This window comes from Anomalospiza imberbis, chromosome 13, assembly GCF_031753505.1.
Source record: "Anomalospiza imberbis isolate Cuckoo-Finch-1a 21T00152 chromosome 13, ASM3175350v1, whole genome shotgun sequence".
Taxonomy (NCBI): Eukaryota; Metazoa; Chordata; class Aves; order Passeriformes; family Viduidae; genus Anomalospiza; species Anomalospiza imberbis.
The window spans coordinates 11,903,026-12,019,974 of record NC_089693.1 but is presented as its reverse complement, the minus strand read 5'-3'; the positions used below and the strand labels follow the sequence as shown (position 1 = coordinate 12,019,974).

The following is a 116,949-nucleotide window of genomic DNA, read 5'->3' as shown; positions in this document are numbered from 1 at the left end:
TCAGCTCAGGTTTACTAAAAATTCAAATCTCTCCTGTAGGCAGGGTACAGGGTTTCGGGCTGGTGAGGAGAACAGCAGCTGGGGGTTCCAGGGGAAGGAGTAAGGCAGAGAGAGAACAGGAAAGCTAGGAGCCCAGCCCTGCTGGCCAGAGCAGCAGCCCTGCAGCTCTGCACACCTACCCCTGGAACCACCAGACCTGTTCCTGAGCTGTCAGCATTTCTGAACTCAGTCCCTGTACATGACAATGAGGTTCTTTGCCTTAATTACCACATCTGTTTGCTGCCCATTGGGAATAAGGACTGTAAACTTCTCCAACACTTGCACGGGTGCTTTCTGAGTTTTCTACTCCCCCTGCTTTGTGGCCACTCTCTGCCCATGCTCCAGCCATGACCTTGTGCCTTCCCTCTCTGTTGTATTCCAAGCTGGAAGCCTACCCCACTTACTCACTTTAGCAGCCTATTCTCCTTATCTGTTGCAATGCGAAGAACGTAGGACACAACAGCACTTGGATGGGACACCTGATGTCAGGAATAGCTTCCCTGGCTCCTTGAGCAGGACTGCAGCTTGAAAAACCTTGCTTGACAAACACCACTGCAAGCCTTGGAGAATGTGGGAGCAAATCTTCCCTCCTGTGAGTTGGATCTGTTGCTCTTCCCCCTGGATAAAAGGCTGTTCAGCACTCAGGGCTGCCAGGATTGCCAGAAGCTGCTCTGTCTTTTTTATTTTCCCCTAATAAGCCACAGACAGAAGAAACCACAGAAGGAAGAAAAGCCTTTAATCAGCATTGGAGATTTGGCTACTACACTTCAATTCTCTCTTTTATTTTTCAAACAGGCAGATCTATAGCAGAGATAAGCATATGCCTAAGCAGTTTGCTGAATCAGAATCAAAAGAGTAGTCAGATTCTCCACTCAAAAGTTGCTTTGATACCTCAGTCATGCATTTCACTTAAACAGTACATGTAAATGAAATACATTTTTTTTTCCTCACATGCTTTTGATGTTGACATTTCTGTAGGAAAAACTGCATATCCCATCTCTAACAGAATTCACTCTTCTTTGGCAAGCCTGGCACTGCTGGGTAGTACAAACAGGCAGTCACCTTGTCAGAAGTGACACTGACAGGCAGTGGGCTTTGGTCCTCAAGAGTCAGACTGCTAGAGGCACTCTGGCAAATAACTGCTATTCAAAATACTCTTAAATCTCTGCTCTGAAGACACAAAAGAGTCGTAATATAACAGCCCTGTCTCTAACACAAGATTTTCTCAATGCAGTAAAAATGACAAACTTTCCTACTAAAGGTATTTTTGCTGGCAGAGCAATTCCCAGTTCAGTAAGTTAAATAACCTAAACAGGAAAAAGATCACATTGACTTAATTATCCACCTACAATAGTATTTTAATGATACAAAAATGGCATAATTTTTTTTTCTTCAACAAGCATTTCATTATCATAAGCTTCTAATGTGGCCCTGGCCTTAAAGACCTGAGGGACAAATTTAAGCCATAAGACACTTTATTCTCGAAAAATCTGTAACCATTATCCTTTGCAGATATAGAAGCCAGTGTACTCTGCTACACAAAGCAAAGGCACTTGCTTTGGTGTTTTAGAGAGGAGACTTTTCATTTAATTTTAGTTTTTCCCCTTACAATAGAGAACAACCCTAAAGAGTTTTGCAGACGGCTTTTCAAAATAAACACACAACCTCACGCTGCTGTGGGGAGGAGGGAGAGGACAGGCTCTGCTCTTGGGAGCAGGAAATGAGTGCTGGGGTAGCAGGAAGCCTCACAGCAGGGATGGCAGGTCCTTGGAGCACCCGAGCCAGGTCTGGCTGCTCCCAGCCCCACGCCAGCTCCAGCGGTGTGACATCGTGTCCCATCAGACCAACAGCCTCAGAGCCAGGCCTCGTGGGCATTTCTGAAAAAGTTTTATTAAGGAATAAATTCCAGACCAAACCAACCCCCAAAAAACCAATGCTAGGCTGGGATGTGAAGTTGCTTCCACATGGCTTTATGTTTTAAAAATCATCACAGGATTGATAGTACTGTAGGATTTGACCTCCTCATTTACTAACATGCTGCAGTGGTCTGTAATCCAACAGGGTGCTGTATGTCTCTTTTTTATATATGTAGGAGCTGGAAGTCCGCATTAATTTCTATAGTTAATGACCAAGAGGTTAGTGAAGGGCAGCAAAAGCAGCTTCCATTCAGATAAATGTCAGTCTGAGTTTCAGCAGTGATCAAATGGGACGTTTGCAAACCAGGCCTGGAAGAGCAATCAGAAGAGGTTCACCTCAGTGTTAAAACATCTTTCCTTGCATTTTCTCCTTGAAGGGCAGATAGTTGTATGCAATCAAGTTAGGGCAGTTAAAAATGTTATCATTCCACTGGCTGAAAAGTCCCACCTGATGAGTTTAAGCCCCCTGCAGCAGGTGACTGGAGTGTCCTGTCTGACTGTGCACTGGGAACACAAACAGCTCCAGCTCAGGTGTCCTTGCACTGCCCCAGCACCCCTCCTGTCTGCCTGCAGCTCAGGCTCTTGCAGGGACCTTGAGCCTAAGATACGGGACTTCCAAGACCAGGCAGGGCGCAGGTTGGCTTACTGCTCTGGCAGCAGGGAATCTGGCAGCAGTGCCAAAGCTGTGCTCACAGAGGTGGAGTTTGGAGCGCTGGGCCAGCTAAAGAGCAGTCACCATTCCCAGTCACAAGCCAGGGTAGCAGTTTGGGTCTGTTTCTGGGGAAGGCATCCCCTGCACAGGGCAGAGCCCTTCCCAGTGCAGTGGCAGCAGCCCGAGGGTCCTGCTGGGAAGTGGGGACGTCTCTGTCACACAGACTGCCACAGCTGCAGCAGAACAGTGAGCACCTCACTGCTGCTCACTCAGCCCCAAAGTAAACAAATACCATCCTGCCCTGCTCCTGTTTGTTTTGCTTCAGCCTCCTGCTCTTCTCCCTTTTCTGACAAGGAACAGCCAGGGCAAAGAGAGGAAAAACATGTTTTCTGCCTTCTTCTGAACAGAAGATTCTGCAATACACTGATCTGTGAGGCAGCAAATACCAGGAAAGGCCACAACAGTGTGAAACCCCTTTGGCCTCCTGAAGCTGACAAGAACTTTACCATTGACTCTATTAGTGCTGTATGGGGAAAGGCCAGGCACTGTTAAAGCAATTTGGATATTTTATGTCCAAACAAGAGGTTTAATAAATGTTGATCATGCCAGCCATAACAAAGATACCATATTTTTTTCTGTTTAATCAGCATAAACCTCCACTCATTCTCAAACTGTTAATTCTATCAGAATAAACACCTGTTTGGAGTCTACAATTAGTTTAGAAACAGAGAGGAAGCCATTTCCCTTGACATTTCCTCTACATAACATTAACACAACATAATAAACAATTCAGTTATGCTGCCATTGTTACTAAATCCGGCATCAAGGTGCTGCTTTTCTAAGAGGGAGAAATCGAGGCATAAATTTTCAAGATATGTTATTGTGCCACAGCTTTCCTACAACACCAAGCCCTTTCCTAGACAAAAAGGCTGAGTTCTTTCAGAAAAAGGCACCTGTTTCAGCTCAGAAGTAGAAATAGTAATAGAAATGTTAGTGGCAAGGCCAAGTGGGTAAGAATGGCTCCAGGCTGCAAAATGCTGAGTAATCCTGTGTGACGCTGAGCTGTTCTGGGTAAGGGCTGAGGACACACAGTCCTGGACAGAAAGGCTTTAGCATCCTGCAGAATCAAGCTGTTACTACTGAATTCCTCTCTTTTGCAATCTGTCAGAGAATAGATGTGCCAAAGTGGAAAAAATCCCGGAAAGTTATTGAAACATCCTTACTATTAAAGACATCATGTTTCCACTGCAAATGGATGAAACTCCCAGTGGGATTCTGGTGTCTGTTAAGGTCAATGTTTGTGGCATTACAAAATATCAGACATTCTGTGATGCTGTACTCACAGATTTTGGGAACATTTTTAAGTAAGACTGGAAAAAAAAAAGCCACTTGCTTGTTGTACTTTACACCAGTGCTTGCCTGTGAGCACACATAACACTGATGTACTGCCAGTGCTCAGTGTGGCTCAACCTCCTTCCCTTGTGCACATCCCTTCTGACTTTTCCCCACTTGGCTCCAGTCATTGGGACTATTTTAAAAAATCTTCATTTGGCTGCATCTGAAATCTCCAATGAAGGGACTGCAGTGACTTTCAGACTGTGCAGCACCCTGCTACCTTTGGCTGTAAGGGCAAATAACCTGTTCCTGTTGTTCAGACTGGCAATCACAGAACTAAAGGTTTAAAGAGGGTCATCACAACAACCACTGTCATTTTCCTTCATCTCCACCAGTATCTCTATCAGTGTGGGGGGAAAGATTGCAGACAGCAGAACCAGCTGTGCTGTCTCTCTCTCAACTGCATTGCTTAATTTTTTCCATAATCGCTAGTATATAATATTCCTCCTGGGAAACCAAAACTTTTTCATACATAACTGAGGGTCACTTCAGACTGAAAGTCCCATTTCAAACTTTTTCATCCCTCCAGAAATGCACTCTGGATAGACAGATTTTAATATCTCACTGTGGTGCGGAGAGATCAGACGCTAAATGGCATTCCATGCAAGTGAGGACTCATTGCTGAGAAGCTGTTGTTTCTTGCCCAGCCAGTTATAACTGAAGCCTATAAAATTTCCATTGTTCAAACCTGGAATATCTCACAGACTATGCCTGGACAAGGTAAATCCCAAACCTTCATTCACTGGACTGATACATGGGTTGACATGCACAGGATGGAAAAGTAACCCAAGACTGTGCCATTTGAGCAGGTTCTGTCCAGGGATCTCCAGTGGAGGTTTCAATTCCATCTGTGGAAGTACAGACACTGAGGGGTGAAGTTACTTGCCTTGAGGCATGCAACAGTTTAGTTGCAGAGCTGGAAATAAAAACTGAGGAATAAGAACATGCTGGACCATGCTATAATCAGCAGATGCTATTGCTTCCAAGTTCTAATTAAAGAGCTGTCATTACACAAAAAGCATTTGTAGTTTGCAGTAAAACTGATAAAGCTCAGTAGTCTGAAATAGTGGAGAGAAGGCATATGTTTTTTAAATCTCCCAAAGATGACAATATACTCTTTTTTTTTTTTCAGTCTTCCACAGCTTCTGTAGCTAACTGATCCCAGCTATGAGGTCTCTTTCTGCTCTAACAAACCCGTGATCTTTCCAGTCAAATTAAGTAATGCTTAAAATATACAGGCTACACTGCAATTTCCTACCTGAGACTGTGTGAAAGAAACAGCACTTTAGCACTCTCACAGAACAGATAGAACAACCAGTGGGAAAATAACAAGTCTGGGAGAGAACAGAAGTGGTTGATGTGCTACAGCCATCATTAGCACAGCTGGCAATGTTTAAATGCATGAAAATATAAATGAACCAATTTGGTGTCTTGGGCATGCAAATGCACACACAGACACACATGAATACACACATTTCTCTGCAAAGGGAGCTCCTGCTTCCTGGTGACCCTGTGCCCAGCACCACTTCAGCAGGCTCTTGGCACTGGATCCAGCCCAGTGCTCAGGGCTGGCTTGCCTTAGCGCTGGAGCAGCTGCTGGATGTCCATGGCCAGGTCAGTGAGGCAGGCAGGGGCTCAGCACTGCAGCTTCTCCTGAGAGCAGGGCCACAGGGCACCGTGGGGCTGGTGACACTGCAAGGCTGGTGACACCGCGGGGCTGGTGACACTGTGGAGCTGGTGACACCGTGGGGCTGGTGACACCACGAGGCTGGTGACACCACGAGGCTGGTGACACCGCGAGGCTGGTGACACTGTGGAGCTGGTGACACCGTGGGGCTGGTGACACCGCGAGGCTGGTGACACCGTGGGGCTGGTGACACCGCGGGGCTGGTGACACCGCGGGGCTGGTGACACCGCAAGGTTGGTGACACCGCGAGGTTGGTGACACCATGGGGCTGGTGACACCGCGATGTTGGTGACACCGCGGGGCTGGTGACACCGCGGGGCTGGTGACACTGCGAGGCTGGTGACACCATGGGGCTGGTGACACCACGAGGCTGGTGGCACCGTGGGGCTGGTGACACTGCGAGGCTGGTGACACCGCGATGTTGGTGACACTGCGAGGCTGGTGACACCGCGATGTTGATGACACTGCGAGGCTGGTGACACCGTGGGGCTGGTGACACCGTGGGGCTGGTGACACTGCGAGGCTGGTGACACCGCGGGGCTGGTGACACTGCGAGGCTGGTGACACCGTGGGGCTGGTGACACTGTGAGGCTGGTGGCACACAGGCAGTGGCTGGGCTCTGCCATGGCCAGGTGCTGACATGTGCCCTGGCCCTGGTGTGTTGGGGTTGGGGTGAGGGTGTGCCCAGGGTTACTCAATGCCAGTGCCTCCAGCTAAGTGAGGAGCAGCAGGAATAGAGTCTCTGGAGCCTTGTCCAGCCCTGGTCCTTCGGGCAGGCAGCAGCTGAACTCAGGCCATTGTGAAAGATGAGAGGACAGGGAAGTGCACGTCTCCACAATAGCACCCAGGCCCATTCCCAAGAGGAGGCACAAAAAGCCCCAGGTTTCTGTGGTGAGCTCCTGGGGATCCTTGCCCAGCCTCTGGCAGCAGCTGGATAACAGTGAACAGTGAACAGACCAGGCCTTCACAGTGTGGAGAAGAGAACTGGGAATCCTCCTGCCACCTTTGCAAAGTGACTCATCTCCACAGGGGCATTGCTTATCTTAACAGTATAAAAGTGAACACAGAAAACATGGAGCAGCAGTGCCCCATCATATGGCACTGGTGAGCAGGGCTGCCAAATTCCCCCTCTACAGTCACAGCCTGAATCTGGCAGTTTGTGCTGCAGAGAAGCCAGTCTTTGTCCTCTACATCTATTTATCACAGAATATGCTGAGATGGAAGGGACCCACAAGGGTCATCAAGTACAACTCCTGGTCCTGCACAGAACTATCCCCAAGAGTCACACCATGAGACTCTGGAGCTCTGTCAGGATTGGTGCTGTGACCACTGTCCTGGGGAGCTGTTCCAGTGCCCAGCCACCCTCTGGAGGAAGAAGCTTTTTCTAATACTCAGCCTAAACCCCCCTGACACAACTTCAGGCCATTCCCTTTTGTCCTGTCAGTGTCACCAGGGATCAGAGATCAGTGTCTGCCTCTACTCTTCCCCTCAGGAGGAAGCTGTACCTGCAGTGAGGTCTCCCCTCAGTCTCCTCCAGGCTGAACAGACCCAGTACCCTCAGCCACTCCTCATATGGCTTCCCCTTGAGGCCCTTCACCATTCTTGTTGCCCTCATTTGATCAAGTTTGACACAGGCTGTGCCAGAAGCAGCCTTTAGTGGTGACTCAGGAACACATCAGCCCTACAGAGGTGCAGCACAGGCGTGTAGGCACTGGGGCAGCAGTCAGGTCAGAACCAGCCAGCTCTGCATCACTGAAAGCACAGTTACAGCACATTCCTTCTGCCTCCATTTTAATTGAGATTTTTTTAATGGGCACTCTGGAGCCAAAAAAGACATCTTTAGAAGGTTTTCTCTAAAAGCAAAGTCTAATACTGGGCTAGAGGTTCAGGCAATGTTTCAGCAAAGCTCTACCAAGGTTTACCACAAAAAGAGAGAAAGAGGAAATGACTTAAAACAACACAACCAGAATTATCTGTAAGGTGCTCTGTGATCAAGGTGGTGTTCTAAGTAAAAGGGGCCAGGCGCATCAAAGTCTTTAGGAGATAAAAGGGAGAAAAATTACCAACAACCCCCACTCCCGAGGTGCAGTTGAGGTCTTTGGCAAAATATAGGCAATGAGAGAAAGACTTGTGTAACTGCTCTTTTGACAGCAAACCAGGGCAGGTTTCAGGAGCTCCAGAAGAAAAGGTAGTTGTGCTGCAGTGCGTGAGAGATGAGGCACGGAGTCATTGGCCTCTGGGGCAGTTGGCTCCCGTGACTTTGATCGGTTCACCGGAGCTGGAGACAGGCAGCTGCCAGGTCAGAGTATTCTCTGGAGAGCAGCAGGATTCCTGCCACGGCCCCTCACAATGCCCATCCCATTAGTGCGTCAGTGTGAGCAACAGAATTTAGAGTTACACAAGTTCCTACTCCTGTTAGATCTAGCACAGGGCCTATTCAAGCTGTGCTTGGTCAGAAATCATCTTTGAACTGCCACTTCTAGGGATTTTTTAATTCAAAACTGGCCAAAAACATGTGTATGGTTGGGTTGCAATCACTGGATTTCTCACAGGCTCTTGTAGAGTTCTCAGCTGTGTCAGTGATGCAGCCACCAGGAAGGTGGCACAAGGTGGAACTTTCATTACACACATTTTGCTTACCTACCTATGGGCAAGTGGAGGCTGCCCATAGGGAAGTTCATGCTTGGCAAAGAGAATTATGAATTTGATTCTAGCAGTATTAAAGAGCCTGTTTGCCTAATCAAATGAAGGGGTCACCCAAGTTACCAGAGGATCCAGAAAGAGAAATTCCTGGCCTATACCAGGAAATCTTCAGGATGTGTGGTTGAGATGTGTTTCAGTCCTGACAGGATGATCATCAGGTACAGAGCTCAGGTTGGAATGCCATGTGCCCTGACTGGGAGCACAGACAGATCCTGTCCTCCTGCTCCTGCCTTCCCAGCCCAGGACATTCGGGGCAGGACAGGACTGCAGGACGTCCAACACCTTGCACACCTTCTGCACAGACAAAAGCAGAACATTACACAGGCTGCCCTCCAAGAAGGCACTCCAAAAATAAAGGATTTTTTCCTCTGCCCACTCAGAAATGAAGAGATTAAGTGAGAAATCCTGACTCAAGAAAAATGAGCAGGACTTTGCCATTGATTTCAACAGGCCCAGCTTTTCACCCCGGGAGCCTGCTCTGCTGTGGAGTAAGGAGATGAGCTGCCAGGAGCAATAGTCTGGCCTCAGAAATCTGGAGGGGTTTGTTGGCTGATTGCAGAAGCAGTGAATGCACAGCTCACCCACAGTGCAGATGTAATTTGCCTGCCTTCCACTTTCAGGAAGGCTGAGGGTTCTGTGTTGTTTATTGTGCAATAGGAAGACATTAATAATCATGCCTGATGATGTTTAAGAATGGAGATAAAATTCTCTATTATCATGGATTATCAGTTTGTCAAAGGGTATGCTGGCAGACAGAAGCTTTACTGGGATGAGGTTTGCATTTCAATGAGCAATCTGCATGGAGAGCTTTCAGCTCCTCTGCCATCAGATCCAGGCAGCAGCAGATCTGAGCTGAAGCGTACTTCTAAGATGCCCTGCAGTGCTTAGAGAGGTCTGATTCCAACCAGGCCATGGTCAAGGCTGCCAAGGCTAAAAATTAGAGACAACCTTAGCTGAAGAAGATGCTGTGCTGCAGGGTGAGTAATCAGGGGTTTAGAATAGCATGCTGCAAAGACCATATTTCCTGCTATTTATAAAATGCTGCAGAAATACAAACTGGAAGCACTAGTGTAATGATTAAAGCTCAGTGCTCCCTCAGACCCAAGGTGCTAAGATCCTTTCCTGAAGGGAACAGTAGAAGCACTCAATTCAGCTGCCTTGAAAAGATTTCAGGGGTTTTGCTGGAAGTCAGAGGCAATTGTGACAGTATGAAACTTTGCACAGATCTGAACTTAAAACCAAGGCTCAGCACGACAAAGAGTTTATCACCCCTTTGCATTTTGAGGTCTCCTTCTGAAGGCACAGGAGCTGGAGACATCCCTCATTTCCTCATCTCCCTTTACAAAAAAAATACTTAGTTTTCCCTGAAATATTGTGCATCAAAGAGCTGTGTCTTTGCCAAGCTACCAAGTATCTTGGCAGTCACAGCAGAGTCTCAAGAGCTGATAAAGCTGTGCATGTGGCTGAGGAAGCTCTGGGAGATGAAAGGCAAGCCACATCCCTGCTTTGGGCCTTATTTCTACAATCCGAAAGACTTGCACAAAGCACAGTGTTGGCTGCATAAATTCTCATGGCCCCGAGGAGCTCCGTGCAGGAGCCAGCTGACAGCAAAATCAAATTCTTCTTGTGTACAGCACCAACCTTCTGCCACGCTTTAAAACAGACCTGAGATGGCAGCAGCCACGCTGACAGAGTCACAAGACAAAACACCGTCTGCTCTCCGTTTGCTCAAGGAAGCAGCCACCAGCTTGTGTGGCTGTGCGTGCAGAGAGCATCTGCTGTGTGCTGGGAGTGCCATCGGCTCGGGCACACACACACACAGTCACCAGCTACAGCCTCACACCATAAACACAAGCTGCTGCTCAAGTGTAACGCTTGCCTGGGCTTCCTGCCGCCTCTAAGGCACTGGAATGGTTCAGAAACAAGTAGATTTTTGGGATAAAAGTAACCAGCCATTATTTCTTATCCCCATTTCTTGGGTAAAGGAAGTCAGTACGTTGCACATACTATGAAGACCAGAAGCAGAAAGGCAGCAGTACAGCCTTGGCTCCTCCTGCCTCATGCCAACCCTTCTTGCTGCAGTTTTGGCCCCATTATTGATGTGATCCCCCACAGACCTGGGAGACAGACCCTGACTTCAAACTTGAAGCCTATTCTCTGCTTCTTTAGCCCATTGTAGTTTAAGCTGGACTACTCTTATTTCAGTTTTTCCATGCAGACTATGGTGTGGGAGGAGGAGTGCTGCTATTATTTTTGCATGGGTTTGCCATTATTATTTCTGCTAGTCTTCTGTAGTGTCATCCACCGCTTTCCTCAACTGCTGTATACAAAGCTCAGATCCAGAATTTCACCTGTAGCTGCACGTCTGCTGAACACAATCAGAGAGCTGTTTGTCTGGGACTGACTGGCTACACTGCTGTCTGAGCCTGTGTGACAGTGGCCTTGCACGGTCTCCTGCTGTGTGAGGTGAATGTACAGTTTCACTGCATCCAGGCAAAGCAAAGGCAGGCGGGAGCTCAGGAAGGCAAGGGCAAGGAGCACTCCCTGGCTGCATCCCCACTGATCTCTGTTTCTGCATGGCAGGGGAAGAGGAGGTTTGAAAAGCAGTTCCCTTTGTAAGTCACAGTGACCTGAAAGGGCCCCAGCAAGCCAAGCCCCAGCAGAGTTGCCTGCACCAGACAAAGAGCAGCAATGGCTGTGGCTGCACACAATGATTGGAGGCAGCAGAGCCTGCCTGCATTTGACAGACAAAACCCTAATGGACCAAGCACGCAGCGTGGGTTGACGCAGCTGCCACCCTCTCGCTGTCTCTCTGCTCTCCACAGAAGTGCACAGTTTGTGCTTTGCTGTGAGGGTGATGTGCTGGTGGCTGGGTTGTACCTCCCCCTCCTTCCCTCACAAGGGCTGAGCAAAGGGGTGAGGTTTAACCTGCCCTCTCCACCTCCCCTCGCTGCCCTGGGGCAGGGGTTGTTCTCCCCAGTCACCACTCCTGGTTCAATGCCTCTGGTACACTGCCAGCCTCCACAGATGGCCACGGAGCAGGGGTTTCAATACAAGAAACAGTTGAAACAACAAAAACCCTGCCGAGGCTGATTCAGCTCGTGAGCCTGCATCCCATTAAGCAAGTAATTTTTTCCAGTTGTTCAGCACAGGAACCACATGGTTGGGTAAGGCTTCCCAGGCAGTGGCTGGCCACACTGAATCTGCTCTCCCAGCCAGGCTGCTGGCAGCCAACTTACTCCAAACTGGACCAAAGTTGCTCCTTCTACTCTAGGATTCATGTCCTGGTGAAAACAAGTCCTTATGACAAGGACTTCCAGCCAACTGAATACTGAAGTCACCCTGGCAATCCAGTTCCACCCCCCCAGCAGCCCTCTCCAGAGCATGCTGCTGCCTTTCGATGCTGATGGAGACATGCCCAGTGCCAAAAGGAAGGAGTTTCTTAATGTCCCCAGCTGGCAGGCCCCAAACATGGTCTGAAAAACGTCAGAGGAGGCTCTGTTGTGAGGCTCTGTGGGGTCCAAGGGGCAACACAGCTCCTGAGGAGTGTGAAGGAGGCAGCCAGCTCCTGCACACCATCATACTCCAGAGCCAGGGCAGACTCATTAACTCGACTTTTTTCCCTCCGTATCATGTCTTGGACTTTCATTGCCTCACAGACAACTTCACACAAATCTTTTCCTTTTGAGACACACTAAGTCATAGTACTAAAAAATTTTCAAGTGCTTGTAAAACCTACAGCTGGTGGAACAGCTCTGAAACTTTTTCTCCTTGATGACTGCGGAGCTTTTTGCTGTCCATGAAGTGATGCAGTCTCCAGCCAGGATGTGGTTCGTGCCATTCTGCATCTGTGTCACCCAGAGGAGATGCTTGACAGAAACAGTAATCAGCTGGGTGATTTCAAACAGGACTTTTTAAGAACAGAATGTATTTTTTTAAGGGGGGTACATATCCCTAGGAATTCAAAGACCACAAAGTAAATTAGGAATTAAAGTCCCATCCAAAAGGATAGATTATAGGAGCTATATGTAACTGCACCTTTCACAGACTGGCTGCCTTTGAAAATGTGTCCTTTAGTCATGTAGCTCAAGGCACAGTTGCTTTTAATTTAGCTTGGGAGGCTTTGACTGGCAATTACTGCTGACGTATATACCGCTCTCTGAACTGAGGCACTCTGAATTGTGAGTTTTAGTAACAATAGGATAAACATTAACTGGGTAACCATTTTGCAATTGTTAAGCAAAGTCTAGAGATATGGGAGTTTGCTTAATGAAACTGCTCAGAGGAGTTTGCCATAGCCCTGGACATACTTTTACATAAAAGTCATTACCAGATTGCACTGGAATCACATGAAGATGATGACGGTAGAATTACCAAACTGTTTGAGTATTTGACCTCTGAAGCAGACTGATGAATAGTTTTGGATTGAAAAGGAAGGCTTTTCTGCCCTGTGCAAACACCTACTTGCTGGAAACATGAGGAGTCGTGTAGCTGATAGTGCCAAATCTGATAGAGAGTGCAGAGCTGATCCAGACACAGACACATGCAGGGTCCTTCCTGTGCTCTGACGCAGCTTCAAATGTTAACCGTGAAGCTCTGGATGACCCTTGGGTGTTGGGCAAACTACAAACCTTTAGAGCAGCCCAAAATGTCCCTCTCATTTTTGTGGGGCTCAGCCTCCATAACTACAGATTTCTGCTGCTTTTTTTTTTTCTATTTTCTGTCACATTTGAGAGTCTCCAAAAGCACCCATGTGATAAATGCTACAGGCATTTCTGTACTGCTAACACAGTTCCCTGAAAGCACCAGCCCTGGCCTGATGCGACTTCTGCTCATGTGCTCAGGTGTTGTTGCCTTCCCTGGCAACTGTGCAGTACCCATGCCAGAGCAAAAAATTAAACACTGTGTTTGGGTGCATTTTGGTTTTGCCAGATTACGATGTTTTGAATGTGGATAGTATCACATTACAGAATAGTGTCTCATCTAGATAATCTGAAGCCAGAGCAGAGCTAATCTTGCACTGATCCATGTCAACATGCTTATTCATGTCTGCTGGGTTAAGGAATGAGGCACTTTCCCTTCAGCCTGAGGCTGCACCAAAAATACCAAAGGGGCGCAGGCAGAAACTGCAATTATAAATGAAGACATCACAAAAGCAGCCCTGCATAAAACCAAGATCATGCTCCAGGCTCAAGCTGGCTGCTGCATTTAGAATTACTGAATAAAACAAGTACAAAATTTACCAATTTATCACTGGGAGATATTAGCCCTACCACAAGCCATTATAATAAAGCTATAAAGTGTTACAGTATGTGGAGGATCATGACACAATTAAAAAAAGAAAAAAAAAAAAACAAAAAAAACCCAACAAACAAACCAAAACAAAGAAGTCATACACACCCAGGATTTTTTACTGAAAGAAATTTAAAACTTGGTTTAACCAATTTTTCTGGAACAAGATAGGAAGTTTTTAGCCCACATGAAAATGCCTAATTTAATTTTAACTATGAGCTACATAAAATTTAAAAACTAACATAAAAAGTGGATAATTTTAGATGTTTTTCTTCCTTCAGACTAAGTATATATTTTGGAGATGAGCCATTGGCTATCCAGTAAACAGTGTACTTCACTAAATGACCCATTTCCTCAGCCAGACCATTTAGAGGAGATATTCTTTTGCTTCCTGTAAGTAACACTTGTGGAAGAATTTTCCACTGTGAAGCAGGTCAAGAGCCAGCAAACAGCCCTGAAGCTCTGTGCAAAACCCACAGGGCAGAGCAAGTTAGAGAATGCCTACACTGAAGCAGCAGAAGTGGGAAAGCTGGAGTGGCAGAGCCCGTCCTGGCTGGATATGTCTTTCTTGACAGGAGGCAGGAGAAGTGTGACAGAAATGTGTTGAGAGGATCCCGTTTTCCCCCACAGCTCAAGGCAGTAGGCTGCCTGACTGAAGAGACCCTCCTGCAGCAGCAGGCTCTGACTCAGGCCCAGGCAGGGTCTGCTGCACGGTGCTGTCACAGCAGGACAGCTCCTGCTCCTGCCGCGCTCTCCTCCACAGCCCTCGCTCTGCTCGCCCCGTGGGGCCATTGGCACCCTTCAGTTCCTGCAGGGTTAGGTTCACCTTAAAGACAAAAACAACAAAAAGCCAACCTCAAATCCTTCCAGCTCTCCAGTGTTACAGTACTAACGAGCAAGGACTCCCAGCACAGGAGCAAGAGCTACAGTCTTCCCAACACTGCAAGGAGAACCACCACTGTGGGTCAGGCTGGATCACACCAACAGCCAATCTACCCCAGCCCTGTTCCTGACATAGGCCAACACAGGACAGCAAGGAAAGAGCAGGAGAAGAGGGTGAAATCAGAGGAGGAGTTCAGTTTCATGTTTCTTCATTCCCTTGGAGATGCTAAAGAAGAGCAGGACTGGAACACAGACAAAGGTACACGACAGGACTCTCTCCGCTGACATGAGGTCAAATCCTCCATTTCCACTTTGCCTATATCCAGTGTTCTTTCTGCCACAGACAGCAAGGCACCTGCAGCTCACTGTCTTTGTCCCCTGAAACACTGAAACTCTGGGGAGCCCTCGCATGTCCTGGGTTTCCAGACATTCCAGATTCCCAACAAGTGTGCAGAATGTCCAGCTTCCCTTTGGCTAAGACCTGTAGGTGGAAGAAAAGATACATCTAGAGGGAGATCTACTTAAAGCAGGGTGGAATCTTGCTGTTAGACCTGAGTGAAAAATGCACAGCAGACATTGAACAATATCACCTCAGAGCCCATTTATGGAAAAGTTTTGACAAAATGATATAGCACAAGACTTTAAGCCAATCTGAGGTATAGGGAAAAGTGACAAGTGGGTGCTATTGTGAGAAAGCTTAGGAACACTGTGAAATTCAATAGTACTCCTAAATTGCAGATGAAATTGGACAATTACAGCTTTCTACTTTCAGCCAAGGACTCTGTAGACTTTTCAGAGTGCTTTCTTCTGTCCCCAAAAAGCTGGTTTTCCTCCATAAGCTGATCTCATGCAAGCTGTAACCTCCCAGGGGTGGTGATGTGGTTAAACATAATGAAAAACAGCCACAGAAGCCTCTCACTGTGATCCCACTGGCATTTGGCTGAAGATGTCCATGCCAGTTCAGCTAGTGACTGATGGGGACGATAAAATAACAGCTCCTAGAGTCATTGGTGTGAGAAGGAGCTGGTAGGTAACTTTACAACATTTTGAAGCAGCATATATGCTGACTATTAAAGTCAAAATTTTTTAAGGAAACATAACATAAAAAAAAAGATAAGCAGTCATTAATGGCAATCCCCTCAGCAAGGAGTTGGAACTAGATGATCACCACGGTGCCTACAACCCAAACCATTCTATGATTTTTTTGAAAATAAAAGAGAAGAAAGCATTTTAAAAACTACTTATTCCACTGTAGTTGCTGTTGAACACCAGAGCTCTTTCACAGCTTTGTTGTCTCAAACCCAGTGAGGTGAAGGTTATGCTGTGCTATGTTTGTTCTTTGGGACATTATACTTTCTTTTAAAGATATAATCTTGAATGCTTATGAGATGTTACTTATTTAAGAGGAGAAAGCACATATAGTAGAGGCAGTGATGTGTTACAAATAATAAATAAAGGAGATAGAGCTGAAGTGTTAGCAGAGACTTCCAGTACTACAGGAAAAAGGGCTTAAATATTGAAGTAATTTCTGAGAAGTATGCATAGACAGTATGCATATGGACATATCATTCAGGAATCTTATTCTCTGACTGCTTTCTTAGATTCTGCTCCTAACCTCCTCTCTACTGCCTTTTCCAATGTGTTTTCTATGCAAAGAGTCTTTCTGAGCAGCCTCCCTCTGTATTTCTTTAAAACTGAACTTCAGGTAACCATTCAAAGCCTCTGAAAGACCTATGATTTGGAGATAATCCATCTTTTTTTATCATCACAGGAGCAGCTATAGTCAAAAGAAAATAAAAACAGAGCCTACTAATGTCTGATTGAAGTAAGATCCAGACTCACATTCACTGCACAGATGGGTTTTATCACTTTTTTATGTAGACCATTGTCTACATAAATAGACCACCTATTTTATTCACTCATATTGCCTTCTGGAAGAAGACTAATCTGGAATATTTTTACAAAAATGCAGTGTTTACATAGGGCTTCTTGAGACAGTCTTTGAAGCCAGAGGCTGCAGCTGGAAGTGTGCTGTGTGTGACATTTGCCATCCGTCGTTTGAGCCCCACACCAGGGGCAGTAACCTGCAGCTCCCAGCACCTCGTGTGGCCCTGGCTGAGCTGAAGGGCTCTGTCAGCTGGCAGGGCTTCAAAGCACTGCTCGAGCAACTTTATAGCAAAACTAGCTAATTACCACAGCCTGCAGCCAAGATGGGCTCTCATATATTATTATATTGTCAAGTAAGAAACTGTGGCATCCTTAAAGATCTGAAGAAATTCCCAAACTAATCACTGTTGTATATACCCAGTTACATAGCAGAACATTAAAATACTATGATATTTCAAAGCTGGAAAGAAAAGAACTTAAAAAAAGAAAACCACTAAATACCTGACATCACAAAAATTCATTATAATGGATCAAAAGCAGCTTTCAGTTTGACTCCACTTCACTGTCCTCCCACACACCCACCAAGCAGGAGCAGCCCCTCCACTGCCAGCCAGTGCTCCAGATCCCATCCACCACATTTCCAACTCCCTTTGTCCTGTGGCCAAGGCTTTGCTGAGGGAACACAATGCCAGCTGTGGGGTGTAGCATTTGCCCCAAGGTAATTCCCTTTAGGGGAGTTATTCACTGCAGTTGTGAGGACAGCACTGGGGGGAGACATCCTCACTTCAGCCCTGACCATGCACAATCCAGAATCAAACTTGGGCTGGCAGTTTGGGTGATGACACAGCTCCATGATAGCACAGAGTCTCTCTGCCACTCTGTCACCATTGAGCACACACAATACACACATCAACAGGACCCAACAAATCCTTCCCACCAACATGCCCCAATTTTTGTGTGGTGATATCTGTTAGGGTACTACTTCATAAGTTCTGTTTCTGACAACTTTCTCACTGGGCAGTGCCATCCAGCCCGCCAGGGATTCTCAGGAACCACAGCAGTAACAGTGTCCCAGCATTAACAGAAGGAAGGAGAGACAGCAGAAACTCAATTTAGATAAAGTGATGCAACAAATTGACATCAAACAGGGCCAGCACCTCTGTGACTTGGTTCCTTGGTAATTACTTTTAAGCCAACCTTTAAGCCTTTTTCTATCCCTATGAAAATATTAATTTATTGTTGCTTTCAAATCAACTTTCATGTGATATTTTGAAGTACTTGGCAATAATTCCTGATGAAATTAATTTAAAATGGCGCAAATCCTGAAGCATGCACCAGGATACAGAATGAGTTATCTGCCAGTGTCTGAAAGCACCTAGCTCAGCACAACTTAAAATGGGACAGATGCAGCTGGGCAGACAGCACACAGCTGGGTGAGAACTTCTGTACACTCAGCCTTAGAAGAGTGCAGAGCTGAAGCCAAGGAGCCAGCTCATCTTGTAGAGGATGGCAAGGAAAATGCTGCCCAGACCTGATGACCCAGAACTACCTGGGAGGAGGCTGGTGGTGCTACAGACACACAGGTTTCTTCTTGTTTTCAGTTTCATTCACAAGGTTAAGGATGCTTGGTACTTGTATTTACTGAGAATTTTGCCCAATCACTCCCTACCCAAGAGGTGAAATGTTATTCTGTATATCCAAGTCAATCCTACTTAGGAAGAAGCTGCAACAAGTTTCTATGTAAGGGACTTGCATTGCTACTTCCATTTCATGTAAAATGGGGCAATTTCTGCTTTTAAAAAGAAACAGAAAATGCCCCATAGCCCCAGTCTAAAAGCAAAGCTATGCCAAATTGAAATATTTGCTGTGCAGATCAGGAAATCCCCATAACTTATTCTACTAGAGAGCAGAGTCAGGGATTTGCATGGAGACCCAGGAAAGTCATGGAGCTAGGAAGAAATATTCCCTCTTTCACTGGAACAAATACCAGCTACTGGTGCATATCTGTGAGCTGTGAGATGCAGATAAGTCCTGAAGGATTGTGGGCCCTGTGGGTCAATTCAAGGTACCCTGTGGAGGAAGTGACTTGCAGCAGCATTTGTTCTCCTGAGGTGAAGAACAACTCACAGTACAACCATGTAATAACAGTTATTTCTTCAATATTCCTTCAAAACACACCCAATCCCCCACCAGGTTCAGACCTGCAGTGAAAAGGCTCTAATCTCACCTGTGCATGCCAGAGCAGGCTGGGACACAGACAGGGCACCAGCTGGTTCCAGCACAGTACCGTGGTGGGGTAGAGCTTCTTTTGGAAGGAACGCTGAGCACTCCAGCTGCTTTCACATGGCAAATACGGCACCAAGCCCAAGGACAATGGGATATTAATTTTCATCCTGACATGTTGCAGCCAAGCAAGAAGGGCAGTGAAAGCAGGCAGAGCAAAGAGTTGCTCAAGGATGTCTTGGAGATGTTAAGATTTGAAAGTCCGGAGACAGCCTCACCACTGAGTGGCCATTCCCATATGAACCAGAGGAGAAACAAACCCTGGGAATTAACCAGAGAGAGCCTCACCACTGAGTGGCCATTCCCATCTGAACCAGAGGAGAAACAAACCCTGGGAGTTAACCCAGGGTACCCTGGGTACAGGGGTAAGGCAGAGAACTGAAACAAGCTGCCTACAGCAGAAACTAGTCTGCCCAATTAAAGCCCAGATGAGGCTAAGTCTTGGCTTTAAACTAAGATTTACACTGCTTTTCCTCCTGTTTCTGAGCCTACAGAAATCTTACCCCATTGCACTGTTATTTCTTTATAAAGTGATTAATACAACTTAGCTTGCCTGAAAATAGGGAGGAAGACCAGTCTAGTTAGTTCAGAGAACCGTGAAAGCTCATGCAAGAGCACATCACATCAGCATTTCTCTCCTCAATTCTCTCCTAAAACACTGAAAATCTGTGTTGACTCTAACAGCCATGGGCATTTATCTTGGTCACAGCTGTATCAGGTTGCTAAGGCCACAGGACAGTGAGGAGGAAGGCAACAGTGATGCCTGGTGTCACATTGTGCTGCAGTTCAAAGAAAATCAGCTTCTGTACAGGAGAAAGCAATTAGCTGGGAACAATGTGAATGTCTGTAATTGTGAGGTGGGGTAGGAACCTTGGGCTGCACCCAGTTGTGGCTGGGAGGGCTGACTGAGCAGGCTATTGCTTGGCTAGCTAGGACAGGAAAAACCAACTGCCTCATTTTGTACTTCTACCTCTCACAGTGTCTAAATAACATGTCTGCTCATCTAAGTTTTCTACTTAAACACAGTTAAGATAAGAAGAAAAAAAAAGTAAAACAGCTACCAGAAAAAAAAAAACCCTAGTGAATGAATCAGAGTTGTTAGAGAATATTTTCAGGCACCAATTTAACTGTATGCAAAGACAAGTGCAAGAGCAGCAATCTCAAAATAGCAATGTTTTGCAGGTCATGATTGCAGTAGAGCTCACTAACATGGCTGTCACCTCTCAGTGAAGCACAGCTGCTGGGGTTACAGCAGAAATTCACCTGCAGCAATGTAAGGTCTTACCATGGGCTAAGTGTGTGTGCCCATTTTTCCAGCTCCCGTGGGCTGTGCTGCCCCGATGGACTGGGGTGCTCTCTTACCTGCACTAACCAGCACTGGCTGGCTGAGGTGTGCCTGACATACCTACCTGCCAGGCTTTATGTCTGCTGGCTTCCCAGAATATCAGACCTTTATTTTCTTTTGCCTGCTCAGACACGTTTTAAGCAACTTGCTGCATTTCATACCACTTCAGATGGGTCTATAAGAGCAGAAGGAAGAACTTGAGTAATACCTGGGAGCAAAGACTACTCTGTAATCTCAGTGCAAAACTCCTTGCCTCATGTATTATCTAAAAAGGTTGTTCACAATGGAGAAGTCAGAGATGAAGTGATTTTTCTTTTCTTTCAGTTTTTCTGAAGAGCTTCATGTGACTCCATCCCACAATGACAGTCTGTGCTCACTGTGCGTCATTCCCTCCCAGATGGATTTGGTGTGACAGCGAGGAAGGCACCACCAAACATATTTTAGAGAAAGGCAAACCAGAACACGGAGTCATAAGGTCTCTTCCCCAAGGCCATCTACTGAGACCAGTGACTGCTCTCCTGGCAGGAGTGGAGCTCCAAGCACACGCTGAATCCCAAAGACAGCACAGGAAAAGCCCTGCTGACAGCCCTCCTCTCAGACCGGGCAACTCCCTCAACAAATATTTGGGCAGAAAGCCTCGCCCCTCTGCTCTGTCCCTGAGGATGCTCCCCCTGCAGATGGCTGCAGCAGGGAGCTGGGTGCCAGGGCTGGGCTCCTGAGCAGCACCAGCAGGGCTTGGGGCACAAGGCTGGCTTTGAACAGCAGGTCAAACACAAGCTCTGATTGTTCTTGCAGCACTGAGCAGGAAACCTCACTCCAGCAGCCAGAAGCCAGGCATTAAAGCACAGATTACAAAACCTGTTGCCACAGGAGAGGCCTCTAACATGTGGCCCTCCAAGCTGTGATATGATTAGAGGGCTGTGAAACACTTGTCGAGGGCTGGTCTTTGTTAGAAAAGCTTGCAAGCAACATTTATAGCAAAACAGCTGCTGTAAGCTTTGCAAGTCCAGCTGCACACAAAAGTTATAGGTATAAAGATATAAACAGCAGCTTCAAAACCATTTCATTTTGACTCGAGGAGGTTGTGCAGCTGCAGTGGCAGATCTGAGGGAGCCTCTGGAAAAGCAGATGGTTCTGCTATGAAGGCAGCAGCTGGAAGAAGGCATTTGTCCAAGCCTCTCCCAGGACAAGCCAAACACAAGTATTCCGGTTTTCAACAGATGAGCAACCAAAGAGGATTGGTGCTCTATTAGTTTAAAATAACTTCTTTGGCTACACTGGTGCAAAGCTGTTTGCAGGTCAAGCCTCAGAAAGAATATTCCTGAAGTGCAGTTTCACTGGGAGACCCAGAAAACTGGCATTAACTCACTGCTCTCACTTGGAAGGTGCTACTCCTAATCCCTGAATCTCTGCTGCCTTATTTCTGTTCCCAAGAGCTGCCAAAGACCCCTTGGGGTACAGCCTGCCACTCCTGCACAGCAGCTGCCCCAAAGGCAGCCAGGGCTGTGTGACGCCGTGCAGGCAGAGGCTGGCACAGGACCTGGCTCCTGCCCTGCAGCTCAGGTGCACTACAGAGGGTGAGGAGGTCTCTGCAGGTGTGCTCTGCTCCCCCAGGCAGCTCCCTGGGGAGGGTGAACTCATCCACACTGTCTGCCTCCACTGCCAGGATTTCTTCTAATCTCAAACATCTGAATACCTGTGTCAAGCACATATGTGCAAGACAATCAACAAGACAAGCAGTTGTTGCTGGTGTCAAGGTCATCCAAGCCACATGACTTAACATCTGTTAGCTAGAAAGCCTGCAGGTCATGTTTGCCTGGGGAGAAAAAGAGGCAAGAATGAGGATGCATTGTGGGAAGGATTGCTGACCTGGCAGAGAAGAAGGAGCAATTCAGTGCTAAAAATAATGGTAACACAAGGAGATCTTTGGAAAGGCTCTCCTGTTATGCCAGTGGGCATCAGAGAGGTGTCAAGAGACAGATTCCTACAGGGCCAAAGCATGTCAGCACATTATAGAAATTGATCCTATGGGCACAAACACACCTACTTAATGCAAAATGTTTGCAAAAACACAAGCTATGGCCCACAGGCTGACCACAAGCTGTGCCAGACCTACCCAGCGTAACACACAGCTCTGCCAGGCTGGGTTCACAGACTGGCTTTGTGCTGGCAGCTTCAGCAGAGAGGTGACAGGTGAAGGACACCTGCCCCACCTGATGTGCTTGGGGACAGCATTTCCCTGAAGCACCTCATCAAGCACTGGGAAATCTACAGCTGCAACACACACCTCTGTGGGCTTCTGCTGAGGTGGAGGAAGCTGAGGAGAGGAACTTCAGTGGAAAGCTGTAACTCTCTGTGATTAGTAGCACTCTTAGTCCAAAAGCAAGAATAAACCTGGACTGAAATAGCCTCTTGGGCCACCATCTATCACCAGCAGCTCTCTGCACTGTTCTGTTCTCCAGGTCCTAATTCATCAGCTGAATTTGCACCTCTACTGAGTCATTTTTCGCCCTTTATATAACACAGCACCAGCTCCAGTGGCTCCTTGCTCAGAGGGAGAAGGCCTTTCCTTCTGTAAGGCTCTGCACAACCCTTTCAAGGGCTCAAACAGGTCAGTGTTTTTCCTAAGCTCTAAACAGAAATGAAAACATAGACAAACTGCTATTTGACCAGCTTTGCAAAACAAGACCTCCTTCAGCAGGGTATGATTTGTGGATTAAAGTTTTTTCCTTGGAGCTCAATGTGACCCAAAAATCTCTTCCGGCAGCTTATCACAATTTAGCTGACTCCAATCCTTAAAAGACTTCTGTATCTCAGCACACCAAGGAAGGTCTTTGTCAGAGACTTTCCAAGAGCCCTTGGCAAACCTGCTGCACACAGGGCACAGTACAGGCTACTGAGCTTCACAAAACGTCTGAGATGCCAGAGAGAGAACTCAGGGTGTTGATGTCAGGAACAGAACAAGCCTGGGCATTATTTCACTTTGAAACCCTTTGCCTGTCATCTGGGAACTCAGTGTGTTGTTCCAGAGGCATGGAAAGCAGGGGGCTTCAGTCGGACCATGCTGCTCCTCACATCCAGGCTTTGTGAGGTCCTGGAGAGGTGGCAGCAGCTCCCTTGGGTAGACTGGAACTGGTCAGTGAAACAAAAATGACATAAAACAACTCATAACATCTGTCCTGATTTCCAGCTGCTGCTGCACAAGCAAGACTTCTTTTACTCTCCAAGACATGCATGAACACGAGACTGAAACGTGTGCTGTGAATTTATGGGGAGAAAGCAGACTACAAGCCTGCAGTAGCAAAAGACAGACATTGCTATTAAACACTGTCACAGGCTTTTTTGGTAATTTTTGTCCATTCATAATAGTTCCATGTCATAACCCTCTTAAAACACAGAAAATATTACCATGATGTAATCCTACCAGTTTCAGAAACAGGGATGAAAATACCTGCAAGTCTGAATAGGCAAACAGAATATTTTCATTATAATGAATCTAAAGAACAAGATAAACTCCACAACCAGCAGAAAATGCATTCACATTAACTTACTTTCAGTGGAGCTACATATTGTTAAGCGACCCAGAATTAGGAGCTCGAGTTCTATGAAAACATAGCTAAAGCTCTTTGAAAAAGCATAATATCACATAAAAGTACTCATAGCACACACAGAGTTAACCTTTGTGTGCTGCCCTCTCAAACAGAACTGGTTTTGAGATGTATTTGTTTAAACAAGTTAAGAGAAATGTCAGAGGCCATTTCACCAACGGCACATGACGACAGCCTCCTTCCTCCTCTATCAGCAGAGAACAATCACACACTGGGCACCGAGGGCTCACTGATTTGAGTCAGAGCAGGAAAAGCCATCCAGAAAATACATGCAAATGAAGGAAAGAAAAGACAGACATTGTGTTCTGTTTTCCCCCTCTTCCTCCTCTCTTCCAATGTGAGCTAAGCAGAGACTGCCAGTCCTGCTCCTGCTGGAAGGGCCCATGGGAGAATTTGGCACATCAACAGCCTCCTCAGTTCCCACAGCTCCCATGTGGGTACTGCTGGGAAATAGGATGTGTGGACAAATCCTAGCGAAAGTTAATGGCTCCTGGTTATCTCAGGGCAGAAAATTGTTTTCCAGGAGTGGCAGGAAACTGCTTTCCAGGAGCATCAGGAAACAGCACATCATTCCAAGGACGGGCTTGTGCATGAAGCAGGAACAGAGCAAAACAGAACAAGGGCTCTTACATCTATTCCAAGAAGAGATTTCCTATGACCGCATGCACAAAGCATTCTGGTGTTTCCCTCCAGCCCCAGGGGACATGGGAGGCCACCTTCCTTCAGCTTATAAAGGACCCAGGGACACAAAGCTTGTTTGATGTACAGCATGATAAGGGCTTGCAGAGAATTCAATTTTTTTTCCAACTGCTGCAACTTACACTGCCAGTGGCTTTGCTCTGCCATCCCTTCACAGATGGATCCATTGCCTGTCACAGGGGCTCTGCAGCAGCTCTCCAGACTGCAGATGGACAAACCACTCTAAGAACACCGCCAGCCTCCTAACTCTCTAGTTTTTAAGAGCAATGCTTACTCAAAACAAGCTAACAAAGGAAACACTACTTTTGAAATTTCTGATTACATGTTTAACTTTTTATTTTCATGACAGGATAAATACCAGGTGAGATGCAATGAGTTATTCTAGTGCAGTACATTTAATTTCTTTCAAAAGACTTAGCCATAAATAACTGAATCCTCCTACTTCTTCCAGGAACATCAGCCTGGCTCAAGCCTTGAGAAAAGATGTCATGGGTAGGTCACTGCTAAAGTCAGGAGAGTTCACCTGCTCTCATTAGGGAGAGCAGAGGGTTTTATTGAGTCAGTAGTGGTAATCAGAGAAGCCTATTAAAACATTTTTTCTCCCTGCCACTGCAAGACTATCTCCTGTTAGTGTTTTTTATAGTCAACCCCACTTTCCCATGTATTTTAAAGCTTGCTCTCCTAAAATTATTGCAGTCGCTACTCTTTATGTACACCTTATACTCCAGAAGGAAACCAGAGGCTGAGCGAGCTGTGTGTGACCCCATCTGTACCATGAAATGAGCCAGGATGCTTTTCTCAGAACTGTGACCCCACCAACATCCCTGGAACCCTGAGCTGCTTTTCCCTGGTGTAAGCACCAGGCACCTTGCAGCTGAAGCCCACAGAATTAGTGTCAGGGCAAGCAAGGGGAAATATATTAACAAATGAATTCCTGCTGTTACAAAGCACTTCTACCAGGGCTTTTAAGGGTTCATGACAGAATAAGCCATCTCCATTCCCAAGAGTGCAGTTGAAGGCTGGATTTTCACAATTGCTGAGCTTTTGCTGCAGCTCCCATTAGCTTGCAGCAGCAGAAGCTGTGAATGTTTAGCTCCTCCAAAACAGCAGTTTGATGAGGGGAGGCAGGGTACACACCCTGGCTCTGGCAGAAGGCTCCAGATCTGGCAGTCAGTGAGCTTCAAACTCCTGATGTGAGGGGCAAGTGTGAGTAAATGCTCAGGGAAACCTATCCCAAAGTGTGGCCATGAGCCCTGAGCATGGGGCTGCCCTGAGCAGGGACAGGAACAGGCTGAGAAAAGCAAGGTTTGATTCCAGTTTTTGCCCTGCTACCTGCACTTAAGGGTAGCCAGGAGTGGGCAGAACATGCCAGCTCTGGCCTGCTGTGGGACATGTCTGATCACTGCCTTAGCCTGCACCAGTCCACAGCACAACTGGAGCAACAAGCTGATGTGCTTTTGAGGGCTGGACCTCATGAAACTCCACAGAAGCAGAAATTTAAGACCTAAATTTAATTGGCAAAAGGAAGATTTGATAGATATCTCCTTTCAGTTAGAAAGTGCTCTAGAGAGAGAACAAATACTTCAAAGTAACTCTCCTGCATCACCTACAGTTCCTCCTTCTTATCTAAATGCAATATCAGCAACCCAGCTATTGATACTCCACAGGGGTTTAATTATTTGCAAGAAATGACTGTTTGCTGCAGCCAGCAGACAGTGCTGGGTAAGGTCCTCTGGGATCAGTCTCCAGGCTGCTTTATGGCTTGACATCAGAGGGAAATCGCCTGAAAATAAGTCTTCTTGTACATGATCAGATAAATGCACTTGTCAAGCACAAAGCTGAAAGCTCTTCAATGAAGAAGAGGCAGCATTATTTTTTTTTCAAATGCTGATACAAATTATGAAGTCAAAATGAACTCATGAAGCACTTTTCAAGCTCTAGTGTCTGCCAGACTCATACAGACTTCTGTGGGAGGTCTGTTTTGAACAAGGCTATTTTCAGCTATCCACCTGGGGAAAAAACCCTCCACCACCACCACCACCAAAAAAAAAAAAAAAAAAAAAAAAAAAAAAGGTGGAGGGGGAAGGAAAAAAAAGAAGAGGATTTTATCTCAGTATAATCTCATCCTACCATGTGATGCTGATTGATGTGTGATGAAATTTCCAGAGCTCAGCAAGTGTTTGGGGAGTGACTACAGCCACCCATTCCACGTAACAGTACACAACCACAAGAGGAAGATCTGAAACAGCAGTCAAGGGAACAAGAGTGTAGGAATGCAGGAAGGTAGGTGTAAAGGTGAATGATGACAATAGATGAGACTTGTGGCAAACATTATTTACAGCAGAGAAATTGAATTCTCTTTCTTGGTGAGATTGGTCCCTGTTAGAGGTTCTCCTCCATCACAGTCAGAGGTCTACACACACTCAGATGCCCTGGGACAAGTGCGTGGCCCCAGGAGCCCCAGGCCAGAACACCCCTCACAGCACACTTTGTCCACTTACTTCTTGCACATCGTTGCTACTACATTTGGCAAAGGAAAGGGATTTTACTCCTTCTCTTTCAGAGTTCCTATTGTCACAGAGAAGCTGAAAATCAGCATTGGAGTGATGACATAAATTCAAGCAAAACCAATTCTTTGCTGGGTGTGTAGCCCAAACACTGATGACACAGGAGAAAGTTCCAGCTCACTGTTGGTACTCAAACAGCAAAGTTCCCATAGCCCAGACCTTCTGGCTGTCAGATGTTTCAGAACCATGTACTAAATATAGTCATGACCCTAAATATACCCCGTGTACTGTCCGCAGAGAGTGGTGTGTGCACCAGCCAGACAGATTTTGGGTAGTACTGGTGTCATGTGCAGGATAACCAATACCTGCCCATCCCAAACCACTGCACTCCTGCACAGGCTGCTGTGCTGCACAAACTCAATTTCAGAGTTAACTACAGAGCAACAGGAGTTAGAGCAACAAGGCTGCTTAGGGCTAACAATACAAACAACATGACATAAAGGAGATAACCTGGGATCGAGTTACCAGGCAGAAAAAAGGATGGATGAAGAGACCCTGCACGCTGGCTTCCCCCTCAGAAAACAAGGCAAGCACCATTTCCCACAGCTCCCTCCTGACTCTCCTGGAGCTGCTTCCCAACAGCAGCAAGCAGAAGGGCTGGTGCAGCCCCGGGCAGCAGGCACACCCCCACATTCCCAGCACGGGGAGCCAGCCTCCCCCCTGCCGTGGGGGCATCTCAGACCAAATAAACCACTCAACATTTCCCAGGACTTGCGTGTATCAGGAACTTCACGGTCAAAGGAGCAGCACACTAACCTCGAAGTCTTTCCCACAGAAGCTGGAGATGGTGGGTTTATGAAAGCTTGGTCCTTTCACTTTCTGTGCAAGCTGGTTTTAGCTCTTGCAAACTCTACCCACTGTATTACTGAAACTGGAGCAGCCTGGTCCAGGAGAAGCACATGCTCAGCAGCACCAAGTATTGCTCCTATAAACAGAAAGAGCAAAACCAAATCAAACTCCTCTACTACAAAAGGTGCACTTTTTTTGTGTATAAATATTAACTACTTTGGAGGATGTGTCTGTAAATTGGTGTGGGAAACTGGCAGTTGAAAAATACAGTAATTTTATTACTTTTTTCTGAATCCTCAAATCTTGTGCACTGCTCTATTTTCTAATACAAGGCAATAAGAAACTAGAAACACCCCACCACAGACAATCCAAAAGTTCTGATGGGCGAGGCTTCTCCAAAGAAATCTGCAGCAAAATGGTCTGACCAGCCTGTGCAAGGGCTGCCCTAGTTGCTGCCATGACTTGCACATACAAGGACTTTAAACCTGATTCTACTGTAATGATGAATCATTGCATAACTGAGGAGCCTTGCAAACGAAATATCGTTGGCAAAGGGATCACCCTCTACTGGTTTTTCAGTTCCCTGCTAATTTTTTCACTGCTGCAACTCCAGTCCCCAGAGAAGGGCCAGAAACACCCCAAGGTAATGACCCAGCTAAACATGACTGTATTTATAGCACTATTATTTCCCCTTTAGTACATTTTGGAGTACAGAGAGAGCAATCAGACCCCTTGAGGATTATATTCCAACATTTGTACTATAAATATTTATCTGACTGACTTAACTTTAGCTTTACCTAGGTCTTTCAGGGACATGGAGTGGGCCTTAGCTTGGGAAACCAGAGAAGCAGCACAACATGACCTTCTCGTGTTGCAGTTTCCCCTTTCTCCAGCTGGGTTCCATTACCTGTGTGCAACCGGCCCGGCCCCGCAGCGTCACTGCTTTTCCCAGAACCAATCCCAGGACTCTCAGTCCCTGGGGGATGCTGCATTTACTGCTGAGCTTGATGGCAGAGAAGGTAGCATGTTCCATCTTACTTAAAACCCTTTGCCATGACATTGAAAACCTGGCACTGCCCAAACTGGTGTCTCTCCAAAGAGGTAACTCCTTTCTGCCTAGTGCAGTGCATTCTCGTGAGAGAAAAATGCTTGTTCAGCTACTAAAATAAAAGAAAAATAAAATCCTGGTCACAGTGGCATCTTGGTAGTAAATTGCAAATCAGAATAACAACATGCTTTCTGGAGCATGACTGGAATGTCCGCAGTGGTGCCTGCTGTGTGGCTCACACCTTGTCCTGTGGCCCCCACCCTCACAAGCAGCTCCCTTCTCCAGCCTGGTTTCTCAGCAGGTGCCAGATCCCACTCAGGAGCCCCCACCCCGGCTTACTGGCACACCTGTGCTGCAGGAAGGCTTGTGGGAAGGTGGCCCAGCGTTCTAGAGCCATCCTTCCCCAAAGCGGGGCAGCAGCTACCCCTCCCGCCTGTGGCACCCTGAGCTTTGGCACGGCCGTGCTCCTCCACTCCATGCCTCCCAAGCCTTGGCCTCCCAAGCCCTTAGGGCTGGCAGGGACACCCTAATTCAAGGCTGTGAGCAGCCCGTGCAGCCAGAGACTCCCTGCAGGGCCGGCTCCACACAGCCTGGCAGCTGCAGAGAGGGAGCCCCGGCCCTGCGGGCTGGGACAAGGATTCACTGCAAAGGAGAAGCCCAGCAGCAGCTCCAAAACACCCACCCGAGGGAGCAGGGCATCAGCTGCAGCCCCAGGGAACCACCGTGGGGCCCAGCTAAGCCCACCCACCTCAGTCATCTCTCCCCAGGGTGGCCTGTGTCACAGCTGCCTTCTGGATGGGTTTTCCCAGCTGCAGCCCCTTTAGTACCCCTGCCCTGAGGAAACTGAGGCACTCCAGCATGGTCTCCTCAGCTGCTAACAGCAAATTTACCCTAACAATGAGCTCAAAGGCTCAGCACACATTGTGACACACATTTACACACTGCTTCACTGCCAGGAGGAAAGATCAAGGAAGAGCGTGACACTGAAAAAGGAAGCAATATTTAAACAGCCTCAGATCTGCATCCCTGTGCAGCCCTGCAAAGCTACCAGGAGGCTAGATGAGGAAAAGAACCCCAAATTAACTGAATCACTCATATTTGGACATTTCAGGCAATTCATCTCGGCAGAAAATGAAAATACACAAAGTAACCTGTGCCAAAAATACAGTTCCTCCTCTCCTCCCCCTGGTTTCAGGGTGGAGGCAGATTCCTCAGACACACTTGCAAGGCCAGTGCTCTCTCTAATGCTTTACAATGTTATCAAATGTTCCCATGGCACCATGCAGCTCCCGAATGAAGGAGCTTAGTTCAGGAACAAATTTTCCTCTGTTTAAAATGATACTTTTTAAAAACTCTATTTCACTACTCCCACTTACACTGTGGCCCCACAGGTAGGTCAGTGACAAGAGCAAAAACCCAGGCTGTTGGAGCAGGAACAGTTTTGTCATGTGGCTTTGGCTTGTTTTGTCAGAAGGTTTTGTTGCTAAAGAAAACACGGCACTGAGCTGCACCTTGAGTCACGTTTTGGTACATGAAATACTCCCACAGGCTGCAGTTCCCACTTGCTCTCCCTACACAGGCCAATGATGAAGAGCTGCGACTCCCACTCCACCAGAGCCAGGAGGCACGTCAGGGGTAATGTCAGGAGACATTTGGCTCTTGTGACTTTTAAATCCTTCCTTCTCCAGACAATTTGCTGAATTTTCAGTGCTCAGGGTGGTATGAGCTGCACAAATTGCCACAGAAACTAAACTCTTATTGGGAGTTCCACCTCCCCTAGGGATGTTCATTCTCCAAGGTGGTGAAGTCCTGCCTGGTTCTGCAGCAAGGTGTGGTTAACCTCACCTGGGCAGCAGAAGTGGCTGGCACGTCCGCACCTCACAGCTGGCTGCTCCTGGAGCTCGCAGTGACTTTTTGTGGGGCTTCATTAACTCAGGGACAGATCTGCTTAAAATTAGTAGTATTAAAAACAAGTAACATGAAACCAGCTTTGTGTTTCCTTTAAACACAGGCCTGCAGAATCCCAGTCTGCAGTTGTGTCACCACAAAGGGATGTTCACTCAGTTCCAGAACCCAGGACGAGAAGCTGAGGGTGGAGTGGAGGGTATTGTTACCAAAGCACCCACACCATGAAACTACAGCCACACCAAGCCCCTGCCACAACAGCCCCGTCCCAGTGCCACAACAGCCCCATCCCACTGCCATAACAGCCCCATCCCACTTCCAGAACAGCCCTGTCCCACTGCCACAACAGCCCCGTCCCACTGCCACAACAGCCCCGTCCCACTGCCACAACAGCCCCGTCCCACTGCCACAACAGCCCCGTCCCACTGCCACAACAGACCCGTCCCACTGCCACAACAGCCCTGTCCCACTGCCACAACAGCCCCGTCCCACTGCCACAACAGCCCCGTCCCAGTGCCACAACAGCCCCGTCCCACTGCCACAACAGCCCCATCCCACTGCCACAACAGCCCCGTCCCAGTGCCACAACAGCCCCGTCCCACTGCCACAACAGCCCCGTCCCACTGCCACAACAGCCCCGTCCCACTGCCACAACAGCCCCGTCCCAGTGCCACAACAGCCCCGTCCCACTGCCACAACAGCCCCGTCCCAGTGCCACAACAGCCCCGTCCCACTGCCACAACAGCCCCGTCCCAGTGCCACAACAGCCCCGTCCCACTGCCGCAGGCTCTGTGAAGCAGCAGCAGCAGCAGCAGCAGCAGCAGCAGCAGCAGCAGCAGCAGCAGCAGCAGCAGCTCTGAGCAGGCTGAGCAGCAGGGGCTGCCTCACACCTCCACCAGGCAGGGCAGGGGAGCAGAGCCTTCAGCCCTCAGCACATCCCAGACCCCTCCAGGGGAAGGCTCCTCTCTCCTCCCCGTTCTCCCACGTGAAACAGGTGGCCCTGGAAATGAGCAGCGTTACGGGAGGTGATGCTGCTGCTGGTGCCCCCTGACACTGACAGTGTCCTGCAGCACAGCCAGGATCACAGCTGCACAGGCTGCTCGCCACAGCTTTCGTGGATCTAAGGGGACAAACATATCCTTAAGGACTGTTTCAAACAGGATGCAAGAGTGGATTTATCTGAAATACCACAGGAAACAACCACCAGACACTGTGTGAGGCATCTCAACACCGAGGGAAAGGCGCTGGGCTGGCAGGGCAGGGGTTAATTGGCTGTTTTGGCCACTCACCCCAACAAGCCCTGGGTTAAAATACTGCAGAGGCTGCTGCAGAGGCTGCTTGAGAGACAAGGTAGTGCCCAACAGACAAGGATGGGTGTGGGATGCCTGGAGAGAACAGCCTGCCTTCAGCCCCTGGCCTGTGAGGAAAACACATCTGCAATGCAAATTGACCACGCACAGGCAAGTTACAGTCCCAGGCAGGCTTCCAGGCCTGATCTTCTCTCACTTCTGACAGGGAAACTGGGCTTCTCACCATTGATGTTCATACTGTAAATGCACTGCCCACTGGTAGAGAAGGGATCAGCCAACTATTTTAAATGCAAAAAATAAAATAAAATAAAATAAAATAAAATAATAAAATAAATCCAAAGTCTTGGGGGTGCCCCTACCACTCCCAACCTGTCAACACCATAAGAGGATGTTTTGATGTTGCATATCCACAGTAAGTAGACTCTAGCCCTGTGGATGGGAAAAGTCTGCTCCTGTGGTGAGTCCCAGTCAAATCAGGCCAGTGACAGGGACAACCACAGATGGAAGATAACAAAGGATCTTTCTTAGGTGCAGTTTTACACAGTGTCCTCAGTACTTGACACCTAAACCACTTATCTGTATCCTAGAAGGTTTATACTTGTGCAATGAACCTAAGCATTAAGTGACTGATGCACCAGCAAACAAAAAAATAGCCAAACCCCACAAGTCCTGACACAAATACAAACGTGTCACATCAGACAGCAACCAAACTTTCTGTAGAAAAACAGGACACACAGTGTCTCCAGTCGAACAGAAAGACCTTGAAGCTGTTTGCTGCTGGCAGGGCTGAGTGCAGCCCGTGCTGCTGCAGAGCCAGACGCCCACTCCCCGAGTGGCTGGCTCCTGCTGCAGGCTACCTGCCATGGCCCCGTCAGCCTCCGAGGTTCTGCACGCCCAGCTTGGGCACAGACAGTTGGGCTACCCCAGGTCACAACCCAGGGCGTGTTCAATTATCCCTTTTCCAGAAATAACTGTGGCAGTGTTGAACTCTGGGGCAAAAATGAAGGATAATGTTTAACACACAGAGCTAGCAGCTCTCAGAGGCTCCATCTGGCCTCGCTCCAATTTGGGAATTGTTTGAAGAAGACTTCAAGCCTTTACCAGACCTTCCAGACTCCCACTTCCCCTCTTGTATCACCCACAAAGAGCACAGGAAACCTTTGTACCGGCACCAGAGAGGTGAGTGAAGCAGAAAAGCCCCCTCAGCAAACTTGTGCACCGAAGCACACCAACCTCCAAGTGGTCAAACACATTACGTGATAAGAAACACCAACAGCTGCTGAATAATTTATGTGATAAACTATTTCTGGAGTATTTGATCAGCTCTATTGGCTACCATTACTTTTGCTGAATCAACAGCCCCCATCAGAGCATATGCTGCAGTGAAAACAAGCAGTGCGGTGACAGGTTAGGAGAGACATTCACCAAATGAAACGCTCGCTCCACTGAGCCACGGCGCGTGGCTCATGGAAATCCAGGCAACTGAACGCTTCCTCAAGCACTGGCTGAGCCACACAGGCTGTCCCTGCACAGCTCCCTCTCCATTAGCATAACCACGTGTGGAGCTATAAATCAAAAGGAGAGAGAACAGAGCAGGCTGGCAGAAGAGCAACAGAAAGAAAATACATTGCAGGCCCTTTTGCAAAAGGTGGTGACTAACTCAAAGCAGCCGCAGAGAGAACAACTCTGCAGCTCGGCGGCCTGGGGGAGTGGGAGGGGGCTGGGGAGAAACGAGGTGTTCAGTTGCTGTTGAAAATGGAAACAAACATAACAACCTTATTTTATAAAGATAATAAAACCATTGCTAAATACACACTTCATTTCAGAATTTACCACAAGCAGAATGAAGCTAGCAGTACTGAGTCCTGTAGAGGAATCAGAGGAGCCAAAGCAATGGGGGAAATGCAGTAAGGAAGCACAGAAAGGGCCCTGGGGAGAGGCCACTCTGCGCAGCTGCCCTGCTACCTCCCCAAGGCCACTCGAGCTGCTGTGGCACAAGGGCTGCCTGCATCCAGGGTGGAATTTCCATGAGCCACACCTCCAGGAAGCAGTGCCTGGGATTTGCAGAGGGCAAAATGATCAGGTTTTACTACAAACATTCTCCAGGAACACCCCTCACTCCTACAAAATCTGAAATCCTATCCTGCCACCACCTTTCTTTAAAAGGCAGCTGGGAACCACACTTCTGGTTGAAGAGAGAGAAGAAAAAGAAAAAAAAAGAAAAAGAAAAAGAAAAAGAAAAAGAAAAAGAAAAAGAAAAAGAAAAAGAAAAAGAAAAAGAAAAAGAAAAAGAAAAAGAAAAAGAAAAAGAAAAAGAAAAAGAAAAAGAAAAAGAAAAAGAAAAAAAGAACCAGCCATGAAGTGCTGCCATTGGACAGGTGATGAGCACTGATGAGCACCGATGAGCACTGGGGTTGGAATCTTCTCTTGCAATTGAAAGAGCACACGGGCACACAGGCCCTGTGCTTGTACCCAACTCCATGGAAGCACCTGTGGGATCACCTCGGTAGATCTGGCACAAAAGCAGCCATTGCCTGCTTCCCCAAAGGTGCGTGGCTTTGGACAAGAGGAATCCCAGTGTGTGCTGGGATCTGCAGCTCAGAAGGTGAATCCCCTTCGTGTTTGGTATTAACAGTGCACCAGCACTGCAGAAGGGAACCTCATTGTGTCCCCTTGGTCACGCTGAGGCGCACGGGGCTCACAAGAACACCCTGGCCCAGCAGGTTATTTTGGGGGGTGAATCAGCCCAGGAGCTCCTGCCAGCGTGCATGACGAGGCAGGAGAGCTGCCAGCTGCCCTTCAGCTGCTGGAGCAGCTCCTCTCTGAAACACCCTGGCACAACACCCACTCCCTATCTGGCAGCAGTAGGTTTGACACTGCTCAACGCTGCTGTTGAGTACAGGAATCATTCTAGAGCACAACAACAAAGTCACACGTAACAGGTTTAGCCAAAGCTGCGCATTTTCCTGCTATGGAAACCAGTCACAAGAACCAAAAAGCTGCCCAATGACAAGAATTTTGTGTGCTGTTCTCTCCTAATCTGTCCTGTTCCCTTCTGAAACCCTAAAACTGATGAACAACAACATGAACTAGTTACAGCTGGCCCAAAGCAGCAATCTCAGCTTTTCACATCAAAGCTCTGCCAATGCATTATCAAGGTCACACTAAAGCACAAGGAAATTTCATCTCCCACCTCCAAATGACCTCTGCAATGTGCAGCCTTGCTTTATCTTCACACAACAGACTCCCCACATACACACAGACAACAGAACTTCCAGCTAAAAGGCCTAAAGGCACCTTTTATTTTTCCAGAAGCAGGAATAATCCAGGGGTCTGAGCAAATGGGAGCTGACAAGTGCTTAGTGGTCCACAACTGAATGACAGAGATGCCTCCACATTTAGGAAATGCTCAAAAAGCAGCTATGTTCACTGCAGCCCTGCCTTGTTTACAAAACATAGAAAATGTACTGACTGAAGCCACAGCAAAAGGTGAGCTGAGGCTCAGAAAACCTCTGGGAAACTGGAGACAGCTAAGCAGCACAATCAGCACAGTGAAATCACAAGTTAAAATCTATCAGAAAAGCTTACATCAAGTTTATCCTGTCTCAGAGGACAGAGGTCCATGTGCAAACCTATTTTTCTATGAACTTAAACCCATTGGTGTTTCATGCCAAGCAACCTGATGACCAAGGCACTCAGTATGCAGTACTGCAGAGTTCTGGCTTTAGAGATTTGCTACTCTCTACATCTCAGCAAACATTTCTCTGCTTTCTAAACCTTTGAAGGGATTGTATGGCAAGCTGCCATGCAACAGCAGCCCTGCCATGCCACACCATGGCCCCAAACTCACCACCTGAGCCTCAGAGATCTTTCACACACAGGCTAAAATAAACCCCAGCACTGTTCACAGCTCACAGGACCCTTCCCATAAACCATCTTAGAGCAGAATAAAATTACACCTAGCCTGAGAATCGCTGAACACACCATAACTCAGGCAACAGGCAAACACTTCAGAGTAGAAATGCAGCCCTGCCTTGCAGGAGCAGCAGCACAGGGCGAGCACACAGCCTCAGGTGGAAGGATGAAGCGATGAGGGCAGCACGTGTTGGAGCTGCACGGGCCGGGCTCAGCAGCTCCTGACCCAGCCAGGCTCCAGCAGGAGCAGCCCCGGGCTGCTCCACTCCCTCCCCGAGCTCAGGGCTGTGGGGACAAGCAGAGACCTCACGCCTTCGCTGCTGAATACAGATTTTTTTTCAGCCTAAATTGCATTAGTATGTATTTTTTTTTCTTTTTTAATGCAAGTTTTCAGTTTATTTTATAGCCTGTTTGTTGCCAGTTTAAAAACACATATATTTATATGGCTTGGAAAGAACCATCTGGAATAACGATTTGAAAAACACATCCTTCTGGCAGACAACTTGTGTACTTCTGAGTAATTAGGCTGGTTCTAGAAAGCCAGGGCATGCATGGGTTTTTTTATTTGTGAGCCCACCCTTCATTAATTGCCACATTTCCCAGAGAGCAAGAAATAAAGTTCTGCCTCTCTGAGCCTTGGCTGCAGCACCCTCCGTGTGAGAGGCCAGGGTCTGACACACCTCCAAGCAGGGACTGCCACCCCTCCCGCACCCCTCCTCTGCAGGCTCTGCCCCAGGGCAGGTGGGTCCTGCACAAGGCAGCTGCACATTGAGACAGACCCAGCTTTGCCCAACAGAGCCCCTCTGTGAGATTAATCACCTGCTGGGAGTTCTGCCCCTTCCCTGTTTCCAAAACAACAAGACTTTCCTCCTCTATTTAATGTCAGATTTCCTTTAATCTTAAAGCTTTTCAGGTTTTGGAAACAACGTGGTGTAAGAAAAACCTAAAAGCTGGACTTGTTCAAGATCAAAGTCCTTTGAAAAGCCAATCTACCTAAAATCTCTAATAACTTTGGAAAGGCTACATACTCTTCTAGAATTTTACAGTCACAGTCTGCTGGGGAAAAAAAAAGTTTGCTCAGAGTTCAGCCTCACAGCATGCAATACACCTGTCCTAAACCACTACCAGAGTTCCTCTCACACAGCTCAAATGTGACACCTTAACTGTGTCAAAAAGCTGGAGGTCTCATTTCTAGATCCCTGGCAAGAGAGCTGATCTGCCAGCACGCCTTGGATGATGTTGTGTAACAACAGAAACCTGTTTGGCTCAGGAAAGTCTGAAGAGATTTAATAAATTGTGAAAGGAAGGCAAGAAGGAAAACAAAAACAGAGGCAAAGAGAGGCTCAAAAGGAGTCCATGACACTCAAAATAGTTTCTTTCCCTAAATAAACTTCCTTCCAGCTTTTCTGGGAATTGTATTTCTGTGCAGGGAAGTGAGTGTCAGATATAAACTGTCATGCCCAATGCTATATCCAAACTGTGAACTGTCCCAAACATCCAGGTCAGCACTCTCAACCTTTTACAACCCACAGCCTCAATTCTTAACAGTAGCATGAGCTCATCTGCTTTTCCAACAGAAGCCTCTTCCCAGCCTTCCAGCTCCTCTTAGTTACATGGAGTGGATCTCTGGCCAGTAACTTCAGAGCCAGGAATCAGACTTAAAAGTGCTGCTCCACACAGTGTGGGACTTATGCAGAGGTGTAAGTATTTGTAAGGAGCACACTGCAATCACAATGCTTTGCACATTTATGTAATTCCCATCATGTAAATCCAGAATGCCCTTAATAAATGTCATTGCACATGTATTAAGGACATTTAAATGGCTTGAAAAATCTCAGATAATCCAGCTTACTCAAAAATTTTGCTGGCTAGCTGAAGGGAAAGTTGTCCCAAGAAAAAACAGGAGCAGAGGCAGTAAATAACCGAGGAAAACTGCAGCCCTGATGTCCACCAAAGTGCCAAATTATCAAAGTGACTCAAGTCTTCAAACTGGCAGTATAACATTCAGAAATTTATTTTCCCAGTATCCAGCAATGTTGTGCTGTGGCAGGACTAAATCTTCAGCAGACAACCACATACATGGTGCTGCCTGCTACATGCCAGCAGCTACTCAAGTTTAGAGTTTGAGAAAGTCTGAGAGCCAGAATAATCCTATTTATTTCTGAGAGATCAAACAGCATTTGCAAAAGGGTAACATATCCTCAGATTAGTGAAAGGTTCTCAGTTTAAATGTGGTCACTTTGCAATCATGTCCAGTAAGTATTTTCATCTGTAGATTTAAAGGAAGTTTTGACCATGAGAGACATGAGAAGTGGAAAATATATATTCCATATATAGTAATATATATAATATATATTAATATATATATCCACATATATATATGGATATATGTGAAAAAAACCTGGGAATGGTATTCATACAACACCAATTCCTTCTTATCTACCTCTCATGATTTTTGACTCACTCATACAGGAAGGTTCTTCTGCTCTGAGCAAAGAGAACACAACAACAGCTCACAGCATCTCCTTAGCACAGAAAGAATCAACATTCTCTAGTGGCTGACTTTTCTAAACGAGGTTTTCTTTGGGAGAAGGAACTTCAGGACACTATCAAAGCAGCAGTTGTTTACAAAGATACAGTCCAAGCTGGTATCATCTACAATTCATAGATAATGAATCCAGAATGATGCCCAGATGCAAGTGCCCCACAGGCAGCAGAGCCATGGAGGGGAGCACTCTGCAGCCTCCAGCTGGCGCGAGGGGCGGAGGGCTGATCTCTGGAGAGCAGCCACAGACACCAGGAAATGGGGAAGCCGTGTCAGGGAAGCTCAGCTGGGACATTAAGAAAAGGTTCTTCACCCAGAGGGTGGGTTGTTGGAATCCTGGATACTGAGAATTTTAAACTTTCTGTGCTTAAAGGCACAGACCTACAACAGAACACTGCATTTGACCTGAGGTCATGGAACAGGCTTTTAAAATTGATTAATAGCACTGGGATTACGGGTGTGTAGTTGGTTAGAAGTGTGTGATATCACAGGGTGGAAAAATTAGAGTTTGGGGTTTTAGAATATAGAAATAAATAGGAAGCAAGATGGAGGTTTTAGGGCAGAGGCAGGTTGTTCTTTACCTTCTTCCTTCTTTTCATGGGTTTGGGTGGTGTTTTGTGATTGGACAGAAAAGTCCTCATTGTGGACTTCAGGGATCAGTTATTGGGTTAAAAGGGAAAATAATCTAGGTGTCCTTTCTTATTTGGATAGTTTAGTTTTAAAAGACCTTGTAACAAGTTTTAGTTAGTTTAGTTGTGCCTTGCTAATGAAAAAGCTGCTGAACTCATGGTAGTGAGACTGTAACATAGATAAGAAATAATAAACGCCTGAGTCCGAACATGAAATACCGTCTCAAGTGCCTTCAATCCCGACCTCGAGAAACCGACAGTGGGTGGGCACGGGAACAGCTCCCCAGAGAAGTGTCACAGCACCAAGCCTGACAGAGTTCCAAAAGTGAACGCTCTTAGTCCCATGGTTTAGTTTGAAGCAGCTCTGAGGAGCAGCGAGCCGGACTCAGCATTCCTTAGAGCTCCCTCCCAGCCTGAGATCCCCTGGGATTCCACGTGCCAAACCCTACCTGCAGCTACAGCAAGTACCTGCTCTGAAGAGCTTCCCAGAGCTCACTGTCAACAAGGGTCTTAACAAGGGCTTAGGTGTGAAACTTCCACGTTTTTGCTCTTAATTCCTTGTGCCCTGACACTACTGTGAAAACAGCAGTATCAATCACTCAGCTCACAACAGAAAAGCCTTCACCCAAGGCAACTGTGAACCCACTGCTTCCAAAAGAAACTGCAGCCCCCTTAGGTGATGGGAAAACACAGTGCAGGGGACTGAGCTGACTGCAGCACCAACCCCCTGATGTGAGCTGAAGGGCAGGAAGGAAACCTTCTGAAGGAACTCTCTACAACACTGATTCTAAAACAAAAACCAGTCATTTGCAAGTGGAGATCGTGGGAAAACATTACCTAACCAGTCACAGCAGACACAAACCTAATTATCAACCAGACAAGCACCATAAATAACCTAAATATATGCACAGATGTTACCTCTGTGATAAGAACAGGGGCAGATAGAGGTGCAGAAAACTCTGGAGCTCATTCAGTCACTACAGGACAACACCTGATATCTTTGAATATTCATTCCCCTGCCCCATATTTCTTTCATCCCACTGGAATTAAGGATATTTAAAATTAGATGTGGCTATTTTAATACCCATCAAACACTTTTATTCACAGCAACATCCTATCCAGCATGTCTACAGTAAGGGCAGCCAGATCAAATTAGCTGTCTGTCAAGATAAAAGTAAACATATTCCTATATATTCCTATATATTCTCGTTATCTATGACTGCAAGAGAAGGAAGTGCCCTTGGGTTTATTTGAAGATGTAATTCCATAATAGAACACTTTGGGTCAGTGGGTAGCAATACCTTCAGGGTGCTGTGCTCAGCTGGGCTGCTCTTGCCTGACCTGAAAGCTACACAAACTCCCAGGACATCCCAGTGCCAGGGCTCGCTCCTGTGACCCTCCCTGGGCTCTGACAGGCCCTATTCAAACCTGCCCTGTGGCAGCTGTGTTGCTGCTTCCTGGCTTGTTTGGCAGATTTCTGGAAAGGTTTCAGTCCAGACCTGAAATGAACACGGACAGACCAGGCACAGCCTGTAACTGCATGCTGCACTGAGTGCTGAAATAAAGGCCATTTTGTCCTGATAACTTTAGAGAACATCTAGTAATAAATTCCTGTACTTTCCACTGGAGATACTTGTCTTTCTTCCCAAGAAAGCTTCATTTGCACATCCTACTCAGGAAGGAGAAAACTTATTTCCTCAGGGAATCTGCCCCCCTCCTACCCGAGTGGGAGTATTTTGCTTTCACAGCAGTGCCCACTCAGGCAGTGAGAGGTCAGGGCTGAGCTCTCTTGACACTGTGCAACACACCCAAATCTTTTACCAGCCCACCATAAGTACTCACCAGGCACTAAAACATGGGTTTTATGAACCCTCATTCCATCAACAGACAGACTGGGAGGCTGGGAAAAGGGAGAGCAAAAACTGTCTTTGAGTTAAATAAAACCATACATTAGACCCACAACTGAAAAAATACCGGGGATAAGGCTAAGTTCATTCAAGCGACTTTAATTACAAGATGATTGTTAAACCAATTTAAGCTGAGAAAACACTTTCTAAAAGTCCACATTTAAATACGACTTTAAAGGAGCAATTTACAAAAGACGACAGTGTAAAAAATTACTTCTTTTCATCTTTGTAATCCACAAAAAGCCTCATTTTTGGAAGCTAAAGTGGACCACTGACTTAGTAAAGGCTTAGTCAGCATCAAACTTACCAAAGTGATTAAAACATTTTCACTCTTAGAAGTGTAGTAAAAATAAAAATAGCCAACATTTCCATTAAACTGATATAAAAGTAAAGACATTACCAGTGAAATTATGCTGTGTTTCCATATGCCAAATGTGTTATTTTAGAGGTATCCGGGAGGCTTTTATGTGAAAGTACAGCATGTTACATCCATATAGAATGAGTCCCTTCCTAAACAGCTGGCTTCTTCCTGAGAAGGTAACCAGTGGAGAGCAGGTAACCTCATGTAAGGAACCAGTCTCCCAGCAGAGGTCTAAACTAAGAGGATTACAGGGTCAAAATTCCAGCAGCTGGGGGACTTTATCTACACATTAAAGAGGCACAGAAACTCTCAGATAACTACTTAAGTATATAAAAAGTTTCTCAGGCTCTCAGACTTCCAGGATGAAAATTTTCACTTTTTCTTGCTCGCAGTCTCCACTGCAGTCAGGTGCTCAGCAGAACATATTAACACATGCAGAGCTCTGTGCTCTGCAGCCAGAATGCTCCCGGGCCTTCCAGACAGGAGAAGTGGAGGCAGAGCATTGTGGCAAACAACTATCCTAGTTAAAGATGACAAAAGCAAGATGTCCAGGTTGAAAGCTCTAACTCAAAGAGCCAGGGAATGCCACAAGCAAAGCGCTCACTTTGAGGCACTTTCTCCCTTCTGTTTTAGAAAACAAGCCAAATTCAGTTTGGCAGGAGACAGATGGGGATCAATCCCTCTTCAATAACTACCAGCTACTTTATTTCAGCTTATGTAACACAAATCCACATCATAAACTTTGCACAGCATCACTCAATGGTTTTGTTTATAGGGGAGTTCAGCTACATCTGCTTTCTCAACTTCAAGTTACATTCAGGCTCTGCAGGACTGTGTGAGAAGTCAGCCAAAAGAGCAGCACAGATAACATATGAATGCTCTCTCATCAGTGAGAAAAACTGCACATGGTATTTCATCTCTGAAAGAATGAGCGCAAAAGTTCAGTTATCTCTTCTACTGTTTTACTGCTGGTATTGTACTGTCAAATAAGGTGTTGAAAAATGTGTGAACACAGCAATGGTTCTGTCCAGAACATTCTCCTCCAGTGATATCCCAGCTAAACAAAACCATTTATAAAAACTACCAGAAACAAGAGGAAAGGCACCGTAAGAGTTACATGAGATTCTGAGACACAACTGTCATGTTGCATTTTTTGCACTGTGATTCATTTCACCTTTTAAAGGAGACTTTCAGCTCTGCTGGCAGAAATGGCACTTTTGTTGAAATAAGTGCTTTTACTCTGATATTTACATCACTAGCACATGACTATTATTGCTGTTATTATTATTATTACTGCTCTGGCAAGATGCAGATATGCATTCTGGACTTCAATGCATGAAAAATAAATGTCTTATGTGATCAGTTAACTGTGAAATTCATGCAGTTAAAATTATTTAGTCAAACATGGCAAGAAATATTTTTAGTAGCAAATTATACCAGCATAGTAATGTACTGTCCAGTAAACAGGAAATAAGGAATATCCAGGGGAGAAACAGAGTTGCACTGCACCACTGTATGTTCTTAGCAAGCTCTACCATCATACCCTTGTCGGGCAAACTTCTCATTTAAGTATTCCACAGAGATTAGCATGGCTTCTCCCAGTGAACTCACTAAGTTAATGACCAATTCTCTTGGTAACCAGCTACTACAGATCCCAAAACTGAAATGCACTGTGCAAGATTAAAATCAGCACTGTGATGATCCCTGGTGCAACATTTGCTGCAATGAGACAAAACTTTTAAGAATCAAAGGAAGTCAAAAAAACTTTATTCACACCAGAAACGCAGACTTCGGAATTTTCCTTTATCAAAATATGCCCCTTATGGTTACTTACATCTGTGCTCTAACAGAACTGTACAATATATATAAACATATATATAGAAAAACAACAAAAAAAATCAACTGCTGCGCTTCCTTAATATTAATCATCATCTTCTTCCTCTTCATCACTGATCACGTATTTCTTAGGCTTCTTACTTGCTTTGTCATCATCATCTGCTTTTCTTTTTCCAGAAGGTTCACCTTCCTACAGGCAAAAAAAGGACAAAAATAAACTACCATATTTCCAGCTAAAGTAGAAAAAACACAGAACAACAACAAAAAGACCTCAAAGTCTTTCTTGTAAGAAAAGCAAAATTACGAGTTGCAGTTTTCCATTCTGTGCTACTGTGAAGCAGGGCTGGTTCTGTGCCAGCCCTTGCCCTCAGCACTGAGTGGCTGCTCCCAGTGTCACACCCCAGACCAGGAGGGTCCGGGAAGCTGCAGCTCCACCCCCTCGCTGGCCCTGCATCCACAGCTGCTCTGCCCGAGCATGGCATGCACAGAGGCTCCCTGCATTATCTGCATTTACAGCATGTGAGGGGCACTCTCAGCAGGTCTCATGAGCATGGACACCTCCTCAAATTTGCACTGAGTTCTCCAGCATACAGACACATTGCCTTCAGGCAGCCCCTGCAGCTTTGCTAAATTTTCAGACTATTTATACCTGTATGGCCTGAATCAGAGCGACTGAAACAAAGGAATTCAGGAAGCGGGCAGGTATTTTGCTCATCAGAAGGACAAAACTAAACTAACTGCTCTCTGGCATAAAGGAAAAACATTAGGAGGAATCACTGGCATTTAGAATCAACACCAGCTAACAGTCCAAGAAATGTAACAGTTTATAGTTTATGAGGCTTCAAAGAGCTGGTCAAAGGAACTCAAATCAATGAGTTAATTACCTGCTTACAAGCAATACTATAAAGACTTTTATAGGGTTGATCTACAGTTTTTAGGTCATGGAGTCAACAGGTTGATTTTTGCTCCATGTACACTTCCACCAATTCAGTCTGAATCATCCTTCCAAACAACATTTTAAATCATGAGTTGTTCATGCAAAACTCATCAATAGTGACATGAGGAACAAGTGGGAACCCAACTACGGTTGAAAAAGAAGTGTATCTTTAAAAATACTCTCAGGCCTAAGTAACCTCATCCCTTTTTCCATCTGTTGGTTTTGGAAGTGTGGGCTTGGCTTTTTATTTATTTATTTTTTAAAGCAACTTGCTTGGATTTTAAGGAGGAAAGATTGAGTTCTAGAACTTTAGTGTTTCAGAACTCCAAGGAATATTTATCCAAAAGCATTTGATTCTATATCAACGTGTTAAGTACGTACCGGGAGAATCGCAGTTACGAAGGAATTTTAAGCATGGAAAACAGAAATTAACAGGGGTGGGAATCTCAATGATAGCTTCTTCCTCAGAACAAACATTCTCTTGTAATCTAGCTGGGCTATTGTTCAGTGAGTCATCTTCCTGTTCAGCAGAATATCCCCATTAACTGCAGCAACAGTGAAACTACTTGCTGTGTGGTGATAAAGTATATTATTAATAACGGACTGACATTTGCAGTAATGGTAACAAAGAATCAGCACAAAGTATCGGCACAAAGATTTGTGCTGTGCTGTTGACTGACAGCAGGTAAAAGCAGGTGAGTGTACAAGGAAGCCAGAGTTCCACAGGTGTGGGTATGCACTGAACACCACACTCCCCCTGCGGGGACTGAACACAAGAACTCGAGCACCACTGGGGTTTTCTGTGACACTGCAGCACCACCCCAAGGCCCCAGAGGAGCATTACCTTCCAGCCACTCTTTAAAATGGAGGCTGCTGCTCCTCAAGCAGCAGAGAAATGCTGCTGATTAGACCTTTTCTTCTGAGAGAATGGAACTGACAAGTCCTCACATTGCTGTACCATGAACTAACACATCTAGTAAGAGTCTTAAAAATAAACAATTCAATTTCTACTAACAAATGCTCACAGGGCTTACAAAATCATAGTTTTGGCTACATGGCTCACTATGGCCGTTATATTCTCTGATACATTAAATTTTTCTGATATATAATAAAAAGCCAGGAATCTATGTCTTTAGAAGACAAAAATAATTTTTACTAATTCCACTTCACATTACAACACCTGTTAGTGCAAATAACTCAGCTGACTCTGTAAGAGCACTAAGAACCTGCATTCAGCACACAGAAAACACCCAAGGGGTTGGGGAGTGAGGCCTCCCAGGGACTTTACAGGAAACACACTACAGAAATGAAAATTAGAGCAGTTTACTCCTTGTATAACACTGCAGTGCTGTATCAGCAGTGAAAGACTTGAACTAAACCTCAAATGCAATATTCACAAAGACTCATTTAATAAGACCCAGCAGTCATAAATTACAAACCAATAAAACACCATTTTAGATTAGGAAACAGCACTCCTGCTGTAGCTTACAGTTGATTTTGATCAGGGCCCAGTGTTTCAGATGATGGTGGGGTGATGGAAAATGTAAGGTTAGCAATGGACAATAAGTCTTTTTAACTCAGCATTTTAACTCTTCTACTTAAAAAGAGCAGAAATACTATGTGAAAATGCTTCCACTATTTCCATAATGAACAGGAGAGGACCACATAACTTAGGTAACACTGCACTAAGATTCCAATATTAAGTCTTCTTACTCCTTGCATAATTTTGGTAAATTCATTTTACTTAACTCTGCATAAATTTTTCCATCTTTAAATCAGCAATAACAATAGTGTCCTCCTTTGGGAATCACTCAGGTCTGTAAACTAATGCAGTGCATAAGAAATTGGTGATTAATTACCATGGAAAGCATGCCAAGTCAAATAACACATTCATCATGGCATAAATGAAACCACAGAAGTCCCAAGTTTAAACACTAGATTTAGTGAAGGAAATGTTCCTCATTAAAAATGAGCAGCTTAAGAGCAAAGTCCTTCTCTTACCTCATCACTATTAAGTTTCTTTGCCTTGAGTAGTCTTTGAGTTTTATCTTCATCTGAGCCTTCGTCACTGTCAGAAGAGTAGATTCTAGCACGTTCCTCTGCACATTCCAGAAAAAAATAAAAAGCCAAATATGTTTATCTGAAACTGGTGAGGAAGAAAGAATATTAAAAATGTCTTATATTTAGTGCCACAAAATGTTTGCAGAACCTAAGTCCAGAGTAAACAAAATAAACTCACACGAACTGAATAAACGTCTCTTCACGTATCAAATGAACTGACAAAATCCTATAAATCCTATCTTACCGTGGCTGTCCTGTGCAATTACCCTGTCTGAATCACACAGGCCTTAATGACACGCTGTTAAGGTTTATGATTACCTCTGATGCCACCTTTGTATCTGTTTTTGATAGCTGCCAGACTGATTGCATCATCCCCCTCGTCCTCCTCGTCGTAGCGGTCGGGCTCCAGGTAACTGGCGCTCAGTCCCCGCTGGTGCTGCTTCTCCCGCATCCGCCGCTGCTGCGACTCCCTGCGGATGGAAGCCCTCAGCCTCTCCTCTTCTTTCTGGCCAAACAGACAAGCAGTGTACTGAGGGATAAAAAACCCCCAAGCCACCTCAAGAGCACCCAGTGTTCTACTGTAGCTTTTTACACGGCAGTGTAAAGGCTGCAAATATTCTCTTTGTTTTGTCATCTGCCAGGTGAAGCAAGCCACACCCATGGCTTGGAACTCTTGCTTAAAACTCCAAAACATTACTGTTTTTCATTAATCATAGAATATTCAAAAATGTCCAGCTCTATTACAGTTAAGATTAAACCAGCAGATTGGAAAGTTCCATGCCACAATACCTTGATCATTTCTGTGCGCTGAGACTCTGGGTCACGGCCTGCCATTGGCAAAATACGAATTTTCTGGGTCTTTGAACATCTGTCTGCCAGAGACAGAGTCATCTTCCTGTGAGTGGCACTGTCTGTAGAGTGTGGCCTGGTAAAAAATTGCTAGGGGTTAAAAACTTCTTTATGGAACACATCCATTTTCAAAAGACAATGGTATGGCCAGCATACTTGAGAATTCACAGATTCACCTGCACAAAAGTAAAAGCATCAACCCTTTTTAAAAAGTATTTATGTGCACTGTAACACCTACTGGAGACTGCAAGTCTTCTCTCAGTAAAATCAGCAGTCCAGCCATTAACAGTTGGACTCAAAGATCTCTAAGGCCTTTTTTACCCTTAATGAGGCTAGAATCCTACAACCTTTGACCCTTATCAACCTAAACATACATCCTTCCTCACAGTTCACATCAACATCTCAATAAGCAGTTGCCCTCTTGTTAGCAACTGTACCTCAGACAAAAGATTAACTTCAGGAAACAGTAATCTTTTTTCTGACTCAAATCAGGATTGCATGTAAAAATGCAAATTAAGACATGTATACAAAAAACTTATATGTAGCCTACACAATGCAGGAAATGGCACATTAATATTCCCAACTCAGACACGTGATGTAAGACAAATCTTACTGAAAAACTGAGTTTGGAAAATAGCACATTCTTACTAACCAGTGAAGCTCTGAAGATTTACAAACTGGCATATCTAATCTTTATATACCAGTTACAACACTTAATCGCAAGAACAGTATCAACATTTGATATAGAACAGCAGTTTACCTGAAGGTTAACTTGGTCTTGAACACAGCCTGTCCTTGCAGGCCTGTCCCTTGTCTGATGAACAAATGATTGTGATCTCCTTGTAGCGGCGCCTTGTACACGTCAAAGACCTCATTGCCCAAGTGGAGGGACATGCTTAAAAGAGATTCCCACATCAGTTACTTGATAAAGCCACTGCAATCTATTTTTTTGTCTCATTTCTTAATGGAGAAAGCCTTCATGTTTCCTTTTTTATCTAGCCAATAATTCTATTTCAACCTAAACTAAGCAGAGCATAAACCTTTCAAAGCACTGAGATGAAAATAATTTGTACCATGCAGAACTGATGTCAAAGTTTGCTGACCTTCCAATTTTGTATGTCACTGCAAGAACAACTGCATTACTTCAGTAACAAAGAGTGCAAACTAACCTTCCATCTGACCATTTAACTATCCGTGCATTACTTTCTCTGATCTCATTCCCTTCCTCATCTCGTCGCATCCGCCATCGTATTGTGTTTTCTACCTGTAGGGGGAAAAAAACAAAACAGTTTTTCTAGCTCATAAGGAATACTGAGGTAAAATATACTCTATATAGGTCAAGAAGTGCAGTTAGAAAGGCTTGATAATTTGTGGCATAATGCGAAGAAATAAAGGTGAAAAGTATTGTTTTTATAGGCAAAATGCAGCTGTCAAACTTTTTAAAAATTTATGACTAAAATAGATCAACTTTCCTCAGTGCCCACATTTTGATAATCTGAAAACTCAAAACACCATTCCAAAATATGTGAAATAGACTTTGAAGGAAAGTGCCTAAGTGAGTGTAAAAGACAAAAGGAAAATTAATACTGTACCTTGAGTTTTAACCTGGTTCTACCTTCTTCATCAAGCATCTCCTCATCTTCAAATTCATCTTCGTAATACTGGGGATCAAATGGTCTGCAACGAATTTTACAACACATTCATTATTCTTCTAAGAAAATTAGTGCAGATATTGCAGAGTTGTGCAAGTTAACAGATGCTTAAGAGGTTTGGATTATTCCCTGCTCACAACAGCAGGCAGTGTGGGACAGCCCTTTCTGCAGCCAAGAAATTCACTGCACTAATTCTCAGCCTGGGGGCCCGACCCCAGTGTTCTCTCTACCATCAGCTACAGAGTAACATTCACACTCTGAATGTTCCAGCTGAAGAAAACAAGTCTGCTTCAGAAAATTCTGTTTCCTTATGTCAGCATGATGAGGTCAGGGTTAAGCATGGAACAAAAAATATATGAGATCATAGAAGGAAAATAAAATTAAAGAAATATCTCATAAATTAGGTGAATCGGGGATTTTCTAAGAGCACAATCTTTGTTGTTTTTTTCTTTTTCTTTGTTTTTATTTCAATCTCTAAACCAACCAAAGAGAAAGGAAGATGAAATTGTTTCTCCTCTCCTCCATGAAAAAATCTGATGACTGTGCCACAAAACGTTTTCAGAATCAAGTGAGTGGGGGAACCCTTTCCCTAACTTCCTTCCTAACAGCTCCTAGGCTGCTCAAGGGAAAAGTGATGGACTATGCTACTGTACAATTCTGTTTTCAGTCCTGTCTGACCTCCAGAGATCACCAGGAGTTCTCTCACTGGTAGCAGCCACTACCCAGATTTGGAACAGTTCTCCCCTGAAAGAGCCTGGAGCCCCAGCCCAGGAGAATGACTGAGCTGAGGTGTGACCCCAACAAGGCTGTGCTGCCAGCTAAAACTGCACCTTGGGAACAAAGCAAGAAAGCTGCTCAGCAGGACACCCAGACTCAACAGCATTGTGCTGCAAGTGCTGAAGGAGGCCTTTAGGGCCAAACCTAGAATCACAAAAAACTCTATGGATTTTGCTGCTCCTTAGGCATTCCAGTAAATGACTTCAGTTTGGGTTAGATGAATAGGAAAACAAGTAACCAGCCTCTTCATAAATAGTACATTTAACGTACACAAATAAAAAAGGCCTTTTTCTGAAATTCAAAATGGTGTTTTTAATCACTAGAACGTACACAAGGGTCGGGGCATCTGCCTTTCAGATCTCTGAGAGCCTAAACTTATGCTTACAACTCAACTGATAGCATGTGCTTTCAATTAAATCACATTTTTGTCTGGTTTTTACAGACAATCAGTTATTCAATCAAGCTGAAACCCACCTTCATAATAAAATTACCTGATTAGAAAACAACAACCATTACTACTGACTAATCACAACCAAAAGTATGCATCTTAATGTCAACAACTTTAAATAGGGTAAACACATACCAAACAAAAGCAACATAGGGAAACACTGAAAGACTTTATCAGTCCTATATTTAATGTACAATTACCTGGGCTCCACACTGAGGAAGTTGGGCAGCTTCACAAAATACAAATCATTACCCAAGTCTGTGTTTACTTTTGGTATTTCTACTTCTATTCTGGTCTCTGGAATAGGCTCTTCTTCCTGCTGTTCTTGACTCAGTCCATTCTCATCCTAGTGAAAAAAAAGAACAGGAACATAAGTGAAAAAATCTATCTGGCTACTGCTGCTCTAATAATTACATTTTGTTTAAAGAAAGTCATTCATAGGCACAGAGAGATCAGGAAGATTTGGATAAAAGAATTCAGGCATTTTCATTGAAAGGAATTCAACTCAGCATTGTCATGTGGCACTTTAAGTGACTTCAATCATCAGTGCAAACTCAAGAGACCAAAGACAATAAAGAACAGCAAAGGAGACAACAGAGTTTTCAGCTGAGCAGTGGAGACTGGGGGACACTTTCTACAAGATTAAAGATGGTATTTTTATCTATTATCAATAAAAGATGAAAAATTATCATAAAACTAAAAATATTTCTGAAATAGCCGTAATAAGGTACCAAAGACAGCTGTGGCTCTGTATTTTATTTGGTAGCAATCAAACTATTCTTTATATTTTTTTAAAGTTCAAAAAGTGGACCAGGGATGGGAGAAGGCAGACAAACGCGAAATTGTTATGCATAAAATTTTAATAATTCTTTCAGCTAGGACAAAATCATCTGTAATGCTACTTAATGTCACTACTCTTTTTTCACTAGAATATTACCCAACTCAATTGGTGTTCTGCATTTCAGAGTGCAATGTTAATTATCTCAGAAGTCAAGTCCACTTACAATGGGTTGTCCTGGGGTTGGTGGCTTGTCTTCTCCATCACTCCCTGAGGAAATGTCATCGGCACCTCCAAACAGATCCATGACATCTGCATGCTCTTTAGCAGAAAAATTACAATTTTAAACCACACATATATATGCACACACAGCCGTAATGCAAGATGTATTTATCAAATAAGGAAATCAAGTTGAAAAATGACAACAGAAGAGTATAAGATAATCCTTATTCAAGTAACTGAACAGAAGTAAAGAAATTTCATTATGCATTTTGAAGGTTTTACTTCTCAGAATATAAATGCCTCTTCCTCAGCCAGCTAAACCACCACAAAACATAGCACAGGTTCCCTGGGCTGCTCTGATTAAAGGAACCATTTTTCAATATCTTTCAGTAAAAATGCATGAAAGAATATTTGCAGAAGAGAAAACTTGACAGAGCTATCTGGAGAGGACCAGCATGCGCATCCCACACAGAATTCCTGATGTCTGTTTGGTTATTTCCATGGCACTGTACAGCAAACACTACCAATTCTATCAAGCCCTGTAGCTGATGAACGGCAGGCTCAAAAGGAGGATTAAAGGACCCAAAACCCCACAAACCCCCCCAGCATTTACCTTTCTGCCCTTCTGTGTCACTCTCCGCTTCTGAATCTGATGCAATCGGTTTCTTCCGCTTCATTCGCAGAACTTCATCCTCGCTATCGCTGCCCCTTGCAGACTCTACTAAGGAGCATAATTATTCTCAGCAAATTAAAAATTTTGGTCCACAAATTTAAAAATTCCTGTTAATAAGCTCTGAAAGTGCTGCATCAAAAAAAAATTGCAAAGATGACTATAGTCAAAAACTATGAAATCAATGCCTTTACATTGAAGTTTCAATGTTTTAGGCCAATGTGAATAAAACAGTAAAGAGAGACCAAACCAGCAGCAAATCATTATTTCTGTATTCATTCCTACCAGATTTGTGCTCTTGCTCCTCCTCATCGGAGTGCTGGGCCCTTTCCTCATCATCAGAGTTCTGAATCTTCTCCTCCTCAGACCGCTGGGCCCTTTCATCATCGTCTGAGTTCTGCATCTTCTCCTCATCTGAGGCCTGTGGCCTTTCCTCATCATCAGAGTTCTGCATTTTCTCCTCATCTGAGTTCTGGAGTCTTTCCTCATCATCAGACACCTGTGGCCTTTCATCTTCATCCGAGTTCTGCACCTTCTCCTCATCGTCAGAGTTCTGCTGCCTCTCCTCATCGTCAGAGTTCTGCTGCCTCTCCTCATCGTCAGACTGGTCGCTTTTGTCCTCCTTGCCCCACTTCTCATCCTCCGAGTGCGCTTTCTCAGAACCATCTCCCTCGGAACGATGGCTGCCCTCGTCCGAGCCGTGCTCGCGCTCATCCTCGTCGTCGTCGTGCGCAGCCTCGGAGGCGCTGTGCTGCTCCCCGTCCGACGGCTCGTTGTCCTCGTGCTCCGAGTGCCCCGAGCCCTCCGAGCGGTTGTAGGATCTCTCGGAGTGGTTGTCGCTCCCCGAGTGATGGGATGCCCCTTCATCCTCGCTGTCATCTCCAAATAACTCCTTGTTGCTGGGCTTTATGGCCTCCCTGTCGTCGTCCTGGTCGCTGTCGCTGCCGGAAGCATTGCTGCCAGAGCCGGCGTTCTCCTGGTCGGAGTCGGAATCAGAGCCAGAATCGGAATCTGCAAAATAAACATCACCCTTTCAAGAGTCAGGATGCCCCTCTGAGGATGCACATGAGATGATGTGCATTGCTTTAACAAAAACCCCGAAATCACAACCCAACCCCCCAGAGAGAACCTACAGAGAACGGTCAGCAAGATCAACAGAGTCAGTGAGAATAGTAAAATAAAATGGCTGCGACTAAAAGCACAGCCAAAGAAAGGCACAACGAAAAATGATCGCTGTCCCGAAAGTTTCAAAGCACAAGCTGTGATCTCAGATTCTGAAACTGTAGAAAGAATAAAGAATTACACAAACGAAGGTAATAATTGAAATAGTGACGGCTTAAATAAGTAACAGTATAGATGTGACTTATAAGATCCAAAATTGTCACTTTGTATTTAACCCAAGTCATCTACCCACGGAGGTTTATGACAATGGAGCTACTCCTCAGTGCCGAGGCTGGTAAATGCGGTTTCCAACAGGAAAATAAAAAGAACACCTGCCTTGAAAAGTCATTTACAGGAACGCGTACAAGAATTTTTAAAACGTGAGGGACCTAACCCAGGCGTTCCACGCTTTCCAGAATCCGGCTGCGCCGCCCAACCTTCCCCGTTCCCTGCGCTCCGCGCCGCTCGCCCCGCTCCCTCCCTGCCTGCCGCCCGCGCCCGGGGGCCGCGGCAGAGGCGAGGCGGGGCGGGCGGCGCAGCCCGCGGCGGGGGCGCCCGGGCGGCGTGAGGGAGGGAGAGAGCGAGCGAGAGAGGCAGAGAGCGCGAGAAGCCGCCCGCACCTTTGTGCTCGGGCTCCGAGTCCGCGTCGCTGCCGAACAGATCCGCCATGTCGGCCATGGCGGTAGCGCGGCCCCGCCGGCGCCGCGCAGTGACGTCACGCCGAGCGCCGCTCGCGCAGGCCGCCCGCAGCCCGGCGGGGGCCGCTCTCAGAGGGGGCGCCTCCCCTTAAAGGGGCCGCGGCGCGGACGGGGAGCGGCACCGCGGGGCCAGGGCCGCGGGTGCCCGGCTGCACCTCCGCACTGTCCCGCACGCTGCAGCGGGCCTGCAGCGCTCCGCACGGAGCAGCCGCCCTCCCCTGCCGGCGGCGCTCGCTCGGGCCCCGCAGGCGCCGCTGCGGTGCCGCTGCCGCCGCGCTCTCATCGCCCCGCCCCGGGCTGAGGGAATCGCGCCCCCCTCAGCGGCACCCGGCCCGGCTGGAGAAGGAAAGCCGTTCTCATCTAAACACCAGGCTTTCAAGCAAGTCAGGACAGCGCTAAAAAAAGCAAACAAACAAAACCCCGCAGCCACAACAAGAATACAGTACTTTAATCATCCACGGATTAGTAACTGTTTTACAATCTGACAGCATATAGTGCTGATATGCTAAAATACTCAATACCTGCTTCCCCAATGGAAATTTAAATTGAACCCTTGCTCGTTTGTAGCTTACAAACGCAAGATTACTCAAGTTGCAGAGAGAGTGAGGCTATTTCTTTAAAATACAAGAGTAAACAGGTAACTGCTCTGAAATATTGGTTGTGTTTCCATGCTTAGCTTGGAACCAACAGAATCAACACGTGTGGTCATTTAATTTCTGCATTAAGCCGGAAAAATAATCAGTAAGAAAACAGTATCTCTTTCAGAAAAAGACCTTGTGTTTATGGTAACTGGTTATCAAAGTAATCCCACTCCTGCACTCACAATCTGTGAAATCATATGCAGGATCTCACCACACTTGATGGCATTACACCAGTGTTCACTTTGTTGAGACTGTTGAAAATTCCGGGCTACAAACTGAATTTCTTCATTTATTCTGAAAACGACACCCACTGCAAGCACAAAAGTGATTGCTGTTAACTGTTCCATGCACCACGCCAAAGGTCTCACAACAACTTGGATGATTAAACCCTTCTGGTTGAAAAAAAATGTTTCCCATGCCCAGCCTGTCAGGTATCTGTCCTGAAAGTCACAAGCAGTCCAATTTTTAGCTGTTGTCTACAGAGTTAAACCATTTAACTATCATTTGTGACAGGACACCTGAAAGCTGCAACTTAAATGGCTCTGCCTTTGATTGGAATATAAATAATTAAACAGCCAAACTTGATTTAGGAAAAGCAGGAAAGGAGTTTGGGCTACTATTTCCATAATCCAGCCTTTCAGTTTTCTTTTTCATTTTCAAGTAGGAGATAACTGGTAAAATCTTTTTAGGTAGTGATAAAACAACTCATCATAGAAACCCAATACATGAACAGATTCTGTGAACATGCAGCCCTTCAACAAATGAAGGAAGACATTACAGCCTGGTTTTGACACAAGATGATTATGGTGCCTAGCAAACAAAAAGTAAAGTACAGCTTTAGGCAACTCAGCACATTACATGCTCTGGCCTTGTTTCTACAGCAGTGTCTGTCTGTAAAAAGACACAACTTCTGCCCGTATGCATATTGTACTAGAACTATTTCAAGCTTTATTTCAAAATCTAAAAAGTTCTTGAAAATTTACAAAAGCCCAAACCAAAAGAAGCCCTTTTTGTTACTCATCAGAACACTTCTGGTGTTGTTGTGAGGTCCCTGTAAGTGTAGTCTTTGGCTTTAATGGAATTAATTCCAACTTGGTTTTCAGAGCACATATTTATTTGTAATTCTAATAAAATGCCAATCTAGAAGTAGGGGAAAAAAGGTTCTTCCAGGAGTACAAACCAGTTATATACCTCCCCACCAAAGGCACTACAGCTCAAAATTCTCTGTACAGTTGCAGTAAAATTTGAAGCCACCTCCAGAAAAAAATCTGTCTTTAAAGATCCAAACCAAGATCTGCAGCAAATTACAACGTGGGCACAGTGTCAGAGACTTGCTCTGTTTTTATAGTATATACAACCTGATGCAAAATTCTCAGTCCAATATGTTTTCTACACGTAAATGCTCACCACATTATGATCTTTGGATGAAAACAGTTGTCAGTTGAATTCTCTGTTGCTATAAATACAGCCAAGCAGTCCTGTAGAACAGTTTTGTGATCTCAAAGCAAACTAGTACAAGACAGTCCAAACAGACCTACACTGAAAAGCTTCTAGATTTTCATATTTCAAAGTGTACTGTGATTATGTACAGAAATTGAAATTATTCTTGTTGCCTTATTAGTTTGCTCATATAACTTTAAATACTTTAATAATGACTACGCCCTACAGATCTGAAACTACATATTGGTTTGGTTTTGCATGTCTTAGGTAGTGTTTCAACATCAAGACAGATATAGAATGGAAAAACCCTTTCTTAAAAGTGTTACTTCATTATTGAAAACTGTTAGATTTGTATGAAGTACAAACAGTTTAATGTAATGCAACTTAGGCCAGTGGTCTTACAGTTAAGGCTGCTTTTCCTGTATAGTTATGCAGAATTTTAAATATGAATGTCCACTACTTCTAGAGAAATTGATACTTATGTAGATAATTTTTAAACAAATAATATAAACTAAATAATGCTGATGAACACATGAAATCAGTCTAAAAATGTATCCAGTTTAGATACAGAGCAAGACACAGTTATGGGACCTTTTGAAAAAGACTTTAAGGATTCAGGTGTAAACAGAAAACTCTCATTTTGCAAGGCTCCTGAATTTCTTTCTTGTTTCCCAAGGCTTCCATTTTTATATTAGCCCCTCTAATTTCTTGGGAGAAGTCCGTAGCCAATTTATTTTTGTTTGGCTTGAAAGGATGTCTTTGAACTTGATTACAGTATCAAGAACAAATAAAAGATAAACCAGTAGAATTACAAATAACATTGCTGTGAAAGATTTCTCTTCAGTGCAGATGAACAAAGCTGAACAGCTTTACATGAGTGCAGCTGCTGGGTGAAGAATCCCTTTTCTCTAGCGCATTGCTGTCGGGAATATACACACCCCTCCTTGTAAATACACACCCCCAGATTTTCTTGCAAACATTTCAGTTGGGTCAGTATCTGCCCAATCATCTTAAAAGTCCCATTCTTTGACTACAGACAATTATACCATTGATTTGCAATTACATTTTTAGTAGAAAGCACAGCCAAAGTCTTGAAATACAAAAAAAAGTTCTTAAAAAAACCCAATCAAAACCTATGGTACAGAGACTGGCACAGTTACTGTGTCTCCATCCATCCCAAAACCGTGCTGCATACCAGCAGATGATTCTATTGCTTTGCTTTGAAAGGAATGGGGTTTCCAGTCTTTTCCCTTCTAACCCAGGCCAATGTAGTCCAAGACTGCCGAAGTCCACAGTGCTGCCCGTGCTGACTCCACAGCTCTGGCATCAGCTTTGCTAATTGTCTCCTTCAACCCTTCTCTTCCGAACTGCAACAAGGGAGACAAGAAAGAAGTTTTGCTATATTAGCATTTTAGCTATTTTTTGTGTTTCTGTAACTTGAACAGTTACTTTGTCACATGAAGTACCCCAAATTAAGGTAGCACTTAGCATTAGACAGCAATTTAGGCAAATAAGCCGAGCTTATCGCCTTAGTCACAAACAGTTGCAAATATTTCCAAGGAAGGACTTGTGGGAAACATTAATCATCTTATGTCTGATAAGCAGATTTAGCCAGGATTCTTTTTTTACAGTTTTTCCAGTTTTTTAGAGGTGAATTTAATTTACATGGCTTCAAAAGAAACACCACAAGAGCTTCACAATATAACTAACACAATTTATACACACACAGATGTTAAAATCAACAGTCTAAAACCTTCCATTTATTAATAAAAACATTAAATTGTCAGAAAATGCAAGAGCAATAAAAATTTGTGATTAAAATAACTAAAAGCTCACATGTTATTACGATTTGAGAATATGTGGTATTGATTGAATGACTGGAGTTTTCCTCAACATTTGTACTATTTTTGATGTTTTCTTTTCACATTATCAAATTACGTTTTCCTTTTCTGTGCAGACAAAGCAAATAGCACTAAAGGTCTTTTAGGACATATACAGGACAAAATATAAAGGACATCTCCATTTTGTTTAACAAAGTGAAGCGAGCAAATCTATATAAGAAGAAAGTGAATCTGTTCTCAAATTCACTCAATGGAAAGTAGGTGGCAGAAGTTATTCATACCTGCTTTCATCAAACTGCAAGAACAGATGAAAAGAATTTCCAGCCCTAGACTTCTCCAATCATGCAGTTAAAAGTACACAGACAAAAAACAGGGAAGTGGTACAACACAGTATGAGCAAGGAAAAAGAAAAAGATGTAGACTTTCTTTAGAAGGAACGTACAAAGAGAGAAATTAGAGACTTCAAACATCTCGGTTTCAGTGAGATGGGTATTCAGAGTAACCTTCTCTGTAGCTTCAGGGCTGGAGAGATGAAAAGGTATTTGCAGAAACTTTTACTCGCATACTCCAGACTAAGAAAGCAAAGGAAAAAAGGCAAGATATCAACAGAAGCATGGATTTTGAACAGTCAAGCACTAATAAGAGAACTAGTGAGAGAGGAAACCTTAAAAGGCTCTGAGACACTTGAAGCATTATGATAAAAAACCCAACTGGTTTAGAATATATTTTGAGAAACAAATATGCAGTGTCTGAGTGCCTTCCTTATCTCTCTGTGCTCTATTCTAGTTACTCATCCATATCTTTCAGAGCTGTTCTCCTCCACTTTAACCTTTATTCAGAAGGGAAGCAGATCTGTAACCAAATTCCAATTTCCTATGTCATTCCCTCTAATATATTCCTTAACTACTGCTACTACAACTAAACTGCCTGGCCCCTTTTCACACTGATGAGAGGTCACCACAAAGCATCTAAAACAAAAAGATTTAATTAAATAGAGTTTTAAAATGAAGTTCTACTTGAATAGATGGACATTATTTCGTAGTTGAGTGCCTCAAGTATTTGACATTATTATACAAATTATTTCCATTCATGTGCTATGTTATTAACCAATTTTCTGCCGATCCATTTAATTAGGATTCTAACTGATGAGCTCCAACAAACCTGACTGCAGCAAATAAAGATGCCACTGCTATCAGCTACTTGTGCATGAACAGAACCACCAAGGGAGAGATTACCCAGTCCCAGCCTCTGTACATGACAGTATGTTCAGTTTCCTTGCTCAAGCAATCCCAGTGACATTGGGATTGAACAGGGCATCCTACACTGTTAATTTCAAGTACTGCTTTTAAAGAGGAAATGAATCTTATCTATATACAACTGGGTGATCAAAACTATTGTTTTCACTCCCTTTGCCACAACTCACATGAAATTTGAATGCTCTTGTTCTAGACTAGTGCTAAAAACTCACCCCTCATGAACACCCTGCAACAAAACAGAAAACATCAAGCAGCAACAAAAAAGCAGAAGTAAAGCACAAAAGAAACCTGAAACATATCTACTAATCTTGTGCTATCCTGGTGTTGCCAAGAGAGAAGGGGAATAACCAGACACCTTTAAAGCCAGTGTCAACACACTCAGTTAATTAATAATTGACAGGTCTTACCCAAATCATTGTTTTTTGTGATAGCTGCAGCTGCCCTGGCTCGAGGTCCCTGTTGTGTGAAATGGTATCCAAATTTGAGGATCTTGTTGTTTTCTTCAAGCATTTTGGCAATTTCTACTTCTGCAGCTGTGCCCAGCTGCTGCCTCTGTTAAAATAAAAGGTACACAAAGACAACAGAGCTCAGGTGCGTTCATCTTGAAAGAGATCAAAATACTTTCCCCATATCAGTCAATAAACACTCAGCTTCATTTTAGTTAATCAAATAGGCAGAAGGTCCTAAAATATATTTGTACATTTTAAAGCACAAGGAAGCATAGAAATCAACCTCAGCTGGATGCTTCTGACAATCTTAAGGGCAATTGTTGATGGTGTTAAGATAATGAAACACAAAATATTTGAAGAGTTTATCACAAGCTGTCTTGTAAATTAGGATTGGCTGGGTTTAGCTATGATATCACCACCACCTCACTTACCTGATTATCAATTTTGATCTCTGTCAACGTTTCATTGTCTTTCAGTGCATCAACCAATGCCAAAATTCCAACTCCAGTGATGAAGTTTGATTCTATGTTCAAACTTTTTAATTTTGTGTTTACTCTCAGCATATCTGCAAGTGCCTTTGAATATAAGAAAGCATCATTAAACTTTTAAATTTTGCTGCAGTACCTCATAGCACGCAGCAATAACCACTTCCACTAACTAGTTCCATGGAACCAGCAAGTTCAGAGATGCAAGGTGTAACTTTGCAAGCTTTCACTTACTGAGACTGAGATGACTCTTTAGCCAGACATTATCTACATTCCCTTCTTAAGTAGCATTCAGTCAAGAGAAGGCCTGACTTTCTCTTGTTACAAACTAAAAAGCTAAACAGAATATAAATGCTCTGAAATTAGCATATTGGACCAATTCCATTTTGTAAGCCTTCACAGCACACAACGAGCAATGCAGGCTGGTAAGCAAAGGCCAAAGAAAGGGCATTAGTCAACTGAGAGGAGAATTAGATATGGTTAATTTGTAAACAGGAGATCTGACTTGGAAAATGCTTTTGTCTACAGATTTGGTAGGAAGAGGTAAAATTCAAAGCTCTAAGCATAGTAAAAGCATGGAGCTAAAGGCACTTTTATACCTGACGTTATTTCTGAGAAAGGAAGAAAACAGGAATGGCTAACTGCTGAGTTTACTGGCAGAAAAACTGTACCCTTTGAATTTTTTTTCTTTTAAGTCACAATACCAAAAATGCAACAAAACCGCACCTGAGAAAAGAAGCCTTTATAGATTTTTATTACACATTTTAGTCCTGTTGAAAATAAGCTTTTTAACTGACCCAAACCCAAAGCTTTCAAATGCTCATTTGTTCATTTAATGGAGTCTTTCAAACTAGCTGCCTTTTTTCTAATTTGAATTTAAAACAAGTGCAAAGGATTGTCCTGGCAAAACAATTAGTTTTGTTTTCCTACCTCTTTATTTGTAATTAAATAAGGTACTGCTTTAATTCAACATAGAAAAAAATAACCTGACAAATTATATTTAAGTTTCAATTGTATCAAGCTAGATACTTTGACTAATACTATGCTTTATATACCAATATTTTAAGCCAATCTTTGGTAGCAGTGAGATAGAGAAACACTGATTTTACAACTTCAACTAAAACTCTAGTTAGTTGAAAAATATTACAGGTGTTTTTAAGTCCTCAAATGTCCTTCCTGCAAATTAATTTTGAATGAACTATTGGCTACTGGAATGAACAGCAGAAACTTAACAATTAGGAAAGAAAGAAAAAAAAGGAGGTTAGCAAAATGAAAAATCAGAGAAAGGGACTGGAAAAAAGAATTCTCCCTCACACATCTGAAGCATTGCTGCATATTAAGTTATAGTAATCATTTACCAACTTACATACAACAAAGGTTTGTTAAAGAAAACATAATTTACACTGTAGCAGAATGGAAACATTTTCATCCCTGAGCACTGGGGATTAAATTCAATCCCTTACCACTGCCTTTCCATCCTAACTTCCCTTGCACTCCACTCAAAGCCATTATCACAAGTACTTACAACAGCAACAGGGTCATTGCTTCGGGTGGCTGCCAGGCTGAAATTCTTCACATGTGTGTTGGTTTCTAAGGCTTTTGCAAATTCTTTCAGCGTTGGAATTGGTATGTTCTTGAATTAAAAATAGCATTTCACTCACTTGAGATAGACAAGTTTATCCTCTCCCCCCAACTTGTCCCACTGTCTTATTCTCTTTACAACAAAATGCCCTACAATATTAGGTACCAATGGTCTCCAGCAGTCTCACAGTGAAGACCTACCCTAAGATGCAATGGCTGTAAGAGTCACCAATTCTATAAAGCAATCATTTTTACAGAACAGTAGCAACCAAGCTTAAAAGGAATAATTTTAAAGAATTAATTAGAGCAGCAAATGTCTCTGTTTATTGTATCAGAAACTTTGATCTGTTGCCTTTTTAGGCAGTTATTTTGGCTAGCATGTACCTGTTACACAGTATTCTTAAACCATGGATTTTATTTCCCCCCTTTACTAAGGGGAACAAGCAGCCCTGGTTGCTGGCAAGGCTGTCTCTAGTGTCAGCACTGCAAGTCAGGGGTGCTGCAGTTCTGGTTTCTTTCAAGCAAATATACAAAAGCTTGTCATGTGCAAAAACACAACTGTTACACGTAGGGAGCAGAAGCTGCCCTAACTTCCACCAGCCCTTTTGTACAAGAATCAGAAGGACGAAAGGCACAAATATCCCTTTGCTTGCAATAGAAACTGAGAGCACGTTGCTTCATCAAGGACAAAGGATTCAACAAAGTAGTTAACTCCATGATAATGAGCTGCTGGAACTGCTGCCAGCTTGGCAGCGACAGAAATCAGGGCTGGCAGTGAGAAAGTCTAAGACTTTTTAAATACACGTTTGGCAAAAGAAACCAAGATGGCTTATCGGTTTAGCTGCAGGTTCTGAGCTTATACACACTACGACATTCAGCAGGAAGATTGCTGTACTTAGAATAAGCCTATCATGCTATCTTAGAGAGTTTTGCAGCTAAAAGTGTCTTCTACTGAGAAAAAGCAGCATATTTACTGTAGCTTTCAGGTAATTACCTTAATGTTATTTAGATTAACTTCAATAAGACGAGAATCATTATCTTTAATCCTTTGCAGTGTCTCCTCCACATTTGTGGGATTTGGTGGTTCATCAAAAACAGGCAACATTTTTTCACCTTTTACTATATCTGAAAAGTAAGGCATTTAAATGTAATCAAAAAGTTGCACACATTAATTGTGAATAAATTATACACATACTAAATATTTACTGTATTTTAAGATAATTTGATTAGTATTTACATCTCTCCCCCACCAAAAAAGCCATACCAAAATACCATCCTCTCCTGACCATATTTTCATAAAGTTAAATTCTTCTGAATTTCAAAAGTCCTCACAGCCTATCTGCATTTTTTTTCTGAAAGCACATAGGAGTTGAATTACAAACACAAATATAAAACCTAAGAACTAACGTACACAATGCATGCTTATGCCTATTTTGTCACCAAAAAGTGACTTAAATGCAGAGGACACTTTAGTGTACATGTATTTCAATTCTACTCTTGCCAGAACTCAATTAGCAATGTTATAGGCATACACACTTCCAGACTAAGACTGAAGAGTCTAAAAGAATGTTGGTGCAACAGGAAACAGTGAATGCTACAGTAACTGTGTGCAGTACAGAGAACTGATTTTTCTAGCACTTGTGTACACACTTACTTGAGAAGCTGTCTTTGTCAATCCCATTACTGCTTCCTACTACATCACAGAACTGATTGTTTGTTATCAAGTTGGACATTCCTAGTATTGCTGAAAAAGGAAAAAAAAAAGAAAAAACCAGTTTTTACTGTTCCTGACTAATTCAGCTCAGATGCAGGGTTCCTTTGAATAATAAAATCTGATGTTTGTACAATACTTATCAGTATAAAAAGCCATTTAATATCTTAATTATTTGAAAAAAGTAGAAAAAATAATTTATTATAGACAACTGCATCCTGTAGTCAGATCAATACACCAACACATTAATTATAGATCTTTCTTCTCTAAATATGCACCAGACCATTCATCCTTCAAAAAAGCCTCACCTGCGAGGTCACCCAGCTCTGTGTCTGTGGCACTGGTCAAAGCTTCCTCCAGTTCTGGGTCAAGAGAGAATTTTTCTTCTGTGAAAGACTGTACAGGCTTTTGCTTGGGGATAAATATTTTCCCTGGAGTAAACAAAATGGAAAGTCTGATGTTACTTTGTATTATATTGCTACTTATGTTTCAAATACGATGTACTTCAAGAATACATATTACATTTAGTGAATACTAGGAGAACCACAGACAACACAAAGGGTTCTTCTGCTGTTGCAAGTCAGAGATGAGAAAAGAGTATAAACAAGAATAAATTTTCAGGAGTCTGGATCATGATTCCAACCTTATTTGCTTCTCCTAAGGATTAGAAAGTAACATAAAGACCTGCATTATACATTTTGAACAGTTTAGAAAGACTGTAAGAAAGATTTAGTATCACTAGAGAATGCTGAATTTCCTCTCAAGGGAAAAAGGGATCCAGGCAGAACTGTAATGGGAATGAGTCAGAGAGAGAATATCACAGAGTTATCTGAAAACACACACCTGACTCTTCACTGCAGTTTTTACACCATGCACAATATTTCTGATTTCAGATGTTAACCTCAGTTCTGAAGCAAAAAACCAAAGCTGAGTGAGAAAACCATGGTTTGTGAACAGCACAGATTTCTCTGCCAGTGACAGTGTTTTCTGAAATGATACTTAGAAAGGTCATCAAAGATTCAATGGCAAAAGAACCAGGAGTAATATTACATACTGCATCAACCTTTAAGTTATTACAGGCAGGTAATGGGAAAAGTTATTTTAGAATACATGAATTAGGCAGACGTCTGTGTAGCTACCATAATTCCTGCATACACCTTTAGCTGGAAAGTTAGGGTAGGAAATCAGAATATGAGAAAGTCTTTCTAACAGTTCAGCTGTGAATGGTTTAGAACTGGTCCTTCAGAACAAAGAAGTCTTCCACTGGATTAGGTAAGAGCCAGGACAGGCAAGGGGTGCTTAGGTTCAGGACAAATTAACATGACAAACAAAAGCTCTTGTACTGATGCATTTGAGAGAAATTGTTCCCAACTACACAACTGTGAATCAAATCTTAAGAGCTATTTAAGGTTCAAGTTTTTCAAACTTTCCAAGTTGCCTGAGCTATCTGGCAAAAAATAGCAAGAAAAAGCAATGGAAAAGGAGTTCCAGCTTCCTTTTGTTACTTCCTGGGGTAGGAAGTGGTGTTGATAATCATCCTATGAAGTCTCAATCCTAATTCAGGAGCCCACCCTCTGTCATATCCATAGCTATAAAAAGTATTTCCACAGAGGAATCATTGTCCCAGTGTCCCAGTTACAGTGATAATAGGTGGAGTTTACCACCACTAAACCCAAAATCATGTATTCCATATCTTCTCTAGATTACAGTAGTTTGTGGTCATTTTCCTTTTAAAGGAAGTTAATGCATTCCCACTAGCACAGATTACAGAGAAGGACATCAGGATTTTCTCTGACAACACAGTCTGATGACCAGGAGCTGTTGCTAGCAACATGGTATCTTTGTTCCTGGGTTGCTATCTCTTTGGAAACTTGTATAAATGGTCATTATCCGTATTTAGAAGCACAAAACAAACCTCCTTACATAACTGTACTGATTCCAAGCAGTAGTTAAGTGCAGCTGACATGCATTACCACCCATACCTCAGCTTTGATGGACAGTGCAAAAGAAACTGTTGGTGATTCAGGATTAAAAGAAAACCTTCACAGACTGATTCTGGATTAAAAGAAAGCCTTCAGAAATTACACATTTCTTCTTCATTAATTGAAGGCTTATGTAGCAATTGTTTCAGGTTATTTTGATATAAATGATGCAATACATTTCTATAATTTTCTTTTACCAGCATCACCTACTGGGGAGAGATTAACCTTTAACTTAAACTGTAGTTCAGAGTAGAGAATGTTTGACAAGCTTTTCATCAATCCATGAAATACTCTGAGCAGCATACACATGATCTAAAGCCTTCCAGCAGCTATGGTTGTGTTATTTTCCCTCAGTAACACGGGCTAGTAAAAGGGGGAGAATTTTGGAGTACAAGAAAGGAGGACAGTGGGATTTGAGCACCTGAGCCTTAGTTCAGCATCCTATTTGCATCATCAGTGCAGCAGGAAGAGACCAGGAAAAAATTTAATCTCAATTTAAAGCAAATTGGCAAAAATGTATTTTAACCTAATTCAGCCTTCTGTCTGGTTCATCCCACAGTGCTCATAAAAAAAGAACTACTTTTCCTACTTTTCCTGATGTTGCTTTTCAGTAATTCTTAAATTCATAGGTTAGAAACATCTAGTTCAAATATTTGCTTCCTAAGAGTAATACTAAACTTATCCATACATGCCTGACTCTCTAGAAAACCTAAAGAGAGTGAGAAGTATAATCAGTTTTTAATAAAGTAAAAATGTTAAAAGCCACTGCCCTCCAGAAATGTTCACTGCAGCCAACTCCAGTCACATGAGCTGGGTCAGGAGCAGTTTTTGTTATAAAACAAATCACACCCTTGTGTACATAATTTCTCATTCATTGGCTTCATCTCATCCTAGAACAGAAATCAGAGGTTTACAATGCACATACAAAAGTAAGTCCTTCCCCACTCCCCACTTCCAGCAATGAATTTACTTCCAGAAGGGTAAGACCTCTGTGTCTCTGGGGACAATGATCTCACTCAAGGCCTGCTGCCAATACAGTTCAGCAAGTCCCTTCCCCCCTCCTAATGCAGGCTTTAAATAAAACCAAAAACCACTACACATCTGTGCAGCCCATGAGATGTGCAGCTTGCCTGGCCCTCAAGTGGAACATTTCCAAATAGCAGGGATTTGATTACATGAAGGAACATGACTGCATTATCCTGGCTGGCTGTAAAGGAGCTAAGATGAAGCAAATGAAGAGGCAAATTTCAGGGATGTTCACATCATTTTTGTAATAATTATAAAGGCAGGTGTTCCATGCCTTTAAGCTAACATGTTAGATGATGCACATCCAGGATTAAGTCACAGGCCTCCTCTGCTACAGAATGAACTTTCAGTTTCAGTTCCAGGTTCCACCCAACTGTATTGCTCTAAAGGCAGGAACACTGGATGGTGTTTATGGAAGTGCCCTGGACATTTCCCACACAGATTCACAGTATTTAAGTTGGGACTCAGTGCCTTGCAGAAATCAGGTCTGTTCAGTGGGGCCATGCACTGCGCATGGCTGGTACTATTCTCACACACCCCACACTAACAGGCAGAAGGCAGCCACACCTTGCACAGCAGAAGAAAGTCTAAATTCCACTTTTGGGGTACTCCATTTGGGGAAACAAATCAAGTGCTACCTAAGAACAACTGAATACAAGCTTTCCTCATCACTGATTTCATGAAGAAAAGTGAGCAACATCTGATGTATTCCTTACATCTTATGTTCCTTAAACTTTCCTTAGTTCAGAAATTTATATAATCCACACTTTATCAATCTCCAGTTCTTACCATGTAACAGACTTAGGTTTATCAATTCACTCGTAAGCACAATTTCATACTAATGTTTTTAATTCAACTTACAAGCGAGTTCCCCAGTGTCTTAGTGCAGAAGCAGAGCTGTTATCTGCTATCTGATTACAGGCCACATAGCAGTGAATTAGAAAACTGTTTTACATTAAGGCTGGAGTATCACATCTTATTTCGTTCTAGTGCTCTTGTATGGAGAATATCAATTTGTCAAGCTGTTTCTGAAATATCCTGTATCCTACAGGATATTAGTTTCACTTCACAACATGTAACACACTTCCTTTAAAGACTTTAAAGTGATTCAATAGCAAACAGATAACACAGTAGCCAAAATCCTGCTGCAACACAAGGAAATGGTGATCTGAGTAGGGTGTCAACAAAAGAGCTTTAGCCAGGTGGCTACAGTTTCAGTCTGTTTTCTGGGTGATAGAGAAAAGGAAAAACCAAACGAAACCAAGCCTAAAGCAGAAGTTACATGAACTGCAAATCTACACAGAACAAACAAACACAACCCGGCAGGAACGCAAAGGGAAGAGAGACCCACAATTAGAAGAGTGCAAAGGCTAGCAAGGCAAAGCTTCATTTACACAACACTTTGCTAATGCCTTGCACTAGACAGCACAAAGTACATTACTATCTCAGATATGTTTTTATCTCAGCAGCAATAATTGTCTTCTTCTGCTGTTCCAAGAGAAGGGAGAAGGAGGAGCAGCATTGGTCAGACTCAGTCAGATGAGTGGAACACACTTGAGGGCAACAGCCTTCAGTGCTGATGCCTTGCTTTACTGTTTGGATGAGAACTCCTTCTCCTTGCAGTATACCCTGTAAAATCTTTATGACATACATACACACATTGAGACAAAGCTAGTTCTGTTGCAGTTATTACCACATAGGTCTCCTGAATCTCTTGAACAATGGTTTACTATATGGTTCAACACTTAATTGGAACAGACTGTGACGTAAATAATTAAATTGTGTTTTAAAACAAAGTTAGTTATAAAGGATGCTTTTAGAAACAAAATCAAGGCACTGGGAAAATGGAAAACAGTATAGTTTAGGGATTAAACCTTGCATTTCTTTATCATTGTTCATTTCACTACAGAAAGACACTTTACAATATTTCAGATCTTCCACATGCCATAGCACAAAACAAAAGAGGTTCCAAAGACCTGGAGAAATTACATCATCACTGAAAGAGTAGCAACACTATTTTCATAACATGTTACCCCAAAATTAGGTACTTAGGGCATCTGGAAGAGAGTCTTTTCATTCACACTTTAGCAGGAAAACAAGGGTACCAGAATCAGTAGCAAGACAGGATATTTAAAAGTAACCCAGGATAAGTTTCTTTGATAAATCTGCAGACCAAATTGCCATGCAGAACATCTGTTCTATTAAAATAGACAAAGGAAAGAGAAGGATAGATTTTTTTTCCTCTTCTTGCTCCATGAAATGAATAATTGGAACAAGTTAGAGCATCGAGACCAGCCAGGGACACAGAAATATTTTAGCAAATTCTGACCCAAAAAATGGCACCAAAAAAAACTAGCTGCAGCTCCAATCCATCTCTCTCCTCCCAAAACCTCTGGAACTGAAGGTTATATTTGTCACATTTCTCCAAAATTAACAGGAGAATCAAGCAAGATTTTCACCTACCCTTATTCCATAACTTGCTAGTGTTTTTCCATAACACCTATTTCTAGATGAAGTGAAAAATTATAACCCAGCTTAGTTGTCTGTTGGTCTGCTTTCATATGAACAAAAAACACATTAGGATACAAGCCCTCTATAGAAAAAAAAATCCTACTCAAGTATTAAGTTGCACCCTATGCCCTTTCCAAGTTCTACATCTAGATCAATATCATAATTTCTTGATTTAAAAGATTATATTATTTACATTTGCCATTTTTGTGCAAAATGGCAACAAATGTGGCAGCAAGTCAAATTTGAACCATAATACCTTCATGAGGAGAAAAGAAAAGGTTATCCCTAACCTACTACAACATGAGCTTGACCTTCTTGCCTCGTGCCCACTCAAAAGAACATCAGTTTGGATACTAAATATTTGTTTCCACATTTTTAGTTTAAATGAAAGTAATCTACATTTCTTTTTTTTTATTATTTCCTCTTCTCCCATAGCATAAAATAAATGTCAGAAGTTACTAAATAGCAACTTTTTTTTTACAAGATACAGGAAATTTTACAAACTACACTGGTATGACTCATTGCAACATGCAGACAGACTATTTAGTAATACTTTATTACATAAAGGAAATGACATTTGATCTTTTTTAACCAAGCTCTGCATTACAGCTGGACCCTTCTGTTTCTCTGCAAGATTCTCACAGATTTTATCTACTCAAGCAAATACTTTTATGTGTGCATGTAGACATAAGCTGACTTTAGAGAGCCATCTATGTTAAAGAAACACTAGCAGTCAGCAGAAATTGTAGTATTAGAGCACATCCTCCTTGCCCAGCTCACTCCCTCATGGAGCAGTGCACAGGATTCAAGGATTCCCCAGTCACCTGTGAGCCCCAAATATACTGAACTCAATCACACTTAACCATCAGTCTGTCTCCAACACAGACTGGCAGACATGTCAGGAGAGCAGCAGAAGCCAGGTGCAGCCAAACACAACATGAACAGGTACTTGGCAGCAGCAGGGGCACCACGAAGGCACTGCTGCCATGGTGCCTCTGCCTTCTACAGTCAATAGATTGCCTTGTCCTGTGCTTGGTTACTCCTACAGCTGCTGTCAGCAAAGGAGTGCCACAGTTATCTCTCAACACAAAGGGAGCTGAGCTACAAAATAAAAGCAAAAAACACTCTATGAAGGAAGTCCATCATACACGGTGCAGCACACTGTAAAGTCAAATCTCTCCACTACTTCAAGAAAAAAAGGGAGGCACCAGCATTGTCAGGTAAAGCTGTCAAATACCCCCACCAAATTTTTCACCAAATAGACCCCACAATCATATACATAAACTCAGTGGATGAACAAAGACTCAATTCTGAAATAAGCAATGATTCACACCAGAGAATTAAGTAGAATTAAAGGGTTTCAAACCCTTAACAAAAGAGGGGCCAGCTCATCTTGAGCAGCTGGAATACAATTTAGGAAACAATTTACTGAATTATTAGTGCAGCAGATCTGCTCTGCTGCCAGGGAAAGTTCACAAGAGCCAGGACTCACAAGCAGTGCTCAAACACTGTGGTGGCAGCTAAAAGCCTGCTCCTATGCATATGTGCCCTGCACAGGGGTCTGGGAGTGTCTGTGCCTCCCAATAGTGCTCTTTGTAAGGGTCCACAAATTTGGGAACTTCTGGGGAAAAAAAAAAAAAAAGAGTTGTTCTTATAATATTTAAGAAGTACATTCTTTTTCAATTTTCTTCTGAAAAGGAAAATCTTCCCATTAAGTCAGTGAAAATACTAGATCCAAAGCAAAAATTTAAAATTCCAGGCTTTAATAACGTGCCAAGGTTTTTAGACCACAAACCACTGCCAGATTTCAAAATTTGTGATGTTAACTATATAATTAGTCTGGAGTAACTATGCAATCTTATTAAACCTTTCAGTAAGGATGCTACAAAAACACCATGACTGCATACACCACTTGTATGGCCTTGTCAGCCTACATCATCTTCAAACATTACTGTCTACCACAACATCATTCATCTGCTGTTTCACCAATCCAACACAGTGTTACAAAGGTTGCTGTCTGTATTCAGCACAAGGCATAAGCCACAGGCACGACAGCATTTGTTATTATGGACATAAATCAGAGTTAGCTCTTACTTTGAGGATACCATGCCCATCAGAACTTTGCAATCTATGATAAAATCTCTGAGTCTTATTTCCTTCCTGTGCTACACACAAAGTGCATGCCAGCCCCAGCGGCACAAATGCCTGAACAGGAAACCTCCTGGCCCTGCACAGTATCAGCCATTTGGAAATGCTGCAAGTTAAAAGCATTACAGCTGCCAGTGCTTCAATCAAATTCGATTCACAGTAGCTGTGGCTCCTCCACTTCAGAGATTTCATAAGCACTTACACAGGAAGGGGTGGTGTTACCTTTCTTTTCTCTTGTAAAAGGCACATAGTCTTCCCTGTCCTTGTACTCCAGCGCCTGCTTCTCCAAGTACGCCAGGAGCCGTTCCCTGTCGAAGGGACCCGAGGCCTTCTTGGCAGTCTGGTCTTTCTGCCGGAAGCCTGCAGGCAGCAGCGCGTTCTGCAAAACAAATGGAGCAAAGAACAACAGCTTAGAAAGTCTGGGTGAGCACCTGCTTAGTTTCATTTCCCACTTCCTTCTCCCTCTCTGCAAGGTTCAGCCCTGATACATCATCTTTTGTAGGCAATCTTTGATCCCCTTGCCAACTTCATTTTTTTGGGGCAGGGAAGGACACAAGGTAATCTAGACATGGAGAATATAATGAAAATACAGCACACTGTGCTCTCAGTAGGATAGAAGCAATTATTTTAGTGCAGTAGCTCCCAGCATTCAATTTGCCAGTTACTTTGCATTTCTTTGCTAGATTCAGCACTGTTTAAATGAGCAGTACTAAATAAAACTCAGCTATTTACAGTTTAGACATTCAGCAAGAGACTATTTCCTCTGTCACTTACATCCATGTGATTTTAAGTCTTTAAGACAACTGACTCCACTATTATTTTAACACAGTATTTCTGGCTTTGACCTGACTCAAGGTGGGATGTTTCTTTGATAATATCAACATATTTCAACTAAAGAGAAAAAAAAAGGATATTAGTACAGAATGACCAGAATGTACAGGAATTCCAACTGCCATGAAAGACAGCTGGTCCCTTTTGCCAGTTCTCCTCTGTTAAAACATCTATAAAGTCAAAGGCATTTAAAAGATCAGTAATATTTTGCAGTGCAACAAAACAGGTGATCATAATATTCTGAATATCAAGATTAAACTAATACTGGTTTTATTAAAGCAAAACCAGAGAGAACCATGAAGTGAAAACACAAGTCTCGAAGTCTGAAATTAGCTCCAATATCTGTAGAGGACAACTCAGCTCTTTGTAGCGGAAAGCTGTAATATCCTTTTTTCAGTACCCCATGCTGACATAATCATTCAGGAGCTTAGCAATTACTTGTCTTCTCTTCACAAAGTCAGCATGAAGACATGAATAGATATAAGCTACCAGATACAGGACCAGGAATCATTAGAAGAGGTTGGCACCCTCCCACTCCCATCAAACTCCACAGCAGAAATAATAAAACAAACATAGATGCAAAAGGGCTGTTTACCAGACAGCACTGGAAACAGGAAAGTTAAACAGGCCTTTCTAAATAAACTTTCTTTTCAAGAACATGAACAACAGCAATTCTTATTTATAAATCAATCCCGGAAAGCTCCTCCCAGCTATCCCTTCTTATGTTCTCCTTTGCTGCAGTTGTGTCTACCTTGCAAACAGGAAATAAGCATTATATACACATATATATCTGCGAGATCATCAGCAGGCTATGGAAAAAACTCTGTCCAAAAGTATATTGTACAAAGTCTCAATTTATTTTAGACTACTAATGGAATAAATGAAAAAAATAAAACTTCTCTTGGCTAATGCCTACCTCGGGGTCAAGATCATCCAAAACAGTTTCTAGTTGCTTCAGTTCTTCTTCCGAAAGTTTGCCAAGAATTTCATCCTCATCAAGATCTTTGTACTTGTCCAAGTCCTTTCGAAATGGGAGCGTCATGACTTGGGCAGTAGCAAGTTGCTCAAGCACTTCAAAACCAAGTCTTAATTCTTATCCAGATCTAGAAAAGCTTTTAAAAAGAAATAAGCAGAGTTAAGGTAAACATCCCAACCACAAAGCACCTTCAGCCTCCACGTACATTTGTGAAAGGAAAGCTCTGTCTCCCAGTATTGCCATCTGTTACTCTACAGCTGACAAGGAGCACCTGGAAGCTGTGTTTCTTCACTGATGAGAATCCTGCCCCACTATGCCTTTGTCCATCAGTAATTAAACTATATCTAATTAAGCTATATCTATTTTCAAATCAAAGTCAATGCCCAGTCCTCTTGACAAGAACACCAAAGCCATAATTCCTACAGAGCAGGGCAGGTTGTAGGGCAGGAGGGAGGAGATCCTACTCTTTATGAGCCCAGTCTAACACCTTCGGTTTTTACACATCATGAAGCCAAAAGAAGAGTTAAGATGCTCCACATTTATTGTTGCTACAGCAGTTCAAGGGCACTTAAGGATAACTTCCTATAAGCAAGGTGATTGGTTATTACTGACTCATACCCTTGCATATTACCTACAGAGGAAACAAAGGAAGTTTGCCTCCAAGTTAATTATAGCACTACCATTGAAACAACATTCTGTTCTGTCCAAGTAAAATTACAATAGCTTGATGAAAAGCATAGGAAATACAGCTTCTAAGTGGCAGCAATCCAGTCAATCCTAAGAGCATAAAAAATTGAAATTAAAAAAAAAATTAAAAATTAAAAATAAAGTATAAACTGGTCACTAAATGTTATATTTAGAGGAAACCAGGGTCCTTCAAAATGTACAGTTTATATAGCACTTCTCACAGACAAGGAGCAGGCAGGGAACATCTTTTCTAATATCCACAATTTTTGAGCATTTGTCTTGGAAAAAACAGTTAATCACAACAGTGTTCATGCAGACAAGTTGTTTCCTCTCATTTTTTTGAAACAAGTTCTAGGACTCCCCTTTTGTTCAACCAAATTCTTGCTTCAAGCTGACCACACAAAGAAAAGGTAAGTGTGATGACTCTGTAAATAAGCAAGAGAGTCCATAAGGTGTTTGGGAAGCAAAAGCTAAATGTATACATTCCTGTTCATTAGTGTCCTTAAACCCTTTTTTTGGCTCTATAGAAATACTCAACACAGACCAGGCACACAGTAAAAATCTTTTTTTTCTCCAGTAGCCCCTATCCAAGGACAGATGCTCACACCATAAATACAACTGCATCACTTCAAATCCACACTTACACTGTCCTACAAAACCAGATCAATTTAGTCACTGCCTCTTAAGTAGCAGGAAAAGGCAGGCTGTATATACATACATGCTATACTATGGAATACTTCACACAGGATTCCTCCACCTCAGTTGTTTACATCCAGAAAGGTCTCCCTGGCTGCCACAGTTACATATGGTGACATTTTAATTCAGAGACACTAAACAGACACGAGCACACAGAGGTTCATCCACACCACTCAGTCAAGTGTACCTGTAAAATTAATCTGGTTTTAACAATTGCCTTTGCAAGAACAGTGAATTTCCAGGTCCTATCAACATCTACACTTGAATGAGGAATATATTCAGCTCTTTTCAGGATGTCTGCTTTTAAAAAAGTATTGCCGATATAAACAGAAGAGCTTTACTGTGAATTACAGTTGACACTGGTGGGACTGAAGCTGACCTTTGCAAAGCTCTCTCAAACATAAGGAGGAATTCTCATTTTTGTGGTAAATTACATCAAAAGAACTCTGGCTTCCTCTGAACTAAATCCAATCATGCTGGAAGAGCCCAGGTCAATAGCAAGAGACTACAGAACTAGGGACAGGGGTGGCAGGGCCAAGTTATTGGCTGCAGAAAATGCAGAGGGCAGCACACCTATGTTTTCCTAAGTTCCAAAAGTAATTAAAGGAGTGACTCTGTGGCCTAGAGAGCCACCTCCAACAGTTTTCACAGTCTGGTAGTATTTGTTTCTCCAGGTGCAAGCAGCTGATGGACAATTAGCTGATGCCACACAATCTGCATGTGAACTTCTCATTCCTGGAGCCTTAATGTCCTGCCCTTCCTTACAGTTCAAGCCATTACACAGGATCACAGGAGAAAAACATTTCCTGCAGCTCATTACACAACGCTCTTTGTGACCAGGCTGCACCATCCGAGCCCTACATCAAGACACTGCTATTTACCACATTTCTGCATGTCCATTTGCATTCAAATATTAAAAGGTGTAGTTTTAACAGGTAATTATAAGGAGCAGAATGGTTAGTAAGCTGCAGAATAATGCTGCCCTTACTCTGAAAGAGAGCTGCACTGCATAACCATATATTATTTTCATCTAAATCATCTGTATTTCCTCTCCATTAATTGCCATAAAATGCTGTCATCCAGAATTAATTACCTTTTATTTACTGCAATGGGATGTTTCATATTGGAAAACTACTCATCCTTTGTGATACATTAATTAATTTTCAGGTCACAGCCCTTAGTCTCACTTGTTTGTATATGACCAAAGAAGTCAAATCCTCAGGTACAGTGTTCACACACACACACACACAAAAGTGAAAAATAAAGCAGCAGAACAAAAAAACACAGTTTCTGTAACTGAGGCTTCACTTCAGCACGAAGGGAATCACATGTGGCCTGGCAAATACAAATTTAAAGAGTTTTGGACATGTTTTCTAATATCTATCAGGGATTTTTTTTTTAATATGAAAGCATCCTTAATGTGAAACATCTTTAAATTGTATGATGGTAGCACTGGTTAGCACACTGAGATTGCTTGGCAACCACTCTCAGAAACATTCCCTACAAAAGAAAACACAGCATATACAACACTTGCATACAACATACTAAAAATCAGGTTTTAAAACATAGTGTAAGGAATTCTCATTGCCAAAAAAGGGCATAAAGGCCAGCTAAAGCCCTAATCTAATCAAACAAGCATTTCACCTCCCATTAAACACACTTAGTGCTCTATTTGCTTTCCAACACTCGCTGTAGCAGCTCAGCATAGAGACACATGCATAACAAACTACAAGCTTTTAGAAGGGGCAGTTACTTGGCCTGTGAATATTTGTGGCACGTTATATATATATATATGTGTTCTTAATGCAAAATCATGGGAAAAACTGTAACCATCAATTTTGGCTTTGCAAATACTTTGCCCTTTTTCATGAGCAGAGCTAGTTTACTTTCAAATATCCTTCTTAGCTTTACCATGAAAACATTGCATAAAAGTCCAAAGAGTTAATATTCTTTCTCAGATATATAACTGTAATGTGAAGTTCTTCACTCCAGCAACTTCTTAGTCACATTTAGAGAAATGGAAGGAAAGCCATCACTTCCAGTCCATCAAATGTCAATTCCCTGTTTGTTAAGCAGAGGAGAAGCTGAAAAATCAGAAAGGAAGAAATTCTGCTGGACATCACAGAGAAAAAAAATCTTGCCATTATTCCCACACCTGGGAAATCAATGAAGAACTAAAGAAATAAGAAAACAGCAGCAACTTTACTTTATGCCATTACCTGAATAATCACTTGAAAGACTGTCAAACAACTTTCACACACTTCTTATGCACAAGTCAAAATATTTTTCTCCCCTCCTCTCTGAAAGTATATTTTTAAAACCCAGAAGATTCTAAAAATAGCAAGCCTCCAATTATCTTTCAAAAACTCCTCCCCTTGTCCCCCCCGAAATTTCTGTTATATTCAAGAACATAACTCCTTGGGATGCAAACAGGAGAAACTCTTTAGATATAACTTGCCCACAGGAAACGACAGTGTTGTTAAAGTCCACTGTAAATGGCTTCCGTGACTTGGATTTTAAAATAGAAGCAACATCATGAAAAACAAACTGAGCTGGGTTTGGCCAGCACATTCAGAGCTTGCTTTAATCTCATTTGCTCCTCATGAGCCTCCTTCCCCCCAGCCTCTGGGTGAACCCAGCCGAGCAGGGGGGTCTGCAGGGCTGTCAGCATTCCTGCACCACTCCTCCCAGCTGCTTGGAGAAGCCTAATCTGAGCATTTCCCCAGGGAACCCCTACAATGGCAACAACTCTATTTTCCAGTGTGCAAGATTATACAGAACTGTTTATGAAGAATGTACTGCACTTGAAAAAGCTATCTTTACTTACTAAAGCAAGCAGAAAAATGAGTAAATATAAATATTACCATAATCCCAGCAGGTTCCTTAGGATATTTTTGTAATGCCTTATAAATCTGAACAGCCCAATACTGTCTTTCTTAGCTGAAAGCTTTTAGAAACCTCCCTGAGGCTTCCAAACCCCCAGCCTGGGGTGGGGCACAGGATCCAGGCTGTCCTGTCCCAGGAAGGAGCAGACACCCCCCAGCCCAGACCCTCATGGAGCCAGCAGGTGGCAGCTCGCCTTTGCCTACACTTCTTGTCAGGGTAAACTGTTTTCCAGGCAGGAAGACACAGCTATTCTGGAGTATTTTCCTAGAAAAGCAAGCTCAAGGCTCCATTCTGTTCAAAGAGACAATTCACTAAGCTTTGTACATGGCAAACTGAGCTTCCCTAATTTCACATTTGTCCACACAGTGACCCAGGGAGTGGAGGGGGACAGGCAGCGACTGCAGAATAACTACACAGACCATGATGATGCTTCCATAATGAAGGAAATCTGAACACATCTGTGTTTCCAGTTCCTGCAAGCTCCTCCTCTGTATCACAGGGCACCTGCAACCAAAGCCCACTTTGCTCTTTTATATATCCTGTGTACAATGACACAGAACTGGGACACAGCTCTCTTGCAGACAGGGTGCTCCAAGTGATGGCTAAGCTGCCAAGTTGTCATTGTCCCATAAAAACTTATTCCTGTGTGCCTGTTCCTGAATACTGGTCACCCACATTGCAGGGCTAAACAGACACAGTCAGCCCAGGCAACGGCAGGGGTGGCAGGGCCAGGAGCCCCAGAGCCAGTACTTGGCAAGCTGCACAGGGCATGGAAGTGGCAGCAGTTCAGCACACCCATGGCACTTCCAGGCATGCTCACCAAACTTGCTGCAGGGCAGGTGTTACAATCCCAAATAAATACAAGGCTGGGATAAGATAAAAATCCCAGGTGCCCCAAGAAGTTCCTCAGTCAGGAATCACCACTCCAGCTGTCCATTCTCTATCCCAACATGCAGGAAGCTACTGACTGGCCAGGATGAGGGATGTTTAGGCATAATTTTTTCAGAAAATACCTGGATGTTCTTCAATAGAAACCTGCTGCCCATTAATATACAGTATCTGCTCCCGGAGGAATTGCCTGCTGGTGTCTTAGTCAAAAAGAAACTTCAGATGCAAGCTACCTGAATGTTTATTGAAACATTCAGTTATCTTTTACCCATTGCAGAAAAGTGGCAAAACTTACAGGCCTGGAACAGAACAGCTGAAGAAATTTAATTCATTTCCATTCTATTACTTCTGAGTACAAGTCAGTTTCAGGTCCTCCCTTACACCACTGGCTGCCTTTCAAGCTCTCTACACCTGATACCGTAGCCAGACTTTAGTTACGAGGATTGATCCAATACATTGCAGCAAACTTAAAGTACACGGCAACCTTCCCAGAACATCACTTATTTCAACACAACTTGCGCCTACCCGCAGAGCGCCAGGCTCTCAGAACAGGCCCCCGAAAGCTCCGTGCGCAGCTCTCGGGACAAGCCCTGTGCAGGGGCCAACGGGAGGCTCCGGGAGCTGCCGGGCCCGGCGCCGGTGCGCGGAGCGCACCGCGCCCCGGAAAGGCATCCCTCCGTCACTGACCGCGGGGACCCGAGCGCTGTGTGAGCCGTGGAACACACATGCAGCAGACTGAAAGAATTACGGGCACCAGCTCTACAGGCGAAGTTTCCCAAGTCTCCGTTTTCGGGCTGCTCAGCAGAGCGGGGCGCTGGCTGAACACCCAACCCAGCCCCGCAGCTGGGCGCGCTCCGCAGCTCCCCCCCGGCCCCTCAGCCCCGCGCCCACCGCCCGGGAGGCTGCTCAGGCAGGACCCCGCTGGCGGGCCGACCGCCGCCCCGGCCGGACCTCCCCGTTCCCCAGCACCAGCGGGGCTTCGGGCCCCCCGTGAGCCGCCGGGGTCCGGCCGGGCGGGCGTCAACCCAGCCCCGTCTTCCTCCTCCCGCCGCGGCGGGCGGAGGGCTGTGCCCACCCGAGCCCGGCCCGTCTCCCCCGGCCCGGCCCGGCCCGGCGCGCCGCAGCCGCTCCCCCTCACCCGGGCGGCCGCCGCTCCCCGCTCGCCCAGCCCGACCAGCAGCGCCGCGCCTGCGCCTGCGCCCCGCGCACGCCGGGAGCCACGGACCCGCCCGCGCGCAGGCGCGGCCGAGGGCGGGGCCCCTGGGAGCGGCGGGGCCCGGACGGGCTTGGTGCCGGCCACGGCCCCGGTCCGGGTACCGGCCCCGGTCCGGGTACCGGTCCGGGTACCAGCCCGGCCCCGGCTCCGGCCATGGACGTGCTCAAGGCCAGGTTGGGCAGGACTCTGAGCAACCCGCGCTGTGCAGGGGGATCTGCAGGGTCCCTTGTGAGGCAGACCGTGCCTGTGGGGGCTGTGGCAGCCCCTCCGGACGGGCACACCGCGTGTGTGCTGCCCGCGGGGGCAGAGCGCCGGCGCCCCCCAACTCATGGGCGCCTTTCTGGCGCTCCACGGCCTTGCAGATCTCTCTTGTAGCTTCTTTCTACCTTTGGCCCCTTTAGGCTCCTGGTCTTCACCTCTGCCCACATTTTGTTTCTTCTCTGTTCAAAACATGCAGCTTCCCCCTCCTTCAGCGCTTCAGTTGAGACAGGACGGGTGGAAGCCAAGCACCAGCGTGCCCTGTGTGCTGGTGTGTGCCTAATCATCAGGATTTTGAGGATGTTTTGAGGATCTGAGGATGTTCCAGCTACCTGCTAAACACCACGTGATAGTAAACAATATTCTGTATACAATTTTGTTAAGGTTTATAATGTGACTAGAATACCTGGACAGCAGTGGAAGTTCCACTGGTGCTGAAACAATGCATGCGCACAGCAAGAGCAGATGCAGCATGGAGCTCCGCTGCTGGTCACGGAGCTGAGCACAGCAGGAAGAAAAGCCTCGACATGATCCTAAACTGATTAAAACATAATATACTTACTGTCTACAGTGCTGATGTGGTAAAAATGAAGAATATTGGTTCAAAGTATGTGGCTTGAGACAGAAATATCTTCCTGCCTAGGGAATTCACACGGGATGTAGACAGGAAGGATATTGTCAGTAAAACAGATGATAACAAAAAGTGATGCCTGACCCTCTATCCTATATCTTTTTTTTAATGAGTCAGATTAAAACAAATTATGTGTGAGGAATTGTATTTCTTCCAGTAGCACCAAAGAGGGACATGATTCATTTCTGGTTCTCTTGAGACAAAACCCTAACATTTCGAGAACTTCATGCTCTGATGCAAAGGGTTAAGACAAGCACATTCCCATGAGCTTACACAGCCTTTGGTAGGAGGCCACAGGGGTAGCTGTAGCTACCTGCTGTGTGTGGGAATTTCTCCCTTTTCTTGAGGATGGCTGCCTTGTGGCCAGCCCAGAGCCTACCTGCCATGTCTGGAGAGAGCTCAAGCACCGACCATCAGACTCGAAGCATTCTCAGCCCCATCTGCCGGAGCCCACGCTGTCTGACAGGCTCTGCCCAGTATCTGGGACCACCCCTCAAAGGACTTTGTTTCTCAAGTAGACCATTAAGACAGTTTAGATGTATCCCAAATGATGCAATTCCCTGGGGACTGACTGTATGAAAGAAAAAACTGGTACAAGAAACATGCCCAGTGTATAGTGGTCAGCTCCAAAAGGCCTTTGTCTGACTTTGGGCCTCTGACTCTGTAGATAAAGAGAGAAATTCAGTGCTGAAGAAGTTGTCCTGCAGATCCATTCATTGAGAAGGAAGTGCAACAGAAAGCTCTTCACCATTAGCAGTCCCTGTAAAGACAGGAGCACAGTATCTCTTGGATCCTGCTCCTATCTGAGGTGCAAACCACTTTAAATGGGACAATGTAAAAAAGGTGGGGATTTGGCCAAAATCTCCTCATTCTCATCCCAGAGCAGACAGCAGAGCTGGGGCAGGTGGAGGAGGAGCCACATCTCTGACCCAACCTAAGGTGCTCCGGTGCTCCTGAGCTGGCTGCCTGGAGCAGAACAGGGGTGCAGAGCTCTGCAAGGGGCACAGAAGATGGTGAGGTGCTGGGGTCTGGCCCCAGGCTCAGCAGTGGTCATCTTGTGTCCTGTGGCAATCCCTTCCACCTTTCAGCCTGTTCCTGTTCCCAGTGGCATGCCTGCCAGGTGGGCCCCAGGCTTCAAATAGCCATCTGTTCTGTGTCTTACTTTCCACACTCACAAAAGGAAAATTGTGGTTCAATTGGATATCTGCTGTAAATTATCTGGTACCGATAAGATATTTATTATTAGTGTTACTACCACAGCAAATGCAGTGTCTAAATTGAAATGCATTTATTCAGGATTTATTGTGCTAAGGGTTCACAGGAAGTTTGAATGAAATAACAGAGGATTTGACAGTAATGTTATTTAATGTTTTACTGTACCTCACATTATATAACAGTCCAAGAAAATCCTATTATCTATCAAGGCAATGCAACTAAAAAAATTCCAATCCAAATATAGTTGGGGATTGACCAGTTGAAATGCTGCTGACCAACATTTTAAGGCTCGAACCATCAAGATCTTATGAATGGAGGCTGCTTACATAGATTTGTTTTCTTTCAAGGCCATTTCAGAAGTATCTCACCAGTTCAGTAATTTTACATGTGGGCAAGAGTCAATTATTTTCTCTACCCTAGGTCTGAAATTTGCTGATCAGGAATCGAACCAGGGGGTTTTATTTACAGGTCATTGAATTTGATCAATATCTGGTCTTTAAGGGAAGAGATCAAAACATGCACCATACAGTAATCAAGTCCAGATGTTGTCTAGAAGACAAGCTCCAGTTTTAGCAGGAATTAATTAAGCAAAGGCTTACAAGCTGTGTCATAAGGAAACCAGATGAAAACAACAGCCCCTGTGGCTTTTTATTAAAAAAATGCAACAAACATTTTGAAACAACTGACCACATTTTGGCTACAAATAGTTCAGTGAAATAAAACTTGCTTTTGAGTGCCCCAGTTAATGATTTACTGGTACAACCTGCTGGCAGTAAGCCCAGTTTAGACAGAGTAGGAAAAACGCCAAATATCTGCATTGCATTTACCATAGAGCCTCTGAAACAAACTGTGACTGGCTGTAGGGAAGGCTGAGCCAGGAAACGCATTGTTTGGGATCCACAGGATCCCAGTTCTCAAAGGCATCCCCCAGAATAGAGTAAATTTTTTTCTAGAGTAATTGTCCCCTTATATGTTATATCCTTAGGGTGTTTACTCTGCTGCTGCGCTTCTTTCAACAGGCCAAATACATAAATAAAAATAAAATTAAAGTAAAAGCTAGGTAGGCAAAATCTTATGCAAAGGTTCTGCCAGGGAAAAAAGGATTGCTTGGGAGCCTTACCCTACCCTCTCAGATGTGCCAGCCTGGGAAATCCCACACATGGGAAATATGGTCAGTGCAGGTGGCCACAGTCATTTGAGGTAGATATATCACAGCAAGCATAGCCCATAAATGGGATCTCCTGTAGCCCAGACATGGGATAGAGCTCAGACTCATGAATTGTATTGAATACATTTGTCTTCTAATGCTGCAGTTTGGGAAGAATGAAAGATTACCTAGTACATCTGCATTGAATCAATTTACCATGTATGGTTTTGTTGGTATGCCTCATAAATACAGGTGACCTGCAGTTTTTCTTAAACAGAAACTGATCATATTTCTAATTTATTGGTTGCAAATTTCATGCATGAGGTATAAGGAAGAAAGAATAACGAAACCACAGCCAAAGAAGAGCAGAATCTTGACTTCAGCCAAACTCTATATTCCTTGCAGAGGATTGTTACATTTTTAACAGAAAGTAATATGAAGTGAATTTGTCATCAGATATAAAGCATGCAGATGGGAAAGTCAGCATGGGAGGATTTATTTTCCTTCATATCAACTTAATAAATACATTTTAAGGCATGAGAGGAAAATCTGAGTGAAAAAAAAAAAAAACTTGTAGGAGTTTATCAAAAAACAAACACACTAATGTTAACTTTCACTCAGTGTCGATAGCATACATTTCCTTTTCCCAGTATTTGTATAATTATGAGTGACTCATTCAAGCCCTGATCCTACAGACCAAGATTAAATCCCAAAAGAGGGCTTGATCTGTGTCAATAATTAAATCCACATTTCTGTCTCATGGCTGAATGCGACCCATTTGCAGGGAAGCTTCAATCCCACCACCAGACCAACAAATTGCTCTTCAGCCCAACCCACCAAGTTACAGAGCAGAAGATTTCAAAGCAATTTGGTTCAGCTTCCCTGATGCTTCTGGGACTGAACAAACAAAACCACAGATGCAAACCCTGTTTTCTTTGAATGCTTCAAGGCAGAGAAGTAAAGACTGCAGAATAAATGGATCTGATTATTTCCCATTTCTGTTGATCTGATGACATTTTAGATGTTTGGCAAAAAGCTGATAACTTATGGCTGGAGATCCCATTTTACGAGAAGTTGGAGGCAAGGAGGTTCCAAGCACTAACTGCAGCTTTGGAGGATTTTTCTACACTCTGCACATTATTGTGGATACGGGTTTTTCCTTAGCAGCAGTGGCAAAACATCCACAGTAACCCTTCAGCCCCTCATATTAGCCTGAGTTTTCTGCTCTAAGTCTTGCTGCAGACACCTGAGGTGTTTGGCAGGGTTTGGCGTTTCTTAGTTGTACTTTCTTCCATAGGAAAATTCAACTCTAGTGCAGCATCTGCTTCTTAACCAGGTAATGTCTTCTTTTCCTGCCAATGTGAAATGAAACTTAAAGACACCCCAATCACTGGAACAGCTTTTCTGCTGCTTGTGACTCATCACTTAGTGCTCAGAACCAAGGGCGTCTGTTCAACTAAATCACAACACCCAAGGAAAGCATTCTGATAAATTAAATTATGGACATGCTTAATTAAAAGGGGTTCACTCAAATGATATTACATATAATATCAACCAATGGTTAACCTTACTATAGAATAATAGAACAAATATAAATTGAATTGCCGACACTAATTAACAGAAGAAAGGGAAAATATCAAAATGGTCTTAGGGGCCAGCACCCTCTACTCCAAAACTGGCTCCCTGGGGTGACACATCTTGGTTCAGGGTGAGGGCCAGCAGGTTTCTGCTGCAGGACCTGTTTGGCTGGCTCAGTTTGCAGCAGGTGTTGAGAGGAGCACACCGTGTTCTTTGGGATCAGCTGCCGACACGTGTGCCCAGAGCTGACCGGGTACCACATGCAGGGAGTGCGGGCAGAGCTGTTCTTGGGGCAGGGGCGGTGGCCGGGCTGGCAGAGCACCCAAAGCACAGCGCAGGCTGTTTTCGTGAGCCACAAGGTGAGGGGGAAGGCTCGGGCTGCATCATGCCCAGCCAGAGGCGACAGGGAGCATGTGCGTTAGTGGGACCTCACCTGCAGGCTTGGGGCAGACAGGAGCAGGGAGGGATGAGGGGGCAGGGGGAAGGGAGGGTGGCCTGGCCGGGGGCGGGAGGGCCGCTGCTGCGGGAGCTGCTGCTGCTGCTGGAGCCGCTGCTGCGGTTGCCGTCGGGCTGCTGCCGGTGCCGGTGCCGGTGGCCGCCGCCGCCGCCGGACTACGAGTCCCAGCGTGCCCGGCAGGGCCGGGGCCGCGCTGCGCAGCCGCCGCGCCGGGCAGCCACCTGCAGCCGCCGGCGCTGGGCTCGGGGCGCGGAGGGGCGCGCAGGCGGCGGGCGGCGCCGGGCTCGGGCGCGGAGCGGCGCGCAGGCGGCGGCGGCCAGGCCCGGCCCCGCGGCGGGGTAAGGCGGCGGCCGGGCCGGGCGGGACACGGGGAAGCATCGCCCGCGGGGGCTCCGCGGGGCTCCGCGCACTGCGGAGCGGGCGCTGCGGGGGCGCCGCGGGCGTGGCGGCCGTGGCGGAGCATCCCCGGCGCGGGGCGCGGATGCGGGGCGGCCCCGATCCGACCCCGGCCGCGCCCCGGGATCGCCGCGGGAGCCGTGCGGGGCGCGGCGGGCTCGGCGGGCGGCCCCGCCACGCCCGGGCTCGGCGGCGACCGCAGCGCCTGCCCCGGCGCCTCCGCAGCTTTGACAAGCGAGTGCGCGCCGGTTTATTGCGGAGCGCTGGCATCCTCCGGGTCACGCGAGGGAGGACAAAAATTAGATGGGGCGGTTTAATAAAATACGTAAAGCAGGTGTTTGTGTCCATGGTGATGAGCTGCCCCTCCTTGGAGATCTCCTGCCTTTTGTGTGTCACGGATACAGCAGGACCGGCGGAGGGTGGTTCTGCTCCGCCGCCGGGCAGCGGGTCAGAGCGAGCGAGCCAATGCCAGGTTCGGGAAGAGATCGCTGATTTAGAAAATTTAGGAAGGTTTCCAAGGTCCTGAGGAGCAAAGTGTACCCTCAAAACCTGCACACTGGCATTAGATATCGCATACTGTCTGTTTTGTCATCTTCTAATTAAAAATAATCAGGCTGCCCTAATTCAAAGGGATATGCTTTGATGGAAACTTCAGGAGATTTTTTTCTGCCAGAGTAAAAATCCACAGTTAATCAGTGTGAAGCATGTAAAGATAACTGAGGACTATAAACACCAAAAAGTAAATGACAACTGGTTAGACTAACATAAGCATCCTGAGCTTAGCAGTGACATAACCTTCTAAAAAAATTGTAACATTATTACTAATGAGACAAATTCAGAAATTTATTAATATCAAATACAAATTTTAAAGTAATTGGAAGAAGTAATCATATTTTTATACCATGAATCATACACTGTGTAGATCTATGCTTTTGAAAGTGTTTCATAGAGGAAATCTTCATCAAGTTATTGAGTTGCTTATTTGTAGGAAATAGATTCAGTCTTTCAATTTCTTATCATATGAAAGCTTTACTTTAACTGATTATTCTCAGAAATTGTCTTTGAACTTCGTCTGTTCTGCCCATCACTCTTGGAGAGAGGAACATGTAATGGCAAAGAAACACCTGGGATCAGCTGGCCTGGTACTGTAGGCATCACATCCTCTAATTCTTTGCGAGGGATGCAGTTACTAGAAAACTGAACTCAAACTCAGGGGTGCACTGTGATGTCTCACTGAATTATACTGACAATACCACAGTCCTTTCCCTGTTATTCTGCACTCATTTGCTGTCTAACAGCCTGCCTGCCTTTGTGCTGATGCACATCTACACTGTGCACATCTTAACTGGTTTCCACTATGGATATATTTAAATTTTTACCACTAAGTAAGAAATTGAAGACTTATGTGACTCATTTTAGTGACTTCACCAACCTAAATTCCTAATGTGTCTTTTTTCCCATTTATCCAGTTTGGTTGTATGTCTGAGCTTAGCCAGTAGCCTCTCTTGATAATCTAAATAATTTTGTTCCAAGTGGTGTGCTTTGCTCTCTGTTTGCATACCTGTTCTTCCTTCCTCAAATTAACATTATTTACAGTATTTTACAACTTGTGGCAAGCAATGTTCATGCATTTCTGCTGTTAGTAATCTGTTTTAGGGGTTTTTTTGGTAGCATTCCTATATTATTGAACCTCCTAGTTTGATGGCTTCCTGTAACTGAGTGTCCTTTTGACTGGGGCTGAGGTGGCTGTGCAGGATTTTGCACTGAGAGGACCTGGTAGCATCCTGTGGCCACAGGTATTTGAACGTGATGGGTTAATAGTGGGGTGAATGCCTGTGTTCTGTTTACTGACCACAGCAGACAAGTGTAGTGGTGGCTTCTGTTTAACAAAGGGGTTTGGTCAACATTATTTGATGCCCCAGAAATCCGTAAACTTAGTTTTTAAGTCCTTCTTTCAAAGAGCAGCTGGGGCTGAGTGTCCAGCTGCTATGCTAAAACAGGGAAATCCGAGAACAGTGGTGACAAAAAGGTAGCACTTGGTTTGCTATCTGTTGGCAGCACAGGTGGAACAATGCTGGAGTTTATGTTACCCAGTGTCCTTTTTTCCTATTGATGTTTCCAACATGTGGGAAACAAACACTGCTGTTGTCCTTTCCAGGGTTGGTCTGATGTATTTCATTGCAAAAATAAAAAGTCAATTTCCAGGTAATTCCTTCTCCTGTTTGTTGTTTCAGCTGTCAGGATGTGCACGTCCTGCATGGTTTCTGGTTTTGGTTTACAGATAAAATGCAAAAAATGTTGGATGTCTCTGTAGATTGTAAGGAGAAAAAGCAGCTTAGGAAAGATGCGAAAAGAGGTTTATTTAGAGAGTACCTCGCAGTGGCCATTATTCAGGATCTCAGTTCTGCAGTCATTAGTACATGCTCTTTACCAGCCTTTGGGTCTCTCCGCTGTGTTTTCACTTGGCCTATGCTGTTCATTTAAAAGATCCACTTAAATGTACAAGATGTCCATGGAAGAAGGGACCCACAGCCAAAAGAAAAGCTGTCCAATGCTTGACACTTGGAAGATGGTTAAATTCCTTATCTTGCCACAGACTTCCCATTTGACCTTGTGCAAGGCATTTCTTTCTCCTGACAGGGCAGTGGAGAGGCTCTCGTGTGGCTGATGGTGTTTAGGGCTCCACAGCAGCTCGTTCCATGTGAATGTGATCAGCCAAGGAGGATACCAGAACCTCGCCTTTGGCTTTCCAAGTTTGCCTCTGTGCAAAGCTTCAGGTCTTCCTACCCCAGTGTGTGCTTTGCTTTGCACTCATGGTGGATGTGCTGATTACAAGGACTGCAGCTCTTTACACAACACAAAAGCTGGAACTCTGAACTGGATGAAGACACCTCCTTGTAAATATCACAGCTGTTCCTGTAATGTGTATGATCCATGCTCCCCTGGGGACCACAGAGCCCATGGGCTGCTGTGTCAGACTGGGAGATGTCAGCTCTGGGGCAGTGCTGACCAGGGGATACAGATCTTTACCTGTTCCAAATAAATCAGCACCTGTCTGCTGCAAACCTGCAGAGCCTGGTAGTTATTGAAGGAGGTTAAAATATCACTGGTGCCCCCCAGAAGATAATGGGGCCATTTTCGTCTACTTGCAATCAAATGGGCACTTATCCAAGGGACCATCAGTCAGCCACCCCGGTACAGCTCAGCAGCAGGGTGTTTCTGTTCATGTCAGAGTGAAGCGCACAGATGACGAATTGTGGGTGGAGCTGCCACTTCATCATCTATTTTGCCTGTATAAAAAGGCTCTGTCCTCCACGATTCTCAGCCGTGCACTTCACACCACCCTCAGTTTCAGACAGTCACTGTTATGTTTTTATCTTAGAGGAGCTGATTAACATTGCACAGATTTTCAAACCATCACTTAAGTTCCTCAAACGGAAGAACCCTACCTTCCAGTTCCACAAAGTTACCAGCTGCAATGAGCAGAAAGATTGTTTCACTAGTTTATAACTAAACTTTACCCCTCTAGAAACAATGGGGAGTGTTCATCTGCAAGAGACAGGACAGACAAACAGGTCTCTGGTGTTTTCCTGTAACTGATGCATCACTGAAATGTCAGACCACCATACACAAACCCACCAATGCCTGCAAGGCTTAGGTTTGTTCTGTCATCCTCCTTGGTGGTAGGAATTGAGTGATTTAAAGGTTGGATTTTCTAAGTAAGACTTAAATCATCACATGGTCACTGTATAATTAGTCATCATATGTTTGTCTGGAAACAATTCTAATGGTTATGATCTAAAAATATCATGATACCCAGAAACAAGCTATAAATTCATCAGGCATTGTAAAGAAATACTTCCTTTCCAGGACTCAATTTCATGTTTTGAATGGTTATGAGTAATATCACTAATGTTATTTTAGAAACAATCAGAAATTGGTCATTATGTAACATTCTGCCTCAGTGGGAGAAGCATCAATGTTTCATCTTCATCTTTAATCACCAGGGTAAAACCTTTCATATTACCTCAGTCAGAGGGAGTACATTCCTTTATGTCTTCTATAAATAACAGTGCTTTCATATGGATAATTTTGCAATATATGTGGTGGTTATTTTTTTGTAAAGGGCATGACTGAGGTCCCATTACAATGAATTAATGTCTCACATTTTATTTGCATGGAAGTTATCAATCCCCATTTAAGCAGCCAACTGTGATGTAAACTGTAGAGTAGCATAAACATTACCAAGGCTCAGAATGCCACATCCAATTATCAAGTGGATTTTTCCATCACTGAATGATTATCCTAAAATTTCAGGCCTAGTCTAATATTAGGACAACATGATTGTTAATTATTCACTACTCTCTATATAAGACTAAACCAGTTGCTGGGATGTTGCCCTGATTTTTTAAGATTTTCTAAAGCCTGCTGAGTTTACATTCTTGTAGAAAACTTTCTCACGCAACTTTCTGTAAACAACCTATTGTTTTGCATTCTTTCATAGAGGCAGAGAAATTTGATGTACTGGTGGTTTGTCCAGTGTCATTGGAGAGGTGGCACGTTCACCCTCCAACCCACTGGCACCTTTTGAGAACTGTAAATGATTGGAGTCAGAGGAAATAAATTAGTCTCTTCATCGTGACCAAAGCTGTGGCACATCGTTTTTCCTGGTGTCCTCTGGTGACACTGGGAATAGAGCATGAAGTAACCTTACATTAGCTCTGGAGAAAAACAGCATTTTAAATATACAGGGATTCTGAGGGATTCTTTGCTGCAGTATGACAAAGGATGGCAGCTGGGCTGGGCATAGAAGAGGTTTGGCCACACTGACTCTCCCAGAGCCAGCCCTGAGGCAGTGCCAAGTGCAGCTAAGCTCTCCCCCCCTGCAAGCCCCAGAGACACCCTCTGAAGAATCCAATTCTACAAGTCCTCAGACAGGTGATTTACTCTGATCCCCAAGTGATCATGCTATGTCATGAATGTAAAACGCTTAGAAAAGGTGACTAGACTGAAGCAGTTCAGCACTCCTTACGTTCTAAAGTTATTTTTGGGAAACAGACAGAAAAATTGGGCAATTCTAGAAGAGGAAATACTTTTCTACAGATCTCTCTTCCATTTTCTACCTATGTGAATTTCTTTGACATGTTTACTATATCTGCATCAGGACCTGTAGCTAATATTATTCTCATCATGCACACACAAACCCCAGTTTTGTAATGCTGTGTTCCTGCCACACTTGTGTTTTGTGCTGGCCCTAATGCATTCCTTCTAACTTTTCTGAGACTCATGAAGCTCCTACTGCAAAACATGATCTCCCAGTATACATCCCCCATATGTTCATGGTTAGAAAGTACATTGGTACATTTGTCTTGCCTTTTAAGTATAAAAATGAAAAAGGAACCTTATTTATATGTCAGACAATGGAGTATTTCTAATGTTCCCTGTCTGGCACTGGATTCAGTGCATTGGTGGGGGCACTCCCTTGCCTGGACAGCATGGGACAATCATCCTCCTTCTACTGAGCCTCTGCTTGTGTTGCACAAATACGGCTCTTAATCATAATGGCCCCAATCCTATTTATTTGGTCCAGTATCAATTTAACTTGGGATTAATTCTACCTGGTTTTTATTTTCATGTTTATCCACATGAGTCTATTTAAAGAAAGGGAGGATTTTTTTTCCACATTTACAGATCAGTTTCACAACTGTTTTTCAAAATACTAATATCCACCACTCTGGATACAGAGGTAGTTTAAAATAGGTCATGCATCAGGATTTCCTTTCTAAAGATCAGATGCTGTGATTTGCAAAAATGAGAACAATTTCTCAAACCTGATGATAAATACTTTTTTCCCAATAAAAATACAAAGAACTCTATTAATAGATGATTTCCCATTCATCACATCTCTCTATACTTCATAATGCACATTGTCATGCAGCTTCATTCTTAGCTTATACACACTATCAAACCTGGAAATTCACATGCTCTATATCAGTCTTCTCCTCTCTGCAAGACCCCAGAGACAGATGTTTCTCTACGTGTGTAGTGTGTGTTTTAGATAGCAGGAATGACCTGAAGTGCATTTGTAGCTGCTGGTCCATAGGAGATTCTACAGTTCAGGTTGTTCCAACACTTCCTAAGGGATCCAAGCAGATGCAAGTGGGACCCCTGTGACATTCAACATTAATTCAGCAGAGGAGTGATTCACTCTCAGACAGAAACATCTGTATCAGCAGTAGAAGATTACAACAGTGTTGTGCTATCAGCAGAAACCACAGCTTGGCTCCTCTAGAAAGCCCTTTCAGAAGTGTATAAGCATAACAAAAAAGTACTGATTAACATGGCAAGGTGCAGAGGGGCTAGATCACAGCAGGTATTAACTACACTGAGCAATAATGATTTTATGTAGGCTGACTAATGACACCCTTTTTTTATTTGAAAACATGTTTTGAATGCTGATGTTGACAGGAATAGGTGAAAAGCTGCCCCAAATGACACCATATGCATTTCTTTCTTTAGAAGGAATCACAAACACAGCTATAGCAAGAGGCTCTTTGAAGCTCAGTGTGGAACCTCTGTGCTCCACAAAGGTTTAAAAGTAGCATGTGGGTAGCAGAAATGCCTCTTACAGTTCTGCCCCATCCAGAAGGAGCACAGATCTCACCTGCTGGCCTTTGCTGTTTAACAGTGGAGCTTAGGCCCATGAGAAACTGAGATGCTCCATACTGAAACTCAGTGGAGAAAAACAAATGGGATATGTGCTCCCCCATTCCTTGATCACTTTGACTCTTCCCAGTAAGTTTGAAGGGAAGCTGCACGGTGTTATCCATGGTCCCTCATCCTGCTTCCCTCAGTGTCCCTAATGCAGAGTTACATTCAAGAGTGTGTTGTCTCTGTGGCTAGATTGGACATCTCCTTTGTGCTGTGTGACACCTGATCTGCTTTTATATGCTCAAAATAACAGCAGCAGGGAGCTCTGGGTTAGAACTGCTTTTGTAAGTAATGGAAGTTTTCATACAGTAATCATAACAAAGCAAATCCAGTGGATGAAGTGTGCAAGGAGTAAATAGTTGTGCACACTCAGGCCACAGTTAGGAGCTGCACAGACGCCATATGGCTCTGTTTACATACACAATATTAACAGTATCAAATCCAATTAGGGAGGTGGAGATCGTTATCATCACATTAGACAGCAGTTTCCAGCGTGTGTGAATCAAGAGTTCAGCATTTCCTTCCCAGTCTCACTGATGGCGAATTGCTGGATTTATCTCCTTCCCTTGATTTGTGATCCTGTGACTCTGGTGAAAGGTCAATAGAGAGCACAAACCCGGGATGTGGGCAATGGGTGTTTCAGCCCAGCCTGCAGCAGCCTGTGCAGCAGAGCGAAAGCTCCAGAAAGGCTTTGCTGCTTTCAGGCATTGTGGACAAAGAAATACCCTAAGCAGTGACTTCTGCTTTTGTTCAGTCACAAAAGAGTAGGATTCTGTTGTGAAAAGGAAAATATTAAGAGAATTTCTGTTGCAAATGTGTGCAGGCAAGAAAAGCACAATTTCAGGCTCTTCCATGCACTATCAATCTAATAAGGGTTATTTAACACAGTGCTTCATGCCATGAGAAATTTGGGCTGGTATATCTGTAATATCTGAGTTTAAATTTCTCTTTGGGCATCCCTGCTGGACAGGGTCAAACACCTTCTCTTCTTACTTAAAAGTTAAAGTAGTGGGAGTTGTCACCTGTTCAGAGTGTCTCCTGGCACATCTTCCCTTTATGGCTGAGCGCTTGGGCAATTCACAAAGAGTATGGGTTGGCTGGTGCACACAGTCATACTCTGATTCACCTGGGTTCAGCTTTGCAGACCTCACAGAAGCTCTCAGATCCATGGCCTTGCTGATGCCAGTGCCACAATTCCTGGCAGTAACCCTGCAGTGCTGTACCTCCAAGGGAGAGGCCCTGGTACCAGGTGTCCTGCACAACTGAACCACTGACCCTCAGCCAGGGAAACTTTCTTGGACTCTTACAAGTTGCTTTTCCTACAATATTTAATTACCCTAACCTTGGGATTACATTTCTGTCTTTTCCAGGGATGTGATTAAACTCTAATAAAATAACCATTTAACTTAAATAGTTTTAAAAAGCTGTAATCCCCTCAAAGAAATTTTTCAGCTCAGTTAATGACTGCTAGCTGAAATGTTTGTAATGAGTTTATCCAAAGGAACTTAGAGAAGGCACCTGATGCCCTAGGGCAGAATGGTGTACTGAAGCCCAATTTGGTTTTACAGTTTAAACAGATATAATTTGTAAATAAAATGCTTGCATTATTTAACAAGTAATTTTGATAAAAAAATTGCTTGGATTAAACACATATCGAACCAGTGTTCTTCTTAATCACTAAGTACTCAAAAACATTAACTCTTTTGTACTGTTTTTGGTCAAAATATCCTCCACACTCATTGCATATGATGAAATTTTGGTATTATAAGAAAATTTCACAACAGCTGTAACTTTGTTAAACATCAGATGCTGATTACCTGCCAAAAACAAACTCTCAGTTTAAAGAATGGTTGAATTCTATCCTGACATTTGGAATGGCTTGATGATGATGTCGTGCTAGGAAAACAGCAGCCACAAACAGAGCAGGAATAAGGAAAAAAAAGAAAGTGTGTAGGCAAAATAATGATTCTTGGAAGAGGATATTTAAGTTTCTGGTAGTCACAGAATTCCAGATATTTCAAATTTGTAAATCCACTGATTATTCCCTTCCCTTTCAATGGGTTGCTGATTTCTAGTCTTTCTGATAAATATAAAAATGAAATATGTTTTAATATTTAGTACTTAAATAGTGAAACTCCTAAGTAAATGAAATATTTTCATTTGGATTTGGAATAAAAGAAAAATAAAAATCAGGCTTCTAGCTCATATGACAAACAACAGAACCCACATGGATTTTATCAGTTTATGACAACTAAAAACCTGGCCAAAGGAAATTAGGGTTGGGGTTGATACATTAATCAGTGGTAGCTGCCAGTTGACTGGTTTCCATATCAACCATAACTCTAAAATTTGTGAGTGAAAAAACTCAGCTGGAAAACTGCACAGCTGACTGTGTCATTTGGAGAGTGCTGGTGCTGCCGTGGGAACTGGGCACACTTGGGAGGGCCTGGAGCACACTGGGAGTCCCCAGGTAATGCTGTTTCTGATCATAAGTTAATTCTCCTTCGCTCTATCCCTTTACAGGATGATTCTGGTTCTAGAATTTGTTCTGGACAAGAAAAAAAAAGAGCAACTAAAGACAGAGAGTCCTTTGTCATATTGTCATATGACAGATAATATGACAATGACTGTTGTGGTCATGCAAATGACATCTTCTTGTTCCCAGTTGGTTGGGATCATCTAACAAGGAATCATATTCAAAATTTTAAAACTAAAAGCATTTGTGAAATACTGAGTTCATTTTTTTTCATGTTTTTTCGAGTTTTGAACTTCTGCAGGTCCCCCATGTAACAGATGGAATTACAGATAGTATTTTGAGCTATAACTAGCATCTCCTCACTCCAAGAATTTTGATTATATGTGCTATCATTTGTATGCAAACATGCTGAAGTGAGACTACCAGTGTACCTGAAAGGTGTTTAGGTAACCAGAATGTGCCAAAATATCAGCCAAGATGATGTGGGTTAGCTTTCAGCCAGCAGCAAAGCTGGAATAAGATAGAATGCCTCAAGGCATAACATTTTGGTTTTTGTTTGTCAGTGTTGGACTGTTGTCTGTGACTCTACCACTTTGCTTCTGGCCAAAAGAGCAAACAGATACTGTTTCCAAGCAAATTAAATGAACCAGCTATATTTCTATAAAAAAGGAAAAGTTGCTAATATTTTCCTTATCTATGTCTGGAAGCTGCTGTTTGCTCTGCCCCCAGTATACTGAAGCCATCCTTGCTATTCCTTGGCTGCTGCTGCCCTTCCCACACCCCCTGTGCTGTGCCAGGGCATCTTGCTGCTTTGTTGTCATTCGTAAGTGTCACTGTGACCCTCAGCACGTGGGCTTTCCAGGACTCTCAGCTAAATGGAGATGCTCACAATGCTTTATTGTTAGCAGTGAGCGTGGCTGGAGGAGCTGGGTACCCCTGGATGGTTGAAATCCTGAGCAGCAGAGCAGAGCAGAGCAGCAGGAGCCATGTCTCTGCCATTCCGAAAGGAGCTGGAGAAGTACAAGAATATCAATGAAGATGAAATACTCAGCAAGCTCTCAGAGGATGAACTGAAGCAGCTAGAACATGTTCTTGATGACCTTGATCCTGAGGTGAGTGATGATAATTGCAGCACTGCCTGTTAGAAATGCCACACAGCAGTATTTTTTATTTCTATTCTGTTGCAGTAGGGACAGTGTATCCTAACGTATGAGAAGCTCAGCTACAGACATTTTGGTTGTATTCCTGCTGTGATGTGCTACTTTTCTAAAAGTCACTGTGCTCTTGGTCTATCCCATGTCTATTTAGACATGAACTTGTCTGCAATCTAAATCTTTAATCGTGTTGGCCCACTGCAACACAATGCGAAGCTTTTTATGGCTGCTATTTCTGAGCACAGCAATAAACAAACATAACCTGTGTTTATGGAGATCAGGTCTTTTGAACTTCTGAAATCTGTTGGCTGTGTCATTCAGCACATGTTTTTAGCTGAAAATAACATATTTGGGCATGATCAAGAAAAATAGGATTCAGCTACACAACTGTAATTTTCCAGAGAGTAAGAATAATTGGGATTTTATATATATATATATATATATATATATATATATATATTTTCTCACAAAGAATTTAAAGATCTCTGGTCTGAGAACAACTTGAACCTACAATAACGAGGTTACAGTCACAAGTGTGCAGGGAATTGTGACTGTACCTACCCAAAAATATTCAAACTGATGTAGGAGTTTCAAAACTGGCAGGTAAAATGGCAGGTAAAATGTTCTGCCTGGAGGCAAAATGAATTTGGAGAAACACAATAGATTTATAGCTTCTAATTCTATAGCACCAGTTTGTCTGGAAATAAAGAGGGACTTTAATGTTCTCTCCGACCATGTTGCCACTTCTCACACTACTACCATTTCTACATTTTCTGGTGCACTCTGGGCACATTTGTGCATGCACAGGTAAAATAACTGGTGACTTGAGTTCACTGGATGTGCTCAGAATTCCCTGTGTATTTGCCATGGATCAGATTTACTGTGCGTGTTCTGGCCAGTGAGGAAATGTTTCTGAAGTACTCTGGGGCACCTTCAACACGTTGGCATTACTGCACGTGCACTGCAAGGTCCACTTACCTGTATTTCTTCTTGGGATTTCCTGGGCTGAAATGTGGGGGCCTTGTGCTTATTCCTATGTTACAGGATGCAGATGAAATCACAGGATCCCACAGCTACATGTTGAAAGTGGGAATTATCTGCTTGCTTCCTCATACTCTGAATAGCTGAAGTCTACCTCATTCACCAGTCTCTTCAGTGCATGCCATTCATTTCTGAAGTCTGAGAGACATCTGCTTTAAAATGAAAGGAATTTTTTTTCAGTGAGAGAAAAATGGCGAGGAAAAAGAGTAAAGGAAATGTACAGAAAACATATCCTGGTTTATCTACCTGGACTGCAAACTGTGGTTATAATATGTGTAACAAAGGACTCTGACCTTACTTAGTTATTCTGTGCTCTGACTGTGAATATGCTTAATACAAATATTAGTGGGTAGTAAGTCAGGACTGATGATATGCTGGGCTTCATGATTACATTCAGGTAACGAGTGTTACTGCTGTCACCCAAGAGCATTATGCAAAGAATGATTTCACTTAAAAACCAACGACACTGGGGTGAGATTTGGAGCACTGTGTGAAGCTGCCTGCTCTCCTCTCACAGAATGCCCTGCTTCCAGCGGGATTTCGGCAGAAGGACCAGACCACTAAGCCTGCCACGGGCCCCTTCGACAGGGAGCGCCTGCTCTCCTACCTGGAGAAGCAAGCTCTGGAGCACAAGGACAGAGAAGACTTCGTGCCCTTTACAGGGGAAAAGAAAGGTATGGCCGTGCTCGTGTTGGACAGGGTGACAGCCTCACAGAGTGCCTGGGTGCCCTGCTGCCTGCTGTTCTGTGCAGTGTGCCGGGACACGAGAACTGAGGGCTCTTAAGTGCAGGGCGAGGCTGGAGTCAGACCTGGAGCTGCTGCAGCAGCAGGCGGACGGGTGGTTTGGCTGCTAGTGTCTGTCCCACTGCTCTGGAGTCCCTGTGGCAGCTCCGTGGCCCGTCCCAGTGGCAGGTCCACGGTCTGTGGCGGGTTAGTGGCCTGTTGTAGGGTGCAGGAACACGAGCACCAGCCCAGCAAAGGGCTCAGGCAGCTGCTCCCTGGTCAGCCAGTGCCTCTGGGTGCACTCAAGCACCAAGGTGCCCTCACCAGCCCCACAGGGACTGTTCCCTGTTAAGCATTAGGCCATTGCACTGGGGGAGGCGTTCAGGAGGAAACACATAAATGCCTTTCTGAGTGAATCTTGCCTACAACTGCTGTACATAACAGCTCAGGGAATACAGTTACAAAAACATAAGTATTTTTCCACTTGTTTACTATCACATCTGGCAATGCTATTCATGCAGACACTTTCCCTGCTACCCTTGTCCTACAGCTACAGGAAAAAAGGGGAAAAACAGGAAAACCTAATTCTAATAATTTAAACACTGGTAGGATAACCTCAGGGCAGGAACAGTCATCATTTAAACAAACAATATTCCTTTAGCACCACTAGCTCATTTTCCCTGTTTGTAAAAAGTGGACAAAAATGCTGGCCTCAGGCAACCCCTTCATTCAAGAAGGAACTTCCTATGCCTGAGTCCATTTCTGGCTATGTAATGGATTTGCCATTATTTCAATGGGATCTGCTTAAGGGAAAGCAGTTACTTCAAGAAAGTCAAGGGCAGCATTTTTTACATTATGTACCATTACCAAAGATGTAAAATGTTATTTATATAACATTTCACAGGCCAGGAGTTGTTGCTGTCATTACATTGTGTTCTCAGTCTTTGAAACAATGATTTCAGAGAAATGAGACAATTTCCAGACAGATCTGATCAATGTGTCATTTCACCATGCAGCGTATTCTTTAACCTACATTTCCCCCCATCAGCATGCCCACATACTGCTCCTCTCAGGGCTGATTGAGAGCCCACTGACATGCAGTGACAGGGCAGAGGTCCTGCCAGTAGCAGGAGAGGTCCAGCACACACCGTGCGGGAAGGAAAGCACTTTGCTCTAATATGGATTTATTACCAATTGTTTTCAGTCTCCTACACACTGCTGGGTCAGAGCAGTACAAGTCACTGCTTGCAGGCCCCTAGATATTTATACCAACACCTTCAGGCATGTCTCACCTTACTGATATTTACAGACTTAAGATTAAGATTTTGCAGTTTTCACTGTAGTTATATCTGAGAGCTCCAAATAAGCCTGAACCATCAGTGCACAAAACCCAGCAGTGTATGGAATTGTATATACCCATAGGACTGGCCCTTGATCTGTACAAAATGAGTCCCTGTATTGTCCCTGACAGTGGTACTGTATGGACTGGGCTGTTTAGTCCATTTCAGTTTTCTTTTGATGAAGTTGAAGCAATATTATTCCTACATTTGATTCCAGATGCCCTTAAAGTTCTTATTAGTTCTGCTTATTAGTTCCTGGTGTCTGTGGTGTGGAAATACCACTGCTTTGCAAACACAACCAACCACACATTTCACTTCCCCCTGAGTACAGAGTGAATGCAGCCCTCCTAGCATTTAAAGCTGTTCTTAATTTGGCTTTTGATTCACTGTGTTCATTTACTTCAAAATTACAATTTCAAGAATTATTACAATTATGAGGTAATGACAGCATTTTAGGCTACAGGAATTATTCCCTTAATTTCCTCTTTGTACAATACAAATTCATGACAAAATCCTCAGTATCAGCTTTAGCAGATAAGGGCAAATGAAAACAACCATGTGTTCTGTGATTTCTGCAGTCATTTTACAATTATAATCTAAACACACAGAAGTATACGACATTTTCTTTGAAGTCAGAGGCCAAATGCTATGAAAATACTCTTTGTTTCTTTGTTGGTTAGAAATAACTGAATTAATCAGAGATCTGATGAGGTCCAGTACCTTGACAATTGAGAACTGATGGGCTGCACAGTGTCATTTAGTGCTGCTTTAAGGGAGCTGACTTTGAGAACAAAGTTGTTTATTTGGAGCTTGGCATATCCTGAATTGGTACTGGAGTGTGAGTCCTGCTGCCCCTCTGTGGCTTGGCAGGAGGTGTCCTACAGAAACACCACCAGACTTCCAGCAATGCACAAGCTGAGCCTTATAAAACATATAAAGAAATCTCCATCTGCCAAATGCACTGAAATCCTGCCCTCAAATGGGTTGTATGATAAACCTGCTAATTGGTTGCTAATTGGTAAAACGTGATGAATGTTGTACAAAGTCCATGTGTGGCTATTCCTGGATCTTAGAATCTATGCTTGTAGCTGCAGTGTTACTCATTTTGACACTCTCAATTGAAAAAAAAAAACAACAGAATGGCTGTATTAAAATAGAAATTAATTGATTTACACTTATAAGAAGATATTTCCCATGCAAGGAAACAAAGCAATCCTGAAATAAATTTTCAAATCTGATACTACATGCTAGATGCTTTAATTAGACAATAATTAGTATTCTTCCAAAGCTCAGTAATTAGTTCAGGAAAAATAATTTAAATTTCTAAAATGTGTCCTCAGAAGAATTCTAAAGAAGGATATATATCTTGAGGAAAATCTTATTTCTCATCTTCTGCATGTTGATGGTCTCTAAGATGTATTTACAGATTAGTAAATATTTATATGATTATATTATCTATATTTCTATTAAATTATTTCTTTACACTCTAAATGCACTGTAATGTAGCCATTCTGTAAATAATTCCAAATTAATTTGATGCTATTTCTGCTAGTTAAAAATTCAATTCTCAAGCAGCTCTAAAATGCATCCAGTTGTATATATTTGGGAGGAATTGATGCCAATTTGCCATTTGGTATTTATGACCTAAGAATATTTGTGTGTCAGTAGGATTAGAGTATGTCAAGTGTTGTTTGAACTTTTGTCAGTGTTTTGTACTATGATATTTGTCTGCCACTGGGAAAGCATTAATTTTTTCAAGTTTAGGAAGTGGGATGCTTCTACTAAATGTAAAGACACATTTCTACCAGTTCTTACAGTTATCATACAAATCTAAAACTTGGAAATTCACTGATGAGCTGAAAAGAAGGTGACATTTAAAATATCCTCCTTCCAGACCAGTCTGTGGTACATCATGATTTTTTATCTGCTATGACTGCCTCTCTCTTTTTTTTGTTGTTAATATGTTATTAGAGAGTTCATGACCAAGAAGCAATACCAAGCAGCTGCTGAAGGACAAAAACTCACTTGCCTATGTTGGTCTCTGTATGCTGAGCAATCATAAGGTTTTGATTGTCCTAGAAAACAAGCTAAAACAAATTCCAGAGCTGACAGGGATATGCAGAATGGTTACAACACAGGAAGTGTTAAATATGAGCCCAAGATGAGGGAGGCTGATTATTCAGGGAATTGCCTTGTTTTTGATTGTAATTGTGGTTTCAAGAGGTTGGAGATGTTTGGCAAAAACAATCAGACGTATGGAGTGCATTAGGGTTTTGGACCTGTGCCATACTGCAGCTTGGTAACGTACTTCATTAATTGCTGTACAAAAAGGGTTTAAGCCTGTATGGGATAGGTCTCAGATTTCAGTGGAGACCCAAGGTTTGCCCGAACCAGGGCTGAAATGATCACAGGCTCACACCCAAAGCTGGCCACTGAGAAATGTTTTCAGACTGCTTTACCCACATCCTTGCTAATGCAAGTCAGGGCTGGGTGCTTCCTTTGAATGCCCCATTGTGTGGTTTGAAATGATCTGGTGGCTTTCAGGAGCTCTTGTGCAACACAGATGTCTGTTAGTAATGAGCAGTGTCGGTGAAGAATAAGGGCTGATAACTGGGGCCATGGTGATGGGCAGCTGATAAGAGTTTATTTTGTGTATTTTGGATTTGTTCCTGCTTAGGATAGATGTTCTAGAAATCCTTACATAGACTGATGGTCTGTGGAAATTACTTAGGGTTGTACTTATGTACAGTCGACCCACTGTACTTAACACATATAGCTGGGACAGGTGGTTATCAGACCTCCATCACTTCCATGTGAAGTATCATTTTCAAGTTCATGAATGACCCAGGAATAAAAAGAGAAGGTGTGGAACATGAGGGGCAGTGCAGACACACACAGAGTATTCCAGAGCTCTGTCAGTGCTGCATTTTCTCTGCAGTCTATGTCTGACCTCAGTTAAGAGCTGAGTCCTGCTGTGGTACAGACATCAACTGGTAACAGCATTTCTGCTTCTGCTTTGTTGCAGAGGTTCTCTGAACTGTATGGTACTAATGAAATACAACTAAAAAATGTTCTTCTGTTGTGAAATGCCATTAGCTATGAAAGGTTGCTTTAATGATTGCTGTCTCAACCCTTCACCACTGTCCCTGTTTTCTACAAGGTCTTCTGCTCCTTGCCAAACCATTTCATTTTGGATCTGATCCAGTTCTCATCAAAGTCATGGAAAAACTCCAGTGGATTGGGCTATTATTATTTGTGGCTGGAAAGGGAAGGGGAACATGCTTGTATGTGATTAAATACTAACATTTTCAGCTGATTGATAAAAGGGAAAGGGAAGAAAGTACCAGAGAACTTCTGGCCAAACCTGTGTTTTCAGTTGCTCTGGCAGAGACCATCTACATTGCATGTGGTGCTGTGCCAAGCAGAGTATCAATACACAGCACCAGTAATGAGGACAGTCATTTTCAGAAGGTCAGAGTATTAGAGTAGATGCTAATGAGTTCCAATTCCACTGTGTCTAACAGGCTGCTTTCAAAAGTCAGGGTTTAATATAGAGACACGGTATCTTTCTTGGATTGACATGGCAGTCGTTTCACCCCCAATGCCTAAATGGTTTGTTTAAATTTTTGCCACCTTTTTCTCATTCTTTAGGGCTTAAATTTAGAACTGATGTTTGTCTCTTAAGGCGTTGAAAGCGTTGCAGTTGCTGACAGTAATGCCTCTGGCCAGTGCCTTTCACTGCTTGCTTTTCTAAGACTCTCTTTTAGTCGCTCATGACTTTGCCAGACTTGCACAGTTCACAGTGAAAATTCCCATGCTGAGAGGCTGCCTCGAGTTGAATTTTTGGAAAGTGTCAGCAAAAAGGACTTAGCTGCTTCCAAGAACAAGATTAGGAGAAAACACATTGTTTTATCCATCTAGAGTAAATTTTTCCAGCTGTTTTTTTTTAATGACCTGCAGTGCCTCCATGCTTTGAAGAGAAGACTTGAAATGGAATCCCCAGGGAAATATACTCAAGTCTGGCATCCTCAAAATATTGTGCTTTCTTGTACATCCAGTTCGTTGCAGCATTCTCCAAGTATTCCCCCTGCAGTGAGTGCTGGTCAGAGCCCCTGCCAGCCTGTGCAGGCAGCACATGTGGCAGCACAGCAGTGCCCAGAGGGACCTGGCATGGCTGGGCTCTCAGGATGCTCTTGAAATTCCTCATCTGAGAGGCCCCTGTCACACCAGGACCAAGGGCAGGGAGACTCCCTCCTGCCCTGACAGAGCTCCCCTCCCTTTGTAAGGGTACTGTAAAGGAGAAAAAAGAGTAAAGAGCCAGCAGAGAGGCTGGGGCAGAGAGGTGGAGTGGGGGGTTTGAGGAGCTGTATGAATATTCCAGGATGAAGGATTAGATGTGGCAGCTCTGGGAAAAGGAGCTGTAGAGAATTGCAGCGGTAAGGAAGGGAGGGCAGAAGAAAGGGAGGTGGTGGGAAGGATTCAAAGATTTTCAAAACCAGGAGACACAGGGGATGGGGAAGGCACAGGGGGCAATGAGGGAAGGAAAAGAGGAGAAGAATGTTGGATGGGAGAAAAAAGGCCAGAAAGGACATAACTCGTGTGGTGTTCAGCTCTGCCCACATTTCAAAGGTCTGTGATATCCAGGAGGACCTGAAGTGCAGAATCACAGTTTGAGTTTCTTCCTCCTCTACCACCATTCCACATCAGACATAAGAGCTTTCTGCCCAACTGGTGGAGTGAGTAATCCAGGAGGTAATCCAGAGGACTGCCCTAGGGCTGCATCCTAATTTGTGATAAGCCATGTGAAGGTCTGAAGAAATTCTAGGCTTCCTTCTGTTTTAAAAAAGTACAGGTTGGCTTTTGTTTATTTTTGTTTGAGCAAGCATACTTTCCAGGAGAGTTCTTTGAAGGGTGTTGCTGCAGTGGCAGAATCACACATGCTGATCAAAGTCAAGGATACTGGTGCAACTTAAGTTCACTTTTTGTGTTTATGCACAATAGATTTAACAACTTTGGAATGCTTATCTTTGCAGCCTTCCTATTCCATTGTCATAATTTTTAAGGCCTAGAATATGCTGACACTAATCCAAGAGCAACAGAACAACAACAATTGTGATACTGCATTTTTATTACTACTGGCGTTCAGCTTCACGCTTACTTGAACTTGGCATGTTTTCTTCTTCATAATAAAAATTTATTCTTGGTAAGAACTAATTTAGCTCCATTTTTATAGAGTATTTGTAGGGAGGGGTTTAAAAAAGCATCAACAGAAAAGAATAGTGTAAAATGAAAAAAGTGAATCAGGTGCCTGTGATTTATGCAAGGCAGATTTCCAGCATTATTGAATTTCACTCCCAAGGTCAGTGTAGCATTCTGTAATTGAGAACAAACAGGCACTCACTGGACTCAGTGATTCATTGAGAAGTCAAAAGCAGTAAGTGTAACCAGGTATTTTCTTGAAAGTACAATAATCTGAGCACACTATATAAGAAAATGAAGTACACTATTGTTTTACAATTATTGCAGAAAATGCATTTGTATTATAAAATTGAGTAAATATCCTTAAAAACGTTGATGTTAAATAAAAGGATAATTTTACAGCTAATATGAATGGGCTTATTTCCCATTGCTCTTTTATTGAGTTTTGGCTTGTACAGTTTTGACTTTTACAAGATGGGAATAAATACCAAGTAGATACTAAATATAAATAAATACTAAAATAAAAATGGTGGCAATTTTTATTTATTCATAAAAGTCAAATGACATAAGAAGGAAGGAATAGAGGAGGCATACCAGAAATGCTGCTCCAAATGCTGCAAACTACAAACAAAGGTGAAACCCTCAAAATGTTTTTAGATTGGACTTGCTGCTAAAATCCTACCAACTGCACTATCCAAATTCCTTTTTCTCCTCTTCCTTATATAACACTAAATAAAAAACTCAGTTCAGGAAAATACACTTGAAGCAGTTCCCTGCTTATTTAATCAATCCTCCCATAGGTGTGCATATGGTAGTTAATTATTACTGTATAAGAAGGTGGAGATCTCATTTCCTTGCTTTACTCTGACATTGCTTTAATGGGGGCATTTGCACAATGCAGGAAAAGAGACCTGGCTGAACCAAATGGCAAAATGGTTTCATGACTGTTCCCCGTGAATTTCCTTTTTTTAGAGAGGATTTGCTTTCCTTTTACCTTGGTCCACATTTCTGTGTCTCTCTGTAGTGCTTTCCTCTGAATCCTTCTTCCCTCTACTTGTCAATGGACTTTGTTTCCCGTAACCTCTTTTGAGGAAAACCATATCCTATTTCAGCTTCAATAGAAGCCTTGTTTTTGCAGTGGGTGAAAAGGAATAGGTCTGCTGTTAAACTGAGCCCAGACAAAACTCTGCTCACTGCACTCACACTCAGAAAGTCCCTGGTTTGTAATCAGCTGCCTCAGTCATCACCCAGGTCCCCCCAGACACTTTTGGCCCAGTTTGGCCAAAAGAAAGGGAGAATTGCAGTGATGCACACTTAAAATTTCACACTGAAAGAAAGCACTCGGGATTCCACACACTTTGGGTTTCTATGCTTGTGTAAAAATAAAATTATATTTTACTTCAATTGAACTTTAGTTGCAGTTAAACAAAAAATATATTATTCTTATACAGAAGTGTGGTTATTTTTGTCTTGTTAACAATGATGTAGCTCAAATTATGTATAAACAGAACTTTTGTCACTGTTTTTCATTGGTAGAAAGTTAAGCTATTACTATTAAGACTTAGCATACAAAATTAGCATATTCTGGAGGCAAAATATAACACAGCCAACATTAATTATACCACAAAGAATAAAGTTATAATAAAGTACCTTCTAAAACACAGTGTGAATATAAAGAACACCAAGAACAGCAGCCTTTCATCATAAATCTCACTTTATAATAATAAAATGTCACTATTCCTCCAAGGCTTCTTCCAAGTAATAAATTTTAAGTTGGACCATTGAATCAAGGAAGTCACAATCCATATTTTATTTTGTGAGTGAATTCCATGATGCACTGGCTTATGAATTTACAATGTACAGATGTGGGACTAGGAGACACATCCTGAATCTTTAAACTCTGTCCTTAAATAATGAAGGAAAACTGGTTGACAGCTGTCTATAAACAGACACACGGTTTTGCAGCTGGTGGACAGGTAATAAATTCCTAATGACATGCTAAATACAGAAGTTTTTCTAACCTCCATCAGCTGTGCTACAGCATCTCTTCACAGTGGAATGTTCTTATCTAGATAGCAGTAAAAAGAATATTTTTAAACACCACTGGATGCCAGCAAGGACCACATACATTAAAGATATATATTACTGTCTTTGACATGACCTTGCCCCTTTAAATCTTTCATATAGCCAAGAATAGAAATTTTTTTCTAAAACATTTGCCAAGAATGTGTTAAATGAAACTATCATTGGGAATCATGTACACATTTAACGAGATTCAGGCTGTTATCCAAGAATTACATATGCCTGAAACAAATGTTTAAAATTGTATTCCTATATTTGTGAACCTTACAGAAAAGGTATGAGCCTCTAGAGGTTTCCATTATCCCTTGATTTCTTGCTATGCAAGATACTTGACCTTCACATATCCAAAGTCCTTAAAGACCAACTACACCACATATTGTGTCCAGTTTAGTCCAAACTCAAGGTCCTGTGTCCCTTTACAATGTTATGTGTGAAAGTACAGACTTGGATCAGTGTTTGTTAAAAGTGTGACCTGGGTTTGGGCCTGTGAGAATCACTTATTGCCTGATGGAGATGCTTTGTCTCCACAGGCCATGGCCCTGTGGAATTCCTGCTAGAGAACAGTGTTATCGGTCAGGATAAAGATTCCCTCAATATCTCAAACAACCTACTGAATACTTGAAACTCACGTGGAATCACCAGTGATCTGAAAGGAAAACACTTTCTGGACAGTATTCCTCACTATTGATTGTTTACTCGGATATTCTGATTGATTTTGGTTTTCTAGCCTCCAGCACAGTAATGAATTTTTTTCCTTATGTCAAGCTGGCATCAAGTTAAGTCTTGGTCAGTGGTGTCTGGAAGCTGCCATCCAACACTTCAGGTTAGGTGGTAGCACAGAGAGAGTCTGAAGTCTGTGCTGCTGTTAAATCTGGAAAGCATGACTGACCTATCTTTGCAGAGTGTTTCTTACCCCAGATTTCCACGTGATTTTCGTTTGACGTTGCTGGGATGGCTGTCCTTAATTGCTGTGACCTAATGCAGTCACAGTTAAAATGGTTCTTACCTTTCACCCACCGAAGACTTTTATCTTCTTGAAGCCTTTTCTAAAATGATTACTTACTTAAAGTATCTCATGAAAAATAAATCATACCATGATACTTCTTTGACTTTCCACATAACATTCTGTACAGTTTTGTACTCAGAAGTGGTTTAGCCTTGGTAGAAATATCTCTAAGGTAAATAATTTGAATCATGTATCAATAAACCTTGCCAGAGTTTCAGAAATTTCAATTAAAGTTTTTTTTCTGAGCTTACTCAGTGACTTGAGTCATGAAAACTGACAGCGTAAAAGTGGCTGTAGACAAACTTGTATAAAAGATATAAATGATTTGGAAATTACTACATGAAAATGATACTTTGGACCATAATGGGGGAAAATGAAGCCACAAAAGGATGACAGTGTTGAAAAACCAGATGCAAAGCATTTGTAATTCAATACTAAATATCAGAATTACATTTATGAATGGTAACAATATGACTAATAGAGTTAAAATTAAACTATTTTAGAGACATTTCAGAAAGCCACAGGACTAGATGTAATGCTTCAAGCATTACACCTAGAGTGTAAAAAGCTGCACAAAATGAGAATTTAAAGCTGACAGTGGGCCAAAACTGCCTGCACCAATCATCATTACAACAGGATTAATTAAAACCTGCTTGAGAAGTAGTTGTTAGGGACAAAATGAGTGGAACTATGGCACAGTGGGCAGTAGATCATGGGAATTCACTCAATTATTGGAGCAACGGCACTGCCTGTTGCCTGGGGGATCATCCAGTTGTGCACTGACTGTAGGGGTTGGTCTGGAAAGCTGGGTGGGAGAAAAGTCCAGCAGTGCTGGGGGCTCGAGTGCAGCTCGAGCTCTGAGTTTAAGGGCCTCACTCCAAGCATTTGCAGTTACATCATCACAGCGCTGAGGTGAACCATCATAACAGCCTGAAGGGGTAGTGGAATTTTTGTGTTGTTCCAGGATTTATCCTGCATTTTCCTCATTTCAGCAGCCTCTGCCTTGGGGGAATATTGCATGGAAACACCTATCTGCTAGCCCAAAGGTATCAGCAGGATACAGAGAGAAACAAATATGCCAGGAGTCTTTCTTGGGCAGCATGTGGTTCAGTTCAGGCTTTTCAGGGCTGCACAAATGATCAGGATAAGGTTATTTATGTGAATGATCATCAGGAGACACAGAGGGAAAATACTCTGGAGGAGCTGGGAATTAAACTGAGTTACTGGAAGAGAACAGGTTTGCTGAGCTTTCAGGATCATGTATGGAAGTTCATGAACTGAAAAATTCTTGCAGTAGGATGGTTTTAACTGCTCCTACTGCCTCATTTAAATATAAGGAGGAAATTTCTGCAAGCTTTTTGTGTAGACCTGATTCTGCCTATTTAAGGATAGAGGACCTTCAGAAAAATCCCAGCTGGGACTCCTCCTGAGAGCAAATTCCTGAAATAACAATCACTAACACAGAGCAGTAATCTGCACCTTTTATTTTTAGACTTATTAAGATCCTGGTGTGGAGGATATTGTCAAGTAAGAAAGAGAAAAACATGCATGTGATAATATTTCCAAGCAGTTCCACTGTCACAGAACTATTCCTCTGCTGCCAGGAGGCAAAGAAGTTGTTCCAATAATTCATTACTCACTCTGGCTTTTTTCTTATCTTAGGAAAAATCTTTATCCCTAAAGAAAAGCCTGTAGAAACCCGCACAGAAGAGAAGGTGACCCTGGATCCAGAACTAGAAGAGGCCCTGGCCAGTGCTTCCGATACCGAGCTCTATGACCTGGCAGGTTAGAAAACAGACAGATATGATCCTCCCACATGTCCAGCTCTTCTCTGGCCAGACCTGCCACCAGGAGTGTCTCATGATGACCCCTCAAGCACCTGGTGCTTGTCTGATGGCTGGCCAAGCCGTGGGCCACATTGTCCAGGATGATTGAAACGTGACTCGACAGCTGCTGCATTTCAGACTTCTCTGCTTCAGATTGATGTGTCAGGCCAGGGGGGAAGATGAAGCAGCTCATGTGATTTGGGGAAGGGAAGGGTGGACAGTGGACTGCAGGCTGGGGTGCTGGCACTATGATGGAAGTGACTGATCCTACTGTATCTGCGTTGTTTGTAGCATCCTACAGCTACCTCCTCTCAACAATGACATCCCAAATAGCCAGATAAACTTGTTACAGCATGCAGTGGATAAAGATCCTGAATCCATGAGGAAATTTGGCATCTAACCCCTTGAATGAGAAAATTGGTTGCCAGGGTTAGACCTGGGTATTTTCACCACTTCTGATTATTTTCCAAGCACGTTAATATCGATCCACACATCGGTGGGAATGCCAATGCATTAAGCTCATTACATGTACAGTGAAATTCTCAGATACACCAAACAATAGAGTCATAAGAAGTTCAGGTTGTATATTAGGGGAGAAAAGTGATTAGGAGTGTAGCGTTGAAACAATTTACCCAAAGAACTTGTGGGATTTCCATCCCTGGGTGTTTTCAGACTCCAGCAGACAAAGCCATGGCTGACCTCATTAATGCTGGCAGCACTCCTGCCTGAGGGAGAGGCTGGACAAGATGACCCACAGTGGTTCCTTCCAGCTGGCACTTCTGGGATATGCATTCTACATTGACCCGATTGTTCAAAAATCTATATTGAAAGTGTCTGTATCTCCAGAATTTGGAGCCCAAAAGACTCTCCCTACCAGCAGGCATGACGCACACAGTTCACATTTTATAAAGGGGGTTTTGTTTGGGGAACTAAACTACAATTTGTCGCAGATACTTTCCTGCAGTCTGTGTTCCTGTCATTAACGTTGTATCCTCTTGCTGGTGTTTACACATTTCAGCTGTTCTTGGAGTGCACAACATGGTCAACAACCCAAAATTTGATGAGGCAGGAGCCCGCGGTAAAGATGGAAAAGGAATCGTGAGAAGTAAGCAAGCAGATTTCTCTTGTGGGCTGCATGTCATCTTTAGGGACTTCTACACCTGTAGGTGGGGTCTGTTGGTCTAATTTAGTGTAATGTAACTGGACCTAGCTTTGATTGATCTAATTAATCATGACAGGTGACTTTTTAAAATTAAATACAATCTTAAAATTCATTATAAAAACAAAAGTAATCTACAAACAAACCATTCCTAAGGAAATCTGTTTTCCTAGAGAGCAGTATCTGGCTCTGCAGAGGTGTTTGAAAGAGTGGGAGTATTTGAGAGGCCAAGACATATAAATTTCCATTCCATTTCAGTTTAGGCAGCAGGCAGAAAGCAGAGCTGTAGCTAAGAATTGGCCGCAGTTCAGGCCAGGCCATCTTGCCCCAGGTGCTACATTTACTCACCTGAAAAATTACTTGTAACCACTGGGCCCAAATGTGGCAGAATCCCTGTCAGAGTCACATCTGTGACCAGAGTCACCTTGAGCTGCATTCACAGGGAGGCAAAGAGTGCCTGGATGTGCTCCTGCCCCCGCCACTCCCTCTGATCTGCCACCTCCACCTGGCTCCTGTGGCAGTGGTGCAGAGTGCCTGCTCTGTGGCTCCCTAGGGACACAGGAAACAGAATCATTCCGGACATCCCCCAAGAGGAACAGCTGTAGTTACTAAAAACAAATCCAAAAATGTTTGCACTAAATAAACAGACCTTTGGTGAATGTGATCTTAGCTCACCAACCCACAGGAGGCTGGATGGAGGGAGAAATGGATACATCTGAATTCTCAAGCTTTTCTTGAGAGCTGCCAAGCCTTGATCCAGAGCTTGTCGCCTCCAGGCCCTGGGATATCTAGTGGGCTAAACTTTACTTTTTAAGACAAAACTGTGGAATGCCCTTTCCTAGGGAAACAGTACTAAAAAAATGTTTTCTTCTTCTCAGGCCATGAGAACAGCAGCTATCTTTACCAAGGGCTTTCCTTTCCATCTTCCATTGCTAAAGGGGAGGTGGGAAAGTAGACAAGACACCATGTCACTTTGTTTTTCTCAGGATAAAGCTGCTCTGCAAGCCTTCCCAGTGGGGCCCTATGTGAGCTGCCATCTGTCTCATAACAGGCAACTGCATGCATTACTAATCCTCATAGATTTCAGAATATTTTTGTTGTACTAAGTCAAAAAGTCAGCTATGTGAGTCAGCTAAACTATGTTCCAATCACAGACCTATGAACCAGAAAATCACCATCACATCACTGTATTCTTTGGTCCAAAAGCAATACCTATCCTTAGCCAAGTGAAATGCTTCAATAAAAATTTGCTCCATCAATGCCATTTTGCCATCACTGTGGCAAAAGAACACCATGATTAAAGAAAGAAGAAAAACTCGTGGAAAGCATCAAGAAGTAGAAAATGAAAATTCTTCCTAACTCTAGACTGTGTACACTGCGATGTCTAACCTGAGGATAGGGTGCTTGTGTCTCCCTTGCTCTCAGTCTGGCAGGGTGTTGCCACAAGTGCAAAAAATTATTTGCTTTTTTAATTTACTTTCTATCCTTGCATCCAAGGTGAATTCTCTAAATGTAGTTTTCAATTCCCAGCTCCCTAGAAAGCCTGAACTGTTATCAGGGATATGTGAGGTCTCTCAGGGAATTAGTGAAAAAAAAAGTTTGGCATCAAAGGGAGAAGAGTGAAAACCAGCTCAAGATTTGTCTATGACCATCTCTACTATGAGTATGAGCTCTAATTAAGATGTGGTTTTCTTTTGGCCCGTGATATGGCATGAACCCATTGCAATGAGCAGCAATGTGTAGTACACTGAGACTTGAACACAAGTCTTCAAGACCTCTCCCTGTCTGCAGCATAAAATAAAAGGATTCAAACATACCTCTGGTCAGCAACATCTTCCTTTCTTGCTTCTAGTGGCTTGGGCAGTCAGGGTTAATAAATTAATCTCCACTACTATATGTGTGGGAATTAGATTGTATTCTAAGCTAATTGTGTTCTAAGCTATGATTTTTTATGCATCTCTGAGAATATTTATAGCTCATAGCTTCCAGCACTAAATACCATAGTTCTTTGGAACATGACTACTCAAAGATTTTGTAAATCTTAGTGCTGGCAGACAGGCTTACTTTTCATGCTTTGAGAGTTTTATTATTTAAAAAGTGCAGATGTTGCAATTTTACAAGAGCTAATTGAATTTATAGTAAGGCTGATAGTATCAGCTGAGAGGAGGAAACTGAGGGGCCTCCTGCTCATGTTGCTTTATGTAGCACAGTCTATTCATAGGTGCAGGGACATTTTCTTAATAATTTAATGGGCAAGTTCTGAGCACACCTTTCTTTACAGATATTAGACAAAGTACAAAGCAGCCCTTGCAGTATATCACATCCCAAACAATAGTCTTCAAAGCTGCTTTGGCTCCAATTAATTGCACAGGGATTTTTATATAAAGGAGGAGTTTGCCCATGACAATGCTGCCCAGCCTCCAGTGACAGCTCTGGGTGCACAGGGGGTGCAAAGGGCATGGCAGGGGTAAGGGGGATAATACTCCTACTTGCAGGTTTTGTGGTTCCCATAAACCCTTCCTGGATTGCTGCAGTACAAACCTAAATGGGAATGGAACAGCCAGAGTGATGGTGCCTGATCCTGGGTTGACATTTAATGAGATTTTGTGTTGCAGATGTGGTGAAAGGTGAAAAGGTCAAGCCCATCTTTGAGGAGCCTCCTAATCCGACCAATGTGGAAGCAAGTTTACAAAGAATCAAAGCAAATGATCCTAGTCTCACAGAAGTTAATCTCAACAACATAAAGGTAGATGCTGTGGTTTTGTCCATGTCATCATAGGAGGATTTATTCAAATACTTTCAAAGCCTGTGCTTTTTATCCTCAAATTTTGTCTCTCTTTACTGTTCAGAAAAAGCAGGACACTCAGGGAAGGGGTGGGGAAAGGACTGTTGTAGTGGCTCCAAGGTCATCAATTCCTGATGCTGAATTAAATGCTGATTAAATGCCCAAGGGGTGAATCCCTTTGGCTGCCTTTCTCAGCAGATTGTAAAGGAAGATATCTCATGGGTACTGTGTAATCATCACTGGCCAAATTCAATTAGCCCACACAGGCAACTGGAGGAGGAGCTGGCAGGTGGAGACTGAACAACTGGCAGAGGAATGGAAAGTAGCTCAGCGAGGGTCACGTGCTGGCCTTGGCCTGACCCAGTTCTGGGCAGTGCTGACACTGCAGCCTGGAGCAGGCACACCAGCCTCTGGGGGCCACTGTGCCCGAACTGACACACTCCTAAGAGCATCAGGGATGCTTCCCTTGCATAGACTGTGGTTGGTCATCAATCAGTTTCATAATAATTAAAATCAGCAGTGTGATTGGCTTTCCTAATTACTGGACTTGTCTTTTTACCCTAGAATATTCCTATTCCAACATTGAAAGAATTTGCAAAAGCTCTGGAAACCAACACACACGTGAAGACATTCAGCCTTGCAGCTACTCGAAGCAATGACCCTGTAGCTATTGTAAGTTTTAACACTGGGAAAAAAGAACCACAACAAATTTTAAGTTGGTCCGTGTCTGCTTTAGGATACATTCTTTATTTTCCCTTGCAGGAATTCCCTATGGCTATGCAAAGTAGAAATATAATCTCTTCTGATCTACCTCTCCATTCTTCTAAGCATGTTTATGTTTTATTTTTTGTTGGTACAAAGCTACGTTTTGCAGATTCCCTGTTATTCCCTGAAACTTTCAAGATGTTATCTCATGTTCCCTCTTTTTGGCCCTTCAGGCATTTGCAGATATGTTGAAAGTGAACAAAACACTGAAGAGTCTGAATGTAGAATCCAACTTCATCACTGGGACAGGGATCTTGGCACTGATTGATGCACTGAAAAAGAACGAATCCCTAACAGAGATTAAAATTGACAACCAGGTAAAGAGAGACCATTGTGCAGTTCACTTTTGTTTTCTCTTTTATATGGATTCCCAGAGGGTTCTACCAGGGCACTCTGGCAGAGTCAAGGCAGCCTCTGTGGCTCAGCCATTCTGCAGCTCATGTCCCCAGTCAGTGCAACCAAGGAGTGAAAAACTTCTCAATAAAACTACTCAAAGCCAAATACAAAACCCAGGGCAAAATCTCCAGGGATGGGATTCTCTATAGTTTGCAGCCCAGTACTTAAATACAACCACTTACTTCTTTCTCGTATGAAAGCAAATATTTCCTTTTCTTTTGGGGACACCTCACTACATCGCCAACAGAGGCAGCAGCTTGGGACAGCTGTAGAGATGGAGATTGCCAAGATGCTGGAGGAGAACTCCAGGATTCTCAAGTTTGGATACCAGTTCACAAAACAAGGTCCAAGAACCAGGGTAGCAGCAGCTATCACTAAAAACAACGACCTGGGTAAGATGCATTTGCTCATCATTTCTTTGTGTGAGCCAAGCCCTACCCTTCCCAGGCACAGCTCTCCCTGTCTGTACATTCAGATGGAATTTTGACTACAGCATTCACACTGCTCTGTGTGAGGGGAGATGCAAAGCTCCTCAGGCTCTAGAGTAGAAAACAGCAAAGATATTACTGGGGTTAGGAGCCACTATTTTTCTCCTGCTCCTTCTGGAGAGTTATTTCAGCCTTTTCTATGGAGTATCCTAAATTTCTCACAGCTCTATCAGCTGTTCTGGCCAGTAAATGAGGAGTCAAACCTACCCTGTTTTCTCAGAGGACACAGAAGTCCTGATTTTGTTGTCCAGCTCGTGATGGACCAAGCCTGCCCAGCCAAGGGAGCAAACCAGACCCTCCTGCTTTTGTGACCAAGTACAGGCAAAGACAATAAAACCCTGCAAGTGTCACCTGAGTGTGACATGCTCTGCCCTGTGTGCTCAGTACACAGAATACAAAGGAGATGACTGGGCAGAAGAAATTTAGAGTGAGAAGGAAAAAAAAGAAATTAAACTTAGTATTTTTAATCAGTTCTGCTTCAGACTGGGGTATCAAACCATGATGTCTTTGTGGCTTTCAGCTTGGGTTTCTCTCTGTGGGAACTAAAATAAATGTTGAGCTGAAATCTTTTTCTTTCATACATACTTTTAGGGGTTTGAAATTTTAATTTTTAGCAATACCTAAGCATTCCAACTATATGCTATTTTCCCTAAAACTATCAGTGTCCCAGAAGGGTATTTGAAAAATCCCATCTACAAAGAGAGAAAAACCCCTTTTAGAATTATGTCCTAATCTTAATTTTCCTGTGTTTGTGTTGTTTGGTTTTGTTCAAGATTTTGTAGGACAGAATTCCTAAAGGAATTCAATAAAATAAATGAACAAAACACTGAAAGCAGACACACATGACTGATGCTGCACTGCAGGCTTTGGAATAATGCAGTCTGTTTGCCAAAAAGGCATGATAAATAAACCTCCTCTTAGTAAAGTAATGAGATGTTTAGCAATATATTGTTGTTATTGACTTTCTGTGGTGAAAACCATTCATCCATCAAGTTCTACTGCTTTGTTCTGTGCTTCAGCTGTTCAATATCAGGAAAAGGACATGACACTGACATGACACTAAATTTTGTATCACACAAACAGGAGAACCTCACAAATCTTATCTGACCAGGTCAGAAAAGACTCAGTGCATTTTATTAGAATGTGGAGTAGCAAATGCTGCCCAACTAAACCTGCTCTATACCAGGTATAATGTATCTTAAGTGCTGTAAAAATTCACACTGCTCGTCAAAATAATCCTGCCCATAACATAAGGTTTACCACTCTGCTTTGCTAAATGGCAACTTCAGCCTATGTGGTTTCCAGTGAAAAACCAGAGTTAATTAACTGACTATCTGATGGTTGATGCAGTCAGAGCATGTGAAGTTTAAACTTTCACTTTAAACAGGTAATTGAAGGTCCAATATGTTATTTTTTGCCAATATTAACAAATATCAGTACTTAAGAGTACTTAAATTATTTTCTAAAAAAATATGATTATTGCTTACCTATAGTATACACTGTGCAATTACAGAAGTTATTAATTTTTGATGCCTAAAGCTTAAATAATACAGAGCCCTGCAGACTAGAGCAGACCAGGATTAATTTAGCTGGAACATGGTGTCTTTTAAAAGAACAATAAAACTGTAATAAAATCTAAATGGAATCACTGGAAGGAAGTGCAGGAAGTGGTGATTTTTTTATCATCTAAAACCTTTAGCTCAGAATGTGATTTTTGTGGAAAGTGTATTGATGTGAACACTTGGTGAAATTCTACAGTCTGCGATACAAAAAATGCAGTTTAGGTACAAGTATTTTGTTGAGCGTTACGGTGTATGGTATATATTGATTATGGTGTTTGTGGGCATAATTCTTCTGAGCATTTCTCAGAAGCTCCTCCCTGCTGTGCTGGTTCCATGTTCCTGGGAGGGGCTGTCTGAGAGAGGAGCCCTGGTGCCCTCAGGAAGGCAGTACTGACTCTGTCCTTGCTCTGCCACAGTTCGGAAGAAGCGGGTGGAAGGGGAGCGGCAGTAGCCACGGCATCGAGGACGCCAGGCAGGACTGGAGGCCACCACCCACTGCAGTCTCAGAGTGCTCACTGCTCAGAAGGGAAGGCACTGGAAAACTCTTACAATGGGAGTTGCTGATTTCTGTTAATGTCTCCTTTTAACCTTGAAAACCGCTCAGTTTAATTTTCATGGTTAATTTAATTCTTATGAGAAAGGTTCATAGTTGGTTTGATTTTGATGAAGAAAATGGTTTTGCAGAATCTGAAGCCAATATCTTAACTGTGTTACTGAGCATAACATACAGTGACTCTGACCCTTATTTTAGACACTTTTTGATATATAAAAATATTACCTTGTATATGGATAAGGGATTCTCTGCTGAAAATAGAAATTTTAGGGCCAAGTTCTGCTATGCCTTATGTTTGTGAATAATCCTTACTTATGTGTATAGTCCTGCTGAACTGAATCCTGCAATGGGCTGCTCCCAGGAGAAGAACTAGTGATGCCAGTACAGGTTTGCAGGTTCACACCCTGAGCCTCTCTCCTGCAGTGGGATCTGGGCAGCTGGAACCACCTTGGAACAGCTCCTGTCCCCCTTGTTGGGTCTCCACCCATCCAGCTCCCAGTGCAGGATCACGCCTAGACGTATAAACATTGTCAAAGCGTACTTGTTTACATAAGCTTAGGTTAGGTGGATCATTTTGCAATGTTACACTGATGTTTTTTATTCTTACTCTACATTGTAAAGTAATATTAGTGCTGCCAATCCTGTAGATGTTGAATGTTTTGGGTTTTTTCCTAGGCCAACACGTTTTTGTTTGCTACTAGAATGCACAGTTTACACCTAGTGATCTTAACCTACACAAGTATTCTGAGCAATATTTGTTTTGCTTTGAGCCATGAGTTTGACTTTTTTTAGTTCTGTATTTATGTACGTTTGTTAGCATTATAGGACTGTTCTCAGGACCTTTTAGATGAAGATTAATTAAATACTTAATCCAAGAGAGCCACTGTGCTACCAGGGAAAGACTTTAAAGGGGTAGTTTTGACAGCTACATGACTGACATTTATATGCTGCAGTTGAGGTTTGTCCCTGTATCACAAGGCACATGAGTATTCGTGCCAGTGTTTATCTGAATAAGGGCAGATTTAAGCACATGCAGAAATGCTTTGATAAATCATGGCCTTAACTTACATGCTGGACACTATCTTAACCCAGTGGAAAACACTCAAGAAGCAGCAGCTAACCCCAATGCTCAACAGCATCAAAATTTCAGTAAGAATTCAGTCTGATGTTTCATTTTGTGTATTTCACCATCTAAAACTACTCTCTACCACAGGTGTATCACTGCCAACAGCTGACTGACAGCCAGAGGTTCATTTTGGCTCCACGTGCCCGTGCTGTGAGAGCCAAGGGAGGCTCA

The 116,949-nt window shown here is 43.5% G+C and overlaps 4 protein-coding genes and 1 long non-coding RNA gene across 12 annotated transcripts; 1 reads left to right on the top strand and 4 right to left on the bottom strand.

Moving 5' to 3' along the window:
* Positions 1-11,960: 11,960 nt before the first annotated feature.
* On the bottom strand, positions 11,961-28,946 carry LOC137481962 (uncharacterized). Its single transcript, XR_011003801.1, has 3 exons — positions 28,542-28,946; positions 27,712-27,880; positions 11,961-12,261 (listed from the first exon to the last, which is right to left on the bottom strand). It is a non-coding gene; the product is annotated as an uncharacterized lncRNA (long non-coding RNA).
* Positions 28,947-43,109: 14,163 nt separating this feature from the next.
* LEO1 (LEO1 homolog, Paf1/RNA polymerase II complex component) lies at positions 43,110-53,502 on the bottom strand. 6 transcript variants are annotated; one of them, XM_068203977.1, is made up of 13 exons: positions 53,376-53,502; positions 51,880-52,605; positions 51,538-51,645; positions 50,929-51,023; positions 50,125-50,270; positions 48,640-48,724; positions 48,217-48,311; positions 47,808-47,942; positions 46,988-47,123; positions 46,517-46,703; positions 46,139-46,236; positions 44,519-44,657; positions 43,110-43,390 (listed from the first exon to the last, which is right to left on the bottom strand). In XM_068203977.1, the coding sequence occupies exons 1-13, from the start codon at positions 53,431-53,433 to the stop codon at positions 43,383-43,385; spliced, it is 2,016 nt and encodes a 671-aa protein (XP_068060078.1). In that variant the 5' UTR covers positions 53,434-53,502; the 3' UTR covers positions 43,110-43,382. The 6 variants fall into 6 exon arrangements, with proteins under 6 accessions (XP_068060078.1, XP_068060080.1, XP_068060081.1 ...); XM_068203979.1 differs by having other exon boundaries at positions 51,538-51,642; XM_068203980.1 differs by lacking the exon at positions 44,519-44,657.
* Positions 53,503-53,878: 376 nt separating this feature from the next.
* LOC137481950 (tropomodulin-3-like) lies at positions 53,879-72,515 on the bottom strand. Of its 2 annotated transcripts, XR_011003795.1 has the most exons (10): positions 72,272-72,515; positions 70,747-70,903; positions 63,166-63,288; positions 62,801-62,890; positions 62,141-62,271; positions 61,091-61,198; positions 59,512-59,655; positions 59,039-59,183; positions 57,818-57,947; positions 53,879-56,901 (listed from the first exon to the last, which is right to left on the bottom strand). XR_011003795.1 is itself a non-coding variant. In XM_068203951.1 (9 exons), exons 1-9 carry the CDS (start codon positions 72,395-72,397, stop codon positions 56,870-56,872), a joined length of 1,056 nt encoding a protein of 351 aa, XP_068060052.1. In that variant the 5' UTR covers positions 72,398-72,501; the 3' UTR covers positions 53,879-56,869. The 2 variants fall into 2 exon arrangements, 1 of the variants encoding a protein (XP_068060052.1); XM_068203951.1 differs by lacking the exon at positions 57,818-57,947 and having other exon boundaries at positions 72,272-72,501.
* An 11,436-nt stretch (positions 72,516-83,951) lies between these two features.
* LOC137481754 (atherin-like) lies at positions 83,952-84,656 on the bottom strand. The gene has a single exon (XM_068203648.1). The coding sequence runs from the start codon at positions 84,654-84,656 to the stop codon at positions 83,952-83,954; it is 705 nt and encodes a 234-aa protein (XP_068059749.1).
* TMOD2 (tropomodulin 2) lies at positions 84,166-116,707 on the top strand. 2 transcript variants are annotated; one of them, XM_068203950.1, is made up of 10 exons: positions 84,166-84,328; positions 94,482-94,685; positions 96,286-96,442; positions 107,781-107,903; positions 108,963-109,049; positions 111,719-111,849; positions 112,453-112,560; positions 112,827-112,970; positions 113,297-113,441; positions 115,516-116,707. In XM_068203950.1, the coding sequence occupies exons 2-10, from the start codon at positions 94,560-94,562 to the stop codon at positions 115,548-115,550; spliced, it is 1,056 nt and encodes a 351-aa protein (XP_068060051.1). In that variant the 5' UTR covers positions 84,166-84,328; positions 94,482-94,559; the 3' UTR covers positions 115,551-116,707. The 2 variants fall into 2 exon arrangements, with proteins under 2 accessions (XP_068060051.1, XP_068060050.1); XM_068203949.1 differs by having other exon boundaries at positions 84,174-84,328; positions 94,479-94,685.
* Positions 116,708-116,949: the final 242 nt, after the last annotated feature.

Excerpts from the sequence above, each read along its gene's own strand:
- LEO1 (XM_068203977.1), bottom strand. The coding sequence starts at position 53,433 with ATGGCCGACATGGCGGATCTGTTCGGCAGCGACGCGGACTCGGAGCCC. Across the intron at positions 52,606-53,375 it reads CTCGGAGCCCGAGCACAAAG|ATTCCGATTCTGGCTCTGAT; the intron begins GTGCGGGCGGCT and ends TTTATTTTGCAG. Across the intron at positions 47,124-47,807 it reads AAGACCAAGTTAACCTTCAG|GCCACACTCTACAGACAGTG; the intron begins GTAAACTGCTGT and ends ATTTTTTACCAG.
- LOC137481950 (XM_068203951.1), bottom strand. The coding sequence starts at position 72,397 with ATGACGCTCCCATTTCGAAAGGACTTGGACAAGTACAAAGATCTTGAT. Across the intron at positions 61,199-62,140 it reads TTAATCTAAATAACATTAAG|AACATACCAATTCCAACGCT; the intron begins GTAATTACCTGA and ends TTTTAATTCAAG. Across the intron at positions 59,184-59,511 it reads AGATCAAAATTGATAATCAG|AGGCAGCAGCTGGGCACAGC; the intron begins GTAAGTGAGGTG and ends TTATTTTAACAG.
- LOC137481754 (XM_068203648.1), bottom strand. The coding sequence starts at position 84,656 with ATGCCAGCGCTCCGCAATAAACCGGCGCGCACTCGCTTGTCAAAGCTG.
- TMOD2 (XM_068203950.1), top strand. The coding sequence starts at position 94,560 with ATGTCTCTGCCATTCCGAAAGGAGCTGGAGAAGTACAAGAATATCAAT. Across the intron at positions 94,686-96,285 it reads TTGATGACCTTGATCCTGAG|AATGCCCTGCTTCCAGCGGG; the intron begins GTGAGTGATGAT and ends CTCCTCTCACAG. Across the intron at positions 113,442-115,515 it reads CACTAAAAACAACGACCTGG|TTCGGAAGAAGCGGGTGGAA; the intron begins GTAAGATGCATT and ends GCTCTGCCACAG.